Source organism: Polypterus senegalus, chromosome 2 (genome assembly GCF_016835505.1).
Source record: "Polypterus senegalus isolate Bchr_013 chromosome 2, ASM1683550v1, whole genome shotgun sequence".
Classification (NCBI taxonomy): domain Eukaryota; kingdom Metazoa; phylum Chordata; class Cladistia; order Polypteriformes; family Polypteridae; genus Polypterus; species Polypterus senegalus.
In genome coordinates, this window is record NC_053155.1 from 295561813 (window position 1) to 295705991 (window position 144179).

Sequence of the window (144179 nt, forward strand, 5' to 3'; positions counted from 1 at the left end):
AGTGAGGCCTGCAGTTCTTTAGACGTTGTCCTGGGGTCTTTTGTGACCTCTCGGATGAGTCGTCTCTGCGCTCTTGGGGTAATTTTGGTCGGCTGGCCACTCCTGGGAAGGTTCACCAATGTTCCATGTTTTTGCCATTTGTTGATAATGGCTCTCACTGTGGTTCGCTGGAGTCCCAAAGCTTTAGAAATGGCTTTATAACCTTTACCAGACTGATAGATCTCAATTACTTCTGTTCTCATTTGTTTCTGAATTTCTTTGGATCTTGGCATGATGTCTACCTTTTGAGGTGCTTTTGGTCTACTTCTCTGTGTCAGGCAGCTCCTATTTAAGTGATTTCTTGATTTAAACAGGTGTGGCAGTAATCAGGCCTGGGGGTGGCTACGGAAACTGAACTCAGGTGTGATACACCACAGTTAGGTTATTTTTTAACAAGGGGCAATTACTTTTTCACACAGGGCCATGTAGGTTTGGATTTTTTTTCTCCCTAAATAATAAAAACCATCATTTAAAAATTGCATTTTGTGTTTACTTGTGTTATATTTGACTAATGGTTAAATGTGTTTGATGATCAGAAACATTTTGTGTGACAAACATGCAAAAGAATAAGAAATCAGAAAGGGGGCAAATAGTTTTTCACACCACTGTATTTGCTGCTTCAGGGCCTGGGTGACTTGCCATAATTGAAGCTGAAGTGCAATTTGGTTATGCAGCAAACAATGATCTAAAGCACAAGTGAAAGACCACATCTGAATGTCTGAGAAGAAAACAAAACCACCAAAGTCCTGACTTAAACTCCATTGGGATGTTCTGGCAGGACCTTAAACTGGCAGTTCATATTCGAAAACTCATCAGTGTGGCTGAATTAAAACAATTCTGTAGAGAAAAGTGGGCCAAAGGTTCTACACAGCAATGCCAATATCTGATCTCCAGGTACAGGAAAGCATAGGATTGCAGTCATCACCATTCAGTAAGTCATTGTCCAACCCGCTATATCCTAACACAGGGTCACAGGGGTCTGCTGGAGCCAATCCCAGCCAACACAGGGCGCAAGCCAGGAAAGAAACCCTGGGCAGGGCGCCAGCCCACCGCAGGGCACACACACCCACACACCAAGTACACACTAGGGACAATTTAGGATCGCCAATGCACCTAACTTGCATGTCTTTGGAGTTGTTGCTGCTAAAAGTGGCACAACCAAGACTTCAGTTTAAGGGGTCATTACTTTTTTCCCTTCAATACTTCATTGATTTAAAAATGTAACCAAGATACTAGAGTTTCTAATGGCCATTACTGCTTGAAACAACAGATTGTTAATTTATTTGTCACATACAGTATGACTACAAAGCCCCATTTTCAGCAGGTAGTCTGTCATTTAGTGTCCTGATGGTCAATTTCCTTAGTTTATTCTTAATTGGTTGTTTAAATGCTAATTGGTTATTAGAAAAACCTTTATAATTGCATTAGCACTGCTGAAACTGGTTACACTGTTCATTTGGGTTGTAAGGTACTGGTATTCCTAATGTTCAGTTCTGGGTAAAAAAAAAAAAATCCAAAGTGAAACAGCTTATTCAAAAAACACGACTTTTTGTTTTTGCAGAATGAAGATTTTTCCATGTAATAGATTGCCAAGAAAATGAAGATTTCATATAAAGATGTTTGCTACTGTTTTATGAGAAGAGGACAAACTGGATCTAACTAGGCCAGAAAAAGAAGGGCAAGGCCCAGGTGGATAACTGCAGAAGAGGATATGGACATAAGAGTCTGTAGAGTGAAAAACAAGCACCTTACACGTTCTCAGTTTGCTTCTTCATGAAATACACGCCAAATATCAGTGCTGTCTAACAGAGATGATTCCAAAATGCTGCACATAATATGCTTTTCCAGTTATCTTCTATCCAATGCCTGTGCTTTTTGCCCATTTTAATCTTTTCTTTTTATTTGACAGTTTTAGATATTGCTTTTTCCTTTAAATAGGCTAGCATCCCATAGTTGTCTTTTTACTGCTGCAGGTGACAAAGTCCTAAAATGGGCACTATATTGGACCTTATTGGTTTACATACATCAGTGCTATAGGTGAGTCAGTTAGGCGAGTCAATATTTATTAAAAGTAAAATTTTCACTAGAAGCATGTGAAAATTATCCAGTCTATGAGTAATTTAGTTATAAAGGTGACTGAATTTTTCAAAAATTAATGTTTCATGCATTTGCTGTGCAGAGTAAAGTTTATGTAACCAAAAACATTCCATATATTTAATTCTTGGGTTGTGTGATTTATTTATTGGTAACATACAATTCCAATGATAAACAAATCCATTTATGCTTTGAATTCTGACAGAAATCTACAAATAATATAAGCAGTGGGATCAAAAACAACTACTCCCTTATTTGTGATACAGTACTTCTTCATTAAACTTTTGTATAAAAGGTAAATAAAAATAACACGTTTTTACTTATATAGCATAAACCCATTTTCCCCTTATATTTCAGTCGTGTTTTTTCTGGCTCTCTAGTGTCCAGGCACCAGTGAGATATCTTAGACGTATGAAAATCAGATCTCTGCCCATTTGTAACCAACTCCAAAATGGGACCAGTTTGGAACCTAGAGGAGAAAAAGAATAAAAAAAAAATTAGACGAAAAATGAAAATTACAGTTATTCTAAATAATCAAAATAATTATAACATTGTTTTAAAATTATCTGAACTTTAGATTTTAGGAATGCTTGGACAATTTCAATATAGCTGAAAAATATTTTGCTAGTAACCTTTAAGTTTGTTTAAGTAATTTAAGTCAAAGGTCATAGATATACAGTAATCCCTCCTCGATCACGGGGGCTGCGTTCCGGAACCCCCCGCAATAGGTGAAAATCCGCGAAGTAGAAACCATATGTTTGTATGGTTATTTTTATATATTTTAAGCCCTTAGAAACTCTCCGACACTGTTTATAAATATTCTCTGCACAGTTATACAGTAAACCCTCGTTTATCGCGGTTAATCTGTTCCAGACTCTACCACGATAAATTAATTTCCACGAAGTAGGATTATTTATTTATAAATCTAATATTTTCGCAGTTAGAGCATGGAAAACCTGTTTACGACATTCTAAATACATTTTTAAAGATTATTAGAGCCCTCTAGACATGAAATAACACCCTTTAGTCAAAAGTTTAAACTGTGCTCCATGACAAGACAGAGATGACAGTTCTTTCTCACAAGTAAAAGAATGCAAACATACAGTGGGTACGGTAAGTATTCAGACCCCCTTCAATTTTTCACTCTTTGTTATATTGCAGCCATTTGCTAAAATCATTTAATTTTTTCCCTCATTAATGTTGACAGACAAAAAAAAAGAATTTTTGAAATTGTTGCAGATTTATTAAAATAGAAATACTGCAATATCACCTGGTCCTAAGTATTCAGACCCTTTGCTCAGTATTTAGTAGAAGCACCCTTTTGAGCTCATACAGCCATGATTCTTCTTGGGAAAGATGCAACAAGTTTTTCACACCTGGATTTGGGGATCCTCTGCCATTCCTCCTTGCAGATCCTCTCCAGTTCTGTCAGGTTGGATGGTAAACGTTGGTGGACAGCCATTTTTAGGTCTCTCCAGAGATGCTCAATTGGGTTTAAGTCAGGGCTCTGGCTGTGCCATTCAAGAACAGTCACAGAGTTGTTGTGAAGCCACTCCTTCGTTATTTTAGCTGTGTGCTTAGGGTCATTGTCTTGTTGGAAGGTAAACCATCGGCCCAGTCTGAGGTCCTTAGCACTCTGGAGAAGGTTTTTGTCCAGGACATCCCTGTACTTGGCCACTTTCATCTTTCCCTCGATTGCAACCAGTCGTCCTGTCCCTGCAGCTGAAAAACACCCCCACAGCATGATGCTGCCACCGCCATGCTTCACTGTGGGGACTGTTTTGGACAAGTGATGAGCAGTGCCTGGTTGTCTCCACACATACCGCTTAGAATTAAGGCCAAAAAGTTCTCTCTTGGTCTCATCAGACCAGAGAATCTTATTTCTCACCATCTCAGAGTCCTTCAGGTGTCTTTTAGCAAACTCCATGCGGGCTGTCATGTGTCTTGCACTGAGGAGAGGCTTCCGACAGGCCACTCTGCCATAAAGCCCTGACAGGTGGAGGGCTGCAGTGATGGTTGAGTTTATACAACTTTCTCCCATCTCCCGACTGCATCTCTGGAGCTCAGCCAAAGTGATCGTTGGGTTCTTCTTTACCTCTCTCACCAAGGCTCTTCTCCCCGGTAGCTCAGCTTGGCCGGACGGCCAGCTCTAGGAAGGGTTCTGGTCCTCCCAAACGTCTTCCATTTAAAGATTATGGAGGCCACTGTGCTCTTAGGAACCTTAAGTGCAGCAGCATTTTTTTTGTAACCTTGGCCAGATCAGTGCCTTGCCACAATTCTGTCTCTGAGCTCTTCAGGCAGTGCCTTTGACCTCATGATTCTCATTTGCTCTGAAATATATTGTGATCTGTAAGGTCTTATATAGACAGACAGGTGTGTGGCTTTCCTAATCAAGTCCAATCAGTATAATCAAACACAGCTGGACTCAAATGAAGGTGATCTCAAGGATGATCAGAAGAAATGGAAAGCACCTGAGTTAAATATATGAGTGTCACAGCAAAGGGTCTGAATACTCAGGACCATGTGATATTTCAGTTTTTCTTTTTTAATAAATCTGCAACAATTTCAAAAATTATTTTTTTTGTCTGTCAATATGGGGTGCTGTGTGTACATTAATGAGGGAAAAAATTTATTTAAATGATTTTAGCAAATGGCTGCAATATAACAGTGAAAAATTGAAGGAGGTCTGAATACTTTCCGTACCCACTGTATCTTCCTCTTCAAAGAAGTGCACGTCAGGAGCAGAGAATATCATAGAGAGAGACAGAAACGTAAACAATCAAAAAATAAATAGGGCTGTTGGGCTTTTAAGTATGCGAAGCACCGCAATAAAGCTGCGGCAAGGAAGGGATCAATGTGAAGGTAGTCTTTCAGCATTTTTTAGAGGATTGTCCGTATCCTCTAGGCAAACAGCCCCTCTGCTCACACCCCCTCCGTCAGGAGCAGAGAATGTCAGAAAGAGTGACAGAGACAGATAAAAGCAAACAATCAAAAATCAATACGTGCTGTTAGAGCTTTTAAGTATGCAAAGCACCGCGCGGAAAGCATATCGTATAACATTGAGGAGTTTTATTTAATACGTAATACGTGCTCTGATTGGGTTGCTTCTCAGCCATCCACCAATAGTGTCCCTTGTATGAAATCAACTGGGCAAACAAACTGAGAAAGCATGTACCATAAATTAAAAGACCCATTGTCTGCAGAAATCCGCGAACCAGCGGAAAACCCGTGATATATATTTAGATATGCTTACATTTAAAATCTGCGATGGAGTGAAGCCACGAAAGTCGAAGCGTGATATAGCGAGGGATCACTGTATTTTTGTGGCGAAGGACAAACAAACTGTAATTGCCTTTACTTCACTACTAGCAGGCAGACTTATCTTTCTCAACTGAAAGAATCCTAGCACATCTTTTTTAAGTCAGTGGGTAACTGATGTTATACGATATACTATTTGAAATTGGAAAAAAATCAAATTCTCACTTAGTGGATCTGTTCAAAACTTTTTAAAAACCTGGCAGGATCCCAATCAATAACATTTTAGAATAAGCTTTTACATTGGGGAAAAGGATTTGCCACCCTCTCCTCTACTTTCTTCCTCTGGCTGTTGGCCTCTCTCTCTTTTTTTTGGATGGGGTTGAACTGAATTTAGTTTGTTAAGTTTGACTTGTTTGTATGGTTTTAAAAAATTCAATAAAAAAAAAAGATATACTTTTATCTATACCCAGAGGTGGGTAGTAACGAGTTACATTTACTCTGTTACATTTACTTGAGTAACTTTTTTAAAAAATTGTACTTCTAAAAGTAGTTTTACTGCACCATACTTTTTACTTTTACTTGAGTACATTTGTGAAGAAGAAACGCTACTCTTACTCCGCTACATAGGGCAACACTCGACTCGTTACTTTTTTTTCCACTAGATACGCTATACAGTATTTTTGCCAGAGAGAACCCTCCAGTGGATCTACTGCATGACTGTTTCACCAATCAGACGTAGCAACAATAATCACAAGACTCTGTTTCACCAATCAGACATAGCAACAATAATCACATGGCTCCGTTTCACAAATGAGACGTAGCCATGCAGTCACATGATCACACACAAACTGTGGCGGCATAGACCCTACCTGACTGATGTGTCTGTGTATAGGAGAGTGGCAGATCCCGCTACAAAAAATAACCGCACTGTTCCTGTTTCAAGCTGAATAAAGATGGTGTCGCTAAAGTATTGAGACTCAGCTTCGTGTTTTGGGGTGCAAGACGTTGACTCACACGTCACAACACACACACGTGGTCACAATGCTATAGTAAACGGTATACGCTCGCATAGATGTTGACTATATGAGTGAGGCACGCCGACTGACGATTGGCCACAATCCCGCAGCAAGAGAGAGAGAAGTTCCATCAGCATAGTTGTGATCACGTGATGCTCGGCTGACAAAGCATATACGGACTACTCGTATTGCAAGACCTCGCTCATTTATCAAGTTAAAATTTATTAAAAACTTTAGCTCGTCTTGCAAAACACTCGCAAACCAAGTTACTCGCAATCCAAGGTTCCACTGTACTTGAAAAATGAGAGCCAACCATAACTTCACTGAGTGAAGAACAAGCACGTTTTAACCAAACATGCACTGACACAGACAATCAATTTAAAGTGAGACTTCTTGTATGTGCACAAGCTGTCTTGTTCTAAAGTTATTTTCTATCAGCTGTGCTATTTGGAGGGCAAGTGAATATGCAGTATTATACTGTCAGTGTACAGTATATCCTGTCACTGTAAGTAGTTTGCACTGTTCAAACATACATGTTACCTGCTGCAGATATTGGCTTCAAAAGTCTTGATGTGAAAAACTTAGATTTGGAACTTTGTATTATTTGTGCATCTTTATTTTGTAAAGATGTTATTTCTTTTTACTCATTTTTTATTTTATTATTTGGAATTAGCAGAATTTGCACATTATTTTATATTTTTGTCTGTCTTATTACATTTCTAAAAAATAAATCATTTATTATGATGAAACAGTTACTCAGTACTTGAGTAGACTTTTCACCAAATACTTTTTTACTCTTGCTTGAGTAATTTTTTGGATGACTACTTTTTACTTCTACTTGAGTAATATTATTTTGAAGTAACGCTAGTCTTACTTGAGTACAATTTTTGGCTACTCTACCCACCTCTGTCTATACCTAAAAAGTCAAAGATTACAATACAAGCAGGTTAACCCATACAAACCTGAGAAAAAAAAGTTAAAATTATAAAAGCCATGCTACTCAAAAGAAAAATTAAGTAAAAACTATATTACTATTTATCCATTTTCATAACATACTTAATCCAATTTCTGGGTCAAAAGGAGGATGGTTTATTGACAATTATCATTTAACATTGATTTGCAAGGTTTAATTAATTATGAGCTTGAGAATTTGATCTATGAATACAAAAACTTGTTTCTTAGGCATAATCTAAGATGCATTTTAATGAATTACACCAAGAGAGTTAGAGTGAAGGCCCGCAGGCTCTTGGACCTTTTGAAATAAGCCTATTTAATCAATATTCAAAATATGATACATATACCTCTGATGACAGTTAGTTTTCTCAAATGCCCCCTTTAATGTGTGTTTTATGTACATATATCTATATAATTTCACTGGATTACATTAACAATTAGTAATAAAATTAATCTCCAGTGACTGATTGTGTTTATTTACGCAGCACATGGTACCACAGCTACTAATCTGCAGTTAGAATGGAACCAGCTGCTCGTAATGACTGAACAAAAAAAAGTGTGACGGTAACATGCCATACTGGCCATAAATTACTGTTTTAGCATTACACCAAAAATGTTTCAGTCTCATGAAGGAGTTGGTAGCTTACGCTGTTGCCACTCTGCTTAGTTTTTAAAGACACACAGATGTCAGGGCTGGCCACCCCAGTGCAACTTACCTGATTGCCCTACATGATTCTTTTGTCATTTCCATGGACTCAGTTGTTGCATTTAGACAGAAAACTCACTGCCATTTCTACCTATTTTCAATGTGATTGTAATTAGTTCCTGACCATTTCCAAATGCAGTCTGTGTGATCCATCATCACCAGCACACTCATTGTTTTTTAACGTGTTCAGGTACCATCCAGTTATTAGGCATGTTAAAGCAAGTGTGAATGAATGTGATTTAGCTACAAATTGTCGTGTGTCCAGACTGTGGCAATCTCTTGACTTTATGTACTGATGTAATTTTCTTTTACTCAATACTGATTTTGGTCCCATGGTTGCCAGCAGCTTTCCCAACCCATTGTAATGTCCAAGAAAAAAAAAGTAGATGAAGACGGAATTCTTTTTTGCAGAAGTTCAATATATTTATCAATATATATCACCTCAATATATTTTTTTTCTTTTAAAATAACTAGGGTGCACTGCGCTCTAATAAATAAACCGACTTTTTCGAATGTTTGTCCCTGTGATTTGTTAATTGTCATAGCAAAAACTATTCTAATAGGAAACTGTAAACGTTTTAATACGAATGGCATATCACGATCTCCTTTGGTGTCTGATGTTATCCACGGAAGATGTACTACATTACCTTTCTTGTCGCCTGTTAATATTTTACATGTCAGAATTCTTCGACCAATTCTGAATACAACTAATCTTGTCCTATTGCGTAGCCCATCGCTCATACATAAATTTCACAATAACATTATATGATACATCCTTCTTTCAACAGTAATTCAGCTGGTGGAAGACCGAACGGTGTTAACTGTTGTAGCTATTCCATGGGATATTGCAGGTTGATGTTTTCATCTTCCACACATTCACCACCAACTGTTTCAGCATAGTCCATTGATATGCTTTTAACCAATCTGCCATGTAACCGATCGACAATTTTTGCATTAAATTGTTTGACTTCATTGTTTCTCAGTGCTAGGATTGCCTGTGTACTCATTTATTCTGTTGATAACCCTTCGGGGTGAAATTCTTTAATAAGATTTGGACATAATAAGTCTTCTTTTATTGGGAACTTAAAGTGAGGAAAGCATAAAAATTCTTAAGAGCTGAGAGTGTAAGAACTGTGTCTGACAAAAGCATTCACACGAATGAGAGGTGAGAGGACCACGGGCGTTGAGTCGTTAACCGGAAATGTTTGACAGGAGGGCGGAACTTGAAAAAATCTCTTAGCAATTGTCTTGTCTTAAGATTTTCTTTTATAATAGAGATACACAAATTAAAAGATCAAATGCCAACTTCAACTAAACTGCCTAAACCAAGTATCAAAGCAAAGTTACCCTCTACCAATTACTTTTATAAGTTTTATTTAGAAGATGCAGACTGCCAATGTTGCTCTCCATGAGACACTTAAGGTCTGTCTTCCCAGATCCCTCCATTAAGTGCAGACCTTTATACATATCAAATGAATGCACAGACATGTAATATGAGCTTGAGTAGAAAATAAGAATTGAGTTGTTCAGTGCTGTTTGTTATCAACAAAGTTTATTTTAACAACTAGAGCTGTAATGTACAAGCACTAAAAAGCTGGAGCTTGAACAGGAGTCAGGGGTTAAACTTTTGCTTCCCAGTTTGAAACAGCTCTGTTCTTTTTCAAATCCTTTATATATGCATCTAACACACACACACACACACACAGGAAAAATCGGCACTACATAACTTAAACATAAGCTCACTAATTAGTTTTTTGACCTAACCCTGATAATTCTGTGTTGCTCACAACTATACTAATTACTGTATGTTCTTATGCCATAAAACCAACTAAATGGATTTTTCCAAGGTTCAAAAACAAATCAAATTGTCAGTCCCCTAATAGTCGCCTAATATCATCTAATGGTTAACTGCAGTGCAAACTATCTGCATTAAGGTCAACCTGCAGCTGTGTTATTAAAGCCTTTCAGTGTTTGGCATGTTGTGAGTGACAGAATGTTTATGTCTTCCTAACAGCAATTTGTGATTCACCAACTCTTTATGGCCACTGGCTTTGAAATGGGCTGTAGGTATCACCCGGTATCCTGTGGAAAAGGGATTCAGAAAAAGAAATAGAAAGAAAAAGATTCATGGTTCATTGATACACTTTGGTTTTGACTTCACTCTTCCCCATTTCTTTAAAGTTGCCCCATGTAATGAAAAACCAAGAGTGTGTAAAAAAGCTGTATACTCTGCATCTGTATACTCTGATAACCTACTATAAGTGGATTTGTTGTTTTTAGCTGTACTTTAAGTTTAGGTCTTTTATTTTTGGCTGTATAACTCACAATAAAATACCGTGAAAAAAACTTAAAATCAGCCTTAACCACTCCAAATGTGTGCCACAGCACATCTACCGGTCAAGCTTCCTTTTTATGTAAATTACAATGATTATAATGTAGGAAAACAGAGTAGCATTCCTTTAATTTATTCAGAATTTGTACAGCTCATTGTTCTAGAGTAAAACTCTATGGTCGCGTTGAATCTTCATCTGTTTCCCTTCACAAAGATATATTACATTATTTCAAAAAGTGTTAAAAAGATGACATTGCGAAAATATAACGCATATGTTAGCATAGTATTAGCGAACTTCAGATTTCACTTGTGGGTTTCAAATATTCAGAATTTGAGGTTATAGAAGGAATTAGAAGAAACTATGTGATTAGCCGTTTGCATGTTCTCCCCATGTCTGCGTGGGTTTTCTCCGGTTTCCTCCCACGGTCCAAAGACATGCTGGTTAGGTGCATTGGTGATCCTAAATTGTCCCTAGTATGTGCTTGGTGTGTGGATGTGTGTGTGCCTAGCAGTGGGCTGGCGCCCTGCCCGGTTTTGTTTCCTGCCTTGCGCCCTGTGTTGGCTGGGATTGGCTCCAGCAGACCCCGTGACCCTGTGGTTAGGATATAGCGGGTTGGATAATGGATGGATGGATGTGATTTGCCTTGAAAAGGAAGTCTTGCTTCATTAGAAAACTTTAGATGGGAACAGACCACTTAGCCCAACAAAGCTTACAAAACCTATTTCCAGCAAAATAACCTCAAGTCGAGTTTTGAAGGTCCCTCAAGTCCTACTGTCCACCACACTACTTGGTAACTTATTCAAGTCTTCAATCTGCCTTAATTATGATTTAAGATATGAAGAGGTAGGAGAAAATAGGTCAAACAGTTTGTGAGCTACAGGTGATTTAAAATCCTTTACAGACAAACGAACAGCCACAGTAGCTTATTATACATAAAGATAGTTCAGCTTTTGTGCACAATCAGCACTGTTACAGTTCAGGTTTTGCTTAACTGTGTGATACAAATGAGTCAACTTTGCAGTTTTTACCTATGTTTTATAACAGGTATCTTATTATTATATATTATCATGATATACATAATTTAAATGCTGTCAGATTAAGATGTTAAACTGTATTTGTCTTTATAAACCACTTGACATGTTTGTAATTTTGCTCTGGAACTGTAAGTAATACTACAAATATAACAGTTCTTATGAAAGGTAATTTGTAGAATAGTACAGAAATCTCACAGAGCAACTCGATTTATTTATTGTGCAATTCAAAAAATTTATTTTTTTTAACTACTCATCCTAAATCTCTCAAAGTGAGTAATTGTGCTGACCACGTGATACAAAAACTGTACAGACCAGACATCAAAAACAATCTGTAAAGTGTCGATTAACTAAGGATTGTGACTTGAGTGCACCTACACATCATGTCAGGGGAAAAAGCCCAAATCAGAAACTAAGGATCTGCCATCTTGATAAACACTCACTATAAATCTTAAAAGCGGCATATCTACATTTATTTTATATATGCACCTCTGACATGTCCATTCCATTAGTGTTTTTTTCTTATTTTAATATCTACACGAATAAAGTTCCGTTGTTATGCATGTCATTTTTACTGAATCTATTACAACACACTGTATTTATGTAAGGGCTATCATTATTATCTTCTGTGATTTTTCCACATAAGCATAATTTTATTATAATGAAATTCACTTTAATTAGTTTTAATCACTGTCTTAATATTTTTTCCATTTAAATAGCAAAGGCAATAGCACAATTTAGGAAACTGGTTTATAGCACCATTGCTACAAATCTTTAGAAAGTGCACTGCTGCTACAAAACACTGTCTTATGATCTACAATTAAGCAACTAAAAAGAAAAACGATAAAAAAAATTAATGAAATTAAAACATTTCTCATGTAAAAAGGCAGAATTTGTGTAATCTCTCTCATTCTGGGAAATCTCCATAATTGTACTTTAAAAAAAATTAGATTTAATAGTCACCATAGTTATTTATGTTTTGAAATATGGTTGTGTTTCATGATTCAGTTTTAATACGTACTTTAGATCAGATACAGTAGATTTGCTGCACAGGTATACAATTACAAGAAGATAAGTTATTTTTCAGTGTGAACACATTAATTTTCCCCATGTAATGATAGGACACCTAGCATTCATGCTTACTGTCTAAATTTTAAAAATAACTCCAACATGTTTTTTTTTAAACATCTATGACATAATGTCTGTGTTACTCAAGGAACATGATTTACTTCAAAATGTGAGCTTGAAATAAAACCAACTCTTTATTTAAGCTACCTCATTTCTGTGTCAACATACTAAAATTATTTTCTAAATGCAAATTAGGAAACTGAATCCAGACTAATTAGTTAACAAGTGAGAAACCCTGTTTATATTATACTAAGAAGTGATGCATGTAGTAAGAAATACTACCTTCTGTTATCTTGTGAAGAGTCATTTACTTATTTGTAAGAACTGGTGAAGAATACAGGATTAAAACTAAGAGAAATGACAAAGAAATGTAATCAAGGACATCCACTGAAACCCTGTAAAAAATGTAGTGCCTATAAGTGAGAATTCTTTTTTAATAATTGGATACATTAAAGGTTAGCATTTACAATTTATGAGTTTCTTTTTACAGCCAGCATTTCAGATAGGCACAGTGTCTCAAAAAAAGAATCGCCACTGACATTCTTTAAGTATAAGCATAGTGAGGTCAAAATAACCATTTTTGTGCTGTATATGCAACTAATTTTGATGTAAGACTGAAAAATGAAAAAGAAAAAAAAAGTATAAAATCAAGTATTTGCAAACACAAAGGAAGCGGTGATTATAGCTGTGCACTCCAGCTTGAATGGCAAGTGTGACAAGGACGTTCTGAAAACAAACTCTTTTCACAAGGCATCCTGGGACTACACAGGCTTCATACAAGCACTGATCTCCTGCTGAATTTCTAATTTGTCTTTGGGGACAAATGAAGTAAGGTTCAACTTACAAATGTGTCCATTTCAAGAAACACTTGCTTTGGGTTAAAGTGTCTAAATAAATAAATGATAAAAATTATGAACCACTCAGTACAATGCAATGTTTGGTGTTTTATTTCTGAATCACATAAAGAATGGCTATGCTCAATTACACATAAAAAGGGAAATTATTATTATTATTATTATTATTGTGTTCTACCTTTATGAAGTGTACAGAGAGGTGCGACTAACAAAAATAGATTAATAACTGTGGGTAAGGTGTCAATCACATGGAATTATGTCAGAGATGATTCTGTAGAACTTTCAGGAGGCTGCATCATATGTCAGGTATAAAGAGATCCATCGTCATGGCGAAAAGGTTTGAGAATGACAAATATTAATTTAATTTTCACAAAGTTTGCTGCCTCAGTTTTTATGATGGCAATTTGCACATACTCCAGAATGTTATGAAGAGTGATCAGATGAATTGCAATTAATTGTAAAGACATTTTTTGCCATGAAAATGAACTTAATCTCAAAAAACCCATTTTCACTGCTTTTGTGAAGAAGGCTTCAGGGCACCAAAAAAAGTCTAACAAGCTCCAGGATCGTCTCCTAAAGTTGATTTAGCTGCGGGATCAGTGCACCACCAGTAGAGAATGCTCAGGAACGGCAGCACGAAGGTGTAAGTACATCTGCACACACAGTGAGTGAAAGACTTTTGGAGGATGGCCTGCTGTCAACAACAACAGCAAAAAAGCCACTTCTCTCCAAGAAAAACATCCTGGACACACTGATATTCTGTAAAACCGTATAGGGATTGGACTGCTGGGGGAAAGTCTTTTTCTCTGATGAACCCCCTTTCCGATATCCGGAAAAAAGTTTGTCTGGAGAAGAAAAGGTGACTGCTACCATCAGTCCTGTGTCATGCCAACAGTAAAGCATCCTGCGACTATTCATGTGTGGGGTTACACCTCAGCCAAGGGAGTGGGCTCACTCACAATATTGCCTAAGAACACAGCTATGAATAAAGAATGGGACAAAAACATCCTAAGATAGCAGTTTCTCCCAACCATCCAAGAACAGTTTGGTGACTCAAGAAAAATAATTTTGACCCCTCTGATTTTGAAAATTTTAGACCCATTTCTAACCTGCCCTTCTTAAGTAAAATTCTAGAGAAGGCAGTCATTATGTAGTTAAATGACCACCTCAATAAACATGCTATTCTTGATAAATTTCAGTCAGGTTTTAGAACAAATCACAGCACAGAAACTGTACTTGTTAAAGTAGTAAATGACTTGCGGGTAAATGCAGACAGAGGCCATTTATCTGTTCTCATCCTCCTCAATCCGAGTGCCGCATTTGACACCATTGATCACAATATTCTTAAAAAAATCGCCTTAGTCAATGGGTGGGCCTCTCTGGTAGTGTCCTAAATTGGTTTGAATCCTACCTGGCAGGTAGAAAATTCTTTGTGAGTTGTGGTAATCACATCTCAAAGACACATGATATTCTATATGGTGTTCCACAAGGCCCTATCATGGGTCCGCTGATCTTCTCAATCTACATGCTTCCGTTAGGTCAGATTATCTCAGGTTACAACGTGAGCTACCACAGCTATGCTGATGACAAACAGCTGTATTTATCAATAGCACCTGATGACACTGACTCTCTCGATTCACTAACACAATGTCTTGCTTGTATTTCTGAATGGATGAATAGTAATTTTCTCAAGCTAAATAAAGAGAAAACTGAAATTTTATTGATTGGCAATAATGGATATAATGAGGTTATCAGAAATAAACTTGATGCATTAGGATTAAAAGTTAAGACGGAAGTAAAAAACTTGGAGGTAACTATTGACTGTAACCTGAATTTTAAATTGTATATTAATCAGACCACTAGGATAGCATTTTTTCACTTAAGAAACATAGCAAAATTTAGACCTCTTATATCATTGAAAGATGCTGAGAAATTAATTCACGCGTTTGTTTTCAGTCGCCTAGATTACTGTAACGCACTCCTCTCAGGACTACCCAAAAAAGCCATAAATCATTTGCAACGAGTGCAGAATGCAGCTGCTAGAATCCTAACTAGGAAAAGAAAATCTGAACACATTTCTCCAGTTTTGATGTCACTACACTGGTTACCTGTGTCTTTCAGAATTGACTTTAAAATTCTGCTTATGGTTTATAAAGCCTTAAATAATCTCACTCCATCTTATATATCGGAATGTCTGACACCCTATATGCCAAATCGTAACCTTAGATCCTCAAATGAGTGTCTCCTTACAATTCCAAAAGCTAAACTTAAAAGAAGTGGTGAGTCGGCCTTCTGCTGTTATGCACCTAAAATATGGAATAGCCTGCCAATAGGAATTCACCAGGCTAATACAGTGGAGCACTTTAAAAAACTACTGAAAACACATTACTTTAACATGGCCTTCTAATAACTTCACTTTAACTTAATCCTGATACTCTGTATGTTCATTTCATCATAATAACTATTCATGGTGGCTCTAAAATCCATACTGACCCCTACTCTCTCTTCTGTTTCTTTTTCCGGTTTCTTTGTGGTGGCGGCCTGCGCCACCACCACCACCACCTACTCAAAGCATCATGATGCTCCAACATTGATGGACTAAAAGCCAGAAGTCTACGTAACCATCATCATCAAGTCCTTCTGTGAGAACCCTAAATACAAAGAGGACTGTTTCATTTATGTTAGGTAGAATGCCCAGAGGGGACTGGGTGGTCTCATGGTCTGGAATCCCTGCAGTTTTTTTTTTTTTTACTCTTATTCTATGTTAATTAATGACTTATTTTATTTTCTTACTGTGTCTTTTATTTTTCTATTCTACATTATGTAAAGCACTTTGAGCTACATTTTTTTGTATGAAAATGTGCTATATAAATAAATGTTGTTGTTGTGACACACAATGCCTTTTCCAGCATGATGGAGCACCGGGCCATAAAGCAAAAGTGATAACTAAGAGGCTTGGGGAACAAAACATCAAAATTTTGGGTCCATGGCCAAGAAACTCCCCAAACCTTAATTCCATTGAGAACTTGTACTCAATTCCCAAGAGGTCGGTAGACAAAAAATAACCCACAAATTCTGACAAACTCCAAGCATTGATTATGGGAGAATGGCCTGCCAACATTCAGGATTTGGCCCAGAAGTTGACTGACAGCATACCAGGGTAAATTTCAGATGTCTTGAAAAAGAAGGGCCAGCACTGAAAATATTGACTCTTTGCATAAACATAATGTAATTGTAAATAAAAGCCTTTGAAACTTATGAAATGCTTGTAATTATACTTCAATATACCATAGAAACATCTTACAAAAATATTTAAAAACACTGAAGCGGCAAACTTTGTGAAAACCAATACTTGTGTCATTCTCAAAACGTTTGGCCACAACTGTATAAATCTGTCTTTGACCTCCTCTGCCAAATTCCCTGGAAGACACTGCCTGCTCTCGCTATCTAACCAGAGCCACAAATATCATTAAGGAGCCTTCACACCCTGCTCACCACCTGTTTGACCTGTTGCCCTCTGGTCGGCATTACATATCTTTGAAAGCACAGATTGACAGATTCAGAAACAGTTTCTTTCCAATGGCCATAAATGCATTGAACAAAAATAAGCAAATTAAGGTGGGTTAAACAATTTTAGTCAGTGCTGGGAAACAGATTCAAATACTGCTGCTGCTCTTGTGTAGCTACTCCCCAATTAAATTATATTATTTATTATTGATTGTATTACTACAGGTTTCATTTTTTTTTATCTCATTTATCTTTTTAAGCATATATTTTACATATAATATACTGGGTTTTTTTCCCAGTAATCAGCTGATAAAAATTACAATAAAAGTTTTTTATTCTATTATAATTCTATGAATCCCTATTCTGCAATTTATTAGTCACCCTTATACAGAACAAAAAGTAAAATCTCATCTTTGACTCCACGAAAACTTAAATTGGGATTGAAATACAGTAATTAATTTAAATGGGAATGAAATAGAAAGATTTTAGAAGTCTTAACCACAAAAAGTTTACTTAAATGACTACTATCTTAGTGAATATGCTATTCACCTGTGGCAGACAAAAGAAATTAAACGTATTGTATATTTAAAAACACTCACCTTCAATTTCTGTCCAGTTAACAGCAACCTCTGTAATGGGTATATTTAAACACTGGGCTATATATAAAAGTTCCACATCAAAGGCCCTGCAAAAAAAAAAAACACATTAACTCTTTCATGGTAGAGTCTATTGATGAAATCTAGACTTTGTGCTATAAAAAAAAGAATGGAGAACAGCAAAGCGTGTCTACAGATAACACCACTGCCATCATGGAAACATCATCCATGTCCATATGGGGAATCAATATATTCTACTTGTGCTGATGTGTTTTTTTTTTCTTTCGCATCCCTAAAAATGTGCACTTTACGTCAATTTATGACTCCAAACTGGCCCAGATTAAGTGTATACGTTTTTTGAGTGTGGGAGCCCTGAAATGGGTTAGAAACTTGTTCAAGGTTGGTTGCGTATGTTGTTGAGGAAGGCTTCAGAACCCCACAACCCTAAATTAGACTAAGCAGATTGGATAATATCAAGGTATATAAGATAAGAAAATAATATTCAATTACATACTTTGTTGAGGTTTAAGTTAAAAAAATAATAGAAAATACAACTTTGAAAGCAAACAAATTAGAACAGTGGAATTAAAAAAGTTAATGTATGAATATGATTTATTTATTTAACGGAAAAAATCTATCTATCTATCTATATACACACATACAAGTAAATAAAATAAAAGTAAATATGGCACGTGCAAAGGCTTTGGTGCCCTTTCCATTATAAGGTCCCAGAACGCATTACATTACATCTAATCTGGCTTAGCTTGTTAGGTGTTAGATTAATTAAGAACTGTCATTAGGAATTGTTGGCTGATGGCAGTTTTAGAGACTAATGAATTATTTTACTCTCCCACCACTATGCGACCTCAATAACCCTGATCTCTTCTAAGCAACTAACCGAGGATTTGAAAATTAAACTAACTTACACCTACAAAGCCAGGGAAGGCTATAAAAAAGTTGTCAACATACTTCTCACAATTTTCACAGTCTGAAGTTTCAAAAGAATTGAGAGTTAGGAGGAACTGTGGGGGTCAAGACAAGATCTGGAAGACCAAGAAAACTGACAGACAGAACAGCTTATATAATGTGCAGGAAAGAAAAGCAAAACTCCTATGTGACTACAGGTAGGTGTAGCTGAGAAAGGAGTGGTGGTGCACTGCTGCACTGTGTAGTGTTACATACATGGAAAGACCTTTATTGAAAAGACACAAGAAGGAAACCTTACTTGGAATCTCATCACAGAAAACAATGTCTTATGAATATAACGCAATATCTGTATGGAGGCATTTTGGAAACAAGTGTTGGAGACAATAATTTAAAATCATCGACAATGACAAAAGGTTTGTTTGGATAACAAAAAGAAACAGCAGGTGAAAAGAGCACCCTGATAACTGTTAAGCATGGGGTGGATCTATCAGCTTTGAGGGCGTGTGGCTGCTCAAGTGCAAGTACAGGGAAGAATGGACTCCACTAAACATCAACAAATCCTCAAAACCGTCAAATAGTCAGTCAGGCAGCTGAAGCTGAAAAAGGATAGCTTCTAAAACAAGACAACAATCCAATTCTACTATGAAGTATCTCAAGAAACACAAGGTGAAGATTTTGGAATGGGCCTCATAGCCCCCAAACACGGTCATCACATGGGTGGATCTTAAACGTGTTATGTACACAACACAGCCAATGAAATATAGTGCATCCGGAAAGTAAAGTATTTACAGCGCATCACTTTTTCCACATTTTGTTATATTACAGCCTTATTCCAAAATGGATTAAATTCATTTTTTTCCTCAGAATTCTACACACAACACCCCATAATAACAACGTGAAAAAAGTTTACTTGAGGTTTTTGCAAATTTATTTAAAATAAAAAAAAAAGAGAAATCACATGTACATAAGTATTCACAGCCCTTCCTCAATACAGTACTTTGTCGATGCACCTTTGGCAGCAATTACAGCCTCAAGTCTTTTTGAATATGATGCCACAAGCTTGGCACATCTATCCTTGGCCAGTTTCACCCATTCCTCTTTGCAGCACCTCTCAAGCTCCATCAGGTTTGATGGGAAGCGTCGGTGCACAGCCATTTTAAGATTTCTCCAGAGATGTTCAATCGGATTCAAGTCTGAGCTCTGGCTGGGCCACTCAAGGACATTCACAGAGTTGTCCTGAAGCCACTCCTTTGATATCTTGGCTGTGTGCTTAGGGTCGTTGTCCTGCTGAAAGATGAGCCGTCACCCCAGTCTGAGGTCAAGGGCGCTCTGGAGCAGGTTTTTATCCAGGATGTCTCTGTACATTGCTGCAGTCATTTCTCCCTTTATCCTGACTAGTCTCCCAGTTTCTGCCACTGAAAAACATCCCCACAGAATGATGCTGCCACCACCATGCTTCACTGTAGGGATGGTATTGGCCTGGTGATGAGCGGTGCCTGGTTTCCTCCAAATGTGACGCCTGGCATTCACACCAAAGAGTTCAATCTTTGTCTCATCAGACCAGAGAATTTTGTTTCTCATGGTCTGAGAGTCCTTCATGTGCCTTTTAGCAAACTCCAGGTGGGCTGCCATGTGCCTTTTACTAAGGAGTGGTTTCTCTCTGGCCACTCTACCATACAGGCCTGATTGGTGGATTGCTGCAGAGATGGTTGTCCTTCTGGAAGGTTCTCCTCTGTCCACAAATGACCTCTGGAGCTCTGACAGAGTGGCCATCGGGTTCTTGGTCACCTCCCTGACTATGGCCCTTCTCCCCTGATTGCTCAGTTTAGATGGCCAGCCAGCTCTAGGAAGAGTCCTGACGGTTTTGAACTTCTTCCACTTATTGATTATTGAAGCCACTGTGCTCATTGGGACCTTCAAAGCAGCAGAAATTTTTCTGCAACCTTCCCCAGATTTGTGCGTCGAGACAATCCTGTCTCGGAGGTCTACAGACAATTCCTTTGACTTCATGCTTGGTTTGTGCTCTGACATGAACTGTCAACTGTGGGACCTTATATAGACAGGTGTGTGCCTTTCCAAATCATGTCCAATCAACTGAATTTGCCACAGGTTGACTCCAATTAAGCTGCAGAAACATCTCAAGGATGATCAGGGGAAACAGGATGCACCTGAGCTCAATTTTGAGCTTCATGGCAAAGGCTGTAAATACTTATGTACATGTAATTTCTCAATTTTTTTATATTTAATAAATTTGCAAAAATCTCAAGTAAACTTTTTTTACGTTGTCATTATGGGGTGTTGTGTGTAGAATTCTGAGGAAAAAAATTAATTTAATCCATTTTGGAATAAGGCTGTAACATAACAAAATGTGGAAATAGTGATCCGCTGTGAATACTTTCCAGATGCACTGTATCTCACAGCAGAAAGTGATCTACTGTACAAGAAAGAATGAGGAAAAATTTCCAAAACAAGAATTTAGAGAAAAGCCAAGCAAAATGACACCTTTTATTGGCTAACTAAAAAGATTACAAGTTAATTTGAAAGTTTTTTAAAGTTAAGTTTTTAGTTAGCCAATAAAAGGTGTCATTTTGCTTGGCTTTTCTCTACATTAATAATGGCTAACACGGTACAACACCCTAGTACTACAAAACAAGAATTCAAAGACTTAAAGCTACACAATGCGTTTCTAAGCTGTTATTGTTGCCAAGCACAAATATATTAGGGTGCTGAAATGTTTGCAAATGCCACATTTGTTCTTATTTATTTATTTATTTTAACAATATTGTGGTCGGCTGGCACCCAGGGTTTGTTTCCTGCCTTGCCCCCTGTGTTGGCTGGGATTGGCTCAAGCAGATCCCCATGACCCTGTAGTTAGGATATTGCGGGTTGGATAATGGATGGATGTTAACAATACACATATATGTGTTTGGCCTGGGGTGTACAAACCTCTGGACACGAATGTAGTTGCAAGCAACCACCTTTGTGAGAGAAAGAAACTGGTCTAAAATTCTTATGAATACTCAGATCCAAACTGCATTTTTTTCCCAATAAGGAAAGGACACTTTAAAAGATTTAGGGGCCATATATTAAAGTAACATTAGTATCATTCTGAAACCAAGTCTACAGAATAAAGGACAGTTTGTGTGCTTCAATGAAGAAATCACGGTAGAGGTTTCCACTTCTGTCATAAGTTTATTAAGTATGCAAAATGTTGACATTTTGGGTTCCAGTAGTAAAACATCTAGAGACAGATTGCTTAATCTGCAACTATATGTGCTGTCTAGGCAATTCTTAGAAAAAATTCACAAACATTTTCCTACGACAGAACAAAAGTGAGCTAGATACTTTTTTAAGTTTTATTTGTTAAATTAGACTTACACTTTGTGGCACTCTCAGACCGTGAAGGTATGTGGTAACTAACATTAAACAAATGTCATTTTTTAAAATTTTAATTAAAGCCTGTTTCACATGGGAGTTGCAGTTATTTGTATGTTAATTTCCATTAGTCTCATAGCTTTGGTGGGACGTTGCCAGAATATCAATAAATCTTGAAGTACTGTTATTATTTATGTGCTTCAGACTTGTTCTTATTTGCACATTTATCGACAAGGGCAGGAACAGATCAAAAGTAATTAAATCAAGATATGGAATGGTCTCATTAACAGAAGAGATGATTACATTTTGAATGTTATTATCGTAAGTGACAAGCAGACCTAAAATATGATTATGAAAGAGAACATTTCAAATAAAAAAAACAGCAATAAAAAACATGTTTGCTCTTCCACTTCTAAATTAATATAGTTTAAGTTAAATATTAAGATAACTGCATAACAATTTGCAGATAAATGGCTGCTACACTTGACTGTAAATGAGGACTATGGGCCAACAGCTCTGTAAATTAACAATAAAATTTGATTTGTTGAACATGTGTGGTATTATGATTTATATAATGTAATACTGGTAGTTTATAGAAATATGTCAATCTATCATTAAATTTTCTCCAGTTTGCTGTGGAAACCTACAGTAAGAAGTTCTTTTAAAAAAAGTAAAAACATAATTCAAAGTGTCGATCACATAAATACTACAAGGTATTTTTTTTAATAAACAGGTATCAGAGTTTGCCTTTAAAACACAAGTAATAAAAACAGCTTTATTGTCTAATGAAATTTTGTTTAATACATAATGATTTAGGATGCTTTAATTTAAAGAAGCTACCTTGTGTTCAGAACCATGTACCTGTATCTAACAACTTATTTATATAAGAAACCTAGTAAAACATCCGTCTTTAAATGAATGTCTAATTAGGTGTCTCTATGAAAAAGCTACCAACCAACTAACCAATCAATAAAGAAATGATCAGTAACTATGCATTTGCTGAATTCACTGTTTTTTCCTAATCCCCAAAGTATATGCTGCTTTAAGGAATTTTGCAATTCTTCATGAGCATTATGATGCATGAATTGTCAGGTGAAGAACATAATAGCATAATATTCTTTATATGGACACTGCAGCAGGCAAACATATTGCTGAGACACCTTCGTTCTTTCAACTATTATTAAAAATAATTGCTTTTAAAAACCGTCAATCCTACATAACATAGCTCATGATAGACTTAGACTGCTGTAAGAACAATAGAATGGCATTGTACAGTAGTCTGCAGAACCTTCATTAGGTTATGTTTCATTTAGTAAATTTCTTTCAATAACTTTTTTTTGTATAGCTCTCAATGCTTAACATATCTAGTATGCCTGAATAGCATAGTATTTTAGTACAGGAAAACATTCATCCAGAGTACTAGGTTAAGAAAGAAAACAAAATTTATAATTAGAGATATACCAATACAAATGTCTATTTGTAGTTAAAAGTGTTTATTCTTTAACAAAAATTCTGCATTTCACATGGCCAACCACATTAGGCACATATTTCTGACATGTTTTAGGTTAGTCTAAAATGTTATATTAAATAGTGATTATGATAAGTTTTGAATGCTCTGACTGCTTATTAGTAAAAAATTGACTCAGTGATCAAATAAGAACGCATGCATTTGTTTTGACAAGGTCAGTCATTATTGCCCAACACAGGTTATCCTTCCTATCCTGAGTCTAGGTTTCTCTATGTAAAGTAGTGCTTAACGCTAATTTATCCGTCCTTACGTTTATTTACAATCTGTTTAATTCAAACTCAGCACTGCTGGGCATGTTTTATTAATATTTTCAACAACGTTTAGGAGAACTGTGACTTCATCAAAGGTGAAAACATAGAAAATACAGTATAAAGACTATGCATACATTTTGTTTTCCTCTTAGCGTTCAATTTTCCTTTTCCTCATTCTCTAACCACTAAAATTCTACGTTAAAAAACGATGAGGTTTTACATTTTTAGTAATACTTACCTCTAATTGCCTTCTAGGATCTCTGTTAATATTATGTACTCTTTAGCTAAGTACTGGAGTTGCTTAATTTATAACTTGCCTTGTTACTCATACATTGAAAGGTACTTGTAAATTTAACTCTGATTCAAATTTTGGGACAAACGTGTACTCTATTATATGAGAAATACCTTTTTGATAAACTATTTGATTGCTCTTTGTCAGGCTTCACACATCAAAGCTGCCCTATCCATTGACTAAGCAGTTAGGACAGAAATAAATATGTAGCGTTTTGGGACCAGCAGATCAAGGCACCAATAATTAATCTGTACTTTCCTGCCATTATTTCATCATTAATTAGTACAAACTGAAGTGATAAAAAGGACTGGGGGAATGTTTATCATGTATTGTGTACAAATGCTCGATTTTTTATTGGTTTAGTTTAATGAATAATTAATATATTATATCTATTTTTTTTACTTCTTTAATAATATACATAAGAATGGTCAATATACTTGCTTAAGTAAGTCTATTATTTATTACTTCTGTTATACTACAAGGTTGAAAGAACTGAAAAGAGGGAAAAAATAAATTATTTTTTAACCTTATTTTCACATTTCCTGAAATATAGAGCCACAAGAGGCTAAAAAAGTGAAAATACTACTATCTAAAATTAACTAGCACACACTAAACTACAGTTTAAATAAATTATGTATTAAATGTAACTCAATATTTAAATAAATACTTCCTTAAATCTATACATGAGAAATTTTGTTTTAAAGCAAAAGCCACAGAGAGCAGTGTTTTTTTTGGCAAATTGGCTCATTAGTTATATATAGTGCCTATAAAAATTATTCACCCCCTAGGAAGTGTTGTCATTTAATTGTATACAACATTGCACCACAGTGGGTGTAATTTGGGTACTGGACAGTGATCATCAGAGAAAAAAAAACAGGTTAATAATAAAGTTACCAGAGATCTCTGCAAGGTGATCTGAAGGAACAAATGTAAAACACAAAATAATTGACTGCCTAAGTATTTACCCCTCATTAAGTCAGTATTTAGCAGATGCACCTTTGAGCGCCACTGTTAGCCTTCAGTCCGTATGAATAGGTTTCTCTATCAGCTCTGCAAATCTGGACACAACAATTTTATTCCCCATTCTTTTTTTGCCAAGCTTGTCACGCTCTGTCATTTTGAATAGGGACATGAGTGAATGGCCTTTTTCCAAGTCCAGCCATAATTTCTCAACTGGATTGAGATGTGGACTCTGACTCAGCCACTCAAAGACATCAACATTGTTACTTTTAAACCATTCCTGTGTACCTTCGGCTTTAAGCTTGGGATTGTTGCCTTGTTGAAAAACCAATCCTCTCCCAAGGCACAGGTTTCTTGCAGGCTGCATCAGACTTTACTCCAGTATTTTTCTACATTTTTTTTATCCTGTATCATCACTTGCCTTTCACAGCCTGCTGCTGAAAAAGCATCCCCACAGAATGAATGGTATGTTTTTGATAATGTACACAGTTTGGCTAACGTGAAACATAGGATAGGGATGCATCTTCCATTTGGCTTCAGATTCTCCTGAGTCACTTCTAGCGAACTCTAACAGAGATGTCACATGCATTTATTGATTTACTAGCCATCCTCTGCGGCTTCGCCCGCATATTAGTGAAACAGGACACTGAGGAGGGTACAGCCCAGCTCTCTACTCCTGATGTCACTCTTCCCCCTCCCCTCAGCCTGCAGCCTCTGTCTTGGATTAGCACGGATATATCGCTGCTGCAAGCGAACTATAATTCATAGCGCAATGAGAGAAGTTGCAAAATGAACTAGAATGTTCAAGCAAATTATAGAAAAAAAAAATCTAAATCCGTTATGTAGTTCTCCCATTTGCTAACTAAGTGGAGTAAAGGTTATCCCACGAGGCAGACACGTGAGTGAGGAGGGCACCACCCCCCTTCCCTGAAGCCCGATGAGTCTGTCTCGGATTTGCGCTAATAAATTGGATACCACAAGCGAACTGTGTTACTTAGCACAATGAGAAAGTCGCCAAATCAACGGAATGTTCAAGCAAATTATAGAAAAAAAAAAACTGATCTAAATCAGTTAAGTAGTTCTCTCGTGAAAAGCGGACAGACATACAAACGGGTCTAAAAAACTATAAGAAATTTTGCGCTTCGACAAAGAAATTTTTAAATCTGTTTCTTAGCGAGCACCTATGGGCCAAGGGTAACCTACATTCCATATTTCAATACCCAAGTCCTCATGGTTCGGGAGATTTTGTGATGAGTGAGTCAGTGGTATTTGGCTTCTATATACATAGATTACAGTTTCTTTCTCTTTGCCACTGTCCCATTAAGCTGTGACTGGTAAAGCACCCATGCAACACTTCATAACCTTTTCACAGAATTGCTTGGAGTGTTTCTTTAGTCTTTGCTGTGTAGGTTAGGCCACAATACTGACTTAACACCAGGTGGACAGGTGCATTTATACTACAATCAACTGAATTCAATGGACTATAGATAGATGATCTCCACTAAACTAATTCTGTGACTTCTAAAATCAACTGGTTGCACCAGTTATGATTTATGTACGTCATATTAAAGTGGGTGAAAACTTATGCTACCAATTATTTTGTGTTTTATAATTCTAATTAATTTAGACCACTTTGCAGAGATCTTTTTTCACTTTGACATTAAAGAATCCTTTTCAGTTGAGCAACGTCAAAAAAGCCAAATTTAATCCATTGTAATTCAAAGTTGTTTAATAATAAAATGTGAAATCTTCCAAGGGAGGAATATTTTGTATGGGCACTATATGTTATAATCATAAATGTATTAATTCCCAGCTTCTGTTAAATCTATCAATCTATCTATGTATCTATCTATCTATCTATCTAAAAGAAATCTTTTGGGTAGTTTCCATATATTTATATTGCTATTATTGTCATGTGTACAGAGTACAGTGAAACTCTTACTTGCATGTGCTAATCTATAATGAAAATGTTGCCACTCCCCAGCATTAACCATCCAAAACTTTTCTCATCTATATCTGCCTGATTAAAGAGGACCTGAGAAAAAATATTACATATAATGTACACACAAACAGCGCATACAATATAATGTTGAAATTGATACTTTATTTTATCAAAGTATCCTTCAATTTACTTAAATACTGCAAAAACATTGCCATGCAAATGGCTACTATTGCCAAAATTACTGATTTATAGTTTATTATTCACATAATTGCACAGCACCATTTTAAGCTGCCATTACTTCAATTTCCTAATGGTAAACTTTCTTAGTTAATCCTTAATTAATTAATGCTAATTAATCAATGTTTCATGCTAGACGGCTATTACAGAAACTGTAATTGTATTAGGACAGCTAAAACGTGTTATTCTGCTCAATAAAGCAAGTGAATTGTCAATCCTTGTGTTCAAAAATGGCCAAAGCGAAACTGCTTTCTCAAGAAAACTGTTAGTCTATTGTTGTTTTGCAAAATGAAGGTTATTCCGCGTAACAGAGTGCCAAAAAATTGAAGATTTTGATGGAAGACGGCAACCTGGATATAACTTGAACAGAAGACGACACAAAACTGCAGAACAGGATTAGTACATCACAGAATATAGATTGAGAAACAGATGTCTATAGTAGTAATGCAGAAATATATTTTTACAAAAATAAATGGCAAAAGATTAGCTAATACAAGAAATGAGTACATTAACATTGAAAATAAAAGATTGATATAGAAAGCATATGGATGACTAAGTCAGTAGGGTATGCAAACTGCAGTTTTCATTACTCTTTGGACATTTACTGTCAGAATCTTGAAAAATGTGGTCACTATGTAAGCAATGTGCTTGTGACATTAGCCCCCAAGATCACATATGATATGCAGGATGGGTATGGTTGCCAGTAAAGACTAAAATAAGACCGTGTTAACCCTTATTATAAATGAGTGACAGTACATTTTACCCGTGAAAAGAAAAGAGTTTGATCCTGAGCTGCATTTTATATAGATCCACCACTATCCCAGTGTACAGTGACATCTGTGTTAACAGGCATATAGCCTTAGAATGTCACTGTGTCATCTACACCACCCTAGCAATTATCATTACTGAACCCAATTAGCCTTTTGATATTGTGCACAGACATACAAAAAAATAGATAACGCTAACCGTCTCGCAAGTAGCAAATATATAGGTTAATTCAATGAAAGATGAAGGTTATGGATCAGATTATTTCTAACACTGAGGAATGTCTTGTGACAGTAATATTTTACATTTAATACATACCATCTTTCCACATGCAGAATAGAAAAAGTCCTTAGAGCTGCCTCTCGTGTAAACATTTTAAAGCCACATTGGGTATCTCGAATTCCCCTGACACAGAAGAACCAGACCAGAAAATGGAACCCATACATCAGGAATGTTCTAAATACAGAACGCTAATAAAATAAACAAATGTGTATTAGTGGAAAAAAGTAATACCCAAAAATGTAAAATGATGTGCAACATTCCATATTCTATTACACTAAACTGCAACATAGTAAAAATTCACTTATGTTGAATTATAATAATAAAATATTGATAAGATGAATTCAGTATGAAGCCTGAATTAAACTTTGTTTATTTGCATCATGAAATATGGTAACCAATTCACCCTGTGTGCCTATTCTTAATTTAAGAAGTGCCCAAGAAGCAGTTCCTTCTACAGTATATCAATAAATACTGTACATCGTAATTAACACTACAACAGTATTTTTCAACTGTTCCATCAAGTATAAAATTATGTGGACAAATTTGCTGGATAGCACATATTTATGTTCTTTATAACTGCATGAGGCTGCCCAGCATTGGCCTAGGATTACTATATTTCTAATATTAAATAAAGAAGAAACAAAGTAAATTTATAGGTCACTATTGTCACTTGTATTAAATATTTGACACTGATACTAAAATTGTACATGAACATGAATAAAGATTTAAATAATGTAGATAAATGCACTGATATTTTGACAAAAATAAAATTCACTGCTTACTACATCATTTTAAACAAAGACTATCACGGCTGTCTTCAGGTATTCTTACTAGTGTATTAATAAAGTAGTGGAGAAACAACCAAAAAAACCCAGTATTACTTAATTGGTACACAATTACCCAAAAAAAAATTATAAATCTACTGCAATGCAGCGCATATATGAGTGAATCACACAGTTTTCCATTATACATTTTAGTCTGCTATATTTTTTAGATTCATTGCAACTACTTCAACACCAGTCTTTTGTGAAAATTACCATAGCTACAGATTCTTTCTCCAGGTGTGCTCGAGACCCACATGATATGGCCATCTCATTCTGTAATAAAAACAAAAAATAGTATAATTCATAATCTGTTTCTCTAACATTTAACATTAAAATAAGTCATAAAACATGAAGAATACAAAACAGATAATGCACATTCTTTCAACGCGTTTGTAAAGAAGCACACTATTTTAAATAAAAATGATTCCAGTTTCAGCATTTCTTTCAGCATAAAAGAAACGTTCATCGATGACAGAACACTTTTTAGAACAACTGAGAGCTAGCACAAAAAGCAACTCCACCTTAGGACCCGCATACCAATAAGGCCAGCACGTGCAGGGCTGAAATGTGTAACATACAACTCAAATACATTTAGAAATCTTTCTCCCTAATCAACTTAACTTAATGGTTATCATACTCCCTTTTAGTACACTTGTTCCCTGTTATAGTAGATAGTTTATTTTAGAATATTAACAAATATTTCTATACACAAACAACTAAAAGTGTCATTAAAAAAAAGTGCTTACTGAGAATAATAAAACGTGTAGAATTAATACTTACTGGCTGTAACTGCAAGTCCTTAAGACTAGCCTCCACTTTTATTATATCTGCAAATTTTGTAGCCCCATCTGCATCTGCCATAAGGATGTACTTTCCTCGACAGCTTAAGGTGCCCTGTAAGTAATAAGAACTCATGAAATGACCATGTTTTGGAAAGAAAGGTGAAATGCAATTGGTCTCTGACTGCTTGTTGATTTAAAGAATAGAACACCATATAACTGCTTATTGGATAAAAGGCATCAAAAAACAGAAATCTGGACACATGCAATCAATGCACAGTAAGTGAACACCAAGAAAACAGACAAGGCTTTCTGTAGCAATTTCATGTATGAAGGAAATATATTTCAGTCCATCCATCCTCCTTCTGAAATAGTTTATTTAAATTTAGGGGTTACAGGAACAGGCATCTATCGTGGGCCACTCAAAAATAACATACGAGTCTTTCGAAATATTAAAACAGGTTTGTGGGAAGTTCATTGCTCTGTGAACATTGTTCATAATTACAGATGGTGCACACCTATAAATCTGCAATCATACTGCCCAAATTCCATTCATAAAAACACAAGTGATTGAAACTTTTTCCTGTTTAATGTCTAACATAAAACATAATGGACAACAGTAAAAAAACAAACAAGATTTCAAAAAGACACACCACAAAATGCAACATACACAAGGACATTATTGTTTCCAATGTGATTTACACTTTAACATTTGAACAATTAAATTGACTAAAAAGACTAGCAATGCATCATATGTGGATACTACATACTTCCTGCATACAAGTACTTCTGTTAAAACAGTTAAAATGTGTATTGTTTCTTAAATAAGTAAAATATCATGAAAAAGCTAACAGAATACTTCTCTTTAAATTTGATTCTTACATTTCATGGTCATTCTTCAGAAATACTGAAAATGTTCTTGATTTCTGTAAAGAAACCTGTCCAAGCTTTTTGGAAACAAAAACCTAATGCACACTTTTACTTTCTCCATATTAGGGAATCCATTCAATTCCCGGTCATTTTTCATTCCCAAGAATGAAACTGCTGTAATTCCAAGGCAAGCTCACATATATAGCGTGTAAAAGTGTAAAAATCGATCAAGAAATAACAGTTATAGTTTGGCCCACGGTGTAGTGTTTTGCAGATTGATTCAGTCAACCAGCAGCAGTCGTCAGTCTCCTGGCTACGACTAAGACTGAGTATAGTGGACTGGGAGGAGTCTGCACTCGGCAGCTCATGAATGCCGGGACAGGGCAGACTTCATTGACGTCTGTCAGACAACAGCTTTGAACAGCAACTTGAAATTGCAATGTGTCAGTCTGTTGCATCCGCATTATCTGTGCCAAGAAACTTGCCATGACAGAATGATGACAAGAATCTGGATGCATCAGTAAAAGCTGAAATGGCGGTGTTTCAGAGCAACGGCAAGCGCGGGTGTTGTTTAGAAGAAGTGTATCCGTATCTGATCAGGTATATCGCGTTACATTCAAAAAAAATTTTTTTAAACGTTAGTCTATCATATATCCTCCCTATGGCATTTGCCACTTTTGACATACAGGACGGCCAGTCTGAGATCTCTTTCCTTCTAACACACTGGTCATCCCACATGCACCCATACAATCAGATTGTGATTCAGACTACGAATGCCATGAATGTAATTACACCGATCTACATGCTGTCAAATGAACGAACCACACGCCGTGGCTTTGCCTCTGATGTTGACGTCCAAGGTTCGAGTCCCAAGAGGGGGTGCAGTGAGTTTCCCTGCAAGTATTTAGCGACAGCGTCTCTATGAAGTTGTGGATTTGCCTGCGAGTATTTAGCGACAGTGTGTCTATTAACTTGTGGATTTGCCTGCGAGTATTTAGCGACAGCGTGTCTATTAACTTGTGGATTTTTCTGCGAGTATTTGGCGGCAGCGTCATGAAGTTTTTTCCATCTAGCTGCATCAGAAAATGTACTACGACGTCTGACACGCCTCCTTTTTACTGTTTCTCACAGCTTGGATTGCTGCTGTCATAATCAGTTTGAATTTCATGGTTTGTTTCAATTACGTTAGTATTTGCAGGACTTGGGTTGAAGTGACATTCGGCATCTGTCAAGCGTTGTAAGCATACAACCGGCTTCATCGATAACTTCGCATCCAGCTTTTGAGAGTTGAAACATTCATAAACATCAAAGTGTCCACTACTGAAATTGTCATCTGTGAATCTAAGATGTTTAAGAGGCATTGGCGGTTCTCCAAAGGTGTAAAATATTTGGCCATTTCGTTACACCTGAAAGCAACAACTGAACAATTCAGCGGCAGCCATCAACTCACATGCAGAAGCATAGGTGAAGGGCTTAAGCATTTCACTCTTATAGTGCTCCTGTGTAGTATAATTATCTCCTGTACCGTCATCAGTCCACACCTTGAACCTGTCCCAGTCATTCAATACAAAAGACACAATGTTCCTCCGGATATCAAGAGTGAGCCTGATATGGCCGTGCAATATGTAACAAAGAGAATGGAAAAGGCAGGCGTCATCTCCGGGCATGGAAACCACTCGATAAGTGACAGTTCTTTGATCGATGGTGATCACCTTGATAGTCATGTTAATGCAGGCACAGTTGGAATGGTAAAAGAAATGGGTAACTGAACAATGTAAACTAAGTCTAAAACACCTACACAATAACTATAAGCGTAATAAAGAAACAATAAAACAGTGGATAAGCTGTGGATTAAATAAAAAGGCTGCAGTTATCAGCACAATAAAACAGCGGAGAAGCCGTGGATTAAATAAAAAGGCTGCAGTTATCAGCAAGGAGACATGAATACTGTGGTGAAGCAAGGAAGGGAATGAAGAGACCGGAGTGATGGACGGATTATATAGGCAGACAGCCAATTACGTAGGAGGCGTTGGGATGGGGGACGCAATATAGGCAGGCAGCCAACTACGTGGGAGGCGTGGGGATGGGGAACGCAACTCTGCCTCACACAGCGACTGAGCTGCAGGCTATGGACGTAAATATGTACGTAAGCAGGATTCAGTTATGACCGTTACGTGTTGAATTTCAAAATGAAACCTGCTTAACTTTTGTAAGTAACCTGTAAGGAATAAGCCTGCCAAATTTCAGCCTTCTACCTACATGGGAAGTTGGAGAATTAGTGATGAGTGAGTCAGTGAGGGCTTTGCCTTTCATTAGTATAGATATACATAGCATTTTTAATGTAGGTAGATCATTTCGACCTGGTCATTTTAAAAGTAGCTCACAAGCTGAAAAAGTGTGGGCATCCCTGAACTAGATACATGTACTTACTGTATATGACAGCATGAACTGCTTGTAGATAAGGTTAGTCTTTTATTGATGTCAACATATTGCAGTAGTTTTATTAAAAATAAGTGTTGGTCATTCTAAAACCGTTCACATGTGAGATGCCCATGCACTGTGTCATCCCCGGGAGCCCGGGATTCCCAAATTCCCAGGAATGGATAAACCCATCTGGGAATGGATTCCCTACTCCATACACAGTGTAGAAAATGGTGCTGTAATCAGTTAAAGTTCTGACTGAGTTTTTAGACATCTCTGAACATGATTTAACCATTAAAGATCACTACTACCGTATTACTAAATATGTATAGTGATTTTCTTAATAAATCTAGTTCAGGGGAACTTCTGCTTTACTGAATATATTTGTTTTTTTGCTGGATGCATCCCAAAAATATCTATTTTTAAAAATATTATTTCAGAAAAACCCAGTATAAAGTTAGAAAGTACACAAATTTAATTTAAAAAAATCCATCCATCTATCATCCAACCCGCTATATCCAACTACAGGGTCAAGGGGGTCTGCTGGAGCCAAATTCAAAACATTTTTAACATTTCCAAAGAATTATGGTCTGCCACCATTCTTATATTTACCATGGAGAAAGGTTTTTGAGTATGGAAAGGTGATCTAATTTTTTTTTTAAAATGCATCAATTGTTAGTATACGAGAATAAAAATACAGTATTCTACCGATTTGTCTGTGGTGATTTTCAAAACTTACAATCATTTTTGAGAAAAGAAGAGATGATGAAACCAACAATAGAAGACAGGACATATCCAGTCGAAGATACGCTATCCATTTTTAGTCTCCTGCACTTTACAGACATTTCTATGATTTTGAATTCAGTCAAGTTAGCACTGATATCGGTTGTGTTATTTACAAAATGGGAGCAAGAGTAAGAATACAGAAATTTCCATGACACATTTGGTCAATTTTTTTTTTTTAAACTGATGACCTTAGACTTTTGGTCAGGTCTAATTAAAAAATATATTTCCATCTTTATTGCCAATATTTTCTCTCTACCACTAGCAATGTAAGTGTTACATAATAATGAGACTTGGCTTGTATTTCAGTAACGAGATTTTACATTTTTTTAAAACATTAATCTTAATATCTGCATGATCAGTGACACACAGCAGCAATGAAATGTAATACATATGCATCTTTCTACAAAAATACTGTTTTCTCAACTGATCAATAATTATTCTGGATACAATACACATATCGTAAACTGCAAAATATAGAGATGGAAAACATTAGGTTTTAGATTTTGTTAAAATTATAGACAAAGACTGTAATATCAAAATATATCTGAGTAAAATAATTAATCAGATAAAGAAATTGAAAAGGTGATATGTGTATATTAGAGAGGTATTACTTAACTTCACTGATGAGATAATAAAGGCAATATATTTTAGCAAGGGATGGCAATTGACATTTTTATGGCCTAAACCAGACTTAGTGGCATCTGCTAAGTCAGTAAATTATACTCTATGTCTTTGGGGGAAAAATATATATTACTCAAACATGCAACAGCCAAACATTCTATAAAGCAAAGCTAGATGAAGATTTAAAGACCTTTTATTCTTTGGTCAACTTTTACATAGAAAAATTATCTAACCATTAGTGACAAAATATATTTATTTACACTTAATTAGCTGGACCCACAGAAATCACACATCTAGTGAATACAGCAGATATAGTAATAAGTGGAGAAAAAATACTGCTAAAAATGTTCACTTTGGGCACACAGCTTGTGAAAATGTTAATAATGGATCACCATTGTAGCACACCTCACAAAAGCAGTAACTGCCTAATACAAAACAGCAAATAAATTAATATTGTTGTATACATTGTTATCATGCCAATACATTTATGATTTCTGGCATACTATTCATAAAGTGCTGTACCCCCCAATATCCACCTTTTTAATATATTTGTCATAATGATGGCTTTAGATCTTTGGATAAAATGCAGTATTAGATAAAGAAAACCATATAAGAAAACCTCATCATATACTGACCCTTATCATGAAGGTGAAGTAGTCACCACAAGGTTTCTACAAGTAAACTATTCCTCAATTAATGGAAATATACTGAAGAGATGAGGAAGAAAAAGATACTGAATCTTAATAGTCAGGAAAATGTTACAATGCCATTTCTAAGACTCTGGAACTTTACGCATCAAAGTGAGAGTCATTATTGTCAAATGGAGAACTATGGAACAATAGCGAATCTTCCTAGAAAAGGAAGGCCTGCCAAAATTACACTAAAGGGCACAGCAACGATTCCTTCAAAAATTCACAGATAATCAAAGGAGGATAGTCAAACAACAACAAGCCTTTTTAGCCTAAGCTAAGATCAGTGTTTGTGAATGCAAGATAAGGAGGAGTAGAAATGGGGTTCAAAGGAGAGCAGCACATGTTTAATGAACAAATAAGTCAAATGAGACTCTTTGGATGACACAGACACCACCATATCTGGTATAATGCTACTACGGCATTTGATAGTAAGAACATCAGACCTCCAACAGAACATGAGGGTGGGTGTGTGATTGTACGGGGATGCTTTGCTACCTCACGACTTGAATTCTGCACTTTCCTAGACTATTTTTAAGGAGAGTGTCTGGTCATTTGTCTGTGATCTGAAACTGTAGCAGGACCCAAAACACAAAGGCAAGTCTAAAACTGTAAGGCTCATTAAACAATTAAAGCTTTGGAGTGTCCTACAGACTTTAACCCAACCGAGATGCTGTGGCATGACCTAAAGCAAGTAGTTCACACTGTTAAACCTACCAATGTGTCAGAGTTAAAGCAGTTGTGCAAAGATGAGTGAAAAGAACAATAACAAATTACAGTAGGCTTATAGTTGTGATTATCGCTGCTAAAACTTCAGCAAATAAGTACTGAAATTAAGGGGGGCAACTAAGTTTTCACATGGGTGAAAGAAGTGTTGGCTAATTATTTTTCCCCCTGAATAAAGAAAGTAATGAATTAAAAACTGTACTGTGCTTTAACTCCAGTTCTCTTTCTCTAATACCACATTTTGTCTACAGGTCTGATGCGCCTTATTGTGTAAATTATGTCAAAACACAGAATATTAATAAGTTTACAAATACTTTTTCACAGCACTGTAAGAAGATATTGTAGAATATTCCCAGAAACAGTCTGTCAGTTTTTTCAAAGAAGTATCGGACGTGCTAATTGATAGTATTCTTGACATAGTAAATTCGTCTCACACTGTCTTAAGACTGCTGTAGTTAAACCCCTACTCAAGAAAAATAATCTTGACCCCTCTGCTTTTGAAAATTTTAGACTCATCTCTAACCTGCCCTTCTTAAGTAAAATTCTAGAGAAGGCAGTCATTATGTAGGTAAATGACCACCTCAATAAACATGCTATTCTTGATAAATTTCAGTCAGGTTTTAGAACAAATCACAGCACAGAAACTGCACTCGTTAAAGTAGTAAATGACTTGTGGGTAAATGCAGACAGAGGCCATTTATCTGTTCTCATCCTCCTAGATCTGAGTGCCGCATTTGACACCACTGATCACAATATTCTTAGAAATCGCCTTAGTCAATGGGTGGGCCTCTCTGGCAGGGTCTTAAATTGGTTTGAATCCTACCTGGCAGGGAGAAAATTCTTTGTGAGTTGTGGTAATCTCAAAGAAACATGATATCCGATATGGTGTTCCACAAGGCTCTATCCTGGTCCGCTGCTCTTCTCAATCTACATGCTTCCGTTAGGTCAGATTATCTCAGGGCACAACGTGAGCTACCACAGCTATGCTGATGGCACACAGCTGTACTTATCAATAGCAGCTGATGATACCGACTCTCTCGATTCACTAACACAATGTTTTACTTGTATTTCTGAATGGATGAATAGTAATTTTCTCAAGCTAAAAAAAGAGAAAACTGAAATGTTATTGATTGGCAATAATGGATATAATGAGGTTATCAGAAAAAACTTGATGCATTAGGATTAAAAGTCAAGACGGAAGTAAAAAAACTTAGGTTGACTGTAACCTGAATTTTAAATCGCTTTTTCATCAGACCACTAGGACAGCATTTTTTCACTTAAGAAACATAGCAAAAGTTAGACCTCTGATATCATTGAAAGATGCTGAGAAATTAATTCACGCTTTTGTTTTCAGTCGACTAGATTACTGTAACGCACTCCTCTCAGGACTACCCAAAAAAGACATAAATCGTTTGCAACGAGTTCAGAATGCAGCTGCTAGAATCCTAACTAGGAAAAGAAAATACAAACACATTTCTCCAGTTTTGATGTCACTACACTGGTTACCTGTGTCTTTCAGATTTGACTTTAAAATTCTGCTTATGGTTTATAAAGCCTTAAATAATCTCACTCCATCTTATATATCGGAATGTCTGACACCCTATATTTTAAATTGTAACCTTAGATCCTCAAATGAGTGTCTCCGTAGAATTCCAAAAGCAAAACTTAAAAGAAGTGGTGAGGCGGCCTTCTGCTGTTATGCACCTAAAATCTGGAATAGCCTGCCAATAGGAATTCGCCAGGCTAATACAGTGGAGCACTTTAAAAAACATTACTTTAACATGGCCTTCTCATAACTTCACTTAAATTTAATCCTGATACTCTGTGTGTTCAATTCATCATAATAACTGTTCAAGGTGGCTCTAAAATCCGTACTAACCCCTACTCTCTCTTCTGTTTCTTTCTGGTGGCGGCCACCACCATTTACTCAAAGCATCATGATGCTCCAACATTGATGGACTAAAAGCCAGAAGTCTACGTGACCATCATCATTAAGTCCTTCCGTGAGAACCCTAAATACAAAGAGGACTGTTTCATTTATGTGAGGTAGAATGCCCAGATGGGACTGGGCGGTCTCATGGTCTGGAATCCCTGCAGATTAAATTTTTTTCTCCAGCCGTTTGGAGTTTATTTTGTTTTTTCTGTCCTCCCTGGCCATCGGACCTTACTCTTATTCTATGTTACTTAATGTTGACTTATTTCATTTTTTTACTGTGTCTTTCATTTTTCTGTTCTTCATTATGTAAAGCACTTTGAGCTACATTTTTTGTACGAAAATGTGCTATATAAATAAATGTTGTTGTTGTTGGTAGTTGGGCATTTATTTAGTGCACAGTTAGAGAAATATAGGCTTTCAGTATAGTAAATGAAACATTTTTACTTTTACTGTAAATTCAACAATATGATCACAGTAACCAAGGTGTGAAATACAGGGGCTGGCCCTTTAATTAACCCAATGGACCCCCAGAAAGCCTGAAAATCAAAATTGAGGGGGTCCCTACATTTTTTTTTTAAACATGTTATAGTTTTATAAATTTACTTACTGCCCATTACTGAGTTTTTGAGAAAACAGTGCAGCATTTTGCAGAAAGCTCTTCATAAGCAGGGCTGTGAGCACTTTTTGGGCTGGACGGGCTTACATGCCTGACTGAGAACAGCCTGTCAAGCAAGGATGAATGGTATATCGTTTAAACAAGGGGAATTCAAGAAAGAGGGAAGAGACTTTTGCAGGAAACAAAAAAATCAGTGATAATGCACAGCGAGACAGCAACTGCTGCTACCGTGATACTGTTAGTGGTCTGGCTGGGAACGATGGGAGGCTAACAATGTCTTGTTCTCTGTTCATATTTGTTATTTTCATTAGAGTAGTAAAGATTCGAAAGTGAAGTTGTTTATTTTGTTATACTCTTAGGTTGTGGTACTGCTGTGGTACAAGTGCTCTACTGGGATGAAATTCTGGAAGTACTATTTAGAAACATTAATTCCCAGCAGGCAGGAGAAGTGTGCATTGGCCGAAGAGAGGAGGGTTTGATCAGTTGAATACTTTAAAGGGTGTCATCATTTAGAAGGAAAGGATTAAAATAGAGCTGCTACAGTCTTTCAACACATACAACATATGTGTCATGAAAAGTGTCTGTTCTGCATAATTTTGCTTAGAGGTACGAAGTGCTGTGGCTTTTGTTTACACAGTGCACATTCATGAACAATTTGATTCATCTGCTTAAGACAATCACATCCTAAGTGATAACATTATTTATAGCTAGTTTATTGTATATCCCATGATAGCAGAGTAAGACTTGAGGATTCAGGCTGCACTGGAGCACAATTCAGGAGGCTATGATTACTACTGGGTATTTTGCACACTGACGCTATCTCTGCATTTGCATGTTTAGAACTGTGTTTTGATGGAAAATGCTAAACTATAATATTTACTTTTAAAATCTATTCAGCATATTGTTACAATAAAATTATTTTCTTATGTATGACAAAAAAAATAGAAGAGCCTCTACAATTTGATATCTGTCATTCTACTAAGGCTTTGTCCACACTACTATATTTTCATTTTAAAAAGGTTTTTAAACAAAAACATTCTCGCATTGTTTACAAAATAACCCTTTTCCATACTGAAACGCTCGAAAACATGTATGACGGTGACCTTCGTCTACACTGGGCACGTGCGCATCAGTGGCAAACTCCTTGCAGTGACCGTGTACTGAAATATTTGGAGGTTCATGAAAATTAAATTTCCGTGTGCTTCATTCGCTTTCAAAACCATCAGCACATGCAGGACTCTGATAGCACGGACAGAGCATAGTAAAAGAAAGAAGGCAGGACAAATTCATATCATTTATATAAAAAAAAAAAAAAAAAAAAAACGGTCCACAACAATCAGAGCGCATCTTGTACCAAATGACATTTACAAAATTAAACCGATAAAATAGAGAGAGAGAGAGAGATAGATAATGCAGCTTCTATATTGTCACTTTACTGCATTGTGCTTGTGTGTATCTCTCTCTGTTCTCCAATACTGCAACCTTGGCTGCATTCTATATCCATCCACTTTGTTAAGCACTTTGTTAGAATGCACTCCTCTTTACTGAACAGAATAAGTTCAAGTAATACAACGCTGAGTAGAGGCTGTTAACTGAGTCAAACTGATTTTACGGGGCTCTGAATTTTTCACTACAACGGTAACACTGCCAGCTGTGGTATTCATAACAGAACTGTAGCTACCACTAAGTAATTTGCTTTTTTTGCATGTATGCTGCATTCCAACTTTATAAATGCATACAGGTAAGCAGCACAACAAACGCCATGGAAATTAACTCTATTTTGCACGCTATGTAATACAATGCTTTTCTTCCGTGAAGGGTGACCAGTCTGGGAATAAGCCATAGTAATAAGCAGGATCCAATCAGGGAGGTTCCACAGAACAAGCTCAAACCAATCAGAGCACAATTAAAGTATCATTTTCATTTATGGACAATTGCATTTACATCCATCCACAGTAAAACACAGTGGCTACGTTCTCAGAATTTTACAGTTATGGTTTGGGTTGAAAACTATGGGGTAGCAAGGACAAAAGGCAAAAACATAGACAAATAGGCTCAATACCTACAGGTGCGCTGAAGAAAAATATAAAGGGTGCATTTTAGGATTTGTTATTTTTAGTGGGTGTATGTGCAGTTCTACGTTTAAAAACTCTTTGATGAATGAAGCAATAAATAGATAATGTACTGCCACTTTCTAAAGTATGTTTTGTTTGTTGGCTCAAAGACACCGGGAAATGTTTAGATTGGACCTTAACATTCAGTTTCAAACAGGGAAGGAGGTGAACAGGAACACCTTTTGCCTTATTTATCAACAAGAATGACACTCATCTGCTCAGTTTATGCTCATGAATGTTGAAAAAAGCAGCTGACAATGTAAGGGCAAAAATAAACAAACAGGCATTTGTTTGAATTTTTGCCTCCATGTATCTGAACAACAAATTCAGCCCAGAGAAAAGATTAATTTTTAAATGGAATTGAGCAAGATAAATAAAGGAGCTACAATTAACAGTGTATATCAAGGGTGCAAGATGAGTGACAATGTAAGGGGAGAAAACAGCAAATAAACCACCACTAATAAACCAATATCCTGACTGATTTGACCTTAAATGCAAATAATTGTAGAGAATTTCATAAACTGCTAATCTGAGCTGCCAAAAACGTCTGTCCATAAAACATAATTTTCTACTTATTGCTTTTTGTCATTTTTGCTTTTCTGTTAATTATACTATTGTTTTCTTACTCATATCTGCGTCTTTCTTTTAGGTCTATGGAAGAAGAATGAAATTAAAGTGCAAGACAGTCATTCACATGGTGGTATGCCTGGAAAAGGGAGGTAAAGGAAGGAAAGGCGGAGGAGGGTACTAAAGGAATGGAAGGAAGTTGTTAATGAATTTGGGGTAATCTGAGGAGGATAAAAGGGTGAAAGTATTGTATTAAAGGAGTAACATAAACTGCAAACAGTAAATGTAAATATTAAGAAATAAAGATGTCCTCCAAAATGGAGGAGGGATTAAATAAATAAATATGAAAAAAATCTCAATCTTAGTATGACTGATCAAACATCTTTAGCCACTTTTATTTTTGTAGGCCCTTGTGGTAGACTTGCCTCCAACTCATTATATAATATCTCTATTTATAAAAAAAATCTTGGAAGGCTTGGAAGACAGTTTGACGTCCCATAAGACAAGGCAGTGAGACAAAAGGACAGCTGCTGTACAGGCTTTTAAATGATTGACATGCAGTGCGACAAGCAGAACATGCAGCATGGCAGCAGCAGGAGAAAGACAGCAGATGATCAGACCGCATCTCCTCAGCATGTGTTCAGCCCAGTTGACAAAGTGAGCGACAAGAGATGCGAAGTGGCTGGAGCATGGCGTGCCCGGGGGGCGAAGGGAGGGGGGTGATTTGGGCAAAGCGAGCAGGGGGCAAAGCCCCTTAGTGTGTGTGTGTGTATATATATATATATATATATATATATATATATATATATATATATATATATATATATATAACTGAATGGGTTACAGGAGCCTGTTTCTACTATAAGCACAGCTGTATTTCAGGAGAATTTTCAAATAAGATATGAAGTTTTATTATTATTATTTTTTCTGCCATTTAGCACAGTTTTTCATAATAATGCTGGGGAATGTACAAAGCCTTTGCAAGTCTAATGCTTCAAAACTATTCTTCATTTATGATGCTGCCAGACGTGCTCAGCAGAAAATACATAGTCTTACATCTAGTAGACAGCTATTACAGATTTGTTTTGGTGGATTTCTCATTGAATACCAAATTTAGCTTGTGTGGCAGAAAGTCAGAACCTTGTTGAAAATAAAAGATGTGAGGTGATTATTAAACTCTGCATATTTTTTCTGCAATGGGCTGGCACCCTGCCCAGGAATTGTTCCTGCCTTGCAACTGATGTTACCTGAGCTAGGTTTCAGACTCCATCACAAACCTGCTTCTGAACAAGTGGGTTAAAAAGATGAATTGATGGATATTTCTAGTAAGCTGTAAGGGATTCAAGTTTTTATTTAAATTCTGTCTGTGACAAGTTTGTGTAAAACAAGGTTCAAGATTTCACATTATTTTTGAAATGAATACTAGTTTTCATTCCTCACATAGATACTGTATATAAAGTCATTTAAGATACATTACAAAATATCTTCCTCATTTTCATTTCAAATTAACAGGAGGAATAAAAATCATTTCACTGTTTAAAATCATTTTAGGCAACAGAGTGCACTTCTTAATTTTGACGGATTACCATAAAATTTCTAGAATTAAATGGTCTAGTTTAAAGTTTCCCATCTACTAAAGAAAACTCATCAACACTGTAAAACATTCTGAACTTCACTTCCCCCAAAAACACTAAAACAGCAGCAATTCGCATTAACATGCAGTAAGTTATCATGTATTACGGAGATAATAATAAATTCTAAGTATCCAAACAAAGCAGCACATTCTATCACATTCAGTTTACTGTATTTGAACAGGTGGATAAATATGAGTAATGTCAGTACATAAAGGATATGTTTTCCACTTTTACTGTGACTAGAACAATTTTCCCAACATTGTTCTTGCAAAAAGAAATGAATTTTGACAACACCCACAAAATGAACTCAACTGTCAAAGATGTTAGCACTCTTAGTCGGATGCACACCTGTGCCTTACACACAGAGCAAGTAAAGTGAGAAATATTAAGAGTAACTGTCTGTCTAATTAGGAATTAAGGCAAAAGTATGCAGGGATACCTGGGGTGGTCAAAGAGAGCTCTAGAAGAAACACTTTAATTTTCATTCTGGGGACATTACTAACTCCATTAGTGATTGTGAGTTTTGGGGATGCCCCGAAGCATCCCCAGAGTAGAGCTATAAAGCTGTCCTTTGGCCATAGGCCAGTAGGGCTTAGAATCACTAGGTGAGTTGGACAAATGGCTCAAGAGGGTAGTGTGGCTAGAGGATAACATGAGTAAGAGAGATATTCTCGTGTTTGTGACTTTGCTGTTTTATTTGTGTGTAAAACGAATAGTACCACTCCGGATACAGAGTTTACCTTCTGTTTTTTTATTTGCTCTTTCTATTATTTCTCACTTGTGTAACATTTGTATTAAATAAGTCACTGCATTTGATAAAGTTTTGATACTCTTTATTTTTTCTGCTAGTTTGGCAAGAACAGCTACCCAGTCACATTTCTAAGATTTTAGCACATTTATGTTTGTGGTATGGCAGGTCCCCAGCTTTATAATCAGGAGCCCATTTTTAATAAATAAATAACATCTGGCTCTGTCTCTGTGGGTGTGCACTTAAGCAGCTGCAGGAGGTTAATGAAGTAACTGGGGTGAGGTGCACCTGCACGTAGGGGTGCAGCCTTTCCCAACAGCCTCAGTAGCTTTCTGTGGTGCTCAATGGAGGCGTTGCACTCCACAGAGACGTAAGGAGAGCTGGCACAAGGAAGGAAAAAAAGAGAACTGAGAGAAATAAAAAATGGCAGAGGTTAAAGTGAAGAGAAAAGAGGCAGGAGCAAGAGTGAGCCGGTGTAAGAGAGAAGCAGGCAGACGGGAATCCAGCCTCAGCGATGAACATGTGTGGTCAGCATTCAGGAGGAGGCTAAAGGGTCGCACCTGCTGAGTCACTAGGGTAGCAGGAACGACCATCATGCTCGGAAGTGTACTTTCACCAGGAGGAGCCACTGAGATGGTAGCGCTGGGTGTACAGCACACTTTGATCAGGTGGAGCCATGATCAGCAGTGGTGGCCGCAGAGCAAAACAGGGTCTGGTGGCTCTCTATGGAATGTCGTTTTCTTGGCAGTGAGACACGGGCCAGGAGTGAAAGGGTGTTTGCGCCTGTTGATTGACATCTCTCTGAGCTGTGAGGTCCACGTAGGATAAGCCAGAAAGATGACGGTATGGAAAGGAAAGCACCAGGGACTGAGGATTTTAAATGAGACTCCTGCATTGTTTTAGCCTTGTTTTTAATCGATTATTTCTTTAGATTTTTAACCTCCACCAATTCACGTTTATTGGATTATTCATTTATTGAACTTTGCACTGCACTTTTTGGGACAATGTTTAGACTGTTTTTAATAAAAGCTCTGAGCTACTTATGCACCTACCCCTTGCAAAGCGTTATGCGTTCGTTGGTCATGACTGTCGACAGTGTCGGGTTCAATAGGCTCCCAGGGTCAATTGGGACTGTGGAGCCAACCCATACTGTCACAAATTTCTATTTGAGTTGAATGTGTAGACTCATAATATTACATTAGCATGCATTTTCTTACAGACAGGGGAAAAAGTGTGGAGGCCTAATTTGCACAAGCTATATTTGAGAATTTAACTCTCAGAAATTCGAACTAGAAACCTTCATTTTAAGTTGAGATATGAATTTCTCAATCATACATTCGTCTCTCAACCAAGACACTACAGCAATAAACAAAAAACACTGAAATATATTTTAAACCAATTGTTTCATGTAAAAATGTTTGGTGTAGGCGGCACGGTGGCACAGTGGATAGCGCTGCTGCCTCACAGTTAGGAGACCTGGGTTCACTTTCCGGGTCCTCCCTGTGTGGAGTTAGCATGTTTTCCCCGTGTCTGCGTGGGTTTCCTCTGGGTACTCCGATTTACTCCCACAGTCCAAAGACATGCAGGTTAGGTGCATTGGCGATTCTAAATTTTCCCTAGTGTGTGCATGGTGTGTGGGTGGGTGTGTGTGTGTGCCCTATGGTGGGCTGGCGCCCTGCCCGGGGTTTGTTTTCTGCCTAGCGCCCTGTGTTGGCTGGGACTGACTCCAGCAGACCCCCACGACCCTGTAGTTAGGATATAGCAGGTTGGATAATGGATGGATGGATGTTTGGTGTATATTTTTGTATAATGCAAATATAGGTAATGCTCTCTTAGGTTCTTTATAAAGAGAGGTTGTTATAACACCAACCTTTCCACTTGATTAGACTCCATTTCAAGATGTATTTTTCAACAATACATTAACATTATTCAGAACTTATTAGATGAACACCAAGATGAGCACATGGATAACTGAAATGTAAAATGAGAAACAGGAAACTCACCAACTTCACAGCACCACCCTTGCCCCGATTCTTCACCAGTGTCAGCACTCTCACTTTATCATCACCATACCTCTCTGTATACTTTAATGCAACCTGAAATGAAGTCAGGGACTGTCATTAAATACAGTGGCAAGAACAGAATGTCTCTTTTATCTTATGGTTAACAGTAAAATATAAGCTCATTTAAATTCAGAAGTCCTATAAGGCATCCTATCCTAATAATTGCTACTGCAGAATACCTTTGTCTGTCTTTCATTCAAACAATTTTCTAAATCAAAGGACACATCCTAATTTGAATATTTAAAGCTATATCACTCACAGTACTCTTTTTCAGATATTTTATACTAAGACAATTTTTGCAGTTTTTCCTCAGATTACTTGCTAAAAATACTAGGTCACTGAAAATGGCGGGATTTCAATGCTTAGTCAGTCAGTAAATATGAGACAAGTAGCAATGATTTTACTAAAAACTATCACTACAAGTATCATTACTTGGTTCATTTTAATTCTGATGCCCCTTCTCTGCAGATTAAACACAGAAGAGTACCTTCCCACATTTCGGAATTCAGTTACACAAAGGAGATAAAGTTGCATTTTTTTCAAAATAGATAGAGTTCTGCATATTTCAAGAAGAAAAAAAAACAAATACGGTTATACACCGCTTAATTTTCACGGTATGTTGTATGAAATAGGACAATATGCGATTTGGAAGCTGTGAAAATATCACATTAGATACAGTACTTAGCAAGGCTATTTGGCATACTGTACTGTACCTGTTTTGACTAAACACAGTCAGATAATGCTGAGACATACAAAATTGAGTACTGCTGCTTACATGTCAAAGTATCTTCTTATATAATATGCTACCATGGCTGTTCGTTTGTCTGTCCAGGATTTTAAATCACCTGTAGCTTGCAAACCGTTTCACCCATTGACTTGAAATTTGGTACACATATACTACGTGATGTCTACTATCCGCTTTCGGGGTGACAATTTTTATTACTCTTTTTATTTTAATTTTATTTTATTGAATAATCAACTCTTGGCAGCACGCACCAGCTTATGGACGCCATTCTTATTCCCTACCACCTTTACTAATCATTCTTGAGGCAGATTGTAGACTTAAGTGCCAGCTTAGTAATTGCAACACAAAAATTAACTTAATCAGTTTTAACGCGAAAAGATGTCGATGAAAGAAGAGAAGCAGCAGGCCGCTAGGGTGGAGAAAAGAAGAGCTGCTCAGGAAGCAGCAAGTGCATCAGCCTCTGAGCAAACAAATGACAAAACAGAGACAGAGAAAGAGTAGGAAAACTATGAATGCTCAAGTCAAGTGTATTAATGAGAAGAATAACTGAAAATTAGGGCTGTAGCTAGGACCTGGGCGTCTGTGTTTGGACCGCCTGTACCATTTATCAATATAACAGCTGGATGCTTCATCGATCCACGCCACTGGTAACTCCAAAAGGATCAGATTAAAAGTGGAAGACTTCCAGACAGAAAAAGCGTCAGAAAATTTCCAGCAAGAGGCAATGGAAGTTTTGCCAGAGATTACCCTAGAAGTGTATTATAACCTTATGTGACCATGGATGTATAGGATGTATGTTAAGAGGTTTACTTATCTTGGAAGTGACATTCTTGTCTCTGGTGACTCTTCCTATGAAGTCAGTAGGCGGATTGGGAGAGCATGGGGTTTCATGAGGTTGCTGGAAAGGACTGTGTGGCGCTCCCAATACCTATGCAAAAGGACAAAGGTCCCAGTCTTTAGAGTCCTGGTGCTTCCTCTGTCTTGCTATATGGTTGCGAGACACGGACGCTATCCAGTGACCTGAGACGAAGACTGGACTCCTTTGGTACTGTGTCTTTCCGGAAAATCCTTGGGTACCGTTGGTTTGACTTTGCATCGAATGAGCGATGCTCATGGAGTCCCGAATGAGGCACATCGCCTGCATTGCGAGGGAGCGTTAGTTACGGCACTACAGCCATGTGGCGCGTTACCCCAAGGGTGATTCAACTTGTAGGATCCTCATTGTTGGGGACCCGAGTGGCTGGAATAGGCCAAGGGGTCGCCCACGTAACACCTGGCTGCAGCAAATACAGGGTCATTTCTGGAGGGCAGGACTGGTCCCTCTGCCTGGGGGGTTTCCAACCGGGATCCCGAGTTGTTCCATTGTGTGGTGGTTGTGACAATGCACTGTACCAGTGCATGCTCCCCAACTTGACTTGACTTGATGTATATGCTGTTGGATATTGACCAAATGGACATTATGTGACAGACAGCTGTACAACAAACAGCTAAATAACAAAAGGTTTGTGGATTGCACTAGTTAAAAGAAATGTCAGATACTGTACTTGAGTAGTGAATGAGAAGTTTCTGCATTTTGGCTGATTTAAGTAGACAGTTTTCAGATATGACTACTGTACTAGGGTCAATAACATTTTGTTCAGGAGTATGTGGAAGTGCAAAATATGGGTAGCTACTGTAACATGCAGCAGTGACAAAATTACACTGCTATATTGCCTTGTACATCTGTGGCCAACTGCAATTTAAAGACTGTGCAAATATAAACATCATTTAAGTAGTTTCTGCAATCACTATAAAATTATAACATTGTTTTTGGTGCATTTAATCAAACATATATTCTATCCCAGGAATTTTCTGGTAAATTAAGTCGAGGTAACATATGTACAAAGGCTGAAGATGATATCCTGGGAAATTCATAATGGATATTTCACAGGTCGCAGCTTAGTATGATTCATGAGAATCTTTAATCTCTCAGTCTCTGTCTGAACAAAGCTGTAAAACTCCACTATTAAGCACACAAAAACATCTCAAGAGAAACTAAGCAGCTGATGTATTTAAACCTACAATTAGCTTAACAAACAAATAAACAAACAAACAAACAAACAATAATGGAGCTTAACAGTTTGTCTAGCATAGTTAGTAATCAGAAAGGTATCTGTAAATAGTGAGAAATTTTAAATAAGGTAGCTATTATCAATCTAAGCTGAACCCAGCCACAAGGGATGCACAAACTGGTGTGTTTCTTCTTGTTGCTCCCAAGCCAGGATAAATAGGGAGGGTTATGTCAGGAAGGGCATTCAGTGTAAAATTTTGTCAGCTCAATATGCAGAAAACAATACAGATTTCAATACCTGATCAGTCAAGGCCCAGGTTGCCACCATTACCATTAGCCAACAGGGTGCTGGTGGAAAATGGGCTACTGTTGGCTGAAAAAGGAGAAGAAGAGGGGGGAGACATGTCCAGAGGCAGAAGGAGAGGAGGAAGGTAAAGAGAGAAGAGAGGGTAGGAACTTTGAATGTTGGCACTATGACTGTTAAGTGGAGAGAGATAGTGGTTGAGAGAAGGAAGGTTGATCTATTGTGTGTGCAAGAGACTAAATGGAAGGGGAGTAAGGCCAGGTGGATCGGAGGTGGATTCAAATTGTTCTATCATATTGTGGATGGGAGGAGAAATGCGGTAGGGGTTATCCTGAAGGAACAGTATGTCAAGAGTGTTTTGGAGGTGAAAAGAGTGTCAGACAGAATGATGATTATGAACCTGGAAATTGAAGATGTGAAAATGAATGTTCTTAGTGCATATGCCCCGCAAGCTGGGTGTGCGATGGAAGAGAAAGATGATTTCTGGAGTGAGCTGGATGAAGTGATGGAAAGTATACCAAAGGGAGGGAGAGTGGTGACTGGAGCAGATTTCAGTGGACATATTGTTAATGAGAATAGATAAGATGAGGAGGTGATATGTAGGTATGGTGTCAAGGAGAGGAATGAAGAAGGTCAGATGATAGTGGATTTTGCAAAAAGGATGGTCATGGCTGTCGTGAATACATATTTTATAAGAGGGACAAAAATAGTGTGATGTACAAGTGTGGAGGAAAATGCACACAGGTAAATTATATCCTATGCAGGAACATCAGTCTAAAGAAGTTTGTACACTGCAAAGTGGTGGCAGGGGAAAGCATAGTTAGGCAGCATAGAATGGTGGTCTGTATGATGACGTTGGAGATAAAGAAGATGAGGAGAGTGAAGGCAGAGCCAAGGATCAAATGATGGAAGTTGAAAATGGAAGACTGCAAGGTTGAGTTCAGGGAGGAGGTGAGGAGGCACTGGGTGGCAGTGAAGAGTTACCAGACAGTTGGCCAACTACAGTAGAAGTAGTAAGGGTGACAACAAGAAGGGTGCTTGGCATGACATCTGGACAGAAGAAGGAGTAAAGGGAAACCTGGTGGTGGAGGAAGAGGTTGGCAAAGAAGAAGTGGGATTGTCAGAGAGATGCAGAAAGACAGACACGAGTACAAGGAGATAAGGTGCAAGGTGAAGAAAGAGGCTAAAGAAAAGGTGTATAATGAGTTGTAGGAGAGGTTGGACAGTAAAGAGGGAGAAAAGGACCTGTGACGACTGGCTAAACACCGGGTGTGAGTTGGGAAAGATGTGCAGCAGGTTAGGGTGATAAAGGATAAAGATTGAAACTTACTCACAAGCAAGGCGAGTGTGTTGAGCAGATAAGAAGTAAGGACAGTTATGAGGAGGATGAAGAATTGAAAGGCTATTGGTCCAGATGACATACCTGTAGAAGCATGGAGTTGTTTAGGAGAGATGGCAGTGGAGTTTTTAACCAGATTGTTTAATGGAATCTTGGAAAATGAGAGGATGCCCGAGGAGTGCAGAAGAAGGGGGATACAATGGGATAAAACTGATGAGCCACAGCATGAAGTTAAGCCTAGAGAGGAGCTGTGGTGTTGTATGAGGAAGTCGGGAGTGGCAGAGAAGTATGTAAGAGTTGTACAGGATATGTATGAGGAAAGTGTGACAGTGGTGAGGTCTGCAGTAGGAGTGACGGATGCATTACTTCCTTATTTGCAATGGTGATGGTAAGGATGACAGAGGAGATTAGACAGGAGTCCCCATGGACTATGATGTTTGATGATGACATTGTGATCTGTAGGAAGCAGGTTGAGGAGACCCTGGAGAGGTGGAGATATGCACTAGAGAGGAGAGGAATTTAGGTCTGTAGGTAAAAGTCAGAATACATGTGTGTGAATGAGAGATAGGTCAAAAGAGTGGTGAGGATGCAGGGAGTAGAGTTGACAAAGGTGGATAAGTTTAAATACGTGGATTCAACAGTACAGAGTAACGGTGTGGAAGAGAGGTGAAGAAGACAGTGTAGGCAGGGTGGAGTGGGCGGAGAAGGGTGTCAGGAATGATTTGTGACAGACGGGTATCAGCAAGAGTGAAAGGAAAGGTCTACAGAATGATAGTGAGACCAGCTATGTTATATGTGTTAGAGATGATGGCATCACCCAAATAACAGGAGACAGAGGTGGAGGTGGCAGAGTTAAAGATGTTAAGATTTGCAATGGATGTGATGAGGATGGACAGAATTAGAAATTAGTGCATTAGAGGGTCAGCTCAGGTTGGACGGTTTGAAGACAAAGACAGATAGGCGAGATTTCATTGGTTTGAACATGTGCAGAGGAGAGATGATTGAAATATTTGGAAAAGGATGTTAAGGATGGAATTGTCAAGTAAGAAGGAAAGAGGAAGGCCTAAGAGGAGGTAAATGGATATGGTGAGAGAAGACATGCAGGTGGTGGGTGTAACTGAGCAAGATGCAGAAGACAGCAGAATATGGAAAAAGATGATCTGCTATGGTGAGCCCTAACAGAAGCAACCTAAAGAAGAAGAAGATTATCAATCCAAGCTTTCTCCTGTATTAAGTTTAAAATTCTGCTCTTGAATTTCAGAACATTATAGAACACCTTACCTAACTATCCTCATTGATTTTCCAGTACTAAACTGTGGCCTTCACAGAATTCTAAAGACTTACTGTGAGCATTCTTTCAATTTTGTGGTTCCAGCTATCTGAAATTCTCTCCTTTGAGCTACCTCTGATGTTCTGTCAGCACTGTACTGGAAATTACAGTACACCTTTACTATTTACTTGCATTTTAGATTGACTTAAGCAGGATTAATTTTACTTTATGACAAATACACATTTACTGTACAATGCTAAATTCAACTGACACTACTTATGAGTTTTTACTTTTAGTCTATTGCTATTTATCATTATTTGATTTTTACTTTTGTACTCATCCTTATGTTTTTTTTCACTGATATTTCTCATGTAATAATTGGATCAACTTGATGCCACTGATTGGGTACTGCGGTCGATGCTGCTTTGTATGTGATGAAGCATGCAGAATACTTGTTTATTTCAAATTATTTCTAGCATAATATTAAACATATCATGAAGAAGAACAATAAACGGGTATGTTCTCATACCCTCAGAGTATAAAAATAATATTTTCTTAACTGATTTAATTTTTTAGTTACTGATAAGAACAGTAAATTAGCCACATAAAAATACATCTCGTGATATTACATCTTGTCAGGCAAAAAAGTCGCAGATCAAAGAACGAGATGGACACTTGACACATTTATAGCTTGAAACCAGACTACTAGGCGTCAGACTCTGCAATAAACTGAACTGTTTATTAGGTAAAAGGTCAAGTCGAAGCATCCCAGGGTTAACAAAAAAAAGCGAAACAATAGTGCCATCTGGTGGCAATTAATACTTCTTAATTCTAACATTTCAAAGCATTCAAGAAAATGCAAGCTTTTATTACCTCAATAGCAATACTTTACGATATTGAAAAAATAGAAAAATATCAAGTTGATCAAATGCAAGAAACCCATACTGACTAATATTCAAGAAATTAAATATAGGCTATATAATAAATTCAAAACATTAGACCCCATGCCAACCACAAAAACCAAGAAAATCAAAAAATATTAAATATTATAACAAATTCAAAAAATGAAAAACACTTGTTATATCTACAGCTTTCAACTTTTTAATAATAACCTCCTGCATATACATTTTATGCAAATCGAAACTTCTTACTACAAATAAGTAGGCCTAAATGAATCAGGAAACAAACCCTTCAACATAAAACAGTATGGCCTGTTGACTTGCATGCGACTATAAAAATTAATTACTTATGCTCATTTGCTTGCAATAACAATGGTGTTCATTAAAGATTCTGTGCAACTGCAATTACAATTACAAGCCTTGCTTGTGAGAAAGATACTGTGCATTTTAATTGGAGTTTTCATCTCCAAGCCTTAATATTTCTCAGTAATAATTAATTACAACACACAGCAAACTGTGATTTGCTAAGCAGTTTCCTTAAGTATTTTTAATATGTATTTGCTGAAAGAATGACAGATCTTTTCAAAACACCTTACAGAGCAGACCGTGCAGAAAACCAATGTTTGGTATACAGTATATTTGAACTTTAAGGTTACAAGTTTTTATTTGAAAGGAAAGGGAGGTACAGCAAATCCCACTAAGACATATATACATATATTTTACTATCATTTTGGCTCCAAAGATATTATTAATAATATAATTACATTATTAATGTTTATACAATAATAATACTTATATTTAAACAGTGCTTTTCTCACTACTCAAAGCGCTTGGTAAACTCCACACTAGGAGGACACAGGACATGTGTCATGATGATCTTACTGCAAGGCAGCAGCGCTACCACTGCACCATACGATATTTAATCTCCCTAAGTCAGATGACTTATTTCAGGGTACAACATTTTGCACTAACCTAGTGGAGAATTTTCGCCCCACTTCTAAGACAAAGGAGTAAATCTTGCTCGAGTATGCCACTTCTACTTCAGGTCTAAAATGTAAGCTGCATTCTCTTGAGTTTATAATCCTGTCATGTGTACTATTGTGTATGTACTTTTTGTATTCAAGCTATTATTCTCAATGGACGGTGTGAAAAACAGAGCTTCACTCTATATGAGCTGAAAGAAAGAAAAAAAAAGAGAAAAGAAACAGTTCTAAACAGCAAAAACTTGCATTGTACAGTTGTAAATAGTAGGATTTCAGACCACCTCCTTTGAGGCAAAGAAAGAAGTGCATCATGTGACAGGATGGAAGCGATTAACCAGAAGATATCGCTGATGGTCTTTTTATAGTAAACTGGAAATTAACGTCTAGTATGAAAATTTAACACCATAAATCACACACTTGCCAAACTGTATTAAAGCTTTCCTGTTATGAAACATCAGTTTTAGGGCAACCTCGGGGGATGGGGAATTAGTCACTGACTCAATTTGCAACTTGCATGTAGAAGATCTGTGTGTGACAAAATCAACTTGCATTAAAATTATGTTTTTATGTCTATGAAGTATTTAGCTTACATTGTACACAAACAACAATTAAACTGCACATTTTCTTGAAGATTGTATTGTCTGCAGCATTAAAATGTGCTTTTTTCAAAGAATCTTAATACACTGAAGACCTACGGCCAGGCTGAATGTCTAAAAGTTGAAGAGATGCATGTTCCCTTCCCTCTCGCTCACTTTTAGCAGATGAGTTGAAATTACGAGGTTAGTAAAGCAAGTTAATTAATTACAACATTTTAAATCTATGCCTATTTTCAACGGGTAGTTGACATTACTTAGGGCCTTTTGAATTTTAAAACTTGACTTCTGCATGTTGAGTTCATTAAAGATGTGCACGTACTACTGTATATACTATGCCATAGTAATCTAGAGATTGTATATTGCAGTGTTAATTCTAACAGGATAAGCTCTGGCTCCCCCAATGATGGTTCAGTAAAAGGTCCACATTTCATATCATCATTAACAGCACTTTGAGTACTGCAAGTTAACTCCAGAGAGACATCAAATTTCTTTTAAAATGAATATAGGACTGTACTCACCTCTGTAGTTTTATCTTTGCTACCATCATCAACCACAATTACTTCATAGGTAAAAGATGGATCTTTTTTCTGAAATAAAATAAAATTTTTATACAGGGTTTCATTGATTATATTTACTTATCAAAAGGGATAATTAGCTTTGTTGTGCATAAAAATATTATTTTTAATACCCAAAAAGCTTGGTGTTCTTGAAAATGTTGAACATTTTTGTAGTATTTGTCCAAAACAAATTCATGTCAAATGTCTTAAGTGACCACCATTCACAATAAAGTTCTCATTGTCATGTCCTCTGAAGACTAGCAGTATTGTCATGTGCACACAGTAGTAGTGAAATTTCTCACTTGCATGTCTGAGCGCCACTCTCTGGCTCCAAGAGATATAAAGTGGATTCAGAAAGTACTAAGAAACCTTTCTGTACTCTTTATTGTGCTGTAGCTTTAATTTTCAAGGGAGATTTTTGCCATTTTTGTCCATAAATCGTCACTTTATAACAATAATGACAAAGTGAAAACATGTATGAGAAAGGTTTTCAAACATTCTTTATCAAAAAGTGAAATCTATATATTCATATAAGTAATTAGACCCTTTGCTGTTGCACTCCAAAATGTGGTCAGGTGCATCCTGTTTTCTTTAATTATGCTTGTCTAAAACATGATTAGAGTTCGCCGGTGGCAAAATTAACTTATTGCACATCATTTATAAAGGCATGTGTACCTGTGTTTATAAGGTTTCACAGTGCACGGCAGGGTAAAAAACGAGCAATGATGACCAAGGAACTCACTGGAGACCTCCATTACAAAGCTGTGGTGCAGCATAGATTAGGGCAAGGGTATAAAACCATTTCTCAAGTTTTCAGTTTTCCCAGGAACACAGTGGCCTCAATAATTGTGAAGAGGAACAAGTTTGGAACCAGAAGAGCAAATCCTAGAAAACCATACAGGCAAGAGAATGCTGAAGTGGCTTTGGAACAAGTCTCTGACTGTCCTTGAGAGGTCCAGCAAAAGCCCAGACTTTAACCTCATGGATTGGTATATTACAGACACTTCCTATCCAATCTAACGGATTGTGAAAGGATCTGTTACAAAGAATGGGATGAACTGCCCAAATCCAGGTGTGAAAAATAGATTTATAATATATAGATTTAATTAAGATTCTGTAAATTTTGCAAAATGGGCTTCTACAAAGTACAGTACTGAATTAACGGCCTACATTCTTATATGAATGTGAGATTTCAGTTTTTGATTCTTCAGAAATTTGAAAAATCTTCTGAAAACATGTTTTCACTTTCTCATTATTGGTTATTGAGTTTAGATTGATGAGCAAAAATGGCACATTTAGCTGTTTAAAAGTAAATCCACAATACAATAAAATGTGCAGTAAGTGAAGGGGGTCTGAATACTTTCTGAATCCACTGTATATACTTATATTATATAAACAAAAACACCTAAGAGAACACTCATTCAATTATGAAAGGCATATGAGTAACTATGGTACATGGATGAAAACTGTCCTTGAATTCAGTGATGAAAGTAACTATTGCCCTATATCATTTGCCTTTATCGCCCTTTCCAGTGAATAACATTGGCCCTGTTACACTGTTATTTTCATTAAATAGTAAGTTTTACAAACCTGTCTTTTTTCTAGAAAATCCAGAGCTTCATCCATCATTACAGGTACTATAATAATAGAAACAATGCAAATCATTCTCCAGGTTATCATGAAGTCATGGCACAAATTAATATAGAAAATGAGTAACAATTAAGCAATTTGCATTACTACTTTATTTCAAGGAAGACAGCCCAAAATACTTCTCTACCAATTGCTGAATGTAAAAATATATAAATTACAGGTGTAAATTATAAGAAATACCTTTCAAGGGGTGTAAATGAATGAGGTGAAGAAATGAAAAAAGTAAACAATATAAGGTTATATAGGTTTAAAAAACCTAAAGCAATAAATACATCTGTGATAGACTCAAAAAGTAAACAATTTATTACTAAAGAAAGTAATAAAAATTAACAACTATATACACTGCACAAAGAGTGAGCATTTTGAAGAGCTTAGGACTTAGTAAACCTAACATGCTATCTAAACTGCTGCTCAAGTCCTGGGGCAGGAAGTTCTTTAGGGTTCCGTTGCTTGAGCGTCCTTTTTAAAAGTGGCTGTTAGAGAAAAAAATCAGAAGAACAGGTATTTGCACCTGTAGCACCACTCTAGAATAAACACAAAAGTACTATACAACAAGACAAGAGCAGCTAATTCAAGTTATGTTATATAAATATTTAAACAACTGAATGAATTATCCAAGTTTTGTTCATCAGTCATGCTCATGAGAGCTTTGACATAATCCTACATTAACAGAAGTTCTGATCCAGATTTCCTGGGGTCTCATTCCCAATCACATTAAAAACATTCTAATGTAGTAGAAAAAGTATCTTTTTACACAATACTTGTATAAACTCACAACACAGTTTGTAATGTCTAATCAATGGATTTGCAGCTCACAGTGATATAAACTACTGTTCAGAAATGGCAAAATGTTTTGTATTTCGAAAAACCTTGCTGTAATTCTCTGTCCCATTCCCTTAAATCCATTTTTCAAAACTGCTTTGAATTTTGAAATAAAATGTAATTTCCGTTTTAATATTTTTCATTGCCAGGGGCATTAAGGAACCTGAAATTACAAGCAGCAATTAGCCACTGACAGCATGCCAGTTCATGGAAATTACATGCCAATCACAAAAGGAATGTCCCTTAAATTTTTCAATTTCAAAAAACAACTAATCTTTTGAAATCCGTTAATGATTTTTTTGGTGAATAAATTAAAGCAAAAAATATATTTACAAAAGCTGACTGAACAGTGTATAGACAATGAATCTTGTGCTGTAAAGGAGGTATATTTTCCCATAGAAACCTTGAGGGTAAGGAGCCCTTTTTAGTGTAGTTTTATACATGAAACTACCAAAATGTACATATTACAGAACTGATGATTCTATAAGCAGTGTTTGTATGCATCAGCACATTTCAAATTCCAGGATTTTTTATGACGTTCCTAGTACCAACCAGCATAAGAATCCAGGACAACTTTAAACTTTAGTGATTAACATCCATAGCAAAAAATAACACAAACCTAATATTTACACATTTGAGGTCAAACACATGGCGAATCTTAAATTGCTGACCACTTGCCAAAACTGACATCAAAGCAGAGTATGCAGAGTAATAGCATAAATGGTGCATAACTGTCCAATTCTAAGCAGGACTGACTAACATTTTGAATAGATATACCATTTTCCTGACCATGAAGGTCCCATTATACATGTGGTAAGCACAATATTTAATTTCAATGGTGATATCTTAAAGTATGATTAGCCCAACTAGAGCTCTCACTAGTGCTACTGCCACCTAATCCACTGTCACTTGAACAGCTCACTGGGACGACAGTCAAGTGCGAAAATGACCCAGCAATGAGTCCAAAACAATTCTCAGCAGAATTCCTAGCTTCCTTGCTCCTCTTCAGTTCATAATGTTTATTTCTTTCACTTGCCTTTTCAAAGCAGACTCAACCATATTCCCAATGTCAAACTTCTTCATAAAGTAATGGCACCCAGCCACGTGCTTATATGATTTGTCTTGCTGAAGCCAATCTTTGTAATCAGCATTTCCCAAGTTAAACATACACTTTCCTGGCATGCTGACTGCTGGATAAATCATAGGGACATGTCTAATATACAGTCTAATTACGCTGCAAACTATTTACCACTTAATGCTAACTCAACATGGAGACTCTGAGCAATAAACGCGTAGTGATTTTAATCTTTAAGATCTTTAATCATGAAATTAATGCCAAATGTGGCCATTTTTTTGGTTTTACCTCTTGATATGTGATTACCGTAATTCACTGTAATATTTTCCGTGACTTTATGTACCATTTACATTTTGTGTTTAGAATTTCAAGGCCTTTTCAGTACTGGATTTTGTCTTGTTCATTTTTCATGACTTTGCAGGTTGTCCAGGAACCTTACAAACCCTGTAATAAGTCATCTGCCTAAATTTATAACTATGTAGGTAAAATTCTGGTTATGGTGACTTTACAGTTTTCCTAGGAAAATAATCTGCATAATCAAGGTGAGCAGGTGAAGGGGGTTAAATGAAATAGTTAGGTTGCCGTTCTCCTGCCTTAAAATGGGTCTGCTCTTTGAATTGTTTACCCTATTTCATTTCAGCATTACAAATAAAAGCATAATAACCATTTGTATTTCTGTTTTTACTTTTAGCTTTAGTTGTTACACTTTCTGTTCTAATTCTTAAACTTACTGTCAGTAAGATAAACTTAAAGTAAAGTACCTAAAGTAAAGTTTTTGAAATATTTCCAAAAGTGACTAAACAAATACTTATCGTGATACAAATCTATGGGCTGACTTATTTATTTTGTTTTTGAAGGCCTTGTTTTCAGTTAGGCACATTATAATATAACTTGGCAGCACATGGGGCATACACTTGACTATTTGAAAGTAAGTTTTGACACCCAACAAGAGCCTTCACTGTTAAATTACAAGATAGCATGTTACTCATTCATTACCTACCATCAAGGCAACATCTGGTATCATTTTGGTAGTGTGCTATTCATTGTTACCTATCTGACACCAGCCCAATCTATGACCAAGAAGCAAACCAATCTATGACATTTGTAAATCATTTTAAAACATACAGTATTTAGGTTACATAAACTTATAGAGTATATATTAAGAAACACACAACATTTACTGATAGTAGCATCCTGTTATAATGAAAGACCATAACAAGATAATTTACAATTAAAGAGATATGGTAAAACAGTTTATAGACAATGCTTACAACTGGATCACAGAAAGATTAAGTGACTTGATGTGAGTCACATAGTAAATTGGAAAAAGGGAATGAACTGGCAGACTTGGTGTTTAAAGTCCGGTGCTTGAGGTACTAGACCATATTTCAGCCTTTAATGCTGTAATCCAACTATCAATTAGTTGGTTGGAAATCTATAAGACTTGGAAATTAACCACCGTCCAATAGGAAAAAGCAAAGACATTTGTTTAAAACTTGTCACACTAACTTGTGTCATTCTTCCAAATATGACAATGACAACAAAATATATTGTTAAAGGAATATTCCGCCCAAAAATGAAATGCCTTTTTGCTAAAATACTGTTAAAACAGTTACTTCCAGAATTATCAGCGCATGCATAAATGGGAACGCTGAAGCCTCATGGGAAAGGCTTTTTAAATTGAAGACAGGACTCTTGACTAATGAGGGGAACGGACAGGTCTTCAACAAAATAAAAAAAAGAGTGTTTTGAACATACAACTGGGTAAATGACATACTGTATGAATTATACAACATGAGTATCCCAAGATTTTTTTTCCCCATGTAGTTTTTCACATAATTTGCTGCTGTATAGCATTGGTGACTACTGCCTTCTATGATGTCACACACGTCTTTGTCTTCATTCTGCATGAAAGCACGAGATTAAAAAGTTTTTCACTGCCTCCACTTCACAGTACTTACAGTAAATAAACATATTAAAATTTAAAAATATATATGTGTGTATGTATATAATTTACAGTTGGAAGGAGTATTAATTTTAAGGTGACTTACAATGATTAGGAATTACATTTCCAGATTTAAGAGAAGAATACAGTATAACTTATAAGAGAGCTGCAAAAACAAGTCTGGCTTTACTTAAGAGAAATTAGGCAGTGTACCATCTAAAAAGCAATGCTAAAGAGAATTACCTTAACCATATTACATGCCATGAAAATGTCATGCATAAATCAAATTAATCTAAACTGTTTGTATCCAAATTATTCAAACTCTTGGGAACATGATAATGCAGGACTGTGCAGTGCAGGCATTCAAATTTGGCATAGAGGTAACTCATATTGAACAAAAATATTAAGGAATATATGTATCAATGGAAAAATGTGCAGCTATGGAAAGAATTTTGTACTGTGCGTTCAAGCAAAAACTGAAGAAGAAAAAAGCACAATATTCTCAGAAGTAATTTACAATGAGTTTTTCAGAATTTCTTCACAACTTGGTTATAAATATTCAAAAACTAAACTCACATCGGAGTTCCTCATTGTATGAAGGAACGATTACAGAAAGGTCCCTGGACGGCTGGTCTTGAATGCTGGGAAAAGGTTCCTTTTTGCCCTGTTTACTAAGAAACGTTTTTTCCAACTCTTGACGTGGAATAATTGCCATTGTATATGCAGTAACATGAGCAATCAGGGCAACCTTGAAAAAAAAAAGTAAACAAATTAAAATGATTATATTTTAACAATAGCAATTCTTAATTAGAGCACAGTATGAAAACAAGTGATTTCATATTTCTTTATAAACAAGTCACTAGAACTGTGGTGAGGTAGTAAAGGTCCTGATCTCTAAAGTATAAGATTGACAGTTTAGTATCCTCTTCTGACCTATTGAAAAGTCACTTAATCCACTCATACTATTGCTCAATTGCTCATACTAGACATTTTACATATTGTAATTCCTCATATTACGACTGCAATATACTTACAAGTTACTTCAGAACAAGGCACACATTAAATAAATACTACTACTAAATGCATGTTGAATTCTTACATTTTGTTTTTGTGCTAAGTTCAGAAAGTCTGAATATTAAATAATCTTCTCATAGTCCTAGTTAAGTAATAATAAGAAAAAAATATTATGGTTGAAAATTGTTCATTTTTAGGCTACTAGAACAGTTTTAACAAGAACTGCCCATACAGGCCAACAAAGCTCACCAATTCATTTCATCTAATTTCTGTGAGTTTTCAGAGCATCGTTTAAATTTGTCATAGCAAAATAAGTGAAGGGAAATGAAATATTGCTATTTTAAAAATGAAATACATTTGTGTTTACAAACTGTGTTAGCACAGCTGTGTAACTGTTTCATTTATTAATAATTTGCATTTACTGTATATAGTTTTTCAAAGTGAAACTGAAATTTCAGTCAGTGTAAAGGAGAAGCGGGATTTAAAAGCCACAGAATCTCATTTGTTTGCACAGTTTCAACAACTGTCATAAAAAAAGAAATTGAGCCACTTCAGAAGAACTCTTTAACACAGCGATTACATTTGGCTACTAACATTTTGATGATTTCTAATTTTACCTTTATATAAACAGTGCAAAACTTAACAAGGTGTTAAAATAAACTACCCTAAAAATATTTTAGTTGCCTAGAAAAAAATGCATAAAACAAACTAAATAAAGGTTGATCAAAGGTAATTTTTAGATTTTTGAAAAAAAAAAACAGACTATTACAATAATAAATGTAATTTAGCTCAGCTTTCCTCTTAATACAAACAAAAACATTCAGAAGAAAGTAAAAATCTTTTACTGTTCCTGAATGCACCAGATCACACAGGAAACAACATTCACAATATAGTAATTAGTAATTCAAAACTGGATCAGTGTGAACGCAAATGTGAACGCCAGGTGCGTGAATAGGCTATGAAGTGACTTGTAAGTAACAGGATTTGGAAGAACAATTGCATGTGAAAATGATAAGGGATTGGCACTTTTACAAGCCATCACAACCTCCACTAAAGCACTCTAGTGATAGATAGTTTAATATTCTATTTAATACAATGGCATTAAAAGGCAAAATTATTAGTCTTGAAGAACCCACATTAATTTTACAAAATTCTATTTTCTTGTACTAACAAATCAAACATGAAAAACGGTCTTCAGACTTTCTGATTACAACAGGTCTTTGCCATTGGAATTCTCTAGGCCATATCTTTAAATATCTCTTAAAGACTGAGCATCATATACATGTGTGTGTTTGTGTGTATATAGAAATATATATACTGTATATCTATTCTATATTTATATAAAATTCTAAGCCTAAAAGTGCAACAAATCTGTGTGACATTTTTTGTCACGCTTTAAATCTGGCTTATTTTAAAACCTACATATATGTTTGGTATCGTTCTTTTCAGAATTTATTGAACTTTAATGTGATGTTGTTAGATTTTCAGATTCTTATTCCATTTTTAAATTATAAACTAAAAAATATCAAGAACACACGTCCAGTGAAACAAGACTTCACCAAGAGTGCCAAGAGATTTAACCACACCCGAGGCTGGAAATAAAAGACAAAGAGTAGCACAGCTGCTGTACGGGCTTTTAAATGTTCGAAGTACCACACAAAATGCAGATCACGCGGCACAGTAGCAATCCAGCAGCTAATCGAGCAAAGAGGAGGTAAAAAAAAAAAATAAAAATATTTGTTTCCTATTGTATCACCGTTTAAGAGGGGGTTTCGGAGGAGTGACCGCTTCTCCTTAGGGTTTGTTCAGCCCTCCTCTTAGAAGTAATGTTATATAATCACAATGAGGAAACCATAAGTATTACTAAAGGTCACAGAAAGCAAGTGAATAGAAATTAGTCTTTAATCTTATTTTGAACAGTTCAATTGTAGACGACTCCTTTATGTGATGAGGTAAAGAGTTCCACAGGCGAGGAGCAGCAGCTGCACAAGCCCCGTCTGTCCCCCTTAGTTTTACACTTGGTACGAGGGACAATAAGAGACAACTGACCAGAAGATCTAAGCACTCTGGATGGCTGGTGTAAAATACACAATTCAGATAAATGGGTAGGAACAAGCCCATGTAAACATTTAAAAACTAGCAACAAGATTTTAAAATCAATTTGAAAACTGACAGGCAGCCAGTGTAAAGAAGCTAAAATAGAAGAAACAGAGTCATACTTTCTTGCCCCAACCAGAAAACGAGCGGCAGCATTCTGGACCAACTGTAACCCGAGTATCAGGAATTTGCTAATCCCAGAATACAGCGAGTTGCAGTAATCAAGGCGAGAAAAAATAAAAGCATGAGTAGCTTTCTCAAGATCCCTAGAAGATAAAAAAGGCTTTATCTTACCTAATAGACAAAGCTGGAAAAAGCAACTCTTGACTACAGAATTTACTTGTTTCTCAAAAGAGAGGTTACTGTCAAAGGTAACACCAAGATTCAGATTTTGATTCAGATCAAGAAAATTATCAGCCATCCAGGATCTTAGTTCTTAAAGACAGTTGTGGAGTTGATTTATTGCAGAGTTGCAAACAGCAATATAAACCTGAGTATCATCATCAGCATAGCATATATACAGTGCATCCGGAAAGTATTCACAGCGCATCAGTTTTTCCACATTTTGTTATGTTACAGAATTCTACACACAACACCCCATAATGACAACGTGAAAAAAGTTCACTTGAGGTTTTTGCAAATTTATTAAAAATAAAAAAACTGAGAAATCACATGTACATACAGTAACTATTCACAGCCTTTCCTCAATACTTTGTCGATGCACCTTTGGCAGCAATTACAGCCTCAAGTCTTTTTGAATATGATGCCACAAGCTTGGCACACCTATCCTTGGCCAGTTTCGCCCGTTCCTCTTTGCAGCACCTCTCAAGCTCCATCGGGATGGATGGGAAGCATCAGTGCACAGCCATTTTAAGATCTCTCTAGAGATGTTCAATCAGATTCAAGTCTGGGCTCTGGCTGGGCCACTCAAGGACATTCACACAGTTGTCCTGAAGCCACTCCTTTGATATCTTGGTTGTGTGCTTAGGGTCGTTGTCCTGCTGAAAGATGAACCGTCGCCCCAGTCTGAGGTCAAGAGCGCTCTGGAGCAGGTTTTCATCCAGGATGTCTCTGTACATTGCTGCAGTGATTTTTCCCTTTATCCTGACTAGTCTCCCAGTTCCTGCCGCTGAAAAACATCCCCACAGCATGATGCTGCCATCACCATGCTTCACTGTAGGGATGGTATTGGCCTGGTGATGAGCGGTGTCTGGTTTCCTCCAAACGTGACGCCTGGCATTCACACCAAAGAGTTCAATCTTTGTCTCATCAGACCAGAGAATTTTGTTTCTCATGGTCTGAGAGTCCTTTAGGTGCCCTTTGGCAAACTCCAGGCGGGCTGCCATGTTACTTTTACTAAGGAGTGGCTTCCATCTGGTCACTCTACCATACAGGCATGATTGGTGGATTGCTGCAGAGATGGTTGTCCTTCTGGAAGGTTCTCCTCTCTCCACAGAGGACCCCTGGAGCTCTGACAGAGTGAACATCGGGTTCTTGGTCACCTCCCTGACTAAAGCCCTTCTCCCCCGATCGCTCAGTTTAGATGGCCGGCCAGCTCTAGGAAGAGTCCTGGTGGTTTCAAACTTCTTCCACTTATGTATGCATGTTCCAGCATCACTTCCGAATAGCTGGAGCGATTTTCATGAAACTTGGTACACATATTCATATTTCTCATTGGTCAACTAAAAATACTGTAGGGTAGGGTGGGGGTGATCTTGCAGTCTTGTATGCATGTTATCATCCAGTTGACATTCGGAAAGACCACCAGATGGTGAACGGGAGGTGATTGCCAGCATTCTTTATGTTTGAGCTCCACCGCGCCCCTGTTGCTTTTGAGATTAAATAGAGTTGGCCGGTTCAGAGTGTCAACTGTTTGTTAATTTAGTTTTAAAGTTGTGTTTTTTTTATTTTAATTATATTTTTCTCAAACAATTAAAAAAAAAACAAAAAAACAAACACTTTATTTTCCTCCCGGGCAACACCGGGTATTTCAGCTAGTAGTCTATATATACAGTCTAAATGATCACAGGAGCATGGCACTGACCTCTGTAATAGTGAAGTCATTTGAAGGTCTGATTCTTCAGCATCTCAAATCTGTCACAAATTCTCTCCTTGACCCACTACAGATAGCTTACGGTGACAACAGGTCAGTTGATGATGCAGTGAACATGGCGATCCACTACATCCTTCTATATTTAGAGATCTCAGCTGCTTTTGCCAGGATCTCATTTGTGGATTTCAGTTCTGCATTTAAGATAATCATACCAAAGCTTCTGCATAGCAAAACTCTCAGTATAAAGAAGGACTGTGCCACATGTCATAGAATCTCTGACTTTCTAAAGAACAGACACCATACAGTGAAGAAGGGTGAATACCAATCAGGGCCTCTCCAGGGGTGAGTTCCGTCTCCTCTCCATGCATCAATAATTGCACCTCCAGTGACCTATCTGTTAAACTGCTACAGTTTGCTGATGACACTACCATGATTGGCCTGATTATTGGCATTAATGAGGAGCCATATTGGAGGGAGATGGATAAGCTGTCCATCTGATGCACCATCAACAATCTTAACCTGAATTCCCTAAAAACACTAGAAATGACTGGATTTTAGGAGACAAACCTCATGTCCAACATCCCTAGTTATAAACACTGTCTCTGTCAACAGGCAGAATCATTTATAATTCTTGGCACAACTGTCACTTACAATTTCAACTGGAATAAAAAAACCTAACTACACTTACCAAAAAAGCTCAGTGGCAGATGTTTTTTTTCCTGTCAACTTAAAAAGTTTAACCTGTCCCCATCTATGCTGGTACAGTATTATAGATCCTCAGCATCCTCACTTTCTCCATAAAAGCCTGGTATGGTGGAACATCTGCTAACTTGAAGCAAGCTGCAGCATGTTACTCAAACAACATAAAGGAGTGTACAGTCGTGGCCAAACATTTTGAGAATGACACAAGTATTGGTTTTCACAAAGTCTGCTGCTTCAGTGTTTTTAGATCTTTTTGTCAGACTTTTTATGGTATGCTGAAGTAGAGTTACAAGCATTTCATAAGTTTCAAAGGCTTTTATTGACAATTACATTAAAAGTTATGCAAAGAGTCAATATTTGCAGTGCTTTTTCAAGACCTGTGCAATTCGCCCTGGTATGCTGTCAATCAACTTCTGAACTAAATCCTGACAGATGGCAGCCCATTCTTACATTATCAATGCTTGGAGTTTGTCAGAATTTGTGGGGTTTTGTTTGCCCACCCACCTCTTGAGGATTGGCCACAAGTTCTCAATGGGATTAAGGTCTGGGGAGTTTCCTGGACATGGACCCAAAATTTTGATGTTTCGTTCCCCAGCCCACTTAGTTATCACTTTTGCCTTATGGCCCAGTGCTCCATCATGTTGGAAAGGGCATTGTGTGTCATCAAACTGTTCTTGGATGATTGGGAGAAGTTGCTCTCAGAGGATGTTTTGGTCCCATTCTTTACTCATGGCTGTGTTCTTAGGCAAAATTGTGAGTGAGCCCACTGCCTTGGTTGAGATGCAACCCCACACTTGAATGGTCTCAGGATGCTTTACTGTTGTTATGACACCGGACAGATGGTAGTGCTGCTCACCTTTTCTTTTTTCTGGATGCCTCAAACAATCAGAAGGGGGATTAATCAGAGAAAATGACTTTACCCCAGCAGTCCAATCCCTGTACCTTTTGTAGAATATCAGTTTGCTCCTGATGTTTTTCTTGGCTTCTTTGCTGCCCTTCTTGACACAAGGCCATACTCCAAAAGTCTTCATCTCACTGTGCGTACCATTCCTGACCAAGCTCTGCACTGATGGTGTCCCGATCCCGAGCCATGAATCAACTTTATGAGACGGCCCTGGCACTTGCTTTCTTGGGCGCCCTGAAGCCTTCTTCACCTTTCTTTTCAATCTCAATCAGCATGACAGAGTGTACTCCAGCCTTGTCCTCATCAGCACTCTCTCCTGTGTTAATGACAGGATCACAGAAGTGATGTCAGCAGGTCATTTTGTGGCAGGGCTGAAATGCAGTGGAAACTAGGATTGGAAACAACATCTCCAGAACCACCGCACTGAGGACTGGAGCCCCTCAAGGCTGTGTGCTCAGTCCATTACTGTTCACACTGCTGACTCATGACTGCAGCAACGCACAGCTCTAATCACGTCATAAAATTCGCCGATGACACGACTGTGATGGGTCTCATCAGCAACAACAATGAGGCAGAGAGGAGGTGCAGCGGTTAACGGATTGGTGTAAAGCCAATAACCTGTCTCTGAATGTAGACAAAACAAAGGAGATGATTGTTGACTTTACGAAGACTAAGAGTGACCATCTGCCACTGAATATTGACAGCTGAACTGTCGAGGTCGTCAACAGCACCAAATTTCTGGGTGTCCACCTGGCAGAGAACCTCACCTGGGGCCTCATGTATAAACGGTGCGTACGCACAGAAATGTTGCGTAAGAACTTTTCCACGTTCAAATCGCGATGTATAAAACCTATACTTGGCGTAAAGCCACGCACTTTTTCACGGTACCTCATGCCTTGTCGTACGCAAGTTCTCCGCTCGGTTTTGCAGACAGGCGGCACCCAGCGTCAAAGCAATGGTACTGTTCCTGTGTGGTTACTCATTATTTTCCTGACGCAGCTTTATAAATACACAGAAACTAACCGCATATTGTTTATTAGTGTAACGCATCTGATTGTGATTAACTTGTAACAATATAATGGTCCAGGGAACAGCCATAGTATTCCAAATACCATAACTGCTTTAGTGTTGTTACTCTCACTTCTCCTTCTTCTTCTTCTTTCAGCTCCTCCCGTTAGTTGCCACAGCGGATCATCTTTTTCCATATTATTCTCACTGCACCACTCGGAGTATTTATATCACTATATCTGAGTGTGAATCACAGCAGCAGCTGATCGGAAAGGGAATTATCGGTATACAGTTTCATGGACACGCTGTCTCAGCCACTGCAAAACGTTTTAAAGCCTTTCCTGTACAGACCTCGCGGTTCAGAAACAGTTTCATCCCAAAAACTTTAAATGCACTCAATCAATTGCACCTTGTAGAACTGTTTGTACTTATAAGTACAATCACCCCAGTGTAAACTTGCACTATAGTTATAATATCGCACAACCTGAGCCACTTTATAAAGCGCGTATTTACATATGATGACGATATCATTTTTAAGGTGAAATGCAGCAAAATATGTTTATTAAATTATACAGATAAAACTTTAACTTCATTTAAATAATCTATATTCTTCACTGGGAGTGTTGTTAAGGATAGAATAATTGAACATGTACTATGAAGATATTTCAATGTTCCTTAAACGTTTTGAAGAATCGGAGCTAAGCTTACAGATGGCTTAATTTCTATAACAGAGCTGATTGTGTGGCGATCGGTTACTTGGGGAAAGAAAAGCACTGACTGCAGTGACGGCTATGCCAATATATATTGAATATAACACAGAAAGAGAAAATAACAACACAGCTAAAAACGCAGCGACAAATTTCGGCAAAAGTTAAATGCTTGTGTCATGAGCACGAGGCGGCTATGCAGTGTCTGCAGCATACGTGGCCATCCACCGTGCATAAGCTACCTTACTGACATTGGCGGGCGAAGGAGCCACCGATTCTTCCTCTGCCCAGTGCCACCACAAGCCTAGAGCTGCCCCTGAGTACTGCTGCAATAAATTATTTCATCGAAGTGAAACACATGTTTAATAACGTGCTTTAACTCCTATCATCATGAAAATTATATCACGAATACATCTCAGTATTTTAGTTATTCAGAGAGCTGTAATATCACGAATGTAATGGATTCTGTGTCCAGTTGGAGGAAGAGAGCCGCTTTAAGAAGCAAGTAGTGATTCACACACATAGAAGATCAAATACAAAACAAAGCATTTAACGTGCTACTTTAATTACAATGTGATTTTAGAAACTGGTTAATTAAATGAATTAAATATCACATAAGCACTTTCACAAAAGATACAAGTATAGCAGAACAAATGCGCTCTTTTCCCTACCAAGACTACAGTTGCAGAAAAAGAAATCAGGTTAGTGTTGCTTGTTCTTCTGATTTCTTGGGTAGTACAGCGGTTAGAGCTGCTGACTCCTATTCAGAAGGTCCTGGGTTTGAGTCTTAACATGTCCCAAAATAAACGTTTTAAGTAGTGAGCTGTTCTTATTGTTACTATTATACAATAAAGGCATACATTTGATTTGAGTCTGTAACAGACAGTGTAAATGTATGGTACTTGTAAAGGTTAGCGTTTTTGAATTCGGTTTTATGCTCTCAGTCGCATTCACGCTTGCCCTGGTCTGACACTGCTGTTTTCAAATAAAGACGCGCTATAACAGAGGTGAACTCAGATCAGAGAAAGAGAACAGAAGCCCTCCCTGCAAGAAACATGCACTCACATATAAGAACAACGCAGCTGCATCAGGCGTAAAGGCGAAAAATGACACTGTTTGGATACAGGATGAGGTCTGGCGTCATCCTGCCAATTACCTGTCCTTCAAAGAAACAGCACGGCTTACAGAGCTCGCCAACGTATCGTGCAAACTCCTGTTTGTGATTATGTTTTGTGATGGTCTTTACATAAGAAGCATTTATATGTTACTTATATAAAAGCAAGATCAAATGTTACTTATCTTGATTCATTTACTTGTCTTATTACAGCGTAAAGTCACAAGTAGACTGCAGCGCTTCCTCCGTTTGATCGACAAGGGCATGCTTACAAATTACACGTGTAATGTCACGAAAAATGCCTGCTGACACTTTAGTATGCGAGCAATGGTACGAGAATGCAGTTAATTTTTTTTGGGCACATGCACCGTCCACATCTAAACACTAGCGTGGAGAGTCGCACCACATTATACACTTCATGTCTACATTTTGTTGTTATTACTAAAACATGGAAAAAGTTTGTCTTTTAGGTATGTGTTCAACACATTTCCTGTCATCCTACACTTACAGTATACAGATCTTTGTAGACACGAAACACACGTGAAATGCATGTGTTCTGAATAACGATATATTTTTTTTAGTCTGGGTACCTGACTCACTGATAAATAAGGTTTCAGTTGGGAGGAGTTTTTGCAGTTTCTCCGGCAGTGGGGGGTTTTATACCAGGCTGTTTGCTGTTTGGGATTATCGACACATTTACAAGACAAAAGACACTGAATGGAGACGTGCGAGTGGATTTAAGGTGGGACGGATTTACGAGTTTTCTCATAAGCTTTGGTAATTCTAGTGTTAAGTTCATTTTCATGGCAAAGAGAGACTTTGCAATTAATTGCCATTAATCTCATCACTCTTCATAACATTCTGGAGTAAATGCAAATTGCCATCATAAAAACTGAGGCAGCAAATTTTGTGAAAAGTAATATTTGTGTCATTCTCAAAACTTTTGTTCACAACTGTGGGCCTAAAACAGGACTCCACTGAGTTCCTGCTGAATACAACACAGGTCAGAAAAATAATTAAAGACCACACTCACCCAGGAAACCATCTCTTTCAGTTATTACCATTGAGGAAACATTACTTGTCACAGAAGGTAAGAACTAGTAGACACAGAAAACTGTTCCTTTCCTGCTGCAGCCACTATGGTTAATGCCATTTTCTGATTTGTCTTTTATTGATTTTAAAACTCCTCTATCCAATCAAAAACTGTTTTCTTATTTTCAGTTTCTACTATAAGGACTTACTTAATAAATTATTGGGCAGGAGTGCAATTCTACTTTACTACGTTGGTTTATGTTCTTGTGTTTTGTGTAATATATTTTTCACTGCTACTGCACATAATGAGATGGTATGTTTAACAATACTAACCTTATTATGTGCATGGATAAAGCAACAACAACATTTCCTAGCAGCTATGTAGGCTGGTAATAAAGTTTAAAGAAAAAGCCAATGCACTTATTTGTCTAATAGGGCACCGTGAACTGAAGCCTAAGCAAACTACATGAGGTCAGGGTGCCAATCCATCTGCAGGCTCACATGCACACATGGACCTAGTATTGATAGATAGCAAGATATACTTTATTTGTCCCGAGGTTTAAATTAAAGTATTACAGAAGCTTGACAGAGAGAGAGTAAAAAACTTTTTTTATACATCTACTCTCTATATAAATTATATATAAAATCCTAAGCCTAAAAGTGCAATGATTTTATGTGACTTTTTTTGTAAGCTTTAAATCAGGCTTATTTTAAAACCTACATATATACTGTATGTTTAGTATCATTCTTTTCAGAATTTATCGAACTTTAATGTGGTGTTGCTAGATTTTCAGATTCTTATTCCATTTTTAAATTATAAACTAAAAAATATTAAGAACTCGTATCCCACAAGACGAGACTTTGTGCCAAGAAATGTAACCATACCAGGGGCCGGAAATAAAAGACAAAGAGTAGGACAGCTGTTGTACAGGCTTTTAAATGTTTGGAATGCTGCGCAAGACGCAGATCATGCGGCATGGCATCAGCGGCACGGCATCAGCAAGCCAGCAGCTGATCGACCAAAGAGGAGGTAAAAAAAAAACCTATTTGTTTCCCATTGTATCACCGTTTAAGAGGGGGTTTCGGAGGAGCGACGGTATCTCCTTGGGGTGCATTCAGCCCACCTCTTCACAACGCAAGTGGCAGATATACATGGTGAGTCAAAATTATGTTAACAGTAACGGTGCTGCTATGTATATACTGATATACAATTTATGTGCCACATATGGTACGTGTTTTGAACATGATGGCGAACAGGTTGAGACATTCCTGTAAATCATCTTGCACATATGAAGTACGTTTTTGTGAATAAATTGTTACTGACATTCAAATCATCTTATATAATATGCTACCGAGGCTGTCCGTTTGTCTATCCAGGATTTTAAATCACCTGTAGTTCATAAACCATTTGAACTATTGACCTGAAATTTGGTACACATATACTACGGGACTTCTACTATATGCTTTCAGGGTGGTGATTGACCTCCAAGGTTATTCCTCTTTTTATTTAATTGTAGAATCAACTCTTGGCAGTGGCCAGCAGGGCAGCGATGTGGCGCATGCATACGGACGCTGTTCTCATCCCTATCACCTTCGCCGTCACTTCCCCTGCCTCTTTATATCTTAAATCATTCTTGAGGCAGACTGAAGACTTAAGTGCCAGCTTAAGTGAAAAATTAAAGAAAACGCATTAAGTAATTGCAACACAAACGGTGACTTAATCAGTTTTAACGTGAAAAGATGCAGACGTAACAAGAGAAGAAGCGGGGCGCTAGGGTGGAGAAAAGATGAGCAGCTCAGGAAGTGCATCAACCTCCAAGCAAACGAATGGTAAACGTACAGAGAAAGAGGATGAAAACTAGGAATGGTCAAGTCAAGTGTATTCACTGCATGAGCGCAGCTACTGGTGTTAACATAATTTGGACTCACCCAAACAGAAAACCCTCAAGCATACTTAAGAACCTCAGACTTGGATACTGGACAGCTGCTGCTGTCAACAACAGGCTTTTAGGTGGCAGTAAGATGGACAGTCAAACATGTTCAGATGTACACTTGAAGGCATAACATTTAAATACAGCAACATAGCAATACTAACATAACCAGCTAACACTCTGAGTGTTAGTGGGAACATTTTTTGTATGAAAATGTGCTATATAAATAAATGTTGTTGTTCTAAGGAAGGTACTGTGTGATTTGGAAAGGGAGGAGTACTGCTGAGATTAAATAGGCTGAACCCTAACAAATTACCAAGACCAGATAACATTTATCTCAGAGTGCTCAAGGAGTAGGTTTGCCAAACGCCCCTTATATATACGGGACATGTCCCATATTTGATAATTTTGTCCCCTGTCCCGTACTGACCTTTTAGGGACAGCCAAATGTCCCATATTTAGTTCATTTTCAAATTTCGTAATAAAAATATATTTTTACTACCTTCTTACAGTACTTAGTTGTATTAATCAATAGATTCAGTGGCACATGTCAAGAACAAGTTTTAGGAAAATGTCAAGATGAGCTGCTCAGGAAGTGAATCAACCTCCAAGCAAACGAATGGTAAACGTACAGAGAAAGAGGATGAAAACTAGGAATGGTCAAGTCAAGTGTATTCACTGCATGTGCGCAGCTACTGGTGTTAACATAATTTGGACTCACCCAAACAGAAAACCCTCAAGCATACTTAAGAACCTCAGACTTGGATACTGGACAGCTGCTGCTGTCAACAACAGGCTTTTAGGTGGCAGTAAGATGGACAGTCAAACATGTTCAGATGTACACTTGAAGGCATAACATTTAAATACAGCAATAACATAGCAATACTGACATAACCAGCTAACACTCTGAGTGTAAGTGTGAACATTTTTAGATTAATGTAAACATTAACTAAACTTAATTCAGAATTTTCTGAAACCTGGCTTTAAAGCTAACAATACTCTTATAACAGGCAGAAAAAGTCCAGAGAAGTGTGACTAGGGGGATAAATTATGAGGACGAGCTGAGCCACTTCAGTTTAAGCAAAAGAAGATTCAGAGGAGACAAGTGTTTCAAATTAAAAAGGGAATTAGTCCAGTGGATCGAGACTGTTATTTTAGAATGAGTTCATCAAGAACACGGGGACACAGTAAATTCTGCACAGACATTAGGAAGTTTTCTTTACACAAAGAACAATAGACACTTGGAATAAGCTATCAAGCAGTGCGGTAGACAGTAAGACTTTAGGGACTTTCAAAACTCGACTTAATGTTTTATGGAAGAAAGAAGAGGATATGACAGGTGAGCCTTGTTGGGCTGAATGGCCGGTTCTTGTCTAGATTGTTCCAATGTAATTTAGAAAGTTTTTATTCACAAAGAGAACCTGTGACACATGAAATATACTACCAAGTAGTGTGGTAGACAGTAAACCTTTGGGGACGTTTAAACCTAGACACATTATTTTGGAAGGCGCGATCAGGCGAATGAACACTGTCTGATGTCCCAAACCTCCACTCATCTATCAGACACGTTTCTTCTAAACCGCAGCTTATTATGGCAACATTAGGTAAAAGGCAGAAACCAACGATGGACGGATTTGATTTCCACTCGAGGGCAAACTGCTTATCTTCTTCATTTGTTATTAAATATTTTCTTAACTTTCGTTCAGGGTCGTGGGGAAAGCAATCAATACCCGAAGCATCGGACTCAAATATCTACTAATATCTACTAAGGTTGTCTGTTAATATCATAATACTAGTAACAATGGCTGTAAATATAAAAAAAATCTACTGTTGCCATTCTGACAGAAAAAAATACTCACTACAAGTAAAACAACGGCAGCGAAGATCGCCAAAGCCTGAATAATTTCACAAATGGTGCAATCCATTCTCCATCACGGGCGCCGCTTTTACTGTAGTAAGCCTTCTAAACCAAAGCGTGTTTTCGCCCCTCGATCAGACAAATCCTGTCATTAACCACACGCTACCCACGCAGCCAGTCTCGGTTGCACACGCTGGAAGTGCAACAGTCAATTCGCTACACCTATGCGGAACTGTATGCCAACCGACTAAACGAATTGCAAGAGCGGCGTTTACAGTCAGTGAGGGTAAGAAGTTGTACGTGAGCGGCCGCTACTGGACAGGAAGATTAACGCGATGATTTTTTTTTTTTTTGAAAATGTTAAAGAAAAAGGAAAAGAAGAGGAAGCATCATGATGTTCCTACATTGATGGACTAAAAGCCAGACGTTTAAATGACCATCATCATCAAGTCCTTCCGTGAGAAGAGGACTGTTTCATTTATGTGAGGTCGAATGCCCAGAGGGGACTGGGTGGTCTCATGGTCTGGAATCCCTACAGATTTTATTTTTTTCCCCAGCCGTCTGGAGTTTTTTTTTTGTTGTTGTTTTTTCTGTCCTCCCTGGCCATCGGACCCTACTCTTATTCTATGTTAATTAATGTTGACTTATTTTTCTTACTGTGTCTTTTATTTTTCTATTCTTCATTATGTAAAGCACTTTGAGCTACATTTTTTGTATGAAAATGTGCTTTATAAATAAATGTTGTTCTAAGGAAGGTACTGTGTGATTTGGAAAGGGAGAAGTACTGCTGAGATTAAATAGGCTGAAACCTAACAAATTACCAAGACCAGATAACATTTATCTCAGAGTGCTCAGGAAGTAGGTTTGCCAGACGCCCCTTATATATACGGGACATGTCCCATATTTGATAATTTTGTCCCCTGTCCCGTACTGACCTTTTAGGGACAGCCAAATGTCCCATATTTAGTTCATTTTCAAATTTCGTAATAAAAATATATTTTTACTACCTTCTTACAGTACTTAGTTGTATTAATCAATAGATTCAGTGGCACATGTCAAGAACAAGAGTTTTAGGAAAATGTCAACATACTATAGGTACAGCGATGTTTTCATAATATTACTATTGCTCCCTTGAACCCCTGTCCATGACTCCAGACACCAGATAAAAGTCCAATAGTTGACTTTATTAATCTTCCACAGTGCACAAAGCACCCTCTTCTCCACTATACTCATAAATCACACAATAATCACTATCATAAATACAATCCAGCACTCCCAGGCGCATTGCCACCCAGCTCAGCTTGCCGTCTGGGAGCTCCCACAATCCTTTTATTGTGTATTGGGTCAGATAAAAAGTCCTGTGAACCGTTGTTCCTCCCTGCAGCGTCACCTATTGGCCCCCATGGCATCCAGCAGGGCTGTGTATAAAAACTGCAATGTCCATGATGCCCTGCTGTTCTTCGGGGAACCTCCATACTGCAGGGAGGGCTCCACCTGGCGGCTTGGGGGTATTGGCTGGGATAAACGGCCGGCCATACACCACACAGGCTTGGGCAGATTTGTGGCAGATGAAATTCAATTAAAGTAAATTAAAAGTGTTACACATAGGAAATAGAAATGTTAGGTTTGAATACACAATGGGAGTTCTGAAACTTGAAAGTACTCTTCATGAGAAGGACCTTGTAGTCATAGTAGACTTGAAACTATCAACCTTCAAGCAGGGTAAGCCATTAAGAATGTTAACAGAATGTCAGGTTATATACAGTATCATGATGTGTAGAGTACAAGTTAAAGGGGGCTATGCTTAAGTAACACACTACTGAGGCATCATCCACAGTACTATGTGTAGTCTTTGGTCTCCAGGCTACAAAAAAAGACATAGCCCTGCTGGAAAAAGTCCAGAAAAGAATAACTAGGCTGATTCCAGGACTACAGGGTATGGCTTATGAGTGAAGATGAAGGAGTTGCGCCTTTTCAGTTTAAGCAAACAGAGATTAAGAGGTGGCATGACTGAAGTTTTTAAAATTAAGAAAGGAATTTGTACTGTGGCTCCAGGTTGTTACTTTAAAATGAGTTCAAAAAGAACATGGAGGCACAGTTGGAAACATGACAAGAGTAAAGAAAGTTTTTCTTCACATAGAGAACCATAAGTACATGGAATGAGTTACAAAATACTGTAGCAGACAGTAAAATGTTAGAGACCCACAAAATTCAAGTTGATGTCGTTTTGAAGGAATTAGTTGGATACGATTGGCAAGTTTTGTTGGTCTGAATGGCCTGTTCTCATCAAAAGTTTGTCTAATGCGTCAATGTTGTAACTATTTTATCTGTGGTTCCTTTCTAATCACCGGGATTCTGGATGCAAAGTAAATAATACAATGCTTTGCTTTGTCTTATGACTCCCGTCATTTCTTTTCCCCATTGACTTTCCGATCCAGCTCTGCCAGTCCCTCTTCACTTGTCCTTTCTGGAGCCATGCTGACTCACGTTACCCCTGGCTAATGTTATAGGTTGCCCAAGGTGTCTCATCATGGTAGAGGAAACCACATCCATTTTAAAAACAAGCTGTGAGGTGACCCCATCATTTATGGCTCTCTTGTCACAGGAGGTCACATAGGTGGCTCTTTGACAGACTCAGCTAGGGCATTTCTTTTATAGGGGTATCCACTTTAGAGTATTGCCAATGCAAACACTAGAAGGAAAGTATAAAATGTTGCATAGAAAAGCAGTGAGGCCTTATAGCTGTGGCACAGGACTACGAAACAAAAACCTATCAGTGTCAATACTGCCAGTGACTCATTGTGATGACCAGAGTGAGCCATTAAATGAACTGGTGCACCAATAGTATCACAATTCATTGTAACAAAGATGCAATCCCCCTAGCCTCATAGGGTTTACAGGGAATGGTCCAAAAATGGGAAACTATCCAGTGAGCAGATGCCAAAGGAGAATGGCCAGACTGGTTCAAGCTGATTGAAAGGCAACAGTAACTCAAACAAGCACTCGAGCAACTGAAGTATGAAGAAGAGCATCTCTGAATGCACAACACGTCCAACCTTGAAGCAGATGGGCTACGGCAGCAGAAGACCACACCAGGTGCCACTTCTGTCAGCAGGAAACTGAGGCTACAATTTGCATTGGCTCACCAAAATTGTACAACAGAAGACTGGAAAAATGTTGCCTGGTCTGATGAGTCTCAATTTCTGCTGCAACATTTGGATGGTAGGGTCAGAATTTGGTGTTAACAACGTGAAAGCATGGATCCATTGTGCCTTGTATCAACGGTTCAGGCTGGTGGTGGTGTAATGATGTGGGGGATATTTTCTTGGCACACTTTGGGCCCCTTAGTATCAATTGAGCATTATTTAAATGCCACAGTCTACCTGAGTATTGTTGCTCACCATGCCCATCACTTTATGACCAGAGGGTGCCCATCTTCTGATGGCAACTTCCAGCAGGATAACATGCCATGTCACAAAGTTCAAAGCATCTCATACTGGTTTCTTGAACATAACATGGCGTTCACTGTACTCAAATGACCTCCACAGTCACCAGATCTCAATCCAATTGAGCACCTTTGGGATGTGGTGGAACGGGAGAATCACATTATAGATGTGCAGCTGACAAATGTGCAGCAACTGCGTGATGCTATCAAGTCAGTATGGACCAAAATCCCCGAGGAATGTTTCCAGCATCTTGGTGAATCTATGCCACGAAGAATTACGGCAGTTTTGAAGGCAAAAGGGGGTCCAACCCAGTACTGGCAAGGTCTACCTTAATAAAGTGGCAGGTGAGAATATAAACATACAATAAGTGAGAAAATAAATTTCATGGGAAAAAAAAGAATGAAAACTATTATCACCAATGCAGCTCCATATACAGAAAAGCAAAGCTCTGGCTATTAAATCACTAATACATTACCATCCATCTACTCATTGTCGGGCAACCGGTGCGCAATTTTCTAGGGGCGCCTCGAAAACCTTTGTAAAATATTTAAAATTGCTAGTGTTTTTGAACTTTTGGTTGATTAAAAAGATAATGTTTAAAAAATATATTTTATGTTGGAAAAACAGATAACGAAACACTTACGGAAATGAAGTCTAAGAAACGCAAGAGACTTCAAATGATCAAAAAGGAAATGCGCGTCTGTCTTTCGTAAATTGATCCTCGCATCAATCTCATATGTGCTGAAAAACAATCTCAACGTTCACATTAATTAAATTTAAGATTTATCCTTTGATTCCTTTATTAATAAAATGTCTTTCAAACTTGTAAAATTAACTTGTTTTTATTGGCGATTGTCCATAGATTGTGTCCTCAGGACTTTATTTATGGGCAGTCCCTCAGGTGCGTCGCGAAAGAAAATTTTTGGACTTAGTGCGCTGCCACTCGAAAAAGGTTGCCTTTCATTGATTTGCTTAAATGAGTTCAAGGTCTCGGATGACTGGAAAATATTTCGTTACCTTCGACTAAAAAACAGGAACTAAAACTCTGTTGGCGGTAGTCCATCACCGAACACACAATATAATGTTACCAAATTACCAAACCCAAGTGCTTTAGAAGACCGCAAAGAGCAAGTAAACCCCATCGAAGAAGCTCCCAGTAATGAACACAAATTCGCTCACACAAGCTCCTTGGTATCAAACGTGAGAAACTGTGTTACTATTCTTTAAAATAAAACTCGTTATTAAAACAAAACATTTTAGATTTGATTGAATTATTAAATTTATTGTATTAATTACTTAAATTGCACAACTTTGTTAGCTATCTTACGATCGTGAGAGTAACTCTGACGTCACAGCATGAGACGATTCGCTATTCGTGTTTTGTCGTCGGCAGATTCCCAATTGTGCGTTGCATACTTTGTACTGTACTGTTATACCGTTACTATTTTAGAAGTTATCTCGCGCATAACAAAATAAATAAATAAAATTAACATTATAATAATATGAAGATTTAAGACAATAATTAAAGAAATGAGCTTTAAAAATAAGGGTATTATAATAATAATAAAATAGACGTTACTACAAATAGCAAGCAAATGTGCTGTTATCTCGCGCATAACAAAATAAATAAATAAATAAAATGAACATTATGATAATATGAAGATGTACGACAATACTTAAAGAAATGAGCTTTAAAAACGAGGGTGTAATAATAATAAAATAGACGTTACTACAAATAGCAAGCAAATGTGCTGCGTTCGATTCAAAGGTTGACTCTGTTTCCATGTGATTTAGGAAGGCAGCATGGCGGCAGGATTTAAGTAAGTGGGAGTGATGCTACGAGTGTTCCAAAGGGAATGGGATGTGTGTTTTGTAATAAAAATAAATTCAGTCGTTGATAATCAGATCTTTAGACCTTGATAATCAGAATGTTTTATAGAATTCAGCATGTAAAACTGAAGAATGACATTGTGTTTAACATTAATCAGTTTTTAAAGAATGCGGAGTTATGAACTTTAAAACGTGGGTGCTTCACGTTGTATCAGTTTTATGCAAGTAACCTGTGTGTGTTAGAAGTAGCCGCAACTGTTGAGAAGGCTCATCTTAAAACGCATAAAAAAGAACTATCGGAAATGCAGGCTTTCTCTTTCAGATCACATCTGTGGCTGCTTGTACAGTTGTAGAATTCTCAGGATTAAGTGAAAGTTCTGGAAGTAGCGTAAGAAACAAGAAGGCTGAATACCGTACCTCTGTTTATAAACCAGATTGTTTTTGATTTGACCTTTGAATATTGTGTTTTCAAAAATTGATCTGTTCATTAAGTTGCGTATTGAAAACAGTTTTCCCATGACAGCGTTATGGGCCGCTGGGACCGATCCTAAAAACTAATGGGCATAAAACAGCAGCCAGCTCTGTCCTGAACACACAGGATCACAAGGCACCTGCTCATACTGCATGACCGTTCAGTGCTGACTATTGACTTAGTAGCTTGGCTTTATAAAATCTTTTTTTTTCCATTGTAGAACAGTTGAACCCTTGGACTATCACAGAAAATTTCTGGTATGTAGTTAATTTTTTGTCATTCCTGTTTATTATTTTTCATTTGATAGAAGCTTGAACCAAAGGCAACCACGCAAAATCATTGTGCACATAACTGTTGAGAGTTTAGGCTAGACCGCGGTAGAAATGGGCTGTCAGATTAGCCTGAAATAAAGGTTTGAGTATTCATATTTAAAGTAAGTATATATTAAATATATTGTATGTTCAGATGTTGGTTAAAAATTCTGGGTGCTAAATGCATGATTAAACTTTTTCTTTTTGATATTGTTATTAATACTTTTGAATTTGTAATGCATGACATGCTTATGACTTGGGGACTGTTTGAAATATGCGTGTGAAGATTTAACATTTGTATCGCAGTGATTTTTAAGTATATTCTACTCATTGTTATTCTTTAGTGGACATTTTTATTCACATCAACTTGGAAAATATATGTAAAAGTACATTTAAATATTTGTTAGGAAACTATGATGTTAGTGAACAATACACAACAAAACTTCAACAACTTTATTACCGTATGTAGTCAGTACAATGAAAATCTTATTCTGCCAATCCTTCAGCAATAGACAAGAATACACAACAACAAAGTCAAAACACTCTGCAGAAGTAAGAGTCACGTGCAAATAAATAAATGATTCAGTGTAAGCTCTGCTGGTAGATGGTCTCAAGATGGCCTTCCATCCTTCAGACAGACGCTTGCCTGCAGTGCTGAGGGGTGGGGCAGTGGATGGGTTCTATTTAAAAACCTGATGGCATAAGGGAGAGAACTGTCTTTCAGCCTTGATGTTCAAACTGCTATGCTCTTATTGTGTCTCCCTGATGGTACCGTGAGTGGGTTGTGTTCTTAATAATGTTATGGTATTATGCAATGCAAAGAATTCTGGTATCATGGATGTCCTTTAGTGCAGGAAGTGCTGTTCCAATGATATTTGCTGCTGATTTTACCACCCGCTGTAGAGCCTTGTGGTCCCATGCTGTATTGTTCCCAAACCAGACTGTGATGGAGCAGGTGAGGATACTCTCAATTGCACATAATTACTGAGGATAGTGCTTGGCATGCCAAAAATTCCTTAGCCATCTCCTAAAAAAAAACACTGCCGGTCTTTACCTGCCAGGTCTTTGATGTGGTAGTTCCCAGTGAGATCCTCAGAGATGTTGATGCCAAGAAATTTAAATGTGGCCATTGTCTGTCTCTCCAGTGTACAGTGGTGGGTGCTTACCTCTCTTCCTCCGTTTGCCAATAATTATCTCTTTTCTTTTGCTGGTGTTAAGAAAGAGATTACTGTCCTTGACACCACTTTACAAGGCCAGGCACCTCCCTCCTGCACGCTGACTCGTGACCTCTAGAAATCAGTCCAACAACGGTGGCATCGTCCAAAAAATTGAATTACACTGGTGTCATGCTGGGAAGCGACACAGTCATGGGTAACGAGCATGTACAGCATGGAACTGAAAACACACCCTTGTGGGGTTCCTGCATGTATGATTATTGTTTAGGAAATGTTGTTCCCCAGTCTGACCAACTTGGGTCTACCTTTAAAAAATTCAGGACCCAATTCCAGAGAGTAGGTGGCACACCTAGAATGCACAGCTTGAACTGTAAAGCACAAAACATGTAGCCTATATTTAATGAAAACTAGCACACTTAAAATAATATAACCAACAAACTTGGTGCAAAGTCTTAACTGTCCATCCATCAGTTTTCTAACCCACTTACCAAGTTCGGTCTCCTTGAAGCACAAGGAGAATCTCTAGACTGACAAGTCCATCTTAAGTACATGCAAGACATTTCATAGTAATAAATGGATTTCTGCATACTGCACGAGAACTAGACTGCTGAGAAAGTCTCCCAAAAAAAAAGAAAAAATCAGTGATAGGCCAAGTGTAAAAAGTGAGTTTGAAATCCATATATAATACAGCATTTGATGCCACACTTTTTATGTTGGTGACCCTGAATATTTTTTCTGGCCTAGTAATACATTCAGTGTTTTAATGTCTAATCATTTCTGATGTATTTTGTTTATCCATATTGTTTTATAGCATCTGTTTCCAACTTAAAATGATTTTTTTTTTTTGACAAAATGAAAACAACCCTTTGTTAGGCAAAGATTTTCAGGTTGGCTGCTATGCTACTGATTCATTTTGTGAATAGGATCTTTTAACATTATTATTGTTATTATTATTACAGTTATTAAATTTTCAGAAAAACAACAGGATTGAAAAAAGTAAAAGAATTTCTAATTTAAATTTAATTACATTTAGATTTTACAAAGTAAAATTTAAAAGAAAACACATAAGAGAGTAAGATTCAGGCAATTCTTATTTTATAAGAACGAAGTTTCATTCTCCAGTATTGAGATGCAAGAACAACTTTCAACTAAACATCAAAATTGGATTTCTAGAATATTCAGAAAGAATTCAGAATACAAAAGAAAGAATATAATAAGCTCCAATGATATCTGATCTGGAACAGTTCTGTACATTAAAAATGGTCAAACATTTTAAATTTTATTAAAAATATTAATCTAATTAAATGACTCAAATGTTATGTGTAAATTGATGTCCTGTCATTCACAAATCTCATTTTCTTCAGTAACCATTCATGTTTCATTTATTCTCCTTATAACACTAATATTTCTTTTATGAGACCATCCTGTGACCCTGATTTGAGTCATAGGTTTGGGAATCTCTTTACTAAAGTATTTTAGGTTTACTCTTTAAATTGTAGTACTAGGGTTTTGTACCGCATTAGCCATTATGAATGTAGTGAGAAGTCAAGCAAAATGACATATTTTATTGGCTAACTAAAAAGATTACAATATGCAAGCTTACATCTTGCCTGAAGAAGGGCCCTGAATTGCCTTGAAAGCTTGCATATTGTAATCTTTTTAGTTAGCCAATAAAAGGTGTCATTTTGCTTGACTTCTCACTCACTCTGGGGGGAAAAAACAATGTTGTATGAAAGCTATTCATTTAAGAACATTTAACAATGAAAATACCAGAACTATGTTTCATATTTAATCTTTGAATAAACTCTGCCTTTCTTTTTTGGATAAATTATTTCTCATTTGTAGATATATTGCAAAAATAAATTATTCATTCATTCATTCACTTTGCACCACTTATCTGAAGCCAGGTTGCAGGGGCAACAGTCTTAGTGGGGAGGCCCAAATCTCTTTTTCCCCCAAGTTATATTTGGCAATTCATACTGTGATTCCCAAGGTGTTCCCAGGCCATCTGGGAGGTATAATATTTCCAGTGAGCCTTGGGTCTTCCCCTGGGTCTCCTCCTAGCTGGTCATGCCCATAAAACCTTTTGACCGTCAACAGCTATAGAGGGAGGTGAGTTACTGCCCAAAGAGTAAAAAATAAAATATATATATATATATATATATATATATAGTACTGTATTATTAATTTATTTTCCATATTGCTTAAAATTTTCATATGGTTTTTATATGGTGTTACAGAAAAAAATGTTTTATCCCCCCATTATCAGTAGCAATATCGTTTTTCTTTTCAACAGAAAGAGAACTGTAGGCCTGATGGAAGAGAGTTGGGTGAATTTCGAACAACCACATTGAATATTGGTAGGTTACATTTTCCTTAAACATAAAATACTAGCCAACCCGCGGCGTACCATACGCATAATCAAACGATTTTTTAATGATTTTTAAGCACAGGGAGAAAATTAAAATTTGAAAAATCGGTAATGTAATAAATCAGCAAGAAAAGCAACATTGTAACAATGCACGGAACGAACCAACACGCAATCATCCATGACTGAAAACTGGCAGACCCCCCCATCGCACCTTCTCCTGCCAGACGGAGGGATGCGAGTGTACTGCGCTCAGGCGCGGAGTGTGGAACGGCAGGAGAGGAGAAGGACGTCCACTCGGCTCCCTCCATCATGCTAGTCTGCTGATTTCTTGTTCAGTATGCACTGCCCGCTCATGTGCCCACCTCCAATTAGTCACTGGAGTCATGGTCGTCTTTACACAGTCCAGATGCACCTGTGACTCACGTAGATGTTTCATTGCTCTGTGCAGTTTTGGCTGCTTTTCTATATATAATCCACCAAGACACCCGTCCACGATAGTAGGGAAGTGGGAGGGGGAAGTGTACAAAGGGTAGGGACGTAACCAGTGGGAACGTATGAGTCGCACTTAGTGGGAATTCCACGGTTTGCAGCCCGAATTGGGTTCAACAGCTTACCCACGCCTCTCTGTGCCTGGTAGACAGACGCTCAATCTCATGCATAATTATTAATTGAATGCTAAACACTTTTGGAAAGACACGGTTGTCTAAAACGGGTTGGTGTGAGAATACGAGGTACGAGGTAAGTGAATGAAAAGATGGAACTCTGGAGAGAGCAAAATACAACACAATAGTGAAGCTGCGGCATAACAAACACCGCATAATTATTTATTGATGGTTGAACACTTCTGGAAGGACACAGTTGTCTAAAAAGGGAGCGTTTGAGGATACAACAGAAAGTGAATGAAAAGATGGAATGCTGGAGAGATCAACATATAATTGTCCGTGAGTGAAGAAGACGCATGTTTGTCGCGGATGCGAATTGCTGTATGTAGGGTGTAAAACAGTTTGCAATGGTGCACGCGGTTGTGTGTCGTAACCGAAAACTCGGTTTTTAAAGACTGCTTAATTCATTGTGTTTTAACCTACGTTGGAAAGGATTGTTTTAAGGATCCCATGGGATACCCCTCGCAAACCGTTTTACATGCTGCATATGACGATTCACCTCTGCGAGAAACATGCCTCTATGAACAGTCAACGTGGCTCGGAGGTGCCAGGAGTTGGTGGGCGTGGCTCTTTCCTGCTTGCGCCATAGGTATCTTACTTGTCGGAGGCTCAGTGGATCCACGCCCCTTCCGGCTTGCTTTCCATGGTTGTCTTGCCTTAGTGAATTATATATATAGATATTTTATCTGACCTCTGAATCTACTTTGATTTTTGTAATTTTAAATAATGACATATTGTTTTAATTTTTTTCAATAGAATGGTTGTATGTTTTCTTAAGCAGATTTTTCTCAATATTCTGTCTGTTCCCTTAACTTACTTATTGTAATACATGCTTATCCTGGGAACTATAATATTATAAATCTACTATTATTAGTTTACCAACATAAGTTTTTGTTTTTTTGTATTTGACATACGGATTTTTAACATTATGTGAATACTGAGTTATTTCCAAATTCTGATAATTTATATAGTATGCTTTCATTATTATAAAATGTGTTAGACTAATTTTTTAATTGTGGAATTTTCTCATGTTTTCCTTGTTTAATCATTTATATTGTTGTAGGTTCTATTACTACCGCAGATGGCTCAGCACTAGTAAAGCTTGGTAATACAACCATTATTTGTGGCATAAAAGGAGTAAGTGATTGATTAAACATTATGGTTTGGTTTATACTGTCAGTGTTAAGTCTTAATATTTTCACAGAGTTATGTGTAGATTTCTAACAGGGATAGCATCAGTTTCTAAATATAAAATCAAAATATTTTTTTTTATATCTATTCCTCTCTGAAATCTACTCTGTCAGTTAGTGTGTTTTTAAAAGATGCTCACCACCTGGAATTCCTTGTCACATCACAAAAATGTTCACATAATTGTAACCAGCATATATACATTTTATACAAGTAATTGGTGTTTATATACTGCCTGAGTAGAAATGTCATTAAATCTCATTTATAAAGTAGTATTTAACCGTTTTATTCTTTTTTTGGGCAGCCCATTAAAGATTGTGCTTGTTGCTGCTGGGATAGGCCTCAAATCTAGGCGCTCTTGTAACTGAAAAGCTGAGTTGAGAAAAGGGTTTAATGAGATATATATATATATATATACATACATGGTCATCCCTCACCTATTGTGGGGGTTATGCTCCAGAACCCCCCCGCGATAGGTGAAAATCCGTGAAGTAAAAACCATATGTTTATATGGTTATTTTTAAATATTTTGAGCCCTTATAAACTCTCCCACACTCCTATAAACATTTCCCACACAGTTATACAGCATAAACCCTTTATATTCTTTTAGATATTAGGTAGGATTAGTTGAAATTATGTATGTAAACACACTGTTTATATACAGTAAAACCTAAATATTATAGATAAGATATTGAGTATCTCAGATATCACATATGTTACATGTTATGTTACAGCCATTACGATAGACAGGCCACCAGTAATAAATACGTACAATGCAAGAAAATGGCCAAAAGTTAACTCTTTACACAGCGAAACACATCAAGAGCATCTGGCTGCAGCCACTGTAAGGTGTTGAGCTCCACAGTAAGCGGAAACACGTGACCGCCACAGTAGATGGAAAAACACCCCTCTTCTACTATCTTAAGCTTAGGCATGCTATTTGCCTGTTGCTGCCTTCCCCATTGTTTTTTAAGGTTAGGATTGTTGATTGGGTAGGTCCTATATTAGTTAGTCCCGTTTAGTCTATTTAATTTTATCCTGCCTTGTACGTCCGGTTGTTCGGGTTGGCTTCATTTAGTTAAAAGAAACCGTTTTCATCGTACTCTTGTCTTGAAAGGTGTTCATCCATGTGTGTTTTTAGAAGGATTTTTTTAGTTTGCGGAAGAAATAGCTTTTTAAGTTGGATCCTGTCCTGCCTCGTGTTACTTGTTGTCCGGGACAATTTCTGGACATTTCCGCGAAAGGTTATTTTATACGCTAAAGAAGGAATATGCCTCCTCTCCCACTATCTTAAGCTTAGACATGCTATTTCACTGTTGCTGCCTTCCCCAGTGTTTTTAAGGTTAGGGCTGGTGATAGTCATTCGCCTACTGTGGATGTCACGTGTTTCCGCTTACTGTGGAGCTCAACACCTTACAGTGGCTGCAGCCAGACCCTTCTCAAACACGTTGATGCTGAATGAGCGAGACGAGACTTCCTGGTTAACACAGCGGAATCAAATTCGGCGCTCCACCGCTGAGCCAATCAGCACACAGGAACTTAACTGCGTGCTCTGATTGGGTAGCTTCTCAGCCATCCGCCAATAGTGCCCCTTGTATAAAATCAACTGGGAAAACCAACTGAGGAAGCATGTACCAGAAGTAAAAAGACCCATTGTCCAAGCAAAAAATCCTTGTTATATATTTAGATATGCTTACATATAAAATCCGCAATAGAGTGAAGCTGCAAACGTCGAAGCGCAATATAGCGAGGGATTACTATATAATTTTTTTTTTCCTTTTACTTAGAAGTATTAACTGTCTTTATACTGCTGCCGGAGTCCGTAATCTAACACCAGGTCAAGTCCACATTTTAATGTTGATAGCTCAGTTTAGTGTGTGGTTTATTCCTGGTTTTGAAGGACAGATGAGCTCAATTTGAGCAGTGTGACACAGCAGATCTGAGCATATTTTTTAATGTGTTTTAGAAAGTTGGCTGTCTGAACTGTTTTAATATTTTACTTTCTGTGAATTGTGTTGATAATCTACATTTAGCTGCATAAAATATACGCTAAAGAGATGTGCACTTTAATTTTTTATTTCAAAATTAATTTGTTTTAGGAGCTTGCAGTCCCACCAGCAGATGCACCAGACAAAGGTTACATTGGTGAGATATTTAAACTACTATAATCTACTTGCTGGGATGGCGTGATGGAACAGTGGTTAGAAGCCAAAATAGGAGAAACAAAGAAATACTTTCTTGCCCCAACCAGAAAGCGAGTGGCAGCTTTCTGGACCAACTGTAACCTGAATATCAGAGATTTGTTAATCTGCAGTTGCAGTAATCAAGGCGAGAAAAAATAAAAGCATGAGTAGCTTTCTCAAGATCCCTAGAAGATAAAGGCTTTATCTTACCTAATAGACAAAGCTGGAAAAAGCAACTCTTGACTACAGAATTTACTTGTTTGTCAAAAGAGAGGTTAATGTCAAAGGTAACACCAAGATTGCGGACTTGAAGTTTGCAAAAGACAGAGAAAGAGCCAAGAAGTCCAAGACCAATTTGGGCTTTAGCTGATGGACCCACTATAAGCACCTCTGTTTTTATTTTGATTCAGATCAAGAAAATTATTAGCCATCCAGGATCTTAGTTCAGACAGCCAGTTGTGGAGTTGATTTGTTGCAGAGTTGCAGACAGGAATATAAACCTGAGTATCATCGGCATAGCAGTGAAAAGAAATTTCCTAAAAATCGCTCCAATACGGTGAAGGTATATAGAGAATAAACTAGGACCCAAAATGGATCCCTGAGGAACACCATATTTAAGAGGAGCAGTAGATGAAAAAGAGGAATTTAATACATTTTTAGTGCTCCTTTATAGCTAATCATTAATGTTTTTTATTGAATTCATGGAATATTTGGATTCACATATATTAACATGGTTAAATGCTTCTAAAGTATTATAATAACAGTTTGTCTTCTTTATTTAGTTTTAAAATCGGCACATTTTGCATTATTATATGAAGAGGTTTTTTATAATACAACTTTATTTCCAGATATTACAGTAGAAGTTATAATATAGCATTATGACTTGCTTTTCTATTAACAAACACAAGTTTAGTGCAATCACAAATTCATTCAATCGAGTAAATCACAGAAATAGTTAAAGCATGGCTTGAACCTAGATGTTGGCAGCAGCAGTTTTATTTAGAATAACATTTAATTCATGTCAGATTCTAACGAGACTGTTCACATTTCTAAGCAAAGTGAACTGGATTTTACCAGGTTTTAGGAAATGTAAGACATTGTTTTCCCATTGGGTTATGGAGGATGTATTAGGATTCTTGCATTTCAGCAAGATTAGTCACCACATTATGTAGTGTAGGAAATCACACTGACATTATTTCTAGATACAGTACTGTAATCCTATCTGATATTATAGCAGTAACTGCTGTAAAAGAATTCGGAATGATTATAAATTAAATCTAATATTGAGATTGTCAGATTAAACAATTACTGAGTATTTAAGTACAAAGATCATAAATACATTGTTTGCAATTTTTTAGCCTGTTTATCTGCTAGAGTATATCAATGTATAAATTTAGCACAAAAAATGTGAATAATGTGTAAAGTTTAGCTAAAATGTTGATGCTTAATTTTCCTATAACACTGATCTGTCATTTCTCAATTATTATTTTTTGTCATGTTCTTGATATAAAAAAAAAAGTTTATATATAAACTATTATTCCAAATTGTTTGCAGTGCCCAATGTTGATCTACCCCCACTTTGTTCATCACGGTTTCGGCCTGGACCCCCAGGAGAGCAAGCACAAGCTGCTAGTCAATTTATAGCAGATGTTATTGAGAAGTAAGTATGCATTGTATAAATTAGTTTTGAATATTTGTTTCATATAAAGTAGGACCAGTTTTGTCAATTACTTTTATTTTTTTTAATATTTTGCCCTACATTTAGTGAATTATCCGAATCCTGATGATTCACGTAAATTAAAAATATATGCTGGAAAAAATCATCTTTTTTTATATTTATATGCCATATTCATAGGATTCCCAGGTTTGGTAACAAACCTTTATTGTATTACGTATAGCTACAGGAAAAATGTCATTCTTGTTAATGGTGGCATAACCATGTACTGAGTCCTGGTTGGCAGTATGTTGCTTCATGCAGGTATTGGGTATTGTGCAACCCTTTTTCTCAAAATTAATGTCTGGATGAAGAACTAAGAGCATTTACTGTGAAAATGTGCAATAATGCAGAAAATAAAATTGAAGCAAATAATTGTTCACAGTACTGTTAGCATTGTGTGTTTGCTGTCTGATTTATTTGAAGCCTTGGGAAAGCCTTTGTAGATATATTGCAAAAATAAAGTATTCATTCACTTTGCACAACTTATCTGAGATGAGAGCCGAAATAGATTGATATACTGTACTGTAAACAAAACTGAATGAAATGTTATAGTTTTGGCACATTTTTAAGCATGAGTTTGCCTATAATGTCAGTAGAAGAGAATAGATGTGTAAATGTACAAGTGATGATCAAAAAATTTATAACTTGGCCTACTATATTAAACACAATTTCTGTCAACTCTAATACTCTTCATGTTTGCTATGCCAATCAAATAAAATGTTTTGTCTTATTTGTGATACCATTCTTCTGTAGTTGACTTGCCAACTTTGTCACTGACATAGCATGTCCTGCAGATTTATCCCTTCAGACTGAGGAACAAGTGGTAGGAACATGGGGCCAGGTTTGTAGAAGAGCCTGAATGTGACGTGTATGACCGTTTTGCAGTGTGGCCTTTCCAGTTGTGTTCAGTGTGAGTATGGGTATTGTTGTGTTGGGAAGCAGAAGGGAAATAGTGAGTAGTTTTCATTGCTTCTTTCCACTGATTGGTTATACAGTATAGGCTGTTTGAAGCACTGAATCAGTGCAATTCACATCATAAACGAAATGTGCACAGAGTCTTACTGGTACTGGCTTGGACCTTAAATTTCTTTAGTGTTGGCTGTTTTGTTCTTCCATTATTTTGTTTTTGTGTGGAATCTTGGCCATAGTTATGTGTCCAAGTTTCATCCCTACTTCTTACATTTTTCTTAGCTTAAATTCATTAAATTGAGATTGTCCCTGGAGCACTGGATACAGTGCTGCTTTATTTAACATTCTGGGCACCAACCATGAACAGACCTTGCTTGTGTTTAGCTGTTTGTGAACAATGGATTCAGCTCACACATAACTAGACTCTATTATGTCTACTGTCTCACACAATGTTATTGCTTAAATCTCACTTGTGATTCTTTCCACGGGTGAATATGTTTTCTTCTGTCATCAGTGTTGAAGTCTGTCCAAAGCTTGAATCATCCTGAGACAAACATCTTGTTGTTACAGAGCCCATCTCTTTGTTTATGTCATGTGATAGTGACTGATCTTGAGGCACATTGAGTATATGAGAATGAACCTCTAATGGTGTTCTTTAATGTTAGACGTTAAGTCAACTTGAGTTTTGTGTTTTTGGCACTCTTGTTAACTTAGTTCTGAAACAAGAAACATACAGTAGAATTATGGTACCTACTCTTTGAATACATAAAAAATGTGTAACAATCCTTTCAAGGTTCAAAACTTTTTGATCACACCTCAAAGTTTAGCAGACTAACATTTTGGCATTAATTTTAGTCAGCTGTTAGTATTTTCATGCTCAAACTCTAGATTTGATAATATCTTGGATGAATTCAGGGTACTTCATATACTGCTAGTTGTTAACATTTCTATCAGCTATGATGTTAGCTGTACAGTAGGCATATGTGCTTTAAAGGAAAATGGTACCTTTTATGAAAAGTCCTAGTATCTGTTAAATACCCATATTTAGTGCATACAGGGTATGATTTCATTTTTGGAACTATGGCACTTTTTTAAAAATCAAGCATTAAATGCCAAAGATGCATTATTTTAATGAAAGTATTGCAATACAGTTGAACTGCTATTGAAGTATCTAAAGCTTAACGTTCTTCTATTGGGACTTGTTATGCCTCTTTTGCCAAGCAGCACTGAAGCATGCATCCTTTCCTTTTGATAAATTGTCCATATTTGCATTCTGCATCAGAAAAAAATGACATACAGGTAGTCCCCAGGTTACTGACATCCGACCTACGACTTACAAACTGGGCTGCACGACTGCGGCTCCGTCACCTTCGGCCTGGGGACGCTGGAGGGGGGCGATTTTGCTACTCGCGCAGCGTAGTGTCCCTCGGGCGGCAAGCGGTGACCCGTGGTCCATAGTCATCGGGGCCACAGCTATCCCTCGTGTGCAGGACGGTGGCTTGATGGGGCGGTTCACTGCCCACCCACTACGCCACTGCAGCTACTACTCCTGACTGCACGCAGGCTGGATGGAGCAGAGGGGGTGTTTCTGCAAGCAGAAGCAGAGGGTAATGCTGCAAGCAGTGACCTGGTTGTGGCTGAACGGAGGCCATTGAAGGTGAACGGCTCAGCGGGGGTAGCATTGTAGTGTGCCTCGGTTGACTGCCTGTTGAACGGGGGTGGTGGTGGCCGATTCACTACCCACCTTTGGTCGCACCGTGTTCGTTCTTGGTGGGTGGACGCTGCAGGCAGTATACTGTAGTGTAGGTGACTGTGTGGTGGGCGGATGGTGAATCGCCCCTCTCTGCCACCATTCATTCTCAATAGCAAGCCTGCTTGTACTGTTACGCACATAGCAGGAAGTTGTCTCTTGTCAGTACATCAGACGTGTTGACGACGGGTGCCTTCCTGCTGTGATAGCGTGTACAGTGCTGTGCAGAAGAGCTCATCTTAACCTTTTGTCGTCACCCTTCAAGAATGTCTCTGAAACACAAATCTGATGCAAGTGCCGGTGATACAGTAAAGAAGAGAAAAACTATCACCATTGAAAATAAAGTAGAAATAATAAAAAGGTCAGAGAGGGGTGAAATTCCATCATTCATTAGCAGAGCACTTGGTTACAGTCAGTCAAAAATAGCATTTATTAAAATGTACCTGTTCTGATTTGCATACAAACTCAAGTACAAACCTAACCTAAGTACACACCTAACCTAAGACAGTCCCTGTCTCATAAGTAAACCGGGGACTGCCTGTATATTCTTGTACCTTGTCCATCACAGTTTCTTAGTAACAAGTAAAAACAGCTGCAGCTTTTTTTGTTCATTTAAGCAGCTGGCTGTTAGTACTGTTGTGCACAGTGATCAACTGCACTCTGTGGATGGTCTGTAGCCACCTGACAGGTCTGAAGTAATACTTTAAAAAGCTCCTTATACCAGCTTCTGTGACATCTGAATTTAATAAGTACAAATTATGCAGCTGTTACACAGAAAAAAAAGAGAAAAAAAGTCTTACGAGAAGGATGGTTGATGGTGGTCCATTAACCTGTATTTGTTTTCACTGAGCGCAGTACAAGTACAGTACAGATCCTGAGTATTTAAAAGTAGATGCAGCACTCATTTTCAGGCTTAAGACTGAATTAAGCTGGTAACTGGTACAGATGAATTAGTCAATCAGCCAGAGATCATAAACTGTAGATTTTCCTTCTTAATTTGCAATTCTTCCATGAGTGTTAATTTTGGTTTCATTTAGCTAAGCAAATAAACAGTACTAAAATGTCATCATCTTAAGAAGCAAAAAAATGTCTGTTGTATGGCAGTATTGTGGCAAGTGAAAAACAAGACACTATAACTTTAGTGAAGTTCTCTCCCTCTCCATTGAGTTTAAAAAGGCTAGTTCTTTAAAATGCCTTAAGGAATCGCATATAACACCTTGCATAGAGTTGGCACAAAAAAATTCAGATGCATAAGATTATGCTTTAGCAAAGTTCTACATACTGTCACTTTAAATCCCAATCAACGTGAATTTTAATGCACATGCATGCTCCTACAGCCCCACCTTGACTCCTTACAGAATTTTGCCTATTTGAATATGCAAATCAATATAAATAGCCCCTTCCATTCAGTGTTTTGTTAAAAGACAATGGCAAAAGCACATGTAAAAAACAAGAATTTCAGCAAATGTTAAATGGAGGTCCTGTTCAGTGAAGCAGAGGTAAAGAAAAACGTACAATTTGGCAGCTTGACACTAGAATCCCCGAAGCCTACATAAATATTTGTAATGCTGGGCCATCTTCAATTCCTTTACACCTCCTCATCAGCGTCATTGTTTTGCAGATGTGTCAATCAGCACAAGAAGCAACCAGCCTGCTCACTCATCCGCCACCGAGGCAGCTGAAGTCAAGTCAGACGCAAAACTCTTAGAGCTGAAGTCTCTCTATCTCACAGTTGACAATTGATTTGTAAAATGTAATTTACATACTTTATTGCATTTACTTTAACGCATCCTAAAATTCTAACAGCACACAACTCCAAGGGGATAGCACTTTGAAATCTAAATCTACCCAGAAGCCAGTCATAATCATGGGACAAGAAGTCAGTGTGATTTGTAAATATGCGCTGTCTTCTAATTATTACATTTGTCATGTCTTCTTTTTTTTTTTTTTTTAATTTTATTGCAATCCATACAAAGCAATCAAGTTTTTACAAAAAGAAGAATTGAGTTAAGAACAGATCAATCCCCACCCCTGAGAGAGAGAGCAAGCCAAACGGCGTAAAATTTAAGGCTTGTAAACATACCAAAATAAATAAATTCTCTGTGCTTCATGACCTTATTTTAAAATGTTACTGATTAGCTCCTGCCATGTTTTGAAAAAAGTCTGTACGGATCCTCTAACTGAGTATTTGATTTTTTCCAATTTCAAATAATATAATACATAAGTATCCCACTGACTTAAAAGAGGAGAGTTTGGGTTCTTCCAGTTTATCAGAATAAGTCTGCGTGCCAACAGTGTAGTGAATGCAATCACAATTTGTTTGTCTTTCTCCACTTTAAGCCCCTCTGGAAGAACACCAAACACAGGTGTTAATGGGTTAGGAGGGATTGTGAGTCCAAGGCTAACTAAAAGGTAATTAAAAATGTTTGTCCAGAATAATGTTAATTTGGTGCAGGCCCAGAACATGTGACCTAGTGAGGTTGGGGCTTGGTTGCAACGTTCGCAGGTTGGATCATGCCCTGGAAACATTTTGGAGAGTTTTAGTTGAGACAGATGTGCTCGATTATATAATTTTGAGTTGTGTAATTGTATGCTTTGCGCATATGGAGCTCGAGTGAATTCTCTGCATTGCTACTTTCTACTCCTTTTCTGATATATTCATTGAGAGATCTTTTTCCCAGTGTCCTCTTGGATCTTTGAAAGGAAAGGATTGTAAAATGATTTTATATATTGTAGAGATGGAGTCTAAGTCCTTGAGATTGAGCAATATTTTTTCCAGCATGGATGAGGGTGCAAGATGAGGAAAATCTGGAAGGTTCTGTTTAAAAAAGTTCCTGATTTGAAGATAGTGAAAGAAATGTGTAGCTGGAATGTTAAATTTGGAATGTAATTATTCATAGGATGCAAAGATGTCTATATAAAGATCTCTAAGCAAGTTAATTCCGAATTTTTTCCAGATATTAAAAACTGCATATGTTTGTGAAGGTTGAAAGAGGTGGTTCTCTTGCAGAGGTGCCACAGATAGAAGCTTCTCTGTCTTAAAATGCTTTCTACATTGGTTCCAGATTTTAAGTGAGTGGAGCACAATTGGGTTATTAGTGTATTGCCGATAGCGTGTGTTTATTGGAGCACAGAGCAAGGAATACAAAGAAGTACTGCAGGATTTTACTTCTATTGCGGTCCAAGCTGTTATGTCTTCTAACAACGCAAAAGTAAATGGTAAATGGCCTGTATTTGATATAGCGCCTACTAGAGTTCAAGAACCCCCCTAGGCGCTTTACAACACAACAGTCATTCACCCATACATTCATACGCTGGTGATGATAAGCTACTTTGTAGCCACAGCTGCCCTGGGGCACACTGACAGAGGCGAGGCTGCCGAACACTGGCGCCACCAATCCTTCCGACCACCACCAGCAGGCAAGGTAGGTTAAGTGTCTTGCCCAAGGACACAACAGCTGCATTCTCATGCCGGGAGCCAGGATCAAACCTGCGACCCTCCGATTGCTGGACAACCCGCTCTACCGACTGAGCTACTGCTGCCCTAAAAGTAGCCATGGTAGTTGGAATAGTTTGGCCATTCCATGCACCATTATATTGTTATGGATTTATTGCAATCAAGTGCCATAAATTTGTAAACGATACGCAATTAATTTTGGTATATGTGATAAAGCCTGCGTGATGGATGCGAATATTAAACAGAAAGGGAAACCACACAGAACCAGTAATACTGCTTCGATGCTGGGTGCCATCTATTTACAAAACCAAGCAGAAACGTGTGTATGCATGGTGTGAGGTTGCCATGAAAATTTGTGTGGTATTACACCAAATTTACAGTAGACTTTATGCATCTCAATATGAGCGTTGGAAACGGGCATACACAACATTTTTGTGCATATACACTATTCATACAAGGCTCCTGAAAACTGGTCATCCATAACCACTCTACTAGCGGTGTTTGAAAGAATAGACAGGCATGAACAAAACAACCCGAAATCTAGTGTCATGACAAACAATATACTGAGGACCTTCGGATAGGCAATAATACATAACACAGAAGGGTGCTATGTCAAATTCCTAAGTTAAGTTTAAGAGTTGGCTATGGGAGAAAGGTCTGTTTGCATGCATGCTGCTAGGAACCTTTCACCTTGGGGGACTTCAAGTCTGTAATTCACTTTTTACACTATGCATTTTGACCAAAAATATTCAGGCTTGCTTGGAAAAATCGTGTTAAATTCTGAATGTGTTTAAAAATGTAAATGAGGTACCACTGCTGCCATTAACAAAATAACATTGATTCTAAAGTTATACTTGGGGTACATTCCTTATGGACCAATAATTTTTTTGCTTTGTTTACAGTTCAGAAATGCTACAAAGAGAAGATCTTTGTATTGAAAAAGGAAAGGTAAGTGGTTTTAAAGTTTCTGTTTTTGCCCCCTCATTTGAATTTTGGGTAGTACAGAGGTGCAGTGGTAGCACTGCTGCCTTGGATTAAGGAGACCAGAGTTTTTGGCGCAGTTTTCTCTCACTGTCCCAAAACATGAAGGTTATCTGAATTGGTGAAACTACATTGGCTATAGTATGTGTTTGGTGTATGGGTGCATGTTCACCCTGTGTGGGAATAGCTACGTGTGTAATGAAAACAGAATAGTATGAAAATGAATATTTCTGTTTTTTACAAAGTAATTTGCTCCTTTATGAAGCATTTTTAACAAAGTTGTAAGGCATCTTCTTCCCAAACAAATGACACAAACAATAAATTCTTTACCTTTTTGTGTTGCTGGATTGCATTACAGTAGTGTAGAACATTAGAACACTGTAGATGAGAACAAGCCATTCACCCCAACAAAGCTAGCCAGTCCTATCCACTCAATTCTTCTTTTTTTTTTTTAAAAAAAAAAAAGTAATTTTGAAAGCCCCTGAAGACCTAACCTACTGTCTGCCACACAACAGTACTTGGTAGCTTATTGTAAGTGTTTATGGTTCTCTGTTGAAAGAAAAACCTCCTACTGCTTGTGCGAAATTTACCCTTAACAAGCTTCCAGTTGTGTCCCCATGTTTTTAATGAATTCATTTTAAAGTAACAGTCTCGATTCACTGGTTAATTCCCTTCATAATTTTAAATACTTCAGTTGTGTCACCTTTTTATTTTCTTCTGCTTAAACTGAAAAGGCGCAGCTCTTTTAATCTTTCCTCATAGCTCATCCCCTGTAGTCCTGGAATCAGCTTAGTTGCTCTTCTCTGGGCCTTTTCTGGCGCTGCTATGTCCTTTTTGTAGCCTGGAGACCAACACTGTACACAATACTCCAGATGAGGCCACACCAGTGCATTATAAAGCTTCAGCAGAATCTCCTTGGATTTGTACTCTACCCATCAGGGCACTATATAAACTAATGTTTTATTAGCCTTCTAAATGGCTTCTGAACACCGTCTGGAAGTTGATAGCATAGAGTACATTTAGACTCCTAAATCCTTCTCGTAAGGTTTACTTTCAATTTTTAGAACTCCCACTGTGTGTAATCTAACCTAAAAGTTTTACTTCCTACAAGTAATACAGCGTCAGATCGGGTGTGAATTTATGCTGGCACTGTTATTTAGGGGCAGATCAGGAGGGGAGGGAGAAAAATTTAAACCCGATCTGTTTGTTTTCAAAAAATATTGCATTAGTGTGATGATGTTTTCTGATTGGTACTATTCAGGTCATAAAATGATTTCTTCAAAATGTCACATATATTTGTCTCTTTCTTTTTTTACCCGGTGCTGCGATGACATCATGCACCAGAGGGCGTGAGCTTAGGAACATGTGGGTGTCCGGTTGCTTCTGCTATATAACTAGCGTGACCTGGCGGCGATCAATGCGCATGTACGGGGTCCACTGAGAAAAGAATATTATTCATGGTTCACCATGCAGAGGAACTTTCTTTCCTCTGCATGTCTTGGAGTACAAAAGAAACCCCACCATGCACCAAAATGTGAAGACTGGGCAAAATCGGGGGGAAAAAAAAAACAAAAACGCAGTCACTGATTACATCCGCAAGATGGTATGTGAATGAATATGAATAATGTTACATTAGTGCCACAATGTTTTCTGAAATGTACAATGTAGGTCATAAAATGAATAACTCCAAATATCATATATACCTATGTCTCTGTTTTTTGTGTGGCTTTGACATCAATAACACTGAATGGAAAAAAAAAAAAAAATCAAGTGACAGTGAGATACGAAGAAGGCAGATTCACCAGTGTTTGTGTGTCAGCTTTTATCCCTCCAGATTAGAGAATTTCCAGTTGATTGTCTCCAAACACCACTCACATGTACAGTTTTTCCCAGTTTTAAATAAAAACAAACAGCGTCAGATCCCAAGGGGTTTGGGGGGGTTAGCATGTATCGTGATCGTGACTGAGAGAGTAAAAGTGATGGGAAACGCTAACTTTTACAAATACTATAAATTTATAACCAGCTGATATAGACACAAATCAAAAGTGTTTTTTAATGTATAATATTAACAATAACAGCAGCTCACTACTCAAAACGGTAAATATAGGAGTCGGCGTTGAACCGGTGGACTCTTGATTACAAGTCAACAATTCTTGCCCCTGCACCACGGGAGCTGTTGCATTATCCTTGAACCTTTTGTGAAAGTGTTTATTTGATCTTTGAACTTCAGGCTTTACTCATTATATAGTTAGGGGATGCAGAAACCAGTGTTACTTCGTGCCGGTCCCAAGCCCAGATAAATGGGGAGGGTTATGTCAAATCAATATGCAGACAACAATATAATTTTCCATAATGGATCGGTCGAGCCCCGGGTTAACGACGACTGCCACCAGTGCTGTTCGCCAACTGGGCTACTGTTGGCCAAAGAAGAAGAGGTGGGAGATGTGTCCGGGGGCAGGAGGAGAGGAGGAAAGTAAAGACAGTGGAACTGAGGGTAGGAACTTTGAATATTGACAGTATGACTGGTAAGGGGAGAGAGTTAGCAGATATGATGGAGAGAAGGAAGGCTGATATATTATGCGTGCAAGAGACTAAATGGAAAGGGAGTAAGGCCAGGTGGATTGGAGGTGGATTCAAATCATTTTATCAAGGCGTGGATGGGAAGAGAAATGGAGTAGGGATTATTCTGAAGGAACAGTATGTCAAAAGTGTTTTAGAGGTGAAAAGAGTGTCAGGCAGAGTAATGATTATGAAGCTGGAAATTGGATGCGTGATGATGAATGTTGTTAGTGCATATGCCCCGCAAGTTGGGTGTGCAATGGGTGAGAGAAGATTTTTGGAGTAAGTTGGATGAAGTGAAAAACCGTGTACCCAAGGGACAGAAAGTGGTGATTGGAGCGGATTTCAATGGGCATGTTGGTGAAGGGAACAGTGGAGACGAGGAGGTGATGGGTAGGTATGGTGTCAAAGACATGAATGATGAAGGTCAGAAGATAATTGATTTTGCCAAAAGGATGGACATGACTGTGGTGAATATGTATTTTAAGAAGTGGGAGGAACATAGGGTTATGTACAAGAGTGGAGGAAGATGCACACAGGTAGATTACATCATTTGGAGAAGACTTGATCTGAAGGAGATTGAAGACTGCAAAGTGGTGGCAGGGGAAAGTGCAGTTAAGCAGCATAGGATGATGTTGGAGATCAAGAAGAGGAAGAGAGTGAGGGTAGAGGATCAAATGGTGGAAGTTGAAAAAGGAAGACTACAAGGTTGAGTTTAGGGAGGAGGTGAGACAGGCACTGGGTGGCAGTGAAGAAGTCACCAGACAGCTGGGAAACTTCAGCAGATGTAGTAAGGGTGACCAGCAAGAAGGGTACTTGGCGTGACATCAGGAAGGAGGAAAAGGAAACCTGGTGGTGGAATGAGGAAATACAGGAGAGTATACAGAGGAAGAGGATGTCAAAGAAGAAGTGGGATAGTCAGAGAGATGCAGAAAGTAGACAAGAGTACAAGGAGATATGGCGCAAGGTGAAGAGGGGGTTGCGAAGGCTAAAGAAAAGGCATATGATGAGTTGTATGAGAGGGTGGACACGAAGGAGGGAGAAAAGGACCTGTACCAATTAGCTAGACAGAGGGAGCAAGCTGGGAAAGATGTGCAGCAGGTTAGAGTGGTAAAGAAGAAAGATGGAAATGTACTCACAAACAAGGAGAGAGTGTTGAGCAGATGGAAAGAGTACTTTGAGAGGCTGATGAATGAAGAGAACGAGAGACAGAAGAGGTTGGATGATGTGGAGATAGTGAAGGAGGAAGTAAGCTTTGAAGAGGATGAAAAATGGAAAGGCCGTTGGTCCAGGTGACATATCTATGGAAGCATGGAGTTGTTTAGGAGAGATGGCAGTGGAGGGAGTTTTCAACCAGGTTGTTTAATGGAATCTTGGAAAGTGAGAGGATGCCTGAGGAGTGAAGAAGTGTACTGGTGCCGATATTTAAGAATAAGGGGGATGTGCAGGACTGCAGTAACTAAAAGGGAATACAATTGATGAGCCACAGCATGAAGTTATGGGAAAGAGTAGTGAAAGCTATGTTAAGCAGTGAGGTGATGATTAGTGAGCAGCAGTATGGTTTCATGCCAAGAAAGACCACCACAGATGCAAAGTTTGCTCAGAGGATGTTGATGGAGAAGTTTAGAGAAGGCTAGAAAGTGTTGCATTGCGTTTTTGTGGACCTGGAGAAAGCATATGACAGGGTGCCTCAAGAGGAGCTGTGGTACTGTATGAGGAAGTCGGGAGTGGCAGAGAAGTACGTAAGAGTTGTACAGGATATGTACAAGGGAAGTGTGACAGTGGTAAGGTCTGCAGTAGGAGTGACAGATGCATTCAAGTTGGAGGTGGAATTACATCAGGGTTCGGCTCTGAGCCCTTTATTTGCAATGGTGATGGACAGGCTGGCAGAGATTAGACAGGAGTCCCCATGGACTATGATGTTTGTTAATGACATTGTGACCTGTAGCGATAGTAGGGAGCAGGTTGAGGAGACCCTGGAGAGGTGGAGATATGCTCTAGAGAGGAGAGGAATGAAGGTCAGTAGGAACAAGACAGAATACATGAACAATAGGTCAGTGGAATGGTGAGGATTCAGGAAAAAGAGTTGGCAAAGGTGAATGAGTTTAAATACTTGGGATCAACAGTTCAGAGTAATGGGGATTGTGAAAGAGAGGTGAAAAAGAGTGCAGGCAGGGTGGAATGGGTGGAGAAGAGTGTCGGGAGTATTTTGTGACAGACGGGTATCGGCAACAGTCAAAGGGAAGGTCTATAGGACAGTAGTGAGATCAGCAATGTTATATGAGTTGAAGCAGGAGACCAAGCTGGAGGTGGCAGAGTTAAAGATGCAAAGATTTGCATTGGGTGACGAGGATGGAAAGGATTAGAAATGAATACATTAGAGGGTCAGCTCAAGTTGGACGATTGAGAGACAAAGTCAGAGAGGCAAGATTGCGTTGGTTTGGACATGTGCAGAGGATAGATGCTGAGTATGTTGGGAGAATGAATGATGCTAAGGATAGAGTTGCCAGGGAAGAGGAAAAGAGGAAGGCCTAAGTGAAGGTTTATGGATTTGGTGAGAGAGATGCAGGTGATCGTTGTAAAAGAACAAGAAGCAGAGGACAGAAAGATATGGAAGAAGATGATCCGCTGTGGCAACCCCTAATGGGAGCAGCCAAAACAAGAAGATGATAAGTTTATGTCTACATTTTGTCATTTATTACTAAAATATGAAAAACGTTTCTGTTTTAACGATGTGTTTACACAGATTATTGTAGAAACGGAGCACACATGAAATGCATGTGTTCCAAATAACGATCTATTATTTCCATTCTAAAAGTCCAGCACTTCACTCCCAGATAATCAAGGCTGAAACATGGAGAACTTTGTGCCCGTTTGGTGGCAGTGGGGGGATGGAATAGTAGGCTGCTGGCTGCTTGTCTTGATCGGCACATTTACAAGACAAAAGACGCAGATGGAGAAGTGCGAAGGGATTTAAGGTGGGCCGGATTTACAAGTTTTTTCGTAGGCCTTGGTAATTCTAGTGTTAAATGCTTCCTGAAAATCAAGATAAATAATATCATATGCTCCACTTTGATTGTATCCTTTTGTTGCTTTCTCATAAAAGTCCAGTAAGTTAGTAAAACATGAACATCTTCTCAACCCATGTTGTCTGTTCACTAAAGCTCTTGTTCTTGCCATGTGCTGCTCAGTCTTATCCTTAATATCTTCCATTAATTTCATGTGATGCGTGTTAGGCTTACAGACCTATAGTTGCTTGGCTCAGCCTTGTCACCCTTTTTATATACGGGGTAATATTTGACACGTTCCAGACCTTTGGAATTTCCCCAGTGTGCTGTGGCTTCCTAAAAATGTGTCCAGTGTTTATATATGTACTGCATAAACTCCTTAGAACTCAAGGGTAAATATTATCTGGTCCTGGTGATTTGTTTGATTTCATCTTATTTAATCCGAGTACTTCTCCCTCTACAATTTCCAAATCACTCAGTACTACCTTAGTAGTCCTTGTTGGCGCTGGGAGGTTATCCTGAGGTGAAGACCTCAGAAAAAAGTTTAGAGTGTTCGCTCTTTACTATTCCTGATGCACTTGACCTCCTCCTTGATGGTTCTTTACTACTAAAATCTGAAAGAATCTCTTAGGGTCGTCTTTCACCTTATCTGCTATATTCCTCTCCAACTGTCTTTTAGCCTCCCTAATTTCCTTCTTAATAGTTGCCCTCATGTTCTCATCTGCCCTATGATTCACTTTGGAGTTATTAGTCTTATGCCTTGTACAGCTGTTTTTTTTTCCTTTGAAGTTTCTATTTGAACTCTCTATTAACCCACTGTAGAGGTTTTTTAAATTTCCTACTAATTCAAAATTTAGGTATAAACCTGTCCTGCATTACAAATGAAACATTTTTAAACCTGTTCCACTACTCCTCTACTTAAAAGCTTATCACAGTTTATCCACTTAGATTTTGATGCATCTGATCAAAATTTCTCTTACCAAACTTAAATGCAACAGTTTTAGTCTTTGCACCCATACTCTTCAAAAACACTTTAATTGTATTATATTATGGTCACTTGACCTAGTGGTTCAATCGCCTCTACACCCTCAATTCTATCCTGATTATTACAAAATCCAGACAGGCTTCCCCTCATGTTGCTTGTGTGTAAAAACAGTCACTGATCACCTCTAAAAACTCCTGTTCTTGTACTCTGCTACAGTATTTGCAGAGTTATCACTATATAGACTACGTCTACTGTATGTTTTTACTCTGGTTTGATGATTGATTTTTTTTTTCGTTTTGTTTTAGAATACTCTACCTAAAATTAGATATTTTTAATCTGTTACTTACCCTGTGTTTGTAGTGATAGCTAATAAAATTGTGAAGAGATAATACAGTTGTTGACTGCAATGGAAACTCAACTTGAACAACTGCATCCACTATCAAATAATTAATGAAAAAAATCAAGTTATTTTGTTGTATAATTCCGATGCTAGGCATCCAGCTGCATGCTTAGTATTTCCCAAATACATGTATTTTATTTTGGGTGAAAATGTTCTTGTACCCAATGGAGAGCTAGTGAATTAGATACCTAACTCCCCACTCATTAATTGGTCACTAATTCTACTTAAGAATAGCACAGTTATTGATTACTGTGCTCTCTCTTTGCTCTATAGCAAGTTTAAAATTAAAGGTTGAAATTGAAAGAAAAATTATTGAAAATCTTGCAAATTGGATACGTATTTGTAAATCTCAACAACAGTCTTTTAGGTGAAAAACCTAAAATACAGCTGTTGTGGCTTAGCAATTGGTGAATTAGGGGAGAGGTAGGTGTACAGTTGAAAAGCTCAGTAACATCTGAACACACTTCTCTGTAATTGGTTTGCTTAACAAAATATGCCTGGATACCTGATATTGAATTATGTGACACAGGCAGTTTTGAGGTATGATTTGATATTGTTTGCTATTGTGTAAGATGACTTTACATTGAAACACACCGTATCAGGAAGTTTTTGATCTCCGTATGCCATGAAAACATGACATTAATAATGTCTCTTGACCATCACTACATTTTTTTTAAAGTAGCGCACGTTTGCCTCAGACGAACAAAAGAGATTTAAGTTAAATTTAAGCTATTTATAATCTACCAGTGGTACTGATTTTAATTACTAAATGTGACAGTGATTGGTCCAAATATCTTGACATGCTTAACTTTTTAAAGAAGGTTTGGGGCGGGGAATTAAAACCTTACAGATGACTTTGGCACTATATGTTTTAATGCTATTTATTTCATGGAATGCAACTAAATATAAAAGGCTGCAATTTGTGAAATATATTCTGACTTAACCGTGTTAGTAATACCAGTATGAGATGTATGGTGTACAGCAGTAAAGAACCTGTTTCTCTGACCTTGGCCTCAAATTAAACTAGTCACCCACAAAAAAAGGTTTAGAAATAAACTTACAAATGCGACATGGCTACTTATGTAACATATTTGGATGTGATATGGATATTACACACAGAGGAATGAATTGTAAATGTTTGCCTGGTGCAAGCAACCCTTTCCTTATCAAAGTGATGTTTTTTTTTTATCTCCTGATGTTGGCTTCATTTTATGTAAGTTTCTATTAATAATGAAATTTGTTATTTACCAAATTGCCAAAAATAATCTTTGTCTTGCTGTGATGTTTTGCAGATCTTTTTTTGATTTATTTTATTCTTGCCATTTGTATCAAATTATACATTTATATACAGTCATATGAAAAAGTTTGGGAACCCCTCCCATCCGGCATTATTGACTCTCCTTTCAACAAAAAAGATACCAGTGGTATGTCTTTCATTTCCTAGGAACATCTGAGTACTGAGGTGTTTTCCGAACAAAGACTTTTAGTGAAGCAAAATTTAGTTGTATGAAATTAAATCAAATGTGAAAAACACAGAATGTGCAAAAATGTGGGTCCCCTAGTAATTTTGCTGATTTGAATGCATGTAACTGATCAATCCTGATTACTTGTAACACCAAATTGGTTGGATTATGTCATTAAGCCTTGAACTTCATAGACAGGTGTGTCCAATCATGAGTGGTAAAAAGGTATTTAAGGTGGTCAATTGCAAGTTGTGCTTCTCTTTGACTCTCGTCTGAAGATTGACAGACAGCATGGGATCCTCAAAGCAACTCTCAAAAGATCTGAAAACAAAGATTGTTCAGTCTCGTGGTTTAGGGGAAGGCTACAAAAAGCTATCTCAGAGGTTTAAACTGTCAGTTTCAACTGTAAGGAATGTAATCAGGAAATGGAAGGCCACAGGCACAGTTGCTGTTGAACCCAGCAGGTCTGGCAGGCCAAGAAAAATACAGGAGCAGCATATGCGCAGGATTGTGAGAATGGTTACAGACAACCCACAGATCACCTCCAAAGACCTGCAAGAACATCTTGCTGCAGATGGTGTATCTGTACATCGTTCTACAATTTGCACAAAGAGCATCTGTGTGGCAGGGTGATGAGAAAGAAGCCCTTTTTGCACTCACACCACAAACAAGAGTCGCTTGTTGTATGCAAATGCTCATTTAGACAAGCCGGATTCATTTTGGAACAAAGTGCTTTGGACTGATGAGACAAACATTGAGTTATTTGGTCAGAACAAAAAGCACTTTACAAGAAGAATGCTGCATTCCAAGAAAAACACCTGCTGCCTACTGTCAATTTTGGTGGAGGTTCCATCATGCTGTGTGGCTAGTTCAGGGACTGGGGCCCTTGTTAAGGTTGATGGTCAGATGAATTCAACCCAATATCAACAAACTCTTCAGGATAATGTTCAAGCATCAGTCACATATTCCAACAAGACAATGACCCAAAACAGAGTTTGAAATCTACAAAGGCATTCATGCAGAGGCAGAAGTCCAATGTTCTGGAATGGCCATCACAGTCCCCTGACTTGAATATCTTTGAAAATCTATGGGATGATTTGAAGAAGGCTGTCCATACTCGGCAGCCATCAAATTTAACTGAACTGGAGAGATTTTATATGAAGAATGGTCAACAATACCTTCATCAAGAATCCAGACACTCATCAAAGACTATAGGAGGACAACGTCTAGAGGCGGTTATATTGGCAAAAGGAGGCTCAACTAAGTATTGATGTCATATCTCTGTTGGGGTGCCCAAATGTATGCACCTGTCTAATTTTGTTATGATGCATATTTTCTGTTAATCCAATAAACTTAATGTCACTGCTGAAATACTACTGTTTCCATAAGGCATGTCATTTATTAAAAGGAAGTTGCTACTTTGAAAGCTCAGCCAATGATGAACAAAAATCCAAAAAATTATAAGGGGTTCCCAAACTTTTTCATATGACTGTATATCTGGGATATTAAAAAAGGTAGCATTTCTTTTAATTTAAAATATTGATCATTCTAGCCAGCAGTGTAAGGTTGGGAGCATACGATGATATGATGAACCACCTTCTGTTTGGGACTCGAGTGCAGTGGGTGATACCTTAGTACCACACTGGAACTCTCTTTATTTCTTTTTTTTTTTTTTTTTTAAGAGTAAAACTTAAGGCAAGAAATAATATGGATTAAGAAAAGAGAAGTTTTGATGTGTTTATTATACTTCCCTCAAGATATGAATGTTGATGTTTTCTACAAAAAAAGGAAACTGAATGATGATGACTTTCATATATAAGTTTAATTATTCGTGTGTATTTGCTTGTTTTTTTTTAGCTTTCCTGGGTCCTTTACTGTGACATTATTTGCCTTGATTATGATGGAAATATTTTGGATGCTTGCATAATAGCTTTACTAGCATCTATCAAAAATGGTAAAAACTTTTTATATATATATACATTTTATGTTAATTAAGCCTGTTAAATGTTTTAGCTCAATTGTTTAGTTTTACAGTAATAGAACTGTGAAGATTTCTGGAAAGTAAATGAATACCATGCTAATAAAACACAAGAGGAAGTAATATGAATATTCACACATTTCTTGCATGTAAAGTGTAGCTGTTCACATTGCTGTCCTAAAGCCAGTGATCATTTAACCAGTAGTGCTTAGAAGAAACGGGATCTTTTTCTATTGTTATTTTCCATGACTCTGAAAGAAGAAAAAATCATCTCTCTTTTATTGTTTTGTTTTTATAGTGCAGCTGCCAGAGGTACACATAAATGAACAGACAGGCCTTGCAGAAGTTAACATGAAAAAGAAGAGACATTTAAATATTGTAAAGCATCCAGTTGCTGCTTCTTTTGCAGTATTTGACAAGTATGTAAAATATTACTAAACATATTAAATAAGATTTGCCAGCTACTACTTTTAAAAAAAAAAATATATATATATATACACCAAAATGAAATGGTTCTGGATAAAATGACAAAGACTTTAAATAGAAAAAGGAAGATCTAATGCTTGTCTTGACTAAGTTACATTTTTGTTGTGAGTAAAGTAGTACTAGGGTGTTGTACTGTGTTAGCCATTGTGAATGTAGAGAAAAGCCAAGCAAAATGAGACCTTTTATTGGATAAATAAAAAGATTACAATATGCAAGCTTTCGAGGCAACTCGGGCCCCTTCAGGCAAGATGTAATCTTGTTGTGTAATGTAATGTAATGTGTTGAGTAAAAAAAAGACAAAAAACCTCACTAAACTTTAGAATTCCATTGACCTTCTCTGTTGGGAGTTTTACAGGTAGAGTAACGTTTTATTGAATAATGAATTAAAAGTGTAACATTTTCAAGATTGCATTTTATTTTTTAAAATTGAGCATCAAAATTTCTGACAATTCATGATGTTTGATAAATATATTATTAAACTGTTGAGGGAAATGTCACAAAATCCAATTTTTGAGCATTACAGTATTTTAGTCTATTCTCATCTCATTTTCTGAAACTGCTTTTCCTGGTCAGGGTTGTGACAGCCGCCGGACAAGCAGGTCAGCCCAGACTTCCCTGTTGCAGCTCAAGATTCCAGCTCTTCCTGAGGATTTCTCAGGTGTTCCCAATCAAACTGAGAGATACTACCTCTCCAGTATGTCCTGGGTGTGCTGCAGGGTCTCCACCTAGTGGGATTTACCCGGAGCAGCTCTGGAAGGAGCCGCCTAGGAGAGGCATCCACCCCAACTAGCACCTCTCATTTCAAAGGAGCAGCAAATCTACTCTAAAGCTCCCCTTAATCGCTGAGCTTCTTGCCTTGTCACAGTGTGTCAGCTCAGCTACCCTGCGAAGAAACTTCATTTCTGCTACATTTATGTGCAGTCTAACTTTTTCAGTCATTACCCACAGTTCATGACCAGAGGTAAAAACGGCAAACTCAGTGTTCTGTCTTTGGACTCCGCTCCTGTTCACCACCACAGACCAGTACAGTGCCAGCAGAACTGCTGCCGCTCCAATCCCCCTGTCAATCTCGCATTCCCTTTTTCCATCACTCTAACCATCTTAATTAGTGAGCTGTTTTTGCTGCTGCTTAACTCGATTGCCTTCGTTTTAATTGATGTATTCAGCCCCCTTAGTTTCTTTTTCCTTAATGAGTAGCCAAACAATACTGAGACACAAAACAAGCCACCACATGACCAGCTAACCTAAAAATAAAAAATGTGAAGGTCTCGGTCATGTTGGTCTGCTCAGGTCACTACAAGATCATGATGGTAGTCTTAGAAAAAAACAGGAAATCAGCTGTGGCAGAATGAAACCAGCAACAAGTCATGATATTCAATAACTGCTTAAATTAACTGGTAGGACTAAAATTGGCTGGAGTTTGATGTTTCAATTTAGCCGGTCATCTTGGCTCGTTTCACATCTCATTTCTGTTTGGCTGCCATTTAATGAAGAAACAAAACAATTCACAGGCCTGAATACCTAACAATAGGGCTATTAAAAGGAAGGAAAAGTAATTATTTAGCAGTGAAAACTGCTTGCTGATTAGAAAAGGGTTAGAATGAAAACCTTCAGCCACTGCGGCCCACCAGGAGTGCTTACAGTTACCACAATTATGTTTGTAAAATCCAAGAGTGCTACACATTTCCTTTTTGTGTTGGCATACCAAACCGTACAGAAACCGAATGTAGAACCTTGTCGGCCATTTTTTTGGCTTCCAGCACAATGAGCATGACAAAGCAAAGACTGAGATACTCCTGACCTGTCAGCCAGTTGCTTGTGGCAGGTTCCTGTTGCAATAAAGTCAACAATTGCTACAACCTACATATGAAGAGGTGTCTCCTGATTTTGGGCAGTCTATCATTCTATGGCAGGGGCATATTAAGCACATATTGCTGAAGAGGAGATCTCTTGAAAGTCTAAATTGGCTCATAAGCCAGTCATCATGATGGACAAAAAATTCGGACTAGTCTGTAAAACTTGTTTCCTTTGTATATGACCATTTGCACAGCCTTCAGACCGTGCCAAACAAGCCATGTTGTATCAAACTATTAGGTTATAAATAGGTTTTAGAGCATGAAATTTTAAATTTTGTATATGCTGAAAGCAAATCCTGTCCATGGTTTTACTGTGCTTTGGTTTCTAATCCTGAGAAGTGACAACAGCTAACTGACAAATAAAAACCAAGATCTTCAGTGCAAATTTGTGGCATTGACCCTCTTAAAAGGGAACTAAAACTAAGTCTGTACAGCACATTTATAACTTCTGAGGCTTAATACTAGGGTAGCTCCGATTGATTGGCCACATTCTTCACAATAAAAGACTTGATCGGTAAATAGGCCTATCACCTAAACTGGTCTTTTCAGCCGCTGCTTTTCTAAGCTTTATGATCATTTAGTTTCAGTGCTCCTATGCAGGGTATTACGGTAATTGAGCTAGATAAGCATGAATGATGGTTTCTTTTTTTTTTCTCATTAAACTTCCTGCAGCTTAAAAAAAGATCAGGAAGTGGAGGCTTGTTTTGTGAGAGATGATTGAAATTTTAGCTTTTACATAAAAGAAATCGTTGGAGTTTAGATAGACAGCTAGAACTTTACTTTGTCCTTTTAATTAAAATGGATACTGTTCTAGTTTGGACAGAGAGCTTGTTTTAAGTTCAACAGCTTATATTTTCAATTGGAAAGATCATGTTAGCTTAATGGCAAAATGCGTATTTTACTTATAAACCATGTTAGTCTTGTGTCTTCTTGATAAACAACTTGCAAACATTTGATACATTTGCGGCTTTTTTAAAAGATTTGTACTGTGTTTGTTATTTGTTGCTGTATGTCATTTGGTAAGAAACAAGTATTGCATAATTAAAATGGTAATCTATATTTATAATGATCCAAGAATTACGATAGAGTAAAGGGAAAAAAACACCTGTATAAATATATTAAAAGGATATTTTAATAAAAAACTGTAGTGCTATTAATGGTTAAAAATGATGAAAACCTGTGAGTGCATGTATATTTACATTTAAGAAAGTGTGTGTGTGTGTGTGTGTGTGTATATATATATATATATATATATATATATATATATTTTATAAATCTGAGCCCAGGAGAGACAAATCCAATCTTTTTTGAGTGAGAACCCTGACCTCAGCCTTGATGGTGCTGATCGACATCTCAATCGCTTCACACTCCACAATGACTTTCTCGAGTCCTTTTGAACTAATTTTTTTTCCCCCCCTGGAGTTTTTGATTTGATATCCTTTACTAATCCACAAGGGGAAATTATGTCTTTTTGCTTGACCTTTGGAGGTCAGACGACGAGGTCAGCCATTGTACAGCATGCCCCGGGGCAGTTTTCAGATTATGGGCCTTTCTCCATGGCCCAACAGAGGATGATCCCTTCTAACAGTGAGGGGATTTGAACTGGCAACCTTTAAGATAAAAACCAGCACTCCGTCCTAAAAGCAAACTACGATGAGTTATGATTTTATTATAATAACCTACACATATGGCCATGTAATAGGTTAAAAATAATTGTAATATTTTTTCCATTTTCCTAAACATGTTATTCTTTATTCCAGCTCAATTCTTATAGTCGATCCTACTTCAGATGAAGAAAACTTGTCAACTGGGTTTATTACAGTGGTAATTGATGAAGAGGAGAAACTTTGTACTGTACACAAACCAGGTTAGTGTATTTGCACAAAATGTCTTTATAGTTTTGTGGAGGATATACAACATTGGCTCTTCTGTTAAGTTTCATGAGAGTGTACATCAATTTGCAGAGATAAAGCTATGAATTTGTGGCTAACATGACTCTAAAACTTGCATTGAGGAACCGCCCTGCTATTGCCGTGTGCTTACATCTGTCCTGAATATTAAAATGTGCAATATCTAATAAATGTGCAGGCACTTTCAAATGAGAAATTAAGGGATGTCTCATTTTTTCAGTGTTAGTTTACAAAGTTTAATTTGCAGCCCCTGAACTCTTACGTTTCAGCTTCTTAAATTGCCAAACCACTTTTAATACAAAGCCATTTCCCATCTTATTAATATTACCTTTCTCGTGTGTCAAAAGTCACATTCAAAAGGACATTAACATTTGCAAGAACTAGAGCTGCGACCCTTAATTCAACCATAACTGAATAATCTCCAGTCTTGAACTGCACTTTAGCGTTTCCTCTCCATAAAATCACAAACGGCAAAGAAGACACAAAGTTGGCAGAGTTCCACGCTTTGTAACCACACTTTACTTGATACTACATATACAAGTATGAATAAACAATTTGAGGGACTGGATTGCAGAGAGAAGTATTCTACTGCGCTTTGCACTTGTACCATGCCTTCTCAGATACCCGTGTTACTTTGTAACAATTAGGCCCACCCGCTGACACGAGACGATTGTTACCACTAACCCGTCATACTCTGCGGCAGATGATAAAAAGGATCAGTGAATATCACACCCTGTGCACACCTCATTTCAAAATGTGCAGTCAAACCTGATGCCAGAGCATTTATAGTCCAAGACAAAAAAGACTAGTGGTCAATATCCATAAATACATGAGAAAAATATTACATCAAAGAAAAGACAGGAGAAAAAAAAAGACATAACAATCCCTTTCATCTGCCCCCCCAGCCCAAAATAACCCTTATATGTGACAATACAAAAATATCTATATACAATAAGAATATCCCTCTCCCTGTTCTCCTTCCAGAGCTTATAAGTAAGTCCACAGTTCCAGCCCCTGTGGGCAGCATGTGAAACGAAGAGTACTAATGGGTGCGGACTCCTAGCAGTGAAAAATCTTCATGGTAAAAACTATACAGTCCGTCTGCGCCATAAGAAAGAACAGTAAGGTGTTTGAGAAGCTCACCGAGTCCGTGGAAAATAGCAGAACGCCCAATTCACCAGTCAAAAAAGAATGACCAACTTCCATCTAAGCGTCAGGACTTTAGAGGACTCCAGGACATCGTCTCATGGCCCAGGAAGATGAACTGCTTCATTCGATTTTCTCTGTCTTCTTGGCTGTCTTCTCTCCCTTTTAAACTGGTTTGCTGTGTGCAAATTGCTCCCCGAAAATTAAAAAAAGAAACCTCTGGGAAGTGCAATCCCCACAAAACCCAATCGACAGCAGAAAAACATATTCTTATTTACATGGCAGTGCTACAACTTAGTTATGGCCTTTTTTTTTTTTCCAACTGTACAAAACCTATGAACCTGCAAGTAGAAAAGGCTGATCCAGTACTCTATGGTTATGGCAAAGTCCTCATTACTCATCCTGAATCTGAAGTTCTACTATTTCATGCAGTCTGTGGTCCCATATCCCAGCATTGGCTTTCCTGGAAGAGCTGAAGAATACAATTCCTTCATAACTGGAATACACCCTGGTGACTACCAACCCAGTCTGCCTTCCTCCTTGCATGCAACATTAAAGAGGTGGTTCAACCAGGACTCTCCCACAATATCTAGTGTTTTCCACATTTCTGGCAGGATTTTGTGCACCTGTGGCCTTGTCATAACGTAATGCAAAGTTTAGACCATAACTTCAGAAACGTACTCACCTAGTTAAGGAATGTATATGCAGAGTTAAGTTCCTCAACAATGTTCCTTGGACCTCTCAATCAAATCTGTGTTTGAGGCAGTTTTCTCACCATTGCTGGGAACTGCCCAAGCATTGTCCCATTTACTCTTCTTGAATTGTCAAACGGATTGCCAGAATGTCTTCAAGATCATATGAAAGTCACCATCCATGGCCTCAACCTCCCTCCACAGGTGGTCTGTCACTTTGGACACAAGCCATATTTTTTTGAGCCGACTGTAACTTGTTTTCATTTCTGGAGACCTACACACCAACAAAGCCAGGAAGGCCCATTCCTGTAACTTGGCAGAATCCTGGTGTCTTAAAAATCTGCATTTAACATGAGCAAGTAATCTTCTCAAGTTCTCCTTAGGCAAAGCACTTAAACAGTGCAAAAAAACCAGTTAAACATCATTGGCTTCTGCGAATCTGAAAATTAGCACCTGTGATAATTGTTTTATAAATATGTTTAATCAAATTAACACTTTATAGATTTACTCTTCAGCTTGGCTGTGCAATTGAGCCCTGCAAAGGACTGAGTATGTGTGCTTCTTGCCTTACGCACAGTGCTGCTGGAATAATAACACAAGTATTTTTATTTAAATAAGTATTGCATTTGGTTACTCATTACTTTTAACATTTTTCCCTACTTTGCTCACCATTGTGTTAATGAGTTTAGCACTGTACATTCAGCTTATCGACCCGAATTTAGCAATTTATGAAATATTGAAACAGATTATTTCAGCCAGAAGAAGGCATCATGTGATCACCTGAACATCTGCCTCTGAAAATTTATTTTGTGGATTCTTCTACCCACGGCTGGTGCAAGCATTAGACTGTAGCCGCAGACCTCCATAGCTCCACTCTATTAAGGAGGTTGTCTCTCTTTATCAGTGATAAGTCTGGTTACACTGTGGTTAAGATGGGGTGTTATCAGACTCAAGTCAAATAAACGAGGTGACAAAAACCTACAGTCCAACTGGTGGTCCAGCAGAGCTACTGAATGGCGAAGCTGTGGAGGCCTGTAGATGGACCTATCTCATTGAAAGTGTGTGCGAAGCAAATCCATAACGTTGGCTGACAAAGTGCAACAGAGGTGTGCAGACTATAAAGGCCTCAACAATAACCCGGTTAAGGATTTACATGGCCACGTAATCTACCTGTGATAATTCGGTTCCTCAGAGGTCAATAACCAGATTTCTCTAACTGGAATAAGGGTTTCTGTGATTTACTGTTACTGAAGCACATGCAAATGCACCGGCTGTCCTTGTTTGTAAATATACAGCTAACTTGGTATTACCTTACTAATCCACCCAAAATGTTGGTTTCCTCTGTTTTGGAAATGGGTGGATCACCTGTTCTCAAAGCACTGATGAAAATAAATGCCCACTTTCTCTCTGTGGTCCAGTAGTATGGTGGGCAAACCAACACGAAGACCAAAGAGTATTCAAAACAAGTCAGACGTACAATTGGAGAGAAGCACAGATCCGGAGAAGGGTACAAGACCATCTCAAATGCACTGAACAGACCTCAAAAGTAAGCCACACTTCCAAGGTCAGGCAGCCCCTTTACATTTAGTCACTGATCAAGAATGGCACTTGTCTTAGAAGCTACTGTAATGTTATTGATCCCTCTTGAGTGGGAGGTGTCTGCAGTGTGACTGGAAAGAAAGTTCACGGTTCATCAGGTATGGAGGTGGCAGCAGCATGTGGGGATGGGCTGCTGGGTCCTTTCCATCAGCATACACTGACAGTCTGATCAGGATTGATGGGAAAATGAATGCTGCATAATACTGATAGAATCTGCAGGTAAACCTGGTCCCCTATGGCAGAAACCTTAAACTGTGGAGGATGTGTTGTTTTTTTTTAAATGGTCCACGCGGAGTCCTTACCTTAACCTTATTTGACCACCAATTCCCAACTAAGCTGGCACAGCGGGAACCATTTTTCCACGGAGAAATCTTATCCATAGGAATTACTCGCTATAATAGCTATGAGACGTGGGAATCAATGGAGGTGGGGAATCCTACAAATTCTTTGTCTGTGGAATTGGGGTTTTTAATGGTTTTTGTTTTTTTGGGGGCAGCACTCTGAAAAGTAAATTTGAATTTATAAATAGAAATTTCCAGTCAAATTGATAGTAATCCTTTATATGAATAATTCTTCAAGGCACTATATAACAGTAGTATGGAAAAGCAAGTTGCAAAACCAGTCCACCAGAGTATGCGTTCTTAGGATGTCAAGATACGATAAAGATTAAAATTCCAAAGGGCGTTTCTCCGCTCTTACCAGTTTGTTCAGAAGAGCCATGTGCACAGATAAATATTTTGAGGACCAATGTCCTTAATCATTCATTTCAGTTAGGGCATTCAGTGACGATCCAAGTGCTCCTTTGGGATGGACTGTACCCCCTTTAAGTCCCAGTACTGAAAATGATGACCCGAGATCTACTGTACTACATCTTTTAGAAAAATTGTTTCCCCCCAACTTTTTAACAGAGACAACATTTTATTTCTTCATCATGGGGAGTCAGTCACTTTGACTTCTTTCTGCTAATTGAATCTCCACCTTCGCTGTTGACCTTCACAGAACTGGTAGAATCCTTGCTCATGTAATCACTTAGCTGAGTTCCGTGTCTGAAGACAGGATTACTAATGAAAGGTTCAAGGCCTGTCTTTGGAAAACAAAATTCAGTTGTTTCAGAATATGCCAGCCATATATTCTTTTGTCTTAATTAATCTTAGGCTGCTGGTTAGGAGACTTGAAACAATTATAGCCTCGGGATATCTTAAAATCACATCAATTAAAGTTAAGGCAAAAGAAGCAGATCTCTTCAATAGCAGTAATTCCTTACAAAAGAGAGAGGCTGGGATGAAACAATGCAGCCACTGTGGCCCTCTAGGGTCTGAATCTGACACCCCTATCCTGCAAAATCACTATTACAGTCACTCTGCGTTCCCAGACACTACACCTCCATGTTACCCAGGCAACTAAATTCAGCCGTTATTCCCTGTGCCAGATGAAAAAGTACAAGAGCTTACTGTTGATATCCAGACCAGGGAGCACCGCCACAAAATCGCAATCCCATGTTTCAGCTTTGATGGTTTTATTCACAGATGTATTTCCTTGCCTGATGCATGGGATCAGTAGGTAGCACTTCCTCCCATGACTTTTAAGATGCTTTACCCCTTAATATATGAATGTCTTGAAAAGTATGGCAGCTCGTATTTGGACTGTCATCTTTAGTCATGAGCTACACAATTTGAAGAGGTATAATGACAGCTTTTTAATTACATTGGGGCCTTTGAAAACACTGGCCACATATATTGTTTAGTCTGCATAGTTATGATGTTCAGGTGGTGCTTGAGAGCACCCTGAAAGGGTTAGACTTTTTTTTTTATTCAGTCAGGTAGAAAAGTGTCAAACCTTGATAAGGGGAGGTAAGTGACAAAATATGCAACATTAGTATCCCCCCTCATTATAAAGTTACTTGGTAACATCATAATGCACCATGAATCGGGAAGTTCTGCGGTTGGAATTTGCTTCTGCTTTCTTTAGGATTTATTTTTGTTTTCAAATGTAGTTATCTGTATAAATCAATAGCCGTCATCCTTCAAGTCTTGCCATTGTTATCTGTACACACAGACATATTTAAATATATATATATAGGTCTTATTTATATAAGCCTTTATATTAGGATGTCCCAGAATGCTGTTTAAATTGATTTTTTTTTCACATTTGTGGGCCACTGATTTCAGTGTGACATAATGGATTTAAGATTAAACCCTAGTTTGTTACTTGACAATTTGTTGCATTTTTAAAGAGAATTTTGCTTTGTAATTGCCTGCTTACAGATTACATCGGTAATCACAATCATAAGTGAGTAAAAACTACATATGAAAATGGCTCATGGTGGTGATGCTAAAGCACTGCATTAACATGCCGAAAAGAAAAACGGCAGAAGTCTGGAAATGCTTTGAGAGTGAGACAGGGGAATTAACAAGTGATTGTTGGAATGCTATTAAAAAAAGGTAAAACACAGTGCTGTAGTGATGCGATTGTTAGCATGTCATGTAATTGTTTTAACTGGCAGTGTCACAAGTCACAAATTTCTAACTGGAGTTGAACTGCTTTTCAGTATCTCATCATATGAAGTCCCAATAAAGAAAGAGGCTCACTTCAGTCTCAGATTGTGATGTGCACTTCTGCAGATGTCCATACAGTTTGTAACTGGTGTAAATAGTTCAGGGTCGCAGGGAAATGCATCCAGACTCACATAAATAGGATTGTGGGATGTGAGAGAAAATCACACATTGATGGTTCTAACAAAAGCTGTAGCAAATAAAGATTGAAGCAAATATTAAACAAAGTGGCTATTTGGTTTGTCTGCACTGGTGATAAAGTTTCATTTGTTAACACAAAATATAATTTACTTCCAAGACCCAACTTTGTGGTAGTACAGCATGTATCGTGCTAATAGAAAAGCCTAATCACACACGGTTTGCAGGACTGCCAAAGTGGCACACTTCACAGCTGAATATGAATCTGCAAATACTAAATTTGTATTAATATTCTTTTGTTTTTTGAAGGATAATAAATATTTGAGTATAACTCCTAAAGGATTTTCTGACAAACCAGACCTCGAGTGCATGTTATTACAAAAACAGTGGTACATTTTGTTTAAATGGAAGTATGTTAAATTATCTTCAAAGTCACAAACTCGGACATACTCTTTGTTAGACATGGAGTTGCCTGCAATGTATCATGAAGTAAATTTAAGCCTTGCATTCTACAGGTAGACCTTCACTAATTCACCTCTGCTGCAAACTCCCAATTGCACCAGACTTCATACCGTATCTCTCTCCATAGCTGCCTCCCTGTTGCACCTCACTGAGCCAGTAAATCCACGTGAAGTTGCGATTGTTTTGAAGCAGTTAGATTGAGGAGTTCCTTGTGAAGTCATAAGCACACTGAAGCAATAAAGGGGGAATCTCACCCCGCTTCACACCGCATCATTCTTCATAGCTGAGCCCCCACCCACCACAACCCAGCAGCACTGCATTGATGCAATAAAGGGGATGTCGTCCTCAATGAAGCTGTAATCATTTTGAAGCATGCAGGGGCCATTTGGGGTGGGGGTGGTTATTGAGAGAAATCCCGACATTTACTTCCCATGCCCAAAATACCAACATGTTGGTACCTTCAGTACTTTTCAAGTATAGATACATTAGTTCATTCAAATTTCACTTGCTTTGTCATTGTATGTTTTGGTTTCCTGTATTATCCAACTTGTACTGATTTACTTGATATTTTTCAAGGCACGATGAGGTGTTAAGCTACTGTTTAGGGTGATCCTGCATTTTCAGTAATCTGGCACACCAAAAGCCCCAGTGGGGCTGGATTAGCGAAGGTCTCCCTGTAGTTTATATTTATGAATGCCAGTTCTTGTTTTCTTAAATGACAGTTGGACAACAACTTCAAGAATATACCACACTTTTAAAGCTGCTGTTATTGTTAGTATTTATATGTTTTATGTTGTGTTACAGAAAAGGGTACAGTACTGTATTTTTGACTTGAATAATGGAGGCACTTTTAATTCAATTAACAGGATTTCTGTTTTTGCTGTACTGACCCAGTATCAAATATTGTGAAATTTCACTGGTATTGGTGTCAAATACAGAAAATCTGACATTGTGACAGCTCCAATAAAGACTATAAGCCTTACAAAAATGAAACTTTTGTTTTTAAATAATTTTTACCTGCTTGTAGGAGGAACTCCACTATCGAACGAAAAACTTCAAGACTGCATAAACCGAGCAATTACCAGAAACAAAGAAGTCTGCAAACTCCTGAACAAAGTGATGAAGAGTATGAAAGCAAAATGAAGCAAACCGTTTTTTTCTGTAAAAATGTATATTTACTAATCAGTATTTTTTTCTGTAAAATAAAGAGCACAAAATATCTCCAGCATATTTCATTTTTTGGAAATATTTTTACACCTCCTTCACTTGACAATCCATCTAAATAGACATACTAAAATATGCTTATAAAATCCAATAAAATTAGTTGATTATTATAACCAGCAACATAAAAATAATGCTGATTTAACTGACAGCTCTAACCAGCCAAGTGTTAAAAACAGTAATTTCATACAACAGTATAAAAAAAAAAAATCAAAAATGAAATAACCCTGGCCTACAATAATAATCTTTTTAATTCTTTAAGCCTGCAGTAAAAATGAATTGTACACCAAGTGTACGCTTTATACACAAAAATCATTGAAGTGATGGCAACTGTCTCAACTCATTAGGCAGATTTCTCTCAGTGCAGTCTGATAAAAAAAAAAAATAATAATAATAATAATGGAGTTATCTACAATATAAAGCTTTAATCTTCAGGACAACAGAGTGGACGACTGTATACCACCAAGCATGCTCCTCTGCTTCGTAGTTTTCATTACATAATTGCACTTTTTTTGTTTAAAAAAGGGGACACAAAAAGGAAATGCTCTATTTTATAAAAATATCACAGACGTTATTTTCCAACAATCTAGAATTTTGTACTTTAGGAGGGATTTTTTTTTTTTTGAGTTGCTGCCAAGATAGAAAGTTAAGTGTTTGAGTTTTGTGTGCCACGTTTTCTTTTACTTTTTAGTTGGTTGTTTGAATGATGACGGATTTGAGCTGCCTGGGCCACTGCTGCCGCCATAGCCATTTGCTGATGCATTTGGTGTTGTAAGTATCGCAACTAAAAGAAAGAGGAAAACAAAAAAAAAAAGTTATTTTATATGTCCAAATAAAAAAAGTGTGGAGAAAAAACTGGCATAAAATGTATATACACACACACACACACACACCACATCACTCTCGGCCGCACAATGAAATACAGTCAAGCAGCACCAGTGGCACAGAGTCCATCCGCAAAGGGCATTTCAGACCTAAAGCTGCAACTTCACTACTGATCATCAGGAGCATAGCGAGGCAGAGACGTCTTTTCTTTGCCCTTAACACATATGGATGCAGAGAGGATAGTAAGTCAGCAACTTCAAGCTATTGATGAATTTGTTTATTGGTGCTACAAAAAGCAATTTTATACTAACGCAATCTTTAAACAAAACAAGAGGCCAAACTACATGTGAACCAAAGGGTTCAAGGCATTTCTTTAAATAGAACTACACACAATGCCATGAAAAAGCATTTGCTCCTTCTTGGGGTCCTTTATTTTTGCTTATTCTCATAACGCTCAGTTGTTTTTCATCTCCAGATGAATTCAGTATAATTCAAAAGACAACCTGAGTAAACATACTGCGTAGTTTTTAAATGATCATTTGATTTGTTGAAGGAAAAAAGTAATTGACTCCCTAAATGCAATACTTGCTTGTGCCACCTTTAGAAGCACCAACTGGAATTAAATACTTTCTGCTAACAGGAGATCAATCTTTGGCATCACTGTAGACACATTTTGGCCCTCTCTTCTATACAGAATTGTTGTAATTCAACCACACTGGAGAGTTTTTTTTTAATAAACTGCCCATTCAAGGATCTACCACAAAATCGCAATGGGATTAACGATGGAACTTTGACTCTAAAACCCTGAACTTTATTTATTTTCTCAGCCAATTCAGAGGTGGACTTGTTCACTGTCCTGCTGCACAACTGCACTTGAGGTTCAGATCACAGACCGATGATCCAACCTTCTACTTCAATACTTTCTGGTTGAAACTTGAATTCATACTTCCCCTAATTATGGCAAGTTGCCAAGGCCCTTGAGCAGCAAAGAATCCCCACGTGATTTAGGGCATGGTGGGCATTATGTTCTTATTGTGGAAAGCTCTCACCAATATGTAAAAACCTAGTACAGTGGACCCTCGGTTCACGAACGTCTTTGAACACGTACAAATCGGGTTACGACCAAAAAGTTTGCCAAACTTTTGCATCTGTTCACGACCACACACTCGGATGACGAACAAGCCAGTTTCCCCTTCCGGTTCATACACGCTGATTATTTCCGCACGTGTTCAGTCTCTCCCTGTACTGTACATTGTTCTCAGTGCATCACAAAGAGGGACTCTCCCTCAAAACTGCAACCTCCTCTCAACTCAGCTTCCTCCTGTGGTATAGCGGGTCCACAGCTCGCGTCAAAAAGGCCAGTTTTAATAAATAATCACTGCACTCGCAGTTTAGCGAGGGGGTGTGGTTGTGTGTGGCCGAAGCGGTTCCTAAGGAGTTCGCGATGTGGGCGTTTCTCACCAAAGTGCACAGGTGAGAAGCGGTCCGCATCTGTAATTGTTCCCAGGAGCTGCTGATTGCCACGGCTAACACGCATCTTCATAAATAGAAGCACGCGTCGGCTAAAGGGAAAAAGAAGAGAACAGGAAAGGACGGGAGGTTGCAGGAGAAGGAAGGAAGCAGGAGGAGAAAGCTGGTGCAGGAGAGAGAGAGTGAACGAGCTGCTGAGCAGGGAGTCTTAGTGTTTGTCTCAGGGTTATTCAGTGTTTTTACATTTAGTTTACTAATACACTGTGCATTCTATGGTATAATTAAGTATTTTTGTGCTTAAAAATCTTTAAAGAAAATATATTTACATATAGTTCTTACGGTCTGGAGTGGATTAATTATAATTTACATACAATCCTATGAGGGAAATTACTTCGGGTAACGAACAAATCGGGTTACGATCAGGGTTTTGGAACGAATTATAGTTGTGACCCAAGGTTCTACTGTATGTCATATCTTCTTAGTTAGTAGAGTTACTAGGTTTTTGTCCTGCCGTATGTAAAATGCTATGTACATACCAGATTCTTCTATCGTGCTTTGACCGGAATGAAGACATATTTGGCCATCACCACTACCTTATAACACCAGGAAAGACCTAGTAACTCAATTTTGGAAAAAGGGAAAAAAAGGCAGTTACTAGATTTTCCACTGCACGGGAGAGCTGTATTAGCTTTGCTCCTGACATAATGGGACCCATGTCTTTCAGAAAGTTCCACTTCTGACTTGTCAATCTACAGAACATTATCCCAAAAGTTAGACAACCCTTTATGCTCCTCTTGTTTAGCAGTGGTTTTGTCCCCCCCTTGTAACTCTCCCTTGGACACCATTTTTGCCCAGTGTCTTTCTAATGGTGGAATAATGAATGCAGGCATTAACTGAGCTGAGAGAGGCCTGCTGGTCCTTAGATGTTTGTTGGGGTTCTTCTATGACTTCTGGGATGGGTTTTCTATGCACTCTTGGGAGTAATTTTGCTTGGCTGGTCACTTCTGGGAAGATTTACCACTCTTCTTAGTTTTCTCCATTTGGAGATGATGGCTCTCATGGACCTTTTAGCTAACTTCACATTGCTGGAAAGGTTCTAGTAAATCTCCTTGGCGTTAACCGCACATTTCTCTCAGGCTTTGAATTTAGTGTAAAAATGGTTAACCCCTAATGTGTCTGTTGTTAAGTTGTCATGATCCAATTTACAGTGTGAAGCCTGAATAACTCTCAGGACAGCATTCTGTTGCCATCTAGTGGATATAACAACATCATGCTGCAAAAAAATCGTGAACGTGTTTGTGTTTTTCCATCCTATGGTAACCCATCAATACTCATAAGTGGGGCAGAGCCTTCAACCAAAAACATTCAATGGCATGTAAATGAAAACCTGCAAAGACAGTTTTAGAACAAACTCAAACTGGACCATTGCTGGATCAAGTAATAGAGATGACAGTATGAACTGGTTATCAGACGTGGGCATCAATAGTGAAACTAATGCATCCAGTTTTGTGCGACCGAGCTGCCACAATATACCTGGTAAATTCATTTTCGTAATGCAATTTTGTGGCAAATATGCAAAATGATTGCAATCAAGTGGACAGGCCAAAAAAAACAAACAAAAAAGATGTTAGTCCCCTAAGCACTAATGCAGCAACTGTTGATTTTAATGTCAGGAGAAATGTGGAAGTTACTAAACCTTGTGCTGTGGTAACCTACAGCAACACAAGAATCAAGCACTGACACTCCTGATCTCATGTGCATGCAAAATAAAAAATACTATAAGAAATGTACACAAAGAAATGTGCTTCTGCTGTACCGACTGTGACATCAGGTTGTGAATGTTGGTGAATTTCTCAAAACTGGTCACACAAAGGATGTGGGCTAAATCTGCATTAGTACAGCAGTGGACACTCAACATGCCTTTCCTACTGTATTTATGTTGACATTTCGATATTTACATAACAAATATTGGGGGGGGAATCATTGTTTTCAGCTTGTTTTCCCAGGAGTAAACAAAGCTAAGGAGCTTAAGTGATGTTTAAATGATTTGATTTAAAAGGGCTGGCAGCAATCAAGCTTGGGTGTGTTTATTGTAATTCAACCTGTTATTTAATTTGAATCATTTGTTGACTGAGTGACTATGGGGGCGATTACTTTTTCACATGGGTAATATAGCTGTTGGTGAACCTTTTTCCTTCACTAAATCAAATATTTAAAAAAAAATGTGTAAAGTGTTTACTCTTGTTGTCTTTTGTATTACACTAAATTTCTCTAAAAATCAGAAACAAGTTTTATTGAATAAGCAAAAACAGAGGGAATTAGGAAGGGGGCAAATAGTTTTTCACAGCACTGTAGATTTTAAAGATGCTAGCAACAACCTTTGACTTTTCCACTTTTGAATTTGTGTGTCTACAATAAATTGGTTGTGAAAATGCCATTTGTGATAATTTTGCAGTCTCAACACTAAAATCTGACTGATGCAACGTCTTGAGTGTATGCCATTACACACTGAATCAAATCAAGAATTTGGAATGATCTGTTCTAAAGTCCCACATGTGCCACGAGCACTCCTTGAATGCGAATAAGACAAACAAAAAAGAATGGTATGACTTGGACGGAATATTTAAACAAAAATTCAGTGCTCCAAATTTTTGTTGCTGTCTTCATGGCCAACTGCTTAACAATCACAGCCAAATCTAGCACTGTTTAATTTAGTTTCCCACATCTGGTCAAAATTGTAAGATCCAAGGCAATTTGGCATGCTCATATATTTTTTTTTTTTTGGGTTTGGCTATCAATTTGTGTGACAGAGTGGCTGCATCTTTGTTTGGAGCCTAGAATTTATTTGATGAAATCAGAGCGAAGTTGCTGGATTACTTGTATCTGTTGCTGCTGCTGCTGCTGCTGCTGCTGTTGCAAGGCAGAGGAGAACTGGAGCCTCTGCTGTGACAGGCTGTGCCCAGATCTGTTCATGGCAGAGCCCAGCTGAGACAGCACTACGAGGGAAGGTGGGCAAAAAGGGAAATTGGGGGGCGGGCATGGGGAAATGGCAAAGCAGAGGGATGTGGGGCAGGGCAGCAAAAACCCACAAGGACAGAGTGTAGTCGAAAAGGAGAGAAGAAGGAGGAGGAATTGACCGATTAGTTCAAAATCAAAACGCTACAAACACGAAAGTTCATTGAAAAGCTAACAGGTTAGTAAAGACATCTGTGAAGCCATGAAGTACCAAGTGGGAAGAAAAAAAAAAAAAGAAAGGTGTCCTTATACAATTTCAGTTATAAACCCCACGCCATATCTATGCTTGATTAATTTTCGATGTTCAAAATAATTCCACTGATGAGAAACTTAAGTTATACTTGACTGGTCTTTTTTCAAAATCAATTCTGGATATAAGTATTGTTACTGCTGTCTGTATACCACATCACTTATGATTACAGCGAGCAGCTGTTTGGAAAGAAGAACTTGAACCAATCAGTGGTGTCCATTTCTAATTCCAAATTTCAGAAAGTACCAAAAAATAACCTTTCAGTAAACATATTTTTGATGTGATATATCGGAGAGAAGTTAGGTGTTACTTTTAATATTTAGTGAAATTAAGGAATAAATTTATTTTTCAAGTCAGTTACTTCTTCACAATCATGGTATATATTCATTTGCCGCATGAAACTGCATTGGTTAAATTGCAATAATTTGTTCAGATAAATTTAACTCTTTGAGTGCTAAAATTTTTTTTTCCAAAACAGTGTTTTCTGAAAAGCATACAAAGCAATGGTTTCACACAGAAATCAACATAAAATGTCTGTTGTTGTGTGCTGTGGCTAACAGGCTGTCTTTGCAGGGAGAGGGTGGCAGCAGCGGTCATGGTAACAGTGCATCACAATCTTGTTTGTAACTTTTGACATTGTAAGTTGTGGTCCTCCCACGCAAACGTTGCCGAAGTTGTCTCAGATACACAAAGCTGTTCAGCACAACGATTAGCTGATGCTGGTACCTCACATTCGTTTTCAATCACTTGTATCAAAATGGGAGTCTGATAAGTCAGAGTCCAATGTGATAATATACAAAATGGTGTCCACAGAGTATTCTACTTTACGCTGTGATCTCTCGCCAGATGTCGATGCCATTTTTGCGGCTATTTGCTCCTCGCTACTCATGTGAGTGCACAGAATCTCAATCAAACCAATTAAGCTAACTTTCCTTTAGCAAAGACAGTCCAACTAAAACATAATGGCTGGTTAATAATTTACAGCTGATTACCACCATCAACCCTTCCTTTTGACAAAAGTCGACATCCGTGCTGAAAGAGTTAGTGAACTCCTGACTAGCTGTATGACTTCAAACCCTGAGGTTGTGAGCTCAAATCTCACTAATGACGCTGTGTGACCACAAGCAAGTAACTTCACTACCTGCTCTCCAAATGGAAAAACAAGAAGAATGTTACTAATTGTACTGTGACAAATGTTCTACGTCACCTTGGATAAAGAGGTCTGCCAAATAAACAAGACTTTTCATTTTTGTGCATTAAAGCAGATGTACAAAGTCTACTTATTTAACTTAATAGCAGAATAGTATGCACTATCAGACATACCCGGAGATTTTCATGTGTTTAACAGAAACTGATAGAAATGGAAATCTGGAGCAAACTATTGAGGCAGGTAGATGAAGCAGATGAGATACTGGAACAACTTAGCTATTAGCTAAATAAACAAGCTTATTGGACTGCATGGTCTCCTCTCGTTTGTCAAATTTGTATGTTTTAAGATACCATTAAATGTATTTAAAAATACAGTCAAGATATTACTAGTACTGCTAATGGCTATTCCTGCTTGACATTACTGATTTGTAATATATTCTGTTCACTTGGGCTTCAAGGTGCTGCCATTCCTGAAGGTTAGTTCGGTGTTCAGAAATGACCAAAATGAAACACCTTTCTCAAGAAACATGTCAGTGTATTGTTTTTTTGCAGAATGAAGGTTGTTCCATGAGACAGACTGCCAAAAAACTGAAGATTTTGTATGAAAGTTTCTTTAATTGCCTTGAGCAAAGAGGGCGAACTGGATTTTAACCAGGACAGAAAGAGACAGGGAAGGCCCAGATGAACAACTGCGTAATAGAATAAGGACATCAAAGTCCGTAGGTCGAGAAACAAACATCTTACATGTCCTCAGTAGGCTTCTTCATTAAATACACACCAAACGCCAGTGTCTTCTGCTACAGCAGGAGTGAGCATTTTATGGTCCCAAAAGGCCACAGTGGCTGCAGGTTTTGGTTCCAACCCTATTTCTTAATAAGTCAATTATTGCTATTGAGGCTCTTTTTGCTTAAGCAACATTTTTCTACCTCATTTTAGTTGTCTCACTTGTTAAGATTTCCCACCCTTAATTTAGTCTTTTAGTCTTAAACAACTTGTGAGCTGGAGGGCTGATTGCACCCCAAATAGAGACAAACGCCCCTGGGAAAAAGCCTGAAACACTGACTACCCTCACATTGCTCCTTATCCTTGCACTATAACGCGTAATACAAGCCTTGCGCGGTACTCCGCCGACTTATAAGCCGTGCGCAGCGCCTGTCAGATTTGGAATTGATTGTTTGCTTTTATCTCTCTCAAAGCTCCTAGCAGAACTGTCATCTCTGACTTGTCATGGAGCACGTTTAAGCGCATGTGTTTGCGGTGTCTGAATAAAAATCCTTCTTTTTTTCTACGACCTTCTGTGTCTCTGTGCAAATCTGTGACCCAAGCGTGACAAGTGGTACCAGGAGTGGTTGCACAGATGGATGCCGCCGAAAACTTATTTCAGAAGTCTAAAACATGTGCACTTAAAGACTGGAAACTAAACATGGATGACCCAATCCGTGCGCAAATTCAAGATTTGATACATAAAGTGCACTGTTGGTTTGAAGGAGACGTGATGGAAACAGTTGTCGTAAATATATTACTGGCCGGCATACCTGAAGTTCTTCGAGATGAATTTCTACGCCATGATATTAAATCATTAACGATTATGTCCAGGCGATTAGAGGGTTCACAGTCCGCTTGGAGAAAGAGTGGTGGATTTCGTGCTGCTTCGCAACCTGTGAACGAACGTCCAGGACATTCTCGTTGCTTCGATCGACAAGCTGCAGGACCTGAAAATCTAATGGGGTCAGGTAGGACCCCGGGAAATCCAGTCGTAGATGGGACGCCTGTTTCTGGGGACTACAGAGCATGTCGACATGGACGTCCCAGAGGATATTTCGGAAACGGAGCCGACCGTAGATGTTTCCGATGTGATCAGCTCGGCCATTTGGCAAGAGAATGTCGCTGGTCTCCAGCTCATTCAATGGAGATTGGACTGGCCGAGATTTGTTGCTCAACTATTACATATCCGGATGGAAAAGATGGCTTGTTGATCCCGGTGAAATTGGGGGACAGAGAAATCTCAGCATTGTTAGACTCGGGAAGTGACCTTTGTATTGTGAGACGAGACTGTCCTAATAAACAATGCCTTAGAGACTGTGAGACTGTAAAAATACGCTGTGTACATGGTGATGTTAAAGATTATCAGACTTTACTTCTTCCTTTAACTTATAGGGGTCGCCACTTTAAGGTTTGGTCTGCCGTTTCGGACTCGTGCCCTTGGCCATTACTCATAGGATGGAGAAATGCCATTTTTCCGAAACTGATTAATAAATGTAAGGGACCAGTAGTCCAGTCCACTAATGAACTTAGTGGGGGGGGAGAAGAAGAAGAAAACCAAGACGAAGAACTGGTAGCGGCCGGGGAAAATCTAGAGCCCAACTTAGTTATTGAACCCGATCTCTCCAGCGAGACGGAGGAGGTCACCCCCCGACAATCTTCCAGAATGGGCTGGTCCTTCTACATCTTCCCAGATTGCAAACGCCTCCGAACACAAACCGAGCGTTAACGAACACTCAGATTTTGTGCGTTTGCAGCATACCGATAGCTCATTAGAATATGCATTTAAACAGGCTCGCCCTGCTAATGACTCTTATTACCAAGAGCGTAATTCCGGGGGTGTGAAAACACCACACTTTATAGAAAAGGACGGCTGCCTTTTCAGAGTGATCTCAGATCATTTGGAGGGGGAATTTATTGAACAACTGGTGGTACCTGGAGCACATAGGGAAACTGTTTTGCATCTGGCACATTCACACATCTTGGGGGGGCACCTCGGTGCCGACAAAACTAGAGACCGGTTATCAAAACGATTTTATTGGCTTAATATGGGAAAAGATGTTGAACGATTTTGTACTTCATGTCCAGACTGCCAGATCGTCTCTGCTTATAAGCCTCCTCGGCTCCCCTTTGTCCTATGCCCATATTGGAAGTTCCCTTTCAGCGTGTGGGATTAGATATTGTGGGACCATTACCTAAGACTACGGATGGGTACCAATATTTGCTGGTGTTGGTTGATTATGTGACACGATATCCAGAAATGATTGCACTGAAAAAGGCCAACTCTTCGGCTGTAGCCAAAGCACTATGTGAAACTTTTACTCGTATTGGTATCCCTAGAGAAATCTTAACTGATCAGGGCACACCTTTCACTTCCTCCGTGATGAAACAATTGTGTGACAGCTTTGCTATTGAGAAATTGAGTACTACTGTTTACCATCCTCAAACGAATGGTTTAACCGAGCGATTTAACAAAACATTGAAACAGATGATCAGGCGAGTTGCTCATAATGATCCCACAACATGGAACACTGTCCTACCTTTTGTTTTGTACGCGGTGCGAGAATCACCACAGGCGTCCACTGGCTTGAGTCCCTTCGAGTTGTTATTCGGCAGGCGGCCGCGAGGCATCCTGGATGTGGTACGTGAGGAATGGATAGGGAACGAGAGAGCAGCTAAAGGTCCAAGCTTTGCAGATCGACTAATTTCCTTGCAAGACAGAATTTCTATGCTTTCCTCTATTGCTGTGGAACACCAACAACGAGAACAGGAAACTCAGAAGCATCTTTACGATAGGCGCAGTAAGCTCCGTGAATTCAAACCTGGCGATCGTGTTTTGGTACTGGATCCCTCGGATCCACACAAATTCTTAGCTAAATGGCAGGGCCCGCCATTATTGAGGAGCGTGTGAGTCCGGTAAATTACAAGATTAGAATACCAGGCAGGCGCAAACCATTCCAGATTTTACACATTAACCTCTTGAAGGAATGGCACGACCGACAAGAGGTTAACACTTCCTTGGCTGCTGTTTCTCAGACCGATGTTACCATTGGCAACGATCTTACTGACACGCAAAAGACAGAACTGTTATCTTTGATGGAACCGAACACTGATGTCTTTTCAGATTTACCAGGCAAGACTAACATTACAAAACATAAAATTACCACAGAACCTGATGTTCGCGTACAGATGCGGCCGTTCCGGATACCGGAAGCGCGAAATATTGTCTTGTGAAGAGGTAAAAAAGATGCTGACACTGGGTGTAATTCGTGAAAGTAAAAGTGACTGGTGCAGCCCAGTCGTATTAGTCCCAAAGCAGGACGGTTTGGTTTTTGAATTTTTGATGGAGAAGAACATCCAATCACATATTTGAGTAGGAAATTACTTTCTAGGGAACGTAATTATTCTACAATTGAGAAAGAATGCTTGGCAATTAGGTGGGCTGTGGAAGCGCTTCGCTATTACTTGTGGGGACGAAACTTCACTTTGGTAACTGATCATGCTCCACTTCAGTGGTTGTACCGACAGAAAGATACAAACTCGTCTAATGAGATGGTTTCTGGGTTTACAACCTTACCGTTTCACAGTAAAGCACCGACCAGGTTCTGAACACGTCAACGCAGACGTGTTATCACGACTAAATGAACCTAGTACAGAGAGTCGCTTGATTCACAGGAATGTGAATAAAGCTGAGGGGGAGGGTGTGAGCTGGAGGGCTGATCGCACCCCAAATAGAGACAGACGCCCCTGGGAAAACCACAAACCCTGAAACACTGACCACCCTCACTTTGCTCCTTATCCTTGCACTATAACGCGTAATACAAGCCTTGCGCGGTACTCCGCCGACTTATAAGCCTTGCGCAGCGCCTGTCAGTTTTGGAATTGATTGTTTGCTTTTATCTCTCTCTGCTCCTAGCGGAACTGTCATCTCTGACTTGTCATGGAGCACGTTTAAGCTCATGTGTTTGCGGTGTCTGAATAAAAATCCTTCTTTTTTTCTACGACCTTCTGTGTCTGTGCAAATCTGTGACCCAAGCGTGACAAACTACATTCACTTTTTTTAATTGCTCGTTATTAGCAATAAGTTCTCCTGTTTCCATGTACACCTGTGTGTATTCATCGTGAACTACCTAGTTTAATAATAAATATTAAGGAGGAAACTGAAAAGAAAAATTTGAATGGATGAGGCTTCAAATCTTTTGGATAATAATCTTGGAAAGTAAAAAAAAAAATCTGTAATATACAAGAATGACCTGACATTGCAGAGTTAAAACAGTAACTAGCCATGAAATCAAATAATTTGTTATTGGCAAAGACTGATTTCTACTTAAGCAACTGGGTTGGAACATTAACCAGCACCATGTGGCCCTCCAGGAGTGATGTTGCTCACTCCTGTGCTACAGAGATGCTGGCCTTAGAGTCAGATATTTAAAGAACCAACCATACTGAAACTGACAAATGTTCACGTTCAGTCACCCAGAGTCATCGTTTCTCTTTTGTAGTTGACACTGGTATTTGGTGCATATCTAAGAAAGAAGCCAACTTAAGACATGTAAGGTGTTTGTTTCTCAAGCTACAAACTATCATGTGCTTTTCCTCTTATTCAGTACATGTGGGCATTCCCCTTCTGGCCCGATTAGATCCAGTTAGTCCTTTTCTCTTAAGATAGTAATAGACACCTTTATACGAAATTGTAAGTTTATTGGCAATCCTTCACTCAAAATAATTAAATAAAATAAAAAATAAAAAAACAACAACCAAGACTTTTAATTTTGGCCATTTCTGGACACAGAACTTAATTTTAGAAATGTCAGTACCTTGCAACTGATACATTTCAATGGTGCTAATTCAATAACCAAGGTTTCTCTAATAAACAATTAGCATTTAAAATAACAGATTCAAAAACAAGCTAAGGGAGTTAACCATTAGGACACTGAAGGAATGACTGCTGGAAATGGGGCTTTGCATTTATATGTGAATAATAATTTAAAAAATCAGTCATTTCAAGCAGTAATAGCCATTAGAAACATTAGTAATGTCTTCACTGTATCTTTAAATCAACTTCGTGGTACCGTAATACAAAAAGATAAACATGAAAAATTCTGAGTGTGTTCAAACTTTTGACTGGTACTATAATGTATATATTCCTTTTTGTTACAAAAAAGAAACAATATTTTAAGGGATAATAAATAAAAAGGAAACAATGTGATTTTGTTGTAATAAAATTTGAAATGTAACTTTGATTAAACTCATCTAAACGGATTTAAATCTAGAAAATTGTTTTCTTATCAGTAATATTTGTAATGTGATGATGCATCCAATTTTGATCTAGTTTTAAAACTCCCTACCCCACAAATTATATCACATTACAAATAAGTTAAAAATATATTTTTAAAACCATTTAATCAAGATAATTGCAAAAAACTATGTAAAAAGAGACCCCAAAACTGGACCAGACTGCAGCCACAGTGGTGAAATGATTAATGGAGACATTTCTGCTCAGTCTTAATGAACACACCTGAAACAGCAGTATAATGCTATTTTCAAGTCATGTCTTTATCAGTGATGCTCCTTATATGAAAGACTTCAACTACTTAGTACTTCATGACTTTTTCACATCCATAATGGGGAGAAATGACAGTGGGAATTAACATGCACATTTGCTAAAATTTCCTGGCCTATAAAATCAATAAACATCACATTGTGGTGCTGACAAAATCAATTATAACGTGTGTATTATGAGTGTTAAAAGCCTACTTACATATACAAGTAATTTTTAGAAAGTGGACCATTTCTGGTCAACTCAATACGACAACCCTCAATTTCCTTACCTGAATGTGGTGACATAAATCCTCCAAGGTTTATTACAGCAGTCTGCTGGCCACTCAGGGTTTGATCCTGGCTAGAAGGACCTTGATCAGATGACTGATGAGTTAAACAGCCAATCAGGATATAGTAAGTATGCAGACATTATTGGGCATTAAAACAATACATTTCAAAATGCAAGTACAAAAAGATTACAGAAACAGAAATATTGTTATTAAGATGTAAGAAGCACATAAAACACAAACCGTTAAGTGTGAATAAAGTACTCATGTCATCATTTTAATAGCTCATTTGCATGAGAATGTACTCCAGTGATTAATATGGGATTGGCAAAGGTAAGCTGAATTTACATTAAGAGATACAGTATCTAAAAATACATTTTCAAGATATGTTAAAGTGCATTTTAAAATATCTTCAAAAATAATTAGATATCTCAAAATTTTATCTTGTTCTCTAATAGACATCTGAAATATCTGAACAATATTTAAGATATCCTATTTCTTCATAAATGTGGTATATGTACATTTGCCATGTGAAATTATGTTCAAAAGTTAAGCGTTTTCTATAAATTTGAAAAAATATCTTCCCTCACTGGCACTTTACAATGGAGGCTAATGCGGTATGGGGGCATCATCAAAAAATACAACAGGACTGTTTTGCAAGAGTATATTCCCATATTATACTTTAAGGCAGATATGCTAAAATGCAGAAGTCTTTAACAATCCATTTCATGGTACATTTGACTATGGAAATTAAAGACAATTCCAACAATACAGAACTGCTATTACATGAATTAGAAAAGGTAAAATATAAATATGAAGTCACACCTGATCGCTTTGTTGCTGAGGGCTTGATGTGGCAGACTGCGTTGATGACTGCTGTGGAGAGAACTGGGAAAGCTGTTGCTGCTGTAGAGAGTTAAAGATGAGAGGTCCTCCAGGTATCTGCCAGAGAAAAGAAAAACGGTTTGACCTCAAACAAAAAAATCAGTTTGTGTAAACCTAGAGAAAGGAGGAGGCAAGATAATATTATAGGCTGTTAATTACACATGCCACATCCTTAGTAAACACCTAATTAAATAACACATTTTAAAATTAGTGTGTTGTATGTGATGCTTGGCTGTTTGAGGAATTTGCTGTAATCACACAATAAGGTCTCAGTAATAAAAGCAAGCAGTGCAGTATTTAATTCGGAGCATACAAAGAAGGTTATCCCAAAACCACATGCTTTTATTATGTTAAAGGTTCAACCCCACTATACTTCAGCCTCTTGCTGACAGATGTCACTGTATCACTCTTGTTTATTTACAATTCTTATCACACAAAGTGGTACTACTACGGCATTAAACAAAAAGTAGAAAGCCAAGAAGAATTAATAGAAAGTGAGTTAAGACATTACATGTGATGGTTAATGGATGCATTGACATCTGTCTGTTTAGGGTTAGTATGACTAGACATTAAAGGCAGTTTACAAAAAAATTAAAAATACTAATGGAACCAAGAGACAGACAAGTAAATGGAAATGTGTAGATTAATGTGTTACAGTATTAATGAACAGCTTTGTTAAACTGCATATACCTGAGTAACTCAATGCATAATCAAGTTTTATATATGAAAACAAAAAATCAGACTAATAATCAAATTTCTTGAAATATTGTGTTAGGGACAATCCTCAGTTGTAGAAGTGCTCAATTAGGATGAGGTTAAGCTTGTCCCAGAAGCCAGAGAACAAAAAAAGATGAGTGGAGATGTCTCATTATTGTGCAAAAATTATAGTTTTAAATGTGAAAAAAGTTTAGTAAAAAAATCTACATGTATAATAAAACAAAGGAACACTTTAATTATCAATTTGTGATAATCTTAGGTCAACACGTATATTATTTTGATGCTTTAAGCTCCTATGTTATATTTTACCCCACAGTGAGTGGCTTTCATTAAGTGTTCTTTACATACAGACCCATACACATACATACAACATGGATTAGTAGCCAATAAGAAAATACTTCACACTGTGACAGGGCTTAATTTTTGAGATATAGATTTCCTCAAAAAACAGTTAAATTCAACTTATTTAATGCATCAGAATGTTAAATAAAATCTTACCTGAAGTAGATTTAGGGGCCGAAGACCTGAGGCATTTTTTAAACCAAAAGGAACACCTGGTTATTAAAACGTACATAAAAAGTGCAATGTACAGTATCTAACAATCTAATCAATTCAATATCAACAGTAACAACTGTATCATAATAGTTTGAGCAACAAAACTATAGCTGAATATGAAAATAGATACTTAAGAAAATTCCCTTTGTCAGACTGATTGGAAAAGGAAACAATTCAAAAAAAAAAAGTATTCATTAACAACTATTACTTATATATATGACTGACAGATACACAAGTACCCCCCCTCCCCCACAAACACAGAAAAAACTACAAAAAAGAAGAAAAACAGTATGAGTGGCATAAGATTAGATGAAGATACAGAAATGTCCTCAAGATCCGAAACCACAACTGTAGATATCATCGCTTGACACAGCTCTCATTCCCTTTCCTCAAGATATGCTGGTTTAGAAAAATGTATTAAAAAGAAACAATGATTTTTAAAATGTGAGTGGGAGTTAAAACTAGTTCAACAATCAAATTGTTTTATTATCTTAAACTATCACAAAAAATACAAATGGCTTCTTGAGTTATCTCACCCTGTGTAAAACCCTAAACTGCAAAAACTTGCTCAAGCAGCAATAGCCAGAAAAGTATCCTTAAGACAAGAAAAGGAACCGGTGACAAGACATAAGCAACACTGTCACCAGTTACATCAGAAAAGACATGGTACCAGTTTAGGTCATTAAGAAGGAGGGTTTAAAACTACTTCTGAGTAAAATCAGTAGTTTGTTAGTACAAATGCAACATTTAAAACTAGTGTGAAAATACCCCAATGGTAAATTGAGTTCTGCACTCTGTTAGCACTGCTTTGCTGGCGGAACTCTTTAAGTCTTATTCTGGTACTGTGGAATTTACAATTAGCTCTTCATAACGTTATCACTTTGGATATTCAGTATATACTGTATCTTCATTAGTTGAATCATACCATACACTTATACAAAATGTGCAATCATCTAAAACCATAAATATTGGTCACTTGCTGTGACACAGATGCACTTCTCTGAGGGAGAGGAGAGGTTGCCAACTATCTAAAGCAGTGGTGACGCTTGCTTCAACAGCAGAGAAACCTTGCGTTGAAATATCTTGGTTTCTGACATTTTCACTGTTCTGTCTGAACCTTTAAAAAGTAAACCTAAAAATAGTAGAGAACTTTGATTTCTTTTCTTTGTTTAAGACCAGAGTTAGGCTAAATGAAGCATCAGTGATGCTGCCCTCCCACAGAACAGTGGTGCTGCTCTAGTCCCTTAACAGCATAGAGGACAGACACACGTTATTGTGAGGTTAAGGTAGGCTAAAACAAGAGAATCACTCTTAAAAATAATTGTCTCCTAAATTCCTATTTTGGCCTTTTTTTGCACAAACCCAGGAAAGGGTACTGGGTGATTTATAATACCAAAACATATCCTAAAAACTAACACAACCCTGTCTCCTCATCTTGTATGGTTTCTTGATTTTATGCTTTATTTTAGATGATATCGGTTAGCTGCTTTCATTTATATACTACAATATTTTATTTAAATTCTCTTTTCAATAAAATATGACACTGCAGTGTCTATTTCATTTCCTAAGGTGCTAAATGCTAGAAAATAGGTACTTTTGCTTTTTTTCCCCTCTCCTACTCCAAGAGACTGTGTAGACTTCACACATTCACCACTGCTTGTGTTGGGATTTTCTGGGTTCTCCAGTTTTCCTCCCACATCCCATAGGCACATCTGTTACAGTGTAACCATTGCCTGTTTCACTCCTAATATTTTTTTTGCATCTCCATTATGCAAATATTTGAAAAATGTCAGCTCAAAGGAAATACTGTTCTAAACAACTACAGATATGAGCTTTGTTTGTTATATTCAACCTCAGTGCTTCCAGGTTGCATCATTAACTTCCATTATACTGATTATTATTTACTTAAGAACTATACCCACAAAGCAGAGAACATGTATTCTCCCTTCCAGTAGGACAGTGCACAGAATCTGTGATTAAAAATAATATACTTTGTTTTGTTTTCATAAGAATACCTCAGTGATGTGGAACACATGTTTTCTGAAATTAAAATCGCTTCAAAGTTTATGCATTCAGTAAGTTTTATGGCTTTTGTTGCATGTTTCCTCTGCTGTATCACAGACCGCTATTGTAAGCTGCTAGGAGACACCTTTTAAATTCAGAAATAACGGCTTCATTTAAAGGAATACTCCAGCCAAAAATGATACTTTTTATATATTACTTTCCCCATGTAATTTGTAGTGATGGCTGAGGGGGGAAAAAAAAATAATCTCACGTTTTCATACAGAAATATATTACTGATATAACAGAAGCCATGGTTGACCAACCCTGTACAATGTCAAACACGGTAAAAAATGTCCATGAAAAAAAGTAACAATAATAATAATAATAAAAAGATATCTCACATTACCCATGATGTCCAATCCACATGTCATCTATAGAGTCAGATGCATAAAATATGCAAAAAGCATTTTCTTTGCTAAAATATTGTTAATTACATTATATACTTCTGGAATAATCAGCACACATCATAAACAGGAAACTAAAGCATGGGATTGAGTTTTATAATTAAAAATCTTTCTCTCACTCGGTCAAGTCCTGTCTTCAATGCAGGTGTACAGCACTGGTAGCTACTGGCTTCTATTAAACACTTTTATCTCCAGTCTGCATGAAAACATGAGCTTACATTTTTCTTAGCCACCACTACAAACTACATAAGTAAGTATCACATTATAAATATGTAATTTCTGGGTGGAGTATTTATTTAGGTTCACCAGTTGCTGGAGCAAATTAATTATGCTATAATAGTGAAAAATAACAGACCTCAAAAATACTGAACTTACCCTTTTAAAGCTCTGCACAGGACTTAAGATGGGAAGGGGACAGTACACAGTCCATTGTAATATAGAGCATATTCAATTATGTAATGTGTATAACTTTCAGATGCATGTAACAGCACTAACAAGCTGCAAAATGTTAAGACATGTCCTTGTTCATAAAAGGAAATGTATTTTCCACATATGGAAATTGTAATAAAAAACTTATTTTTTGTGACATTTCATAGAAGAAAACATTTACAATTTCTTCAGTAAAGGCGACAAAAGGTAGCAGAAAACTGTAATGCAACAGATTTTAAAAGAAAAGCTCATAAAATGCAAACAACATTAACCTGCTTGTGCTCCAGACTGCATAGTTGGTAATGCACCAGGCACAAGTCCTCCAGAAGGCAAAATCCCACTGAGATTGATTCCTGTAGAGGTGATAGTTCCAGGGTTGCAGCCCAACATGGGATTAGATCCACTCATCATTTGGGGTGCGCTACAAACACAAATCAAGACAAAGACAATTAAACAAATAATGCCTTGCACAGTACATGTGCTTTGATCGCCGCCAGGTCAAGCTTGTTAAGCAAGCAACCAGCCACCTGCGTGCTCCTGCTAGCACTGAATAAGCTCACGCCTTCTGGTGTCAGCGTGCAGCACCGGGGCAAAATAAAGAAACAAATATATGTGACATTTTGAAGAAATCATTGTATGACCTGAATAGTACCAATCAGAAAATATCATCGCACTAATGCAATATTATTTGAAAACTAACAGATCGGGTGTAACGTTGTTACTTGTAAAAATTAGCTTTTTTCACTTTTATTTTCTCAGTCTCGTTCACCATCTCCCTGCCCTCCTGATCTGACCCTAACTAACAGTGCCAGCTTAAATTCTCAAGAGACAGCGGCATCACAGCTCCAGGATGCTTGCGTTTCAGATGCTCATGCATCACAGTGGTGCTGCCATGAAAACAATGCATAATCTGCATTCAACTTTTTTTTTCTTTTTCGGTGAAGTGCTCCCACACTTTATAAAGTTTCTGTCTCAATTTTTTCCATCTACTTCCCCCTCCTCTATCCAACTCGCCATTGCAACCACGTTTATTTTCCTTTACATTCTTCTCCTCAGATGTTCTTCGTTGGTAGGACTGTGTGAAGTCTTGACAAACAACAACAAATGATACTGCCCCCAGATGTTCATGCAGTGCATTGCAGTTACAAAAACCAATGTGGTTCTTTGTGACTAGAGCCTCTATTGAAGGTTCTGTCAACAATAAAAAATCTGCGTCGACGATTTTTTTGTAGTCAACGTCGTGAATTACGTCAACTCATCGTTGCAGCCCTACTTATTAAAGGCAGTTATTTCTTTAAATAATTAAATTATTTCTAATCAAACAGTCATACACTGTATATGTGTCGGTTTTAATTTTAAAGCTATCGTGCTTTTCTTTTTATAGCTCTCTGACTAGTTACTAATGAAATCGGACCCGATTGTTACACACTGACATGTTCACTGTAGTTAGACTATACTTTTATAGGCTACTATTCTGCTATGCATATGTCTTTGTGTCTTAAAAATTAGTATTTGAGAAAATGTCATTTTGCAGACTCTTAAAACACATTTTAAACCGGTGTAGTGGTTATTGTACTGCAGCCTCACAACTTATAAATTTCCATGGACCTAATTTCTGTGCCATTTGTATATTTACTTTTTGTCCACATTAATTAATTCCTAAGCACTCTGGCTTCCTTCCGCATGCTTCAAATAATTTTGAAATGGAGCGGCATTCTTTACAAAATATTCTTCTAACTTGTGCCTTACAATCACCAAGTTCTTGCCCTTATCAAAACACACAATTCTACTCTCATTGGAATAAATGCTAATATGATTCTTGCAAGGTTATGTATATTAACTGCGTTTTTTTATTAAAAGACTAAGAGTTAAAAACTAATGCTAACAATATAAAAATGTAAACATAAATGCATTTTTTAATTAATAAATACAGTAATATGAAAAAGTTTGGGAACCCCTCTTAATTCTTTTGTATTTTTGTTTCTCTTTGGCTGAGCTTTCAAAGTAGCAACTTCCCTTTAATAAAAGACATGCCTTACGGAAACAGTAGTATTTCAGCAGTGACATTAAGTTTATTGGATTAACAGAAAATATGCAATATTCATCATAACAAAATTAGACAGGTGCATAAATTTGGGCACCCCAACAAAGATATTACATCAACACTTAGCTGAGCCTCCTTTTGCAGATATAACAGCCTCTGGACGCCTCCTATAGCCTTTGTGGAGTGTCTGAATTCTTGATGTAGGTATTTTTGACCATTTTTCCATACAAAATCTCTCCAGTTCAGTTAAATTTGATGGCTGCCGAGCATGGACAGCCTTCTTCAAATCATCCTATAGATTTTTGATGATATTCAAGTCAGGGGACTGTGACCGCCACTCCAGAACAGTGTACTTCTACCTCTGCATGAATGCTTTTGTAGATTTCGAACTGCGTTTTGGGTCATTGTCTTGTTGGAATATCCAACCCCTGTGTAACTTCAACTTTGTGACTGATGCTTGAACATTATCCTGAAGAATATGTTGATGTTGGATTGAATTCATCCGACCCGCAACTTTAACAAGGGCCCCAGTCCCTGAACTAGCCACACAGCATGATGGAACCTACACCAAATTTGACAGTAGGTAGCAGGAGTTTTTCTTGGAATGCAGTGTTCTTCTTGGAAAGCGCTTTTGTTATAATCAAATAACTCAATTTTTGTCTCATCAGTCCAAAGCACTTTGTTCCAAAATGAATCTGGCTTGTCTAAATGAGCATTTGCATACAACAAACGCAAATCACTTCTAAAAATGTAGGCAACTTTACATCCTTTGAGGCATTCATTTTAAATATTAAAACAGATTCCAACACAATTATAGTGCTAGTCTACAGACCACCAGGGCCATATTCATTGTTCATGACTGAATTTAGCAACCTTCTATCTGATTTGGCTATAAATTATAAAATGTTCACGTCGTACTGATAGGGGATTTTAATGTACACATTGATGTGGAAACTGACACTTTTAGTAAATGTTTTACTTATTTGTTAAATTCAGTAAGATCTTGTCAGATTGTTGAAGGTCCAACTCATAATCATAACCACACATTAGATTTAATTATAAGTTGAAATTCAAATTTTAAATATTATTCCATTAAATGAAGTTATTTCCGATCACTTCTTAATTACATTTGATTTAGTTCTGCCCTTGCCAACGCACTCACAGATTAAAACAAAGACAGTGCGACATCTAGATTGTAATTCTGCTTCAAAATTTATAGATACCTTGAGTATGTACAGTGTAATTGTGGAAAACCATTTAGATCAGTTAACATCAAATGTAAACGTGGAAAACAATTTAGATCAGCTAACATCACATTATAACGTGACCTTGAGAGATGCTCTGGACACAGTGGCTCCCTTAAAACAAAAGTGATCAAAGCACATAGAAACTCTCCCTGGTTTAATGAAAACACTCAAGCTCTTAAATTAGAGTGTCGAAAACTGGAGCGCAGATGGAGAACAACAAAGCTACATGTCTTTCAAATTGCATGGACAGAGAGTGTTAATAAATATAAAAAAGCCCTCTTTAAAGCTCGCTCAGAATACTATTCTACATTAATAGATAGCAATAATAAAATCCTGGGTACGTTTAGAACAGTGGCTAAATTAACAAATGGGAATTCAGATGAACAGTACAAAATACCAACAGATATTAGCAGTACAGACTTTATGAACTTCTTCAATGAGAAAATTAAAAATATAACATCCCAGATCTCAGCATCACAGTACAAACCAAATACTAGCTTAGCAGACCCTGTCTCACATTGCATTCAGCACTTTAGTAATTTTAATCCTGTAACTGAGCAGGAAGTCTTAACTTTAATTTCTAAAATGAAGCCCACTACTTGTTCCCTAGATCCAGTGCCAACAAAACTAGTAAAAGTGCAATGGATGTTCTTGCAGCCTATTCTAAACATTATCAATAGTTCATTATTGCATGGCACAGTACCTGATGCACTAAAAGTGTCAGTCATTAAACCATTACTTAAAAAGTCAGACCTAGACCCACACATACTAAATAATTATAGGCCTATTTCAAATTTACCATTTCTCTCTAAAATACTAGAAAAGTAGTCGCCAGTCAGCTTCAGTCACACCTTACGCATTACAATTTATTTGAGAAATTCCAGTCTGGTTTTCGCACTGGTCATAGTACAGAAACGCACTAACACGGGTTGTAAATGACATTCTGATATCCTCTGATGAAGGAAACTCCACTGTAATTATGTTGTTGGACTTAAGTGCAGCATTTGACACCATTGACCATTCTATTTTACTGCACAGGCTAGAAAATGATGTTGGGCTTACAGGCCCGTGCTCGCTTGGTTTAGTTCTTATTTATCAAATCGATTCCAATATGTACAGAAATGTGCTGACAGTACTCCATCATTATACACAGAAGTTCAATATGGTGTCCCAGGGCTCAGTACTGGGACCTTTACTGTTTTCACTTTACATGCTTCCACTGGGATCTCTCATTAGGAAACATAATGTTAATTTTCACTCGTATGCAGATGACACCCAGTTATACCTTTCATTTAAATCAAATGAAGTTTCTCCGATGTTGTCTTTAATTAGTTGTGTTAGTGAATTAAAGGAATGGATGAATGAGAACTACTTGTCTTTAAATACAGATAAAACAGAGATGTTAATTGTTGGAGGGAATGACGCTGATCACAGCAATATTTTGTCATCATTTAACTCAGTTGGAATCCCAATTAATTTTACTGAATCAGCCCGCAATCTAGGAGTTATCTTTGACTCTAGCATGTCATTTAAAGCATATTACAAAGTTGTCCAAAACATGTTTTTCCATCTTAAAAATGTTAGGAAATTAAGGGCTTTCTAAATAAACAGGATTGAGAAATTAATTCATGCATTTATCTCTAGTAGGATTGACTACTGCAATGCGGTGTTCACTGGCTGTTCAAACTGTTCTTATACAGCCTCCAGTTAATCCAAAATGCGCTGCAAGAATTATTACAAGAACAAGAAAATATGAACACATAACTCCAGTTCTTAAATCTTACACTGGCTCCCAGTTAAGTTTAGGGCAGATTTCAAAATCCTCCTTTTAACATATAAAGCATTAAATGGCCAAGGTCCGCTTACTTGTCTGAACTTATCATGACTTACAAACCTGAGCACATTAAGATCTCAAGATGCCGGTCTGCTTAGGATTCCAAGGATTAATAAAATAACAGTGGGAGGTCGAGCTTTTAGTTACAGGGCCCCTAAACTGTGGAATGGTCTTCCTGCTTCTATAAGAGATGCCCCTTGGTCTCAGCCTTTAAATCCCGGCTGAAGACTCACTACTTCAGTTTAGCATATCCTGACTAGAGCTGCTGATTAACTGTACATACTGCATCTCTGTTGTTAGTCATTAGCACTAAAACATAAGTAACATGATAGTTATATTTGAATACTAACCCTCACCTATTCTGTTTCTTTCTCGGTACTCAAATGTGGCATTGGTGCCACGCCCACCTGCCAAGTTGTTTGCCTGCCTATGGTAAAGTCATCCCTGATGGAGGATCGCAGGAATCATGGGAAAGGGGTCCTTTCATCGGATTGGCTGGTCCAGCACTGTTTCAGCCGTGGAATGGCCAAATGGGGGAGGCAGCTTGATGGATGAGGTCTCCAGGACTCTAAAAATATCCAAATCTCATTATATGATATCACCTACTGTAAAATTCTTCTCCATACTTCTAAAATTTTTATTTTTATGCCGTATTGAGGATTTGTTCTGTTCTGTGTATTGTATTGACCCCCTTCTTTTGACACCCACTGCATACCCAACCTACCTGGAAAGGGGTCTCTCTTTGAACTGCCTTCCCCAAGGTTTCTTCCATTTTCCCTACAAGGTTTTTTTGGGAGTTTTTCCTTGTCTTAGAGAGTCAAGGCTGGGGGGCTGTCAAAAGGCAGGGCCTGTTAAAGCCCATTGCGGCACTTCCTGTGTGATTTAGGGCTTTACAAAAATAAACTGTATTGTATTGTAACAAGCGACTCTGTTTGTGGTGCGAGTACAGAAAGGGCTTCTTTCTCATCACCCTGCCATACAGATGTTCTTTGTGCAAATTGTGCTGAATTGTAAACGATGTACAGATACACCATCTGCAGCAAGATGTTCTTGAAGGTTTTTGAAGGTGATCTGTGGGTTGTCTGTAATCATTCTCACAATCCTGCGCATATGCCGCTCCTGTATTTTTCTTAGCCTGCCAGACCTGGGTTTAACAGCATCTGTGCCTTTGGCCTTCCATTTCCTGATTACATTCCTTACAGTTGAAACTGATAGTTTAAACCTCTGAGATAGCTTTTTGTATCCTTCCCCTAAACTATGATACTGAACAGTCTTTGTTTTCAGATCTTTTGAGGGTTGCTTTGAGGATCCCATGCTGTCACTCTTCAGAGGAGAGTCAAAGGGAAGCACAACTTGCAATTGACCACCTTAAATACCTTTTCTCATGATTGGACACACCTGTTTATGAAGTTCAAGGCTTAATGAGCTAATCCATTTAGTGTTGCAAGTAATCAGTATTGAGCAGTTACATGCATTCAAATCAGCAAAATTACAAGGGGAACAAAATTTTTGCACAGCCAGTTTTTCACATTTGATTTAATTTCATACAACTAAATACTGTTTCACTAAAAATCTTCGTTTGAAAAACACCCCAGTACCTCAGATGTTCCTAGGAAATGAAAGACATACCACTGTTATCTTTTTTGTTGAAAGTAGAGTAAATTATTAAG

The 144179-nt window shown here is 37.6% G+C and overlaps 3 protein-coding genes across 5 annotated transcripts in view; 1 reads left to right on the forward strand and 2 right to left on the reverse strand.

Annotated features, from left to right (window-relative positions):
- Window positions 1-2252: 2252 nt before the first annotated feature.
- Window positions 2253-74363, reverse strand: alg5 (ALG5 dolichyl-phosphate beta-glucosyltransferase). The gene is made up of 10 exons (XM_039745812.1): window positions 74126-74363; window positions 60281-60452; window positions 55803-55849; window positions 54174-54242; window positions 45410-45502; window positions 29680-29793; window positions 29113-29172; window positions 28112-28263; window positions 17520-17605; window positions 2253-2602 (listed from the first exon to the last, which is right to left on the reverse strand). Exons 1-10 carry the CDS (start codon window positions 74189-74191, stop codon window positions 2487-2489), a joined length of 975 nt encoding a protein of 324 aa, XP_039601746.1. The 5' UTR covers window positions 74192-74363; the 3' UTR covers window positions 2253-2486.
- Window positions 74364-79325: 4962 nt separating this feature from the next.
- On the forward strand, window positions 79326-119031 carry exosc8 (exosome component 8). The gene is made up of 11 exons (XM_039745813.1): window positions 79326-79390; window positions 80093-80129; window positions 83655-83718; window positions 85455-85528; window positions 87679-87724; window positions 89317-89422; window positions 96498-96543; window positions 106849-106945; window positions 107268-107388; window positions 111072-111178; window positions 118838-119031. The coding sequence occupies exons 1-11, from the start codon at window positions 79374-79376 to the stop codon at window positions 118951-118953; spliced, it is 831 nt and encodes a 276-aa protein (XP_039601747.1). The 5' UTR covers window positions 79326-79373; the 3' UTR covers window positions 118954-119031.
- A 374-nt stretch (window positions 119032-119405) lies between these two features.
- supt20 (SPT20 homolog, SAGA complex component) overlaps window positions 119406-144179 on the reverse strand; it is a 100182-nt gene continuing 75408 nt past the window's right edge. For 2 of the 3 annotated variants that reach the window (XM_039745809.1, XM_039745807.1), the window contains 5 exons: window positions 137657-137805; window positions 134431-134486; window positions 133156-133272; window positions 132334-132427; window positions 119406-119815 (listed from right to left, as the gene is read on the reverse strand). In XM_039745809.1, coding sequence (XP_039601743.1) covers window positions 119712-119815; window positions 132334-132427; window positions 133156-133272; window positions 134431-134486; window positions 137657-137805 — 520 coding nt within the window. In that variant the 3' untranslated portion in view covers window positions 119406-119711. The remainder of the gene's footprint in view (window positions 119816-132333; window positions 132428-133155; window positions 133273-134430; window positions 134487-137656; window positions 137806-144179) is intronic. The other variant, XM_039745808.1, reaches the window with a different exon arrangement.

Bases quoted from the DNA above. Each gene is read 5' to 3' on its own strand.
- exosc8 (XM_039745813.1), top strand. The intron at 85,529-87,678 runs GTAAGTGATTGA...AATTTGTTTTAG, and splicing joins TTATTTGTGGCATAAAAGGA to GAGCTTGCAGTCCCACCAGC. The intron at 106,946-107,267 runs GTAAAAACTTTT...TTGTTTTTATAG, and splicing joins ACTAGCATCTATCAAAAATG to TGCAGCTGCCAGAGGTACAC.
- alg5 (XM_039745812.1), bottom strand. From the start codon at position 74,191: ATGGATTGCACCATTTGTGAAATTATTCAGGCTTTGGCGATCTTCGCT. The intron at 45,503-54,173 runs GTGAGTACAGTC...ACTTCATTTCAG, and splicing joins GCAAAGATAAAACTACAGAG to GTTGCATTAAAGTATACAGA. The intron at 29,794-45,409 runs GTGAGTTTCCTG...TATTACTTACAG, and splicing joins AGGGTGGTGCTGTGAAGTTG to GGCACCTTAAGCTGTCGAGG.